The sequence below is a fragment of the Callithrix jacchus genome, chromosome 2 (assembly GCF_049354715.1).
Source record: "Callithrix jacchus isolate 240 chromosome 2, calJac240_pri, whole genome shotgun sequence".
Taxonomy (NCBI): Eukaryota; Metazoa; Chordata; class Mammalia; order Primates; family Cebidae; genus Callithrix; species Callithrix jacchus.
The window spans coordinates 9,485,649-9,592,159 of NC_133503.1; the positions used below are offsets into that span (position 1 = coordinate 9,485,649).

Here is a 106,511-nt window from a genome sequence, read left to right on the forward strand (position 1 = left end):
GATGAGGTCTCACTATGTTGCTCAGGCTGGTCTCACACTCCTGGGCTGAAGGGATCCCCCCGACCTCAGTCTCCCAAAGTTCTGGGATCATTACTGATTACTATGACATTTTGGGCTATGGGAGAAAAGACTAGATAGAATGCTCAACACACTTGCAAGATTCAAGTATTTATTTTTCTTTTCTTTTTTTGAGACAGTGTCTTGCTCTGCAGACCAGGCTGGAGTGCAGTGGTGTGATCATAGCTCACTGCAGCCGCTACCTCTTGGGCTCAAGCAATCCTCCGCCTCCACCTCTGCCTCCTGAGTAACTGGAACTGCAGGTTCGTGCCACCAGGCCCGGTTAATTTTTTTATTTGTATTTTTGTAGAGTCGGGGGGCGGGGTCTCACTATGTTGCCCAGGCTGGTCAGGAACTCCTGGGTTCAATCGCTCCTCCGGTCTCTGTCCCCCTAAGTGCTGGGATTACAGGGGTGAGCCACTGCACCTGGCCTTGAGTCCCTATCCTCCTGGAACGAACATTGCATTTCCTCTGACACAGGGACGGTTTCAGTTTCCTCTTCGGCAAAATGTGGTGGGGATGGGAATTCCCATTTGCAGCCGAGAATTTTCCCTGATAATAAACCTCGAGTGCGGAACGCCGATGGGGTGCAGGAACCGATCCAAAGGGAGCAGCTCACGGTGACATTCGGAGCACTCTGGAAAAGTAGGCACGGGGAGCCCAGACGTCATCCCCAGAGCCCGCTGCCCAGCAGAGCCAGGAGGCTGGCGTTGTCCGTGTCCCTGCATCCAAGCCTGCGTTTGGCCGCAACGCCCCCAGGCCCTGCTCCTCCCACGCCGCCGTGGAGCGTATCTGCCACACAAACCACACACGAACGTCCGTTTCGAGAGCGACCTGCTTTCTCGGAAGGCGTCGCGGCCAGATCGCGCCTTCCGGTCGCTCCCAGGCCGGACGCCAGGTCTCCAGTAGCAACCGCGGCCTCTAGCGATGGCCGCCTGGGCACCGCCAGAACCCTCTGCGCAGGCGCGGAGAGGCGCAGGCACGCGGCTTCCGCTCGCGCCCGGCGGAAGACAGGGGGCGGGGCTTGTGTCATGACGTCACGGGACGGGCGTTCGGGCGGCGGGAAGAAGAGGCGCGAGAATGGAGGTGGAGGCTGTAGGTGATGGCGACGGGGAGCGGGAGGCCCAGGACCCTGCCCCTGCCTCCAGCAAGGCCCCTGGGAGCTGCGGGCACTATGAGCTACCGTGGTGAGGCCCCAGGCCGTAAGGAATGGGCGCGTTTGGATGTGAGGGTGGGCGAGTGGCGGGCCGTGCTCCGAAGAAACGCGGGGGCCGGTGGGCTTGTTCTGGAGGATTCCGAGGGAGGAAGAGGCCCCAGGTGGTCGGTCTAAACTCTGCGAGCCGAGTCCCGCTCACATCAATGCTTATGACAATTAGGGCTACCCCGGGTGGCCACCTACTCTAACCTAGTCGGTTTTTCAAAAATGTTTGTGCCTAGCAGTGTATGATGACCTAGTGTTTTTAAAAACCTCAGGCTGTTAAAAAAATTATTGATTACATGTTGAAAATAATATTTTGACTGTTAGGTTCAATAACATTTACATTTGAAATTTAAAAAATTGAGACCCGGATCTTGCTGTGTTGCCCAGGCTGGTGTCCAACTCATAGCTCGAGTGATCCTCCTGCCTCAGTCTCCCAAGTAGGTGGGACTACAGGCATGCACTACCAAGCCCGGCTAATTTTCTTTTCTTTTTTTTTTTTTTTGAAATGGAGTCACACTGTCGACCAGGCTGGAATGCAATTGAGCCGCTCCCGGGTTCAAGCGATTCTCCTGCCTCAGACTCCATAGTAGTTGGGATTACAGGCGTGTGCCACCACACCCTGCTAATTTTTGTATTTTTAGTAAAGATGGGGTTTCACCATGTTGGCCAGGCTGGTCTCGGAACTCCTGACAACTGATCCACCCGCCTTGGCCTCCCAAAGTGATTACAGGCGTGAGCCACCGTACCCGGCCTAGGCCTGGGGTTTTTGTCTAGCCAGCCATGCTGTGTACTTGGCACATGTCTGCAGAAACTGGCAGGTAAGGGATGAGAAAGAGGCTTGGTTGCACCCATGTTGTCATACCAAATGATGTCAGCGCTGTGTGGTGGGCCTCTTGTGACACGCAGATGGGGTTGTGGCACAGTGTCACATTGATCCAGATGGCCTATGCTGGCCCTGCTCCAGCAGCAGCAGGTGTTTTTCTGTGTGGCAGGTTTGAAGCCTTTGCTGTGCAATTCTCACACCCTTAACATTTTTTTTTTTTTTTTTTTTTGAGATGGAGTCTCACTCTGTTGCCCAGGCTGAAGTGCAGTGGCACAATCTCAGCTAACTGCAACCTCCACCTCCCAGGTTCAAGCGATGTTCCTGCCTTATCTCCCAAGTAGCTGGGATTACAGGCACCTGCTATCATGCCCAGCTAATTTTTGTATTTTTCATAGAGACGGGGTTTTGCCATGTTGGTCAGTCTGATCTGGAACTCCTGACCTCATAATTGCCCACCTCAGCCTCCCACAGTGCTGGGATTACAGGCATGAGCCACTGTGCCAACCCCCCTTAACTTTTCAAGTGGCACTTGGGCATCTTATTACATGGTATTTATTTGTTTATTTTACTGAAACAGAGTCTTGCTCTGTTACCTAGACTGGAGTGCAGTGGTGTGATCTCAGCTCACTGCAACCTCTGCCTCCTGGGTTTGAGCCATTCTTGTGCTTTTTTGGGGGATAGTGGAAGATAACCATGTCATCATTTTTGTGCCTTTTCTTAATAGGGTTGAAAAATACAGGCCAGTAAAGCTGAATGAAATTGTCGGGAATGAAGACACCGTGAGCAGGCTAGAGGTCAGTGGCTTCTTATTTGTATTTATTTATTTCTTTTTGAGACGGAGTCTCGCTCTGTTGCCAGGCTGGAGTGCAGTGGCGCGATCAGGGCTCACTGCAATTTCTGCCACCTGGGTTCAAGTGATTCTCCTGCCTCAGCCTCCTGAGTAGCTGGGACTACAGGCACCCGCCACCACGCCCAGCTAATTTTTGTAGTTTTAGTAGAAAGGGGGTTTCACCAGGTTAGTCAGGCTGGTCTCTATCTCTTAATCTGGTGATCTGCCCGCCTCGGCCTCCCAAAGTACTGGGATTACAGGCATTAGCCATAGCGCCAGGCCTCACTATTTTTATTTTAATTTTATTTTTTTGAGACGGAATCTTGCTCTGTCGCCAAGACTGGAGTGCAGTGGCATGATCTCGGCTCACTGCAGCCTCCGCCTCCCAGCTGAGCAGTTTTCTGCCTCAGCTTCCCGAGTAGCTGGAATTACAGTTGCCCGCCACCACGTCCTACTAATATGTGTGTATTTTCAATAGAGACAGGATTTCACCATCTTGGCCAGGCTGGTCTTTAACTTCTCACCTTTTGATCCACCCGCTTCGGCCTCCCAAAGTGCTGTGATTATAGGCATGAGCCATCAGGCCCAGCCAAGCGGCTTTTTAAATGATTGTCTAAGGCTGGGTGCATTGGCTCACACCTGTAATCCCGACACTTTGGGAGGCTAAGGCAGGCAGATCACTTGAGGCCAGGTGTTTGAGATCAGCCTGGGCAACACGGTGAAACCAGTCTCTGTGAATTTAAAAATCAGCTGGGTGTGGTGGCATGTGCCTGTAGAGTCTGAGCTTCAAACCAGGCATGGTGGCAAGTGCCTATAATCCCAGCTACTCAAGAGACCAAGTCTAGAGGATGTCTTGAGCCCAGGGGTTTGACACCGCAATGAGCTGTGATCACGCCACTGCACTCTAGCCTAGATGACAGAGCAAGACCCTTACTCTGAGAAACAGAGTTTGGGCTTCATAGTGAACACAGGGAAGGGTCAAGGATTTCAGTTAAGTGAAAATGTTTTTTTCTTTTTGAGACAGTTTCACTCTTGTTGCCCAGTCTGGAGCGCAGTGGCGCAATCCTGGCTCACTGCAACCTCAGCCTCCTGGGTTCAAGCGATTCTCCCAGCTCAGCCTCCCGAGTAGCTGGGATTACAGGCATGCAAAACCACGCCCAGCAAATTTTGTATCTTAGGTAGAGATGGGGTTTCTCCACGTTGGTCAGGGTGGTCCTGAAGTCCTGACCTCAGGTGATCCACCTGCCTTGGCCTCCCAAAGTGCTGGGATTACAGGTGTGAGCCACCGTGCCGGGAAAATGTTTTAATGGGTGTGTACTTTAGAAAGGTGGTTGTCGGTACAGGGTGGGAAGTGGATTTGAATTGGGCGGGATTGTAAACACGGGGGTGAGTTAATGGTCTGTTATGGCAGTCAGACAGAGGTGATGGGCTTCACAAAGTGATAGTGGGGATGGAGAGAAGTAAAGGGCCCTGGAGACAAGGAGGAGGATGAGGCCCTGGTAATTGAGGTATTCGGGGTGAGGAGTAGGCCAAACCAAGATGATGGCGAACTCAGCTTCGTGGCTTGGACAGTCCACAATGGGAAACATGGGTGGGGCCTCAGGTTTGTACAGAAGAATGAAGTGTTGAGTTTTGAAGATGCTGGGGTGAGGACCTGCAGTCCTAGCTGCTCGGGAGACCAAGGCAGGAGGATCTATTGAGCCCAGGGATCTGAAGCTGCAGTGAGCCTTGATCATGCCACTGCACTCCAACCTAGGTCACAGAGCGAGACTCCATCTCTAAAAGAAGACAGTCCATGAGCCACCCAGTCCACATGGAGAAATCTGTGGCCACATTTACTATACAGGCTGTGTGTCTGGGGAGAGTCAGCTCCTCAAGCTTTCAAATTAACCAGGTTTTGTGTTTTTTTTTTTTTTCAAGACAGGGTGTCACTCTTGCCCAGGCTGGCGTGCAGTGGCGCAATCACAGCTCACTGCAGCCTCCACTTCTCAGGCTCAAGCGATCCTCCCACCTCAGCCTCCTGAGTAGCTGGGACTACAGGTGCACACCAGTACGCCTAGCTAATTTTGTTTATTTTTTGGGGGAGACAGGGGCTCACTATGTTGCCAAGGCTGGCCTCTAACTCCTGGCCTCAAGTGATCCTCCCACCGTGGCCTCCCAAAGTACTAGGATGATAGGCATGAGCCACTATGCTCAGCCAAGTTTTAACCTGTGTGTTTATTCTTTTTTCTGTCTGTTTTATGTAGTCACCTCGAAGCAAATTTTAACCTGTTTTAATGATCGTTTTCACTTTAGGTCTTTGCAAGGGAAGGGAATGTGCCCAACATCATCATTGCGGTGAGTACACAGCCCTGGGCCTGTTGAGTGTAGCAGTGTCTCTTCCCACTGCCTGCTGAGGTGCCTTCTTGTGCACAGCGCTCCCTCTGCAGACAGCCCCGTACCATTACCCGGGCAAAGGGAAGTGTTTCACTCAAGTTAGTTGGGAGGTCTGGAGTTGGTTACTGTGTTTTTGTTTTGTTTTGTTTTATTTTTTTGATGGAATCTTGCTCTGTCGCCCAGGCTGGAGTGGTGCAATGGCATGATCTTGGCTCACTGCAGCCTCCACCTCCCAGGTTCAAGCGATTCTCCTGCCTCAGCCTGCTGAGTAGCTGAGATTACAGGCATGCGCCACCACGCCAGGCTAATTTTTTGTATTTTTAGTAGAGACGGGTTTCTTCATGTTGGTCAGCTGGTCTTGAACTCCAGACCTCAGGTGATCTGCCTGCCTCCGCCTCCCAAAGTGCTGGGATTACAGGTGTGAGCCACCACGCCTGGACTTTTTTTTTTTTTTTGAGACAGCTTGGCTCTGTCACCCAGGCTGGAGTGCAGTGGTGTGATCTCAGCTCACTGCAACCTCCGCCTCCCGGGTTAAGTGATTCTCCCACCTCAGCCTCCCGAGTAGCTGGGACTACAGGTGCATGCCACCACACCCAGCTAATTGTTGTATTTTTTAGTAGAGACAGGGTTTTGCCACATTTTCTAGGCTGGTCTCAAAGTCATGACCTCAGGTGATCTGCCTGCCTCGGCCTCCCAGAGTGCTGGGATTTCAGGCGTGAGCCACTGTCCCTGGCCAGCTCTATTGATCCGTGTGTACTGTGGGTAGAACGCGAGGGTTAGAGGGGACGGAGATGCAGAGTGGTGAGCAGAACGCAGGAGCCACCTGCAGTCCTTCTGGTGGTGAGAAGCCCTTACTGGAAATCTCGTTCCCAGGGCCCGCCGGGAACTGGCAAGACCACAAGCATTCTGTGCTTGGCACGAGCTCTGCTGGGCCCAGCACTCAAGGATGCTGTGTTGGAACTCAATGCTTCAAATGACAGGTAGGTCTGAGTCAGGCCTGCAGGGTGGCGGGTGTTCTGCATTGAGAATTATTACCCAAACAGCCTTTCTGAGTATCCGACTGTATTCGAAGTTGGCCTTGCCAACTATGTGATTTTCTCTACTCCTTCCTAGTGAAGGAGCATAAGAATTGTTCACTTGTTGACTTGCTGCTGTATTATTATTATTATTATTATTATTATTTTTTTTTTTGAGACGGAGTTTCGCTCTTGTTACCCAGGCTGGAGTGCAATGGCGCGATCTCGGCTCACCGCAACCTCCGCCTCCTGGGTTTAGGCAATTCTCCTGCCTCAGCCTCCTGAGTAGCTGGGATTACAGGCACGCACCACCATGCCCAGCTAAGTTTTTGTATTTTTAGTAGAAACGGGGTTTCACCATGTTGACCAGGATGGTCTCGATCTCTCGACCTTGTGATCCAACCGTCTCGGCCTCCCAAAGTGCTGGGATTACAGGCTTGAGCCACCGTGCCCGGCCTATTATTATTTTTTTAATGGATATTTTTTAGAACTGTTTTTCCTGGCCGGGTATGGTGGCTCACGCCTATAATCCCAGCACTTTGGGAGGCTGAGATGGGTGAATCACCTGACGTTGGGAGTTTGAGACCAGGTGGGCCAACATGGTGAAACCCTGTCTCTACTAAAAAATACCAGAATTAGCTGGGCATGGTGTCGGGCACCTGTAATCCCAGCTACTCGGGAGGCTGAGGCAAGAGAATCATTTGAACCCAGGAGAAGGAGGTTGCAGTGAGCTGAGATTGCACCATTACACTCCAGCCTGGGCAACAAGAGCAAAACTCTGTTTCAAAAACAAAAAAGTTTTTCTCTTTTTTCAAGTTTAAAAAATTTCAAAGAGATGGGGTCTCATTGTGTTCCCCAGGCTGATCTCAAACTTAGCCTCCAGCAGTCCTCCTGCCCTGGCCTCCCCAGTTGCTAGGACTGTACACCCACGCCACTGTGACAGCTAATTTTAATGATGGGTTTTTGTTTTTTTGTTTTTTTTTTGTAGAGATGGGATTTCACTATGTTGCCCAGGCTGGCGTTGAACTCCGGGGCTCAAGCAATCCTCCTGCTTCATCTTCCCAAAGTGCTTAGATTACAGGCGTGAGCCACAGCACTGGGATATTCAGCCAGTAAATACAATACAAAATTCCAAAATGTAAAAAAAGCCCAAATCTGAAACATTTCTGGTCTCAAGCATTAGGGATAAGGGATACTCAGCCTGTGTGTGTAGAATGTATGGAAGGCTGGCCAGGCATGGCGGTTCACATCTGTAACCCCAGCACTTTGGGACGCTGAGGCAGCTGGATCTCTTGAGTCCAGGAGTTTGAGACCATCCTGGGTGACATAATGAAACCCCATCTCTGTATAAAAATAAAGTGTACTGAGGGATGTGTATAAGTTAATATGCAAATACTATGCCATTTCAGATAAGGGACTTGAGCGTCTGTGGATTTTGGTGTCTGAGGAAGGGCCTCGCACCAGGCCCCAAGCACACCAAGGGACAGCTTCACATTGTTCACTCCTTGATTCTTCAGTTTGGGAAAATTTGTGGAGGATATTGTCTTCTGAAGATTCATAGTCTGAGATTTTGCTTATGTGATCAGTTTCACCATCAGCAGTCTAGAATATTGCTGTTGGTGTCTCTGCACTTCTCTTTTTGGAGACAGCGTCTTGCTCTGTCGCCAGGCTGGAGTGCAGTAGTGTGATCTTGGCTCACTACAACCTCTGCCTCCTGGCTCAAATGATTCTCCTGCCTCAGCCTCCCAAGTAGCTGGGATTACAGGCATTAGCCACCACGTCTGGCTAATTTTTGTATTTTTAGTAGAGATGGGGTTTCACTGCATTGGCCAGGCTGGTCTTAAACTACCGGCCTCAAGTGGTCTGCCTGCCGTGGCCTCCCAAAGTGCTGGGACTACAGATGTGAGCCACCATGCTCGGCCTACCCTACAGTTATTTCCTGGTTCACCTAATAATTAGGAAGCGTCCTCCTCTCAGTTTTTTCCTCTGTGCTGTTGTGGGTGGAAAATGAAAAATTCTGAATTCTCAGCTGTGGTCAGTGAAGGTTTACAAGATAACAAAGGTGGTATATCTGAACCTCTGTTACCTTTTGAAAGATAATATGATATCTCAAGCAATGCAGTTAAAAAACTGAAAGATGAGGCACTCTGACAGTCTTTGTTGTTGTTTTTAGGCAGGGTCTCTGTGTTGCCCAGGCTAGAGTGCAGTTTTGCCATCATGGCTCACTGAAGCCTCAGCCTCCCTGAGGCTCCAGCGATCTTCCCGCCTTGGCCCTCTGGATAGGTGGGACCACAGGTGCACATCACCATGCCCAGCTAATCTTTGTACTTTTTGTAGAGATGGGCTTTTGCCATGTTGCTCAGTCTGGTCTTGAACTCCTGAACTCAAGTTAAACCCCCCAACTCGGCCTCCCAAATTCCTGGGATTATAGGTGTGAGCCACTGTGCCTGGCCGACAGTCGTTTCTTTTCTTCCCACTGTTTTATCATTCTAGGGAATTCCACCATTCCTTCATTTTCTTATTTTAACTTTTTTAGCGTGGTTGAGAGTAATTGATAAATTATGATGAACTCATTGCTGGGATGATGAAATTGCCAGCTGTTTCGAAATACAGGAAGAGTGAGGTCACTGAGACTCAGAACATATCTTAGATTACAAAAAGGTCAAGTGGCCACTGCACTCCAGCCTGGATGACACAGCAATACTCTGTCTAAACAAAACAAAGTATATATTTTCTTTTTTTTTTTTTTTTTTGAGACGGAGTTTCGCTCTTGTTACCCAGGCTGGAGTGCAATGGTGCGATCTCGGCTCACCGCAACCTCCGCCTCCCAGGTTCAGGCAATTCTCCTGCCTCAGCCTCCTGAGTAGCTGGGATTACAGGTGCGCACCACCATGCCCAGCTAATTTTTGTTTTTTTAGTAGAGACGGGGTTTCACCTTGTTGACCAGGATGGTCTCGATCTCTTGACCTCGTGACCCACCCGCCTCGGCCTCCCAAAGTGCTGGGATTACAAGTGTGAGCCACCACGCCCGGCCTATGTCTGCTTTCTTTTCTTTTCTTTCCTTCTTTCCTTCTTTCTTTCTTTTCTTTCTTTTCTTTCTTTTCTTTTCTTTCCTTTCCTTTCCTTTCCTTTCCTTTTCTTTCTTTCTTTCTTTCTTTCTTTCTTTCTTTCTTTCTTTCTTTCTTTCTTTCTTTCTTTCTTTCTTTTCTTTTCTTTTCTTTTCTTTTCTTCTTTTTCTTTCTTCCTTCTTTTTTTGCGATGGAGTTTTGCTGTTGTTACCCAGACTGGAGTGCAATAGCATGATCTCGGCTCACCGCAACCTCCACCTTCTGGGTTCAGGCAATTCTCCTGCCTCAGCCTCCTGAGTAGCTGGGATTACAGGCATGCGCCACCATGCCCAGCTAATTTTTGTATTTTTAGTAGAGACGGGGTTTCACCATGTTGACCAGGATGGTCTCGATCTCTTGACCTCGTGATCCACCCGCCTCGGCCTCCCAAAGTGCTGGGATTATAGGCGTGAGCCACCGTGCCTGGCCTATGTTTTCTTTCTTTTTTTTTCCTGAGATGGAGTCTGGCTTTGTTACCCAAGCTGGAGTGCAGTGGTGTGATCTTGGCTTACTGCAGCCTCCACCTCCCAGGTTCAAGCAACTGTCCTGCCTCAGCCTCCCGAGTAGCTGGGATTACAGGTTTGCGCCACCACACCCAGCTGATTTTTGTGTTTTTAGTAGAGACAGGATGTCATCATGTTGGTCAGGCAGGTCTCAAACTCCTGACGTTGTGATCCTCCCGCCTCGGCCTCCCAAAGTGCTGGGAGCCACCTCACTGAGCCTTTTTTGTTCTTTGAAAGGCTTCCAACCAAGAAAGAACAATAGTCATAAAAATTTCAGTGCTCATAAATACTTACAATTGCCCCAAAAAGAAACTCAAAAACGGAAATTGGGTTTTGTAGTCCCTGATACGCTGATTGTTTAAAAGTCCTCCCGAAGGTGACTGAATTTGTCTCAGAAGGTGCCAGTAAAAACCTGTTGTTCTCTGCTCAGATGTGCTTTATAAGTAAAAGAATAAAGAAAAACAGCGTGTTGTTTTTTCAGGGGCATTGACGTTGTGAGGAATAAAGTTAAAATGTTTGCTCAACACAAAGTCACCCTTCCCAAAGGCCGACATAAGATCATCATTCTGGATGAAGCCGACAGGTAGAGTGCTTTACCGAGTATATTTTGACCTCGATCTCTAAATCTCTCTTTGGGCTTTATTCAGTCGGGATAAAAAGCACTTTTGTAGATTTGCTTTTATCTTCAACAAGCAGTTTCATATGGGCCTGTGCCTTAAATCATGTCTTGATTAAGTAGCTTCTAAACATTTGTCTAAGAGAGTCAGTTAATGTGCTGGTTTTTCAGCATCTCTTAAATTAATAGTTTAAAAAAAATTTTTTTTTTGAGATGGAGTCTTACTCTGTCACCCAGGCTGGATTACAGTGGCACTACCTCTGCCCACTGCAACCTCTGCCTTCCAGATTCAAGCAGTTCTCCTGCCTCAGCCTCCCAGCTAATTTTTGTATTTTTAGTAGAGATGGGATTTTGCCATGTTGGCCAGGCTGCTCTCAAACTCCTGACCTCAGGTGATCCGCCTGCCTTAGCCTCCCAAACTGCTGGGATTACAGGTGTGAGCCACTGTGCCTAGCCTATAAAATTTTTTGTTAACATAATTAACCATAACATAAAATTTACCATTTTAACAATTTAAAAAAAATTTTTTTTTAATTCCATTTTAGGTTTTGGGGTACATGTGAAGAACATGCAGTATTGTTACATAGGTACACACATGGCAGTGTGATTTGCTGCCTTCCTCCCTATCACCTGTATCTGGCATTTCTCCCATGCCATCTCTCCCCAATTCCCCACCCCTCACTGTCCCTCCCCTATTTCACCCTGACAGATCCTGGTGTGTAGTGCTCACCTCCCTGTGTCCATGTGTTCTCATTGTTCATCACCCGCCTATGAGTGAGAACATGCGGTGTTTGATTTTCTGTTCTTGTGTCAGTTTGCTGAGAATGATGGTTTCCAGGTTCATCCATGTCCCTACAAAGGACACAAACTCATTTTTTATGGCTGCATAGTATTCCATGGTGTATATGTGTCACATTTTCCCTGTCCAGTCTATCATTGATGGGCATTTGGGTTGGTTCCAGGTCTTTGCTATTGTAAACAGTGCTGCAATGAACATTCGTGTGCATGTGTCCTTATAGTAGAATGATTTATAATCCTTTGGTTATATACCCAGTAATGGGATTGCTGGGTCAAATGGAATTTCTATTTCTAGGTCCTTGAGGAATTGCCACACTGACTTCCACAATGGTTGAACTAATTTACACTCCCACCAACAGTGTAAAAGTGTTCCTATTTTTCCACATCCTCTCCAGCATCTGTTGTCTCCAGATTTTTTAATGATCACCATTCTAACTGGTGTGAGATGGTATCTCAATGTAGTTTTGATTTGCATTTCTCTAATGACCAGTGATGATGAGCATTTTTTCATGTTTGTTGGCCTCATGTATGTCTTCTTTTGTAAAGTGTCTGTTCATATCCTTTGCCCACTTTTGAATGGGCTTTTTTCTTGTAAATCTGTTTTAGTTCTTTGTAAATTCTGGATATCAGCCCTTGGTCAGATGGGTAGATTGCAAAAATTTTTTCCCATTCTGTTGGTTGCCAATTCACTCTAGTGACTGTTTCTTTTGCTGTGCAGAAACTCTGGAGTTTGATTAGGTCCCATTTGTCTATTTTGGCTTTTGTTGCCAATGCTTTTGGTGTTTGGGTCATGAAGTCCTTGCCTACTCCAATGTCCTGAATGGTTTTGCCTAGATTTTCTTTTAGGGTTTTTATGGTGTTAGGTCTTATATTTAAGTCTTTAATCCATCTGGAGTTAATTTTAGTGTAAGGTGTCAGGAAGGGGTCCAGTTTCTGCTTTTCTGCACATGGCTAGCCAGTGTTCCCAACACCATTTATTAAACAGGGAATCCTTTCCCCATTGCTTGTTATTGTCAGATTTGTCAAAGATCAGATGGTTGTAGACGTGTGATGTTGCCTCCAAGGTCTCTGTTCTGTTCCATTGGTCTATATCTCTGTTTTGGTATCAGTACCATGCTGTTTTGATTACTATGGCCTTGTAGTATAATTTGAAGTGCAGTAGTGTGATGCCTCCAGCTTTGTTCTTTTTGCTTAGAATTGACTTGGCTATGCGGGCTCTCTTTTGGTTCCATATGAAGTTTAAGGTGGTTTTTTCCAGTTCTGTGAAGAAAGTCATTGGTAGCTTGATGGGTATAGCATTGAATCCATAGATTACTTTGGGCAGTATGGCCATTTTCACAATGTTGATTCTTCCTAACCATGAGCATGGAATGATTCTCCATCTGTTTGTGTCCTCTCTTACTTCTTTGAGCAGTGGTTTGTAGTTCTCCTTGAAGAGGTCCTTTACATTCTTTGTTAGTTGTATTCCCAGGTATTTTATTCTCTTTGTAGCAGTTGTGAATGGCAGTTCATTCTTGATTTGGCTCTCTTTAAGTCTGTTATTGGTGTATAGGAGTGCCTGTGATTTTTGCACATTGATTTTTGTATCCTGAGACTTTGCTGAAGTTGCTTATGAGTTTCAGGAGATTTTGGGCTGAGACAGTGGGGTCTTCTAAATATACAATCATGTCGTCTGCAAATAGAGACAATTTGGCTTCCTCCTTTCCTAGTTGAATCCCCTGTATTTCTTTTTCTTGCCCAATTGCTCTGGCTAAAACTTCCAGTACTATATTGAATAGGAGTGGTGAGAGAGGGCATCCTCGTCTAGTGCTAGATTTCAAAGGGAATGCTTCCAGTTTTTGCCCATTCAGTATGATATTGGCTGTTGGTTTGTCGTAAATAGCTTTCATTATTTTGAGATACCTAGTTCCGTCAATACCTAGTTTATTGAGGGCTGTTAGCATAAAGGGCTGTTGAATTTTGTCAAAGGCCTTCTCTGCATCAATTGAGATAATCATGTGGTTTTTGTCTTTGGTTCTGTTTATGTGGTGAATTATGTTTACATACTTGTGTATGTTGAACCAGCCTTGCATCCCTGGGATCAAGCCTACTTGATCATGGTGGATAAGCTTTTTGATATGCTGTTGCAGTTGATTTGCCAGTATTTTATTGAAGATTTTTGCATCTATGTTCATCATGGATATTGGCCTGAAGTTTTATTTTCTTGCTGAGTCTCTGCCGGGTTTTGGTATCAGGATGATGTTGGTCTCATAAAATGATTTGGGAAGGATTCCCTCTTTTTGGATTGTTTGGAATAGTTTCAGGAGTGGTAACAGCTCCTCTTTGTATGTCTGGTAGAATTTGGCTGTGAACCCATCTGGACCTGGGCTTTTTTTTTTGGGTGGTAGGCTATTATCTGCTGCCTCAACTGCAGCCATTGTTGTTTTTTTTGTTTGTTTTTTGTTTTTTTGAGACGGAGTTTCGCTCTTATTACCCAGGCTGGAGTGCAATGGCGCGATCTCGGCTCACCGCAACCTCCGCCTCCTGGGTTCAGGCAATTCTCCTGCCTCAGCCTCCTGAGTAGCTGGGATTACAGGCACGTGCCACCATGCCCAGCTAATTTTTGTGTTTTTAGTAGAGACAGGGTTTCACCATGTTGGCCAGGATGGTCTCGATCTCTTAACCTCGTGATCCACCCGCCTCGGCCTCCCAAAGTGCTGGGATTACAGGCTTGAGCCACCGCGCCCAGCCGTAGATGGTGGTTCTTATGAGTTTGACTTGAAGGTGGTTCGGATGCCGCAGGTACTAAATGCTGTTTGTCCCGTCTTTGAGAGAGCAGCCTGCAGGTTTTAGCATTAGAGGGGTGGCCTGTATATTTCTGATGAGACCCTCGAGTAGGACATTGGACATGTCTTATGTCCTGCGTTTTTGTATGGGAGTGAGTTGTGTCATATGGGCCCTGGGTCCCACTTGCAAATTTGTTTTTCTTCTCAGCATGACTGACGGAGCCCAGCAAGCCTTGAGGAGAACCATGGAAATCTACTCCAAAACCACGCGCTTTGCTCTTGCTTGTAACGCTTCGGATAAGATCATTGGTGAGTGGGAGCTCTGGGTGGCTGGGTCCACCTGGTGCTCACCTGGGCTTTTTTCTTTTCTATAGGTGTGGTCTCCCTCTTCCCTTAGGCTGGAATGCAGTGGTGCCATCACGGCTCACTGCGGCCTCAAACTCCTGTGCTCGAGTGATCTTCCTGCCTCAGCTCCCAGTAGCTGACGCCATAGGCATATGTCACCACACCTAGGTTTTTGGGTTTGTTTTTGTTTTTGAGACAAAGTCTCACTCCGTTGCCCAGGCTGGAGTGCAATGACGTGACCTCGGATCATCACAACCTCCATCTCTGAGGTTCAAGCGATTCTCGTGCTCTGGCCTCCCGAGTAGCTGGGATGGCAGGCGCACACTACCACACCCGGCTGATTCTTGGTTTTTTTTTAGTAGAGATGGGGTTTTACTATGTTGGCCAGGCTGGTCTCAGAGAAACTCCTGATCACAAGTGATCCACCTACCTCAGCCTTCCAAAGTGCTGGAATTACAGGCATGAGTCACTGCACCTGACCTCACCTTGGCTCTCTAGCACTGGAGATTGCATAGCATGCGCCAAGCACTATATAATCAAGTTTTTAAATTTAATTTTTGTAATTGACAAATAAAAATTGTGTATATTATGCACATGTTTTCCAATATGATCAACTTCTATTTATTTATCTTATTATTTTCTTTTTGAGACAGCGTCTTGCTCTGTCGCCAGGCTGGAGTGTAGTGGTGCAATCTCAGCTCACTGCAGCCTCTGCCTCCCGGGTTCAAGGGTTCAAGTGATTCTCCTGCCTCAGCCTCCCAAGTAGCTGGGATAACAGGCGTCTGTCACTATACCCAGCTAATTTTTGTATTTTTAGTAGAGACAGGGTTTCCCCACATTGGCCAGGATGGTCCTGAACTCCTCACCTTGTGATCTGCCCGCCCTTGCCTCCCAAAATGCTGGGAGTACAGGCGTGAGCCACCGCACCTGGCCTCAACTTTTTTTTTTTTTTTTGAGGCGGAGTTTCGCTCTTGTTACCCAGGCTGGAGTGCAATGGCGCGATCTCAGCTCACCGCAACCTCCACCTCCTGGGTTCAAGCAATTATCCTGCCTCAGCCTCCCGAGTAGCTGGGATTACAGGCACACGCCACCATGCCCAGCTATTTTTTTGTATTTTTAGTAGAGACGGGGTTTCACCATGTTGACCAGGATGGTCTCGATCTCTTGACCTCGTGATCCACCCGCCTCGGCCTCCCAAAGTGCTGGGATTACAGGCGTGAGCCACCGCCCCCGGCCTATACAGCCTCAACTTTTAAATTTAATTTTATGTAATCCTGTGAGAAGGTGTTACTAGCTTCGCTTTAGAGATGAGAGAACTGGAGCTCATCCTGATGTTTAGGATCTAAGGAAAAAAGAGAAAGAAAACGGGCTTGGAGAGGTGGAGTCGTTTACCCGAAGTCACAGAGCCACGTTCAGGAGCAGCCGGGATTGGAGCCCAGGTCTGCCTCCCTCTTTCCCTCCTGGAGGCACACAGGGTGTTGTTGATGTCCCGTGCAGTGTCACAATCACTGCTGCTCTCCAGATACTCTCTCCTGCTCTTCATGTGCTCTGAGCACCTGGAATAGGCAGTATCTGCACGTTGGAATTTGCTGCCTCCAGGAAGCTCCTCTCTGAAATCCTACAGTCAGTCTTCTCTCTGACCTTACTGTATGCCCTTCCAGTCCCTCCCTCCCTCCAGGCTATCTCCTTTCTCAGCTTCGAAACCTCCCACCCCAAGTCCCAGGAGTGCTCTAGGTTGTTAGCTTCCTGCTGGTTTCTCATCCTTCTCTTTCTCTTTTTTTAGACAGAGTCTCACTCTGTTGCCCAGGCTGGAGTGCAGTGGTGCAATTTTGGCTCATTGCAACCTCCACCTCCCAGGTTCAAGTGATTCTCCTGCCTCAGCCTCGCAACTACCTGGGATTATAGACACACACCACCACGCCTGGCTAATTTTTGTGTTTTTGGTAGAGACAGGATTTCACCATGTTGCCCAGACTGGTCTAGAACTCCTGGCCTCAAGTGATCCACCCGCCTTGGCTTCCCAAAGTGCTGGGATTGCAGGCGTGAGCCACCGTGCCCGACCCATCCTCCTGACACAGGCTGACTACACAGCTTTCATTTCTCATCTTTCTTTGCCTCACTTCTGCCCTGCTGATATCCGGCCCAATGAGCTCATCCATCTGACATCCCCCTTCTCCACCCAGGCCTCTGTTGCAGACAGGCACATTAGCTAATGTGACGCCCACAGGGTCATGGCCAACAGCCCCGGCAGGGCTCCCAGTGATGTCGGGAATCATTGGCATTCTTTTCCCTTCCCCAGATGGCACAGATGTGTGCATTGGTTCATTCAGCCATTCACCACACACTGTTCTTAGTAACTGCCAGGCACCATGCTAGTGGAGAACTTGCGGAGTTAAATGAGAAGTATTCTCCACCTTCCAGATGCCAGCAATGAAGGGGAGAAAGGTGCATTCCAAGTTCTTGATTTGGTCGGGCACAGTGGTTCACGCTTCTAATCCCAGCACTTTAGGAGGCCAAGACAGGTGGATCACCGGAGGTCAGGAGTTTGAGGCCAGCCTGGCCAACATGGTAAAACCCTGTTTCTACTAAAAATAAGATGATAGGGTGCGCTTGTAATCCCAGCTCCTCAGGAGACTGAGGCAGGAGAATCACTTGAACCTAGGAGGTGGAGGTTGCAGTGAGCCAAGATCTCATCACTGCATTCCAGCCTGAGCTACAGAGTGAGACTCCGTCTCAGGAAAAAAAAAAAGCTGGCCAGGTATGGTGGCTCACACCTGTAATCCCTGCACTTTGGGAGGCCAAGGCAGGAGGACTGCTTGAGGCCAGGAGTTCAAGACCAGCCTGGGCAACATAGCAAAACCTGTGTTTTAAAAAAAAAAAAAGAAAGAACCTGGGGGTGGCCCATTCAGAATGAATTGTCATGTGCCCAGAAGGGCTGATACCTAGCACAGAATTCCAGAGTCCACCTGGGCCAGGGCTGACTTACCTGAAGGCTTATGGTACATGGATGTGTCTCTACTGGATGATCATTTCCTCATTTCCCCATCTGGAAGCTGTGGCTGGCCAAGGCCATGCCGGGTAATGCCAGTTGAGACCTCTCATTGCTTACTCATTCATACCTTGACATGTCACCCTGTTTTGTCTCTGGGTTTTGTTTTTTTTTTTTGAGACAAAGTCTCACTCCATTGTCCAGGCTGGAGTGCAGTGGTGTGATCTTGGCTCACTGCAGCCTCCGCCTTTTGTCTCACGCGATTTTCCTGCCTTAGCCTTCTGAGTAGCTGGGATTGCAGGCATGAGCCACCATGCGCCACTGCACATGGCTAATTTTTGTATTTTTAATAGAGATAGGTTTTCACCTTGTTGGCCAGGCTGGTCTTGAACTCCCAACCTCAAGTGATCCTCCCACCTCAGCCTCCCAAAGTGCTAGGATTCAGGCATGAGCCAAGGTGCCCAGCCTGCCAAGTCTCTGTTGAGTGCCTGGGACTGTGTGGATTGTGCAGCTGCAGCCTTGTAACTGAAGAGCTAGCAGGGTAATGCAGGCCTCTGCAGGGAAGCCTCACTGCCGTCCCGTCTCTGTTCAGAGCCCATTCAGTCCCGCTGCGCTGTCCTCCGCTACACGAAGCTGACTGATGCCCAGATCCTCACCAGGCTGATGAGTGTTATCGAGAAGGAGAGGGTGCCCCACACTGATGACGGCCTGGAAGCCATCATCTTCACGGCGCAGGGAGACATGAGGCAGGTATGTGGGCTGCTACCAACCAGGCGTGGGTGTCCTGGGCCTGCCATATTCCTTCTATGGGGAAGGGGAGGGAAGTCACAGCTCACAAGGCACAGCCAGATTAAGGGATGGAGACCTGGCACCCTCCTGGGACAGCGGGCTGTCTTGCTGGGACTCCAAAAAGAGACATAGGGGAGGGATGAGGTGGGTGGATCACCTGAGGTCAGGAGTTTGAGACCAGCCTGGCCAACATGGTGAAACCCCATCTCTACTAAAAAATATATATATATAAAAATTAGCCAGGCATGGTGGCGGGCGCCTGTAATCCCAGCTACTTGGGAGGCCAAGGCAGGAGAATCACTTGAACCTAGGAGGTGAAGGTTGCAGTGAGCTGAGATCATGCCACTGCACTCCACTGTGGGTGACAAGAGTGAGAGTCTGTCTCAAAAAGAAAAAGGCACCCTCGGCCTGATGCAGTGGCTCACCTGTAAGACCAGCCTGGGCAACATAGCAATAACTTGTCTCTACCCGCCTCCGCCCCTAAAAATTAATTAACAAATAAATTAAATTTTTGGAAAATACAAATAAAAATCACCATTGACATGTGTTTGCTCCTGAACAGGCGCTGAACAACCTGCAGTCCACCTTCTCAGGATTTGGCTTCATTAACAGTGAGAATGTTTTCAAGGTACAGGTGCTGGTGTGGGCGGCATAGTCAGCAGAAGCTGTGCTTCCCTGAGGGGGTCAGTGGGGCTGAGGGGCTGGGCTGGCAGTGGGGGAAGACACCTTGCTCCTCTGGTGGCTGCCAGGGAGCCCACCGTGCTCCTGTCTGTCCTCTCCCTGTCGCTGCTTTTCTACACAAGCGGGAGAGCTGGGGGTGGGAGGACCTGGACCGTCACTTGTGTGTGGTGGGTAAGGGAAGATCATTGATGCGTCATACCCAGGGCTGGGCAATTTCTGACGCGTCTTATTGGATCCCAGCAACTTCCCTGCGCAGAGGTTCTTCCCATCACATTGTGGGTGATGACGTGGGCCCAGGGGATCCCGTGGTCCCTAAAGGGCAGGCAGGAGCACCGTGCCGTTCCCCAGCAGCCTTCAGACCCCCGACACTGGGTTTTTTTGCAGTGCTGTGCCCTGCTTCCCACTTCTGCCCCTGGAGGGTAGGTAGCAACCCTCAAAGCCAGGCTGAGGAAAAGGCCTCTCACTCTCCCATGTGTGCAAAGCATTTTTCTCCTGGGAATTCTTTTGAAAACTGCTTCTGCGTCCTGATAACTTGGTGTCTAAACGCCATTTGGGAGACTAATTTCCCTGATTTGGGGGTAGAAACTGGGAACGGTTGTCTAAGCTTTCAGTCTAGAGCTCTTTCTTCCCAGGTTTGTGGACAACAGACAAGCTATTTTTGAAGCATCTGGGTACACCCGGGCAGTGAATGTGTTTCCAAGGCCACTTAGGAACGGGAAGCCTGCTCAGAAACGGGTGACGGTTCAAGGCCTGTTTTTTCTTGTAGGGTCACTGAGGGCTCAGGAAACCATGGCTTCAGCTGGGAAAAGACAAGGGCAGCTGTGGGTGCCCTCTGGAGCCATCAGGAGGCTTTCATTGAGAAGGTTTAGGGGTTGACGTACCACAGGCAGAGCCAAATGCCAGTGGGGAGTGTGGGAGGGAGGACAGAGCCCCAGAACCATCCACCCTCCTGCTGGAGTAGCAGGACCCCTCCTTTAGGATGTCAGGCTGAGGCTGGGGACCCTCTGCAAGGAAGGTCAGTTCCTACTCCAGGGTGTAGGTGAGAATTGGCCCAAAGGACCTCTCAGTTCTAAAGTGAAATCCAAGTGGTTCTGGGGAAATGACCCCTCTGCCAAGTGATCTAAGACGGGTGACTGATGGCTTTAATGCTGCCCCCGTGAGCACCCTTCCCAGGCCCTTGGTTGCTCTCGTTCATCTATCTTGTGTGGGAAATTTCTCATCCTGGTGCCGAAAGCATCTCTCTTTGGTGGTGAGAGGAGCACTCCCCAGACTCATTCTGGTTGCTGGAGAATCTGATGGAAACAGCAGGTAGGTGGGGCGCGGTGGCTCACGCCTGGAATCCCAGCACTTTGGGAGGCCGAGGCGGGTAGATCACGAGGTCAGGAGTTCGAGACCAGCCTGGTCAACATCATGAAACCCCATCTCTACTAAAAATACAGAAATTAGCCGGGCATGGTGGCACGCTACTCAGGAGAATTGCTTGAACCCAGGAGGCTGAGGTTGCAGTGAGCTGAGATTGCACCATTGTACTGTAGCCTGGGTGACAGAGCAAGACTCATCTAAAAAACAAAAGTAAACCGCAGGCCGGGCGCAGTGGCTCAAGCCTGTAATCCCAGCACTTTGGGAGGCCGAGGCGGGTGGATCACGAGGTCAAGAGATCGAGACCATCCTGGTCAATATGGTGAAACCCCGTCTCTACTAAAAATACAAAAATTAGCTGGGCATGGTGGCATGTGCCTGTAATCCCAGCTACTCAAGAGGCTGAGGCAGGAGAATTGCCTGAACCCAGGAGGTGGAGGTTGCAGTGAGCCGAGATTGCGCCATTGCACTCCAGCCTGGGTAACAAGAGCGAAACTCCATCTCAAAAAAAAAAAAAAAAAAAAAAAAAAGAAAACAGCAGGTTGAGAAGCTGGACCCAGGGATTGCCTGGAACCCATCAGGGTCTCCCTGCTCATGCTGTTCCTCCCACCCTCACGGCCCCTGACTGTTTCCTTTCCCTTTGGCCAGGTCTGTGACGAGCCCCACCCACTGCTGGTGAAGGAGATGATCCAGCACTGTGTGAACGCCAACATCGATGAAGCTTACAAGGTTGGCCTCCTTTCCCGCCGCATCCTCGCACATGAACCTCTCACTTCTTGGTCAGAGGAGAGGGGGAGCCCTTCTGGTGCCAGGGACGTTATACACATCACTCCATTAAAAATCACAGTTGGGAGGTTGAGGCAAGTGGATTTCTCGAGCCCTGGAGTTCAATGCTGCTGTGAGTCGTGATTGCATCACTGCACTCCAGCCTGGGTGACAGTGAGACCCTGTCTCAGGGAAAAAATATTAATATCATGCTATGTGTTAATCTGTCAAGTAGCTGGAAAAAATCATGCTAGGAGTTGGGTGCACGTTACTGATATGAAAATTGATTCAAAGAGGTTGAATTCCTTGGCCCAAATCATTGTGTTTGTTTTTTTTTTTAGAGACAGGGTCTTGCTCTGTTGCCCAGGCTGGAATGCAGTGACTCGGTCACAGCTCACTGCAGCCTCAACCTCAGGCGATCCTCCTGCCTCAGCCTTCTCCCAGGTAGCTGGGACTGTAGGCACACGTCACCACACCCAGCCCTAAATCATACTGTTTAAAAGCGGTAGAGCCGGGCGCGGTGGATCACCTGAGGTCAGGAAGTTGAGACCAGTGTAGCTAACATGGTGAAACCCCGTCTCTACTGAAAATACAAAAATTAGCTGGGCTGGGCAAGGTGCCACACACCTGTAGTCCCAGCACTTTGGGAGGCTAAGGCAGGAGAATCGATTAAACCTGGGAGATGTCCAACCTGGGAGACAACGAGATTCCCGTCTCACCTAAAAGAAAAAAAAAGCAGCAGAACTAGAATTCAAAAGGGTATTTTTCTCCTGTACTTATGTCCTCTGCCAGAGAAATTTGTCAGCACAAGTCAGGAGGAAAGACCAGCCTAGCTCCTTCTCCAGTGAAGCCATCTCTCTGGTTAAGCGGGGGTGTCCCCATCCATTCTCATCGGCACAGGCATTCTGGGACCCAGCAGCCCCCAGCCAGCCAGGCAAGGAAGGACCAGGAAGATTGCAGCCTGACAGTGGGACTGGGCTTATAAGCAGATTCCAGCAGGTGTGGCTGGGGTTCAGTGACCTCGAGCCACAGGGATGGCCTTTGGGTATGTCAGGGTCATTGGTCCCATGGTAGGTCCCCTCTGCCTACCCCCTAACTAACTAGGCTGGAAGTTGACTGGGTTAGGGCAGAGTTCACCTAACATGAAACCAGAGTGCAGGGTGAGGAGGCAGGCGGAGACTCAGCCAGATCCCTGCGTGGACCTGAAGAAAACATTCAGATTTATGGACACAGAGCTGCTCTGCCCCCTGAATTCACCCAAAGAGGCCTGTCTCCAGACCCTGCAGCCTGTCGGGGTGAGTGGGAGGCAGGAGGCTGCTCGGCCTGCAGGGTTTGCCTGGTGACTGCAGCCGGGTGAAGCCAGCAGATGAATGTTCTGCTTTTGCGACTGTGCTGTACCTCGTCATCAGATTAATAAAGCATTTTAAGAGCTCCGCATCAAGAGATTACATGAGTATGGCTGACCATTTTACAACACAAAATATTTACATTCAGCTCCCTACACCATAAAAAAAATAAATAAACATTTGCAGGAGGCTGAGCTCAGCGGCTCGTGCCTGTAATCCCAGCACTTTGGGAGGCTGAGACAGGAGGATTACGTGAGGCCAGGAACTTGGGGCCAGCCTGGGCAACATAGCAAGACTCCATCTTTATATTATGGAAAAAAAAAATATTTAAGCAAAACAAATACATTTGCAAAGTTATCTCTATCTGCCAGGAAAATGGGTTAAGGCACCCCCATGTGACCTGAAGGGCACGCCCCACTAGCTGCGGTGCGTCTCAGAATCACATGGCCTCTTGCAGTTTCAAGTTGTTAAGCAGCCTCCTCTGTCTCCTTTGTCTAGATTCTCGCTCACCTGTGGCATCTGGGCTACTCACCAGAAGATATCATTGGCAACATCTTTCGAGTGTGTAAAACTTTCCAAATGGCAGAATACCTGAAACTGGAGTTTATCAAGGTCAGTGAGAGTCTAGGAATGCCGCTATCCTCAAGAATGTGGGTCATGGTGGCCTGGCTTGGTGGCTCACGCCTGTAATCCAAACACTTCGGGAGGTCAAGGTGGGCAGATCACCTGAGGCCAGGAGTTCGAGACCAGCCTGACCAACGCGGTGAAACCCCATCTCTACTAAAAATATAAAAATTACCTGAGTGTGGTGGCACGTGCCTATAATCCCCAGCTACTTGAGAGGCTGAGGCAGGAGAATTGCTTGAACCCGGGAGGCAGAGGTTGCAGTGAACTGAGATCGAGCCACTGCACTCCAGCCTGGGCAGCAGAGCGAGACTGTCTCAAAACAAAAAAAAGCAAGATGGTGGGCTTGGCTTTTTCTGTTTGCTCACGGGCCTGGCACCTAGAAGGTTCTCAGTGGTTCCCAGCTGCAGCGTGAGGGAGGGTGTGTCTTAGTTCCTTTGAGTTCTTATAAAGGAATACCGGAGACGGGGTGATTTAGAAAGGAAGGAGGTTGATTGTCTCTCAATTCGCCAGGCTCTACATGTAGCATGAGGCCAGATCTGCCTCTAGGGAGGGGCTCAGGCTACTTCTGCTCATGTTGGAAGGGCGTAGGGGGAGCCTGTGCATGCAGAGATCACCGGTCGAGGGAACAGAGGGAAGTGCCAGGCTCATTTGAACAGCCAGCTCTCCAGGGAACTAAGGGAACCAGAACTAATTTATTACCTTGGGGTGGGCACCAAGCCATTCACGTGGGATCTCCGTGACCCAAACATCCCCACATTGGGGATCACATTCCAAATGAGATTGGGAGGGGACACACATCCACACTGTATCAGCATGGCTGATTGTCTTGGGCCAACTTTGTTTCACCCAGTTCTGATTTTTTTCATTTGAGGCTCTCTTGTCAGCCGATTGATTTGTTTTGTTTTGTTTTGTTTTGAGACGGAGTTTCTCACTCTTGTTGCCCAGGCTGGAGTGCAGTGGTGTAATCTGTTTGCTGCAACTCCCACCTCCTGGGTTCAAGCGATTCTCCTGCCTCAGCCTCCTGAGTAGCTGGGACTACAGGCACGCGCCACCACACGCAGCTACTTTTTAATATTTTTAGTAGAAGTGGGGTTCACCATGTTGGCCAGGCTGGTCTCGAACTCCTGACTTCAGGTGATCTGCCCGCCTCGGCCTCCCAAAGTGCCGGGATTACAGGTGTGAGCCACTGTGCCTAGCTGACTGATTTTTAAGGTCAGATTAATTGGGGTTTAATTTACATAGAGTAAAATTCAGCCTGTTAGGGACAGGACAAACGCACTCAGTCATGCCAACGCTGTCACAATCAAGATGCAGAATCTGTCATCCCAGAAAACTTAATGTGTCCATTTGAAGTCAGCACCCTCCCTGCCTGCCACCTGGAAACCACTAATGTGCTTTCCCTTTGGGGGATAAAAGTTTCTGGAATGTCATGTAAATGGGATCATGTAGAACTTAACCTTGTGAGTTTGGCTCCTTTCACTTGAGCAGAAACGCCTTTCAGATGTGTACACGTTGGTACCACTATCCATGTTTCAGTCCTTTTTTTTTTTTTGAAACGGAGTCTCACTCTGTCGCCCAGGCTAACGTGCAATGGTGCGATCTCGCCTCACTGCAACCTCGGCCTCCCAGGTTCTGGTAATTCTTCTGCCTCACCCTCCTGAGTAGCTGGGACTACAGGTGCTTGTCACCTCACCCAGCTTATTTTTGTATTTTTAGTAGAGACGGGGTTTCACTATGTTGGTCAGGCTGGTCTGGAACTCCTGACCTCGTGATGTACCCACCTCAGCCTCCAAAAGTGCTGGGACTGCAGGCGGGAATTCAGTCCATTTTATCACTGAGAGGTAGCTCATCCGTGCGCATGTACACCGCTTGCTCATGTGTTCACCAGCTGGAGGAGATTCGGATTTGCAGATTGTGGCGGCTGTGAATAAGCCACTGGAAATATCTGCATATTATATGGATTAGTGTGAATGCAAATGTTAAGTTTTTATTTTTCCCAAGTAAATTCCCAGGGGTGAGATTGCCTGGGCGAATGGTAAGTGTATACTTTACTTGATAAGGACCTGCCAAACTGTTTCCCAAAGTGGCCTAGCGTGTGCATCCCACCAGCATTCCAGAGGATTCTCGACCTAGCCACCATGTGGAGTGCTCAGTTTGGTTTTTAGGCCATTCTAATAGGTGTGTAATGGTCAGATGCAGTGGCTCATGCCTGTAATTCCAGCACTTTGGAGGCCGAGGTGGGTGAATCACTTGACGTCAGGAGTTTGAGACCAGCCTGGCCAATATGGTGAAACCCCATCTCTACTGAAAACACAAGAATTAGCTGGGTGTGGTAGCACACGCCCGTAATCCCAGCTACTCAGGAGGCTGAGTAAGGCGGGGGAATTGTTTGAACCCGGGAGACAGGCGTTGCAGTGAGCCGAGATTGTGCCACTGCTCTCCAGCCTGGGTGACAAGAGCGAGACTCCATCTCAAAAACAAAAAAATGAAAAAAACAATAGCCTGATCGGCGTGTGATGAGATCTCAGAGTGGCTTCGGTTTGCGTTCCCTAATGAATGTCTGAGCATTTTCTACGCTCTTGTTTGCCGTCCAGAATCATCTTGGATGAAACATCTTTTCAGATCTACCCATTTTTAATTTTAATTTTAATCTATTTAGAGAGCAGCCAAGTTTTGTATTTTTGGTAGAGAAGAGTTTTCCCCGTCTTGCCAAGGCTGGTCTTGAACTCCTGGGCTCAAGTTACCCTCCTGCCTTGGCCTCCCAAAGTCCTGGAATTACAGGTGTGAGCCACCGTGCCCGGCCTTTATGACTGAATTTTTGAGAATTCTTTATATAGTCTGGAAGGGAGTTCTTTATCAGATAGATGATTGGTAAATATTTTCCTCTAGCAGGGCCTTTTTCTCCTCCCACCTCATTTTCTTAACAGTATCCTTGAACGAACTACCAGCACCTTTGGAAGACGTAAGTCGAACTTTAGGTAAAAATAATGCATTGCGTCTTAGCATTTATTTTCCAGCTGGAGTTTGAATTCCTTGTGCTGATTTTGAACAAACCATGAGTTGAGTTTGTTTCTGTTTTTAGTTTTTCAGTTCAGACTCTAAACAGAGCTCCCCCACTTACTAACCGGGTTTGAATTGGTTTCTTTTCAGGAAATTGGATACACTCATATGAAAATCGCAGAGGGAGTGAACTCCCTTTTGCAGATGGCCGGCCTCCTGGCCAGGCTGTGTCAGAAGACAATGGCCCCGGTGGCCAGTTAGAGCAGAGACTTGGCTGACTGACTTACAGGTGCCCTATCCTGAGATACAAGAGCTTCGGTCTTCGGATGGGGGAAAAATGCCACCCCAGGCTGGAGCCAGCGTGACTGCCCTTTAAACTCCCATGGCTGGCTGGGTGTGGTGGCTCACGCCTGTAATCCCGCCCTGGAGGCCGAGGCGGGGGGATCACCTGAGGTCAGGAGTTCGAGACCAACCTGACCAACATGGAGAAACCCTGTCTCTGCTAAAAATACAAATATTAGCTGGATGTGGTGTCGAGCGCCTGTAATCCCTTTTTCCCAGGTGGTGGAGGTTGCAGTGAGCCAAGATCCCGCTGTTGCACTCCAGCCTGGCAACAGAGACTACGTGCAAAAAAAAAAAAAAAAAATTACTAAACTCCCGTGGTTTTCATGTTTGCTTGTGGGACGTCTGAGCCCCACCAGTGTTTGCATTCAGCCCCTGCCTCAGCAACGGGGTGACCGGTCGGAAGGACCCAGAGAAGCTGAGGGCGGTACCTGACCGGTGTGGAGTTGACATCTTAGCTGACTGAGCCTGGCCTACTTTGTCAGCAATAAAGTGACCACGTGAAGCCTCGAGGAAAACCAGCTTCCTGTCCCTGCCGGCCTCGGCAGCCTGCAGGTGGGAAAGGCGATTAGATCGTGGACCCGCAGCTCATCTCAGTTCTTTTATTTCTTTCTGTTATTTTTGTCACACACACACACTGCCTGGGTATAAACTCAGTGCATCTCAGTTCTTCCAGAAGTCTGAAGGGACTGCTTCCCTGGGGCCAGGGCAGGGTTTGCTGTCATTTCCTATTGAGACCGACTTCTCAGAATGGCCAGGCGGTGAGCCTTTCCGAGTGGGGAAGTGCAGCACAGCCCTCGGGAAAACACCGCGCCGCCCTTCCTGTGTTCTAGAGGGTGCTTTTTGTGCTTGCTATAAATTCCCTGGAGAATTGCATATTAGCTTGTATAATTGCCTTTGTTTTTGTGTAAGATACTATTTTTTTCTGTTTTTGGTTTGTTTTGATTTTCAAGATAGGGTGTCACTCTGTCGCCCAGGCTAGAGTGTAGTGGGCCAGTCATGGCTCACTGCAGCCTCAGACCTCCTGGGCTCAAGTGATCCTCCCACCTCAGCCTCCCAAGTAGCTGGGGACTATAGGCATGCACCATGATGCCCAGCTAATTTTTAAATTTTTTGTAGAAACAGGGTCTCAACGCTGGGTGCAATGGCTCACACCTGTAATCCCAGCACTTTGGGAGGTTGAGGTGGGCGGGTCACAAGGCCTGAAATTCAAGACCAGCCTGGCCAACATGGTGAAACCTCGTCTCTACTAAAAATACAAAATTAGCCAAGCATGGTGGCGCACATCTGTAATCTGAGCTACTCAGGACGCTGAGGCAGGAGAATCGCTTGAACCCGGGAGGTGGAGGTTGCAGTGAGCCGAGATGGCACCACTGCACTACAGCCTGGGCAACAGTGAGACTCCTCAAAAAAAGAAAGAAACTTGCCCCTGAGCTTGTGCAATCAGGACTTCAGGGTGTGAAGTAACAGGCAGGCGGCAGTGGGCTCTAGATGTTTCTTCTGATTTCTTCACTTACGATAATTTTCTTCTCCAGGGAAGAATCCCTGGGCCACCCCAGAAAGACGCCTGGACTTGGGGACCAAGGTCCCATCCGCAGCCCTAGTGCTCTCAGGGTCTCTCTATTTATTTTTTTTGTAGAGACGGTTTCGCCATTTAGGCCAGGCTGATCTTGAACTCCTGACCTCAGGTGATCCACCCGCCTCGGCCTCCCAAAGTGCTCGGATTACAGGCGTGAGCCACCGTGCCCAGCCAGGGGGTCTGTGTTAAACAAGAGCTGTGGCTGTCATTCCTCTGAGGTTTTGTGTTTTGTTTTGCTTTTTGAGACAAGGTCTCCCTCTCGCCCAGGCTGGAGTGCAGTAGTGCAGTCACAGCTCACTGCAAGCTTCTGGGTTCAAGCAGTTTTCCTGCCTCAGCCTTCCAAGTAGTTCGGACAGATTACAGGTGTCCAAGACTGCAGTACTGCCAAGCCCAGCTAATTTTTGTATTTTTTTACACAGACGGGTCTTGCTTTGTTGCCCAGGCTGGTCTTGAACTCCTAGGCTCAAAGAATCCTCCCGCCTCGGCCTCCCAAAATGCTGGGATTCCAGGTGTGAGTCACCGAACCTGGCCCCTTAAAAGGTGTTTTTACCAGAAGCCGGGGAAAGCAGACACGGGATAATCATGGCTTTTAAACAAACGGTTTTATTGAGACATTTTGGTCCCACACTTCCCATGAGTCACATCACATCCAGTCAGCTCCGCAGAGGCCAGCCCTGGAGCAGAGGACTGGGGCCGTGGAGAGGCCCTGCTCTGCTCCGTTCTGGTCAGCGCCTCTCTGGACTCTTAACTTGTACTATTGTCCTTAGCAAGTGACATTTCCACTGGAAGTTCATAAAGACAACAACAGCCTAATTTCTTCCTACATGAACTGAGGCAAAGAGGAAGGGGAGGTCCCCACTAGGGAAACAGCCAGGGCCCCACCTACCCAGGATGCTGAAATCAGCTACATGTAATGCTTTCTAAGAGACAAGACAGAAATCTCTAAATCCAGAATATTAAATATGGCTCCCCCTCTATAAGTTAACTGTCCAAGCTTATCCTTAAAAACCCCAGCAACCAACAACAGCAATTAGGAATCCAAATTCATAGCAAAAAAAGGACACGGATACCAGTGTTGGAGAATGGTTTTGGTTACGGGGACAGGGTGACAGCTTATCCTAAATCCTGGGCATCCATCTGTCCACACCTGGAGCCAGTTACCCTCGGCACCAGGTGCCCACCCCGCAAAGCCCAGACCAGGAGATGGCTTGGTGGCAGGGCTGCGGCTCCCACGAGTAACTGTCCCTTCCCGGGCTGTGTCCATGGCCAGGTGGTCCTCAGGGTGGCTGGTGCTCCTGCCAGGAGCTGTGATTGCAGTGGGCTTGAAAATTGAGTAGCTCTGGGAAATGGTCCTTGGAAGGCAGCCACAGGTCCGGGAGCACAGTGGTCCCCTGGGCTCTTCGCCTTGGCTCCTTAAGTGAAGAAAGGGTTTGTAGAATGAGGCTTGTCTTCATCAGTATTTTGTTCTGAGAACAGAGCCACTGGTTTCGGGATAGCATTGAGCCTGCCTGCTGGTTGAGAACAGAACCCATCCATCAGTCACTGGGTTTCTTTCCTTTTTTTTATATACTTACTTATTTCATTTTTGTGGATAACAGGGTCTCACTATATTGCCAAGGCAGGTCTTGAACTCCTGGGCTCAAGCTGGCCTCCTGCCTCTGCCTCCCTAAGAGCTGGGATTACGGGTGTGAGCCACTGCGCCCAGCCTCCCTCCTCTCCTCTTCCCCCCTTCCCCCCTCCCTTCCCTCCTTTCCTGACGGAGCTTTGCTCTTGTTGCCCAGGCTGGAGTGTAATGGTGCGATCTCAGCTCACTGCAACCTCCCCTCTCCGGGTTCAAGTGATTCTCCTGCCTCAGCCTCCCGAGCAGCTGGGACTACAGGCATGTGCCAGCACACCCAGCTAATTTTAATATTTTTAGTAGAGACGGTTTCACCATGTCAGCCAGGCTGGTCTCTAACTCCTGACCTCAGGTGATCTGTCCACCTCAGCCTCCCAAAGTGGTGGACTTACAGGCATGAGCCACTGCGCCCGGCCTCTTTTTTGTTTGTTTGCGTTTCAAGACAGGGTCTTACTCTGTTGCCCAGGCTGGAGTGTAGTGGTGCAGTCACAGCTTACTGCAGCTCAGCCCCCTAGGCTCAAGCTGGACTCCCACCTCGCCTCCAGGTAGCTAGGACTACACGTGTGTGCCACCACACCTGGCAGATTTTTGTATATTTTGTAGAGATGGCATTTCGCCATGTTGCTCGCCCCGTCTCCACTCCTGGCCCAGATGGCACCAGTGCCTGTGTCCTTCCTGTCCCCACTCTCCCAGTACCCATTTGCCCAACAGCCAGAGAAATTGAATTAAAAACATCCAGCTGCTCTTGTGTCCAAAACCTTCCCATTGGCTGGGCATGGTGTCTCACACCTGTAATCCCAGCACTTTGGGAGGCTGAGGCCAGAAGATTGCTTGCGCCCAGGAGTTCAAGATCAGCCGGGCAACATAACAATACCCTGTCTCAAAGAAAAAGAAAACCAGCCAGGCATGGTGATTCACACCTGTAATCTGAGCACTCGGAAGCTGAAGTGAGTGGATCACCTGAGGTCAGGAGTTCAAGACCAGCCTGGCTAATGTGAAACCTGATCTCTACTAAAAATACAATGGACTGGCACAGTGACTCACGCCTGTGACCCTAGCACTTTGGAAGGCCAGCGCAGGTGGACCACTTGAGTTCAGGAGTTCGAGACCAGCCTGGCCAACATGGTGAAACCCCATCTCTCGCCACTGCACTCCAGGCTGGGTGACAGAGTGACAATCTGTCTTAAAAAATACAGAATAAAATTGGCATGGTGGCAGGCGCCTGTAATCCCAGCTACTTGAGAGGCTGAGGCAGGAGAATCGCTTGGACCTGGGAGGTGGAGGTTGCAGTGAGCTGAATCACACCACTGTACTCCAGCCTGGAAAACAGGAGCAAAACTCATCACAAAAAACACCTTTCTATCTCCCTCCCTCCCTCCCATCTCATGCAGTAAAACCCCAAGTGCTGGCCCTGCCTGGTCCGCCTCCCCACCTCTGGCCTCCACCTCGACTAGTCTCCCCTCACCTGCTCCTCCCCAGCCCCTGGCTTTGCTCAGACCTGTGGGGCTCGCTCCACTCTGGGGCTCTGTTGTCCCCTCTGCCTGGATGTCCTTCCCCATGACAGGGTGAGGAAGGGAGCTCCGAAAGGCTTCCCTGGCCTCCTTAAATTACAACACCCCGTCTTGCCCACAGCCCCACACTACTTCCTGCCCCCGCTTCCCTGCTTGATTTATCTCTGCTGCACCTACCACCAGTGGACATGGCCTGTCTTATCTGTTTTTTTGCTTTCATTTTTTTTTTTTTTTTTTGACAGGGTCTCACTGTCATTCTGGCTGGAGTACAGTGGTATAACCATAGCTTACTGTAGCCTTGAACTCCTGGGCTCAAACGATCCTCCTGCCTCAGCCTCCCAAGTAGCTAGGACTGCAGGTGCACAGTGCTATGCCCAGCTAATTTTTAAGTGTTTTGTTTTTTTGAGACAGGGTATTGCTCTGTTACCACATGCAGCCACAGCTCACTGCAGTGACGATGGCTCATTGCAACCTTGACCTCCCTGGCTCAAGTGATCTTCCCACCTCAGCCTCCCGAAACAGTGGGACTCTACAGCACGTACCATCACGCCTGGCTAATTTTAAAAGTTTTTGTAGAGGCCGGGCCTGGTGGTGCATAACTGTAATCCCAGCTACTTGGGAGGCTGAGGCAGGAGAGTTGCTTGAACCCAGGAGATGGAGGTTGCAGTGAGCTGAGATTGTGCCACTGCATACCAGCCTGAGGGACAGAATGAGACTCTGTCTCAAAAAAAAAAAAGGTTTTGTAGAGACAGAGGTCTTGCTCTGTTGCCCAGGCTGGCCTTAAACTCCGAGGCTCAAAGGATACCCCCACCTTGGCCTCCCACAGTGCTGGGATTATAGGCATGACCGGTGTGTGCAGCCCTATCTGTTTTCTCTCTCCCACTAGAATGTAAGTTCTAAGGGGCCAGGGGTTTCCTGTTCTTTGTTTATATCTGTGTCCCCGGTGTGCCCAGAGCAGGACTCGCCCCTAGCAGGGGTCCGCTGGATACCGGTTGAATGAATGACATGGGGCCCTGCACACTCGGTTCACACTCCTGCACCTGCCTCTGGGGCAGACTCCTGACCACCCAGGTTCCCTGTGGTTTCAACCCTCCAGCCTGCCCTCGGAGACGATGTCCTGTGTCTCCCAGATGGGGACTTTGGGCAGCCCAAGGCCCTCAGGGGTTTATCCTGCTTCCCAAGCAGAAGACACAGCCTGGGCTTTGATGTCTGACCACAGGGGCTTCCATCTCCTCCTCCCCTTACCCCAAAATGTGACCTTGGGCAGGTGGCTTAACTGCTCTGTGGCTTTGGGTGCTAAGAAATGGTGTATGTGGAGCGGTGGGCGGTTAGCATGACACCATCTCACTGGCCTGTGGCGGCTCCTCGGTGCCTCTCCACCGCTGCTGCCTCTCCCAGTGCCCACCTCCTCCGTTTCCAGCACTGACCCAGTGCCTGCTGCACCGAGCCTTTCTGTGCTGTCTTGTCTTTTTTTTTCTTCAATTTATTAAGACGGCATCTCGCTCTGTCACCCAGGTTAGAGGACAGTGGTGCGATTTGGGCTCACTGCAACCTCTGCTTCCCAGGTTCAAGCGATTCTCCTGCCTCAGCTTCCTTAGTAGCTGGGATTACAGGCACACACCAACACACCCGGCTAACTTTGTACTTTTAGTGGAGACGGGGTTTCTCCATGTTGGCCAGGCTGGTCTCAAACTCCTGACCTCAGGTGATCGCCCGCCTCGGCCTCCAAAAATGCTGGGATTATAGGTGTGAGCCACAGCACCCTACCATGTGTGCGAGGTCTAAGAGGTGGGCACTGGCCTGGCACAGTGGCTCACACTTGTAATCCCAATACTTGAGAACAATATGGTGAAACCATGTCTCTACTAAAAATACAAAAATTAGCCGGGTGTGGTGGTGCGTGCCTGTGGTCCCAGCTACTCAGGAGGCTGAGGCAGCAGACTCGCTTGAACCTGGAAGGCAGAGGCTGCAGTGGGCCGAGATGGCACCCCTGCACTCCAGCCTGGGCAACAGAGGGAGACTCCATCTCAAAAAAGAAAAAAAAGGAGGGGGCACCAAGTGAGGAACTAGGTTCTAGGAGGTTGTCACTTGGTGCAAGGTTGAAGCTAGGAGGAGGTGGGGGAGCTGGGAGACCCACCTGGCGCCCGTTCCTTTGCCCCTCAAGTCATCAGAATTCCCTGCCTGACGCCCGTGGCCACAGTCAGTGTCACCTCACCAGGCCTGCGGCTGCTGTATTCTCCTAGTCCCACAGGACTAAAGCCAGGCAGGAACTGCAGGGAAGTGGGGCTCCCTTCAGAGGGAGACCCAGAACAGAGGAGCAGAGTCACCAGGCTACCCCCTGGGAGCATCCATGGGTACACCCTGCAGCCCCCACCATGGCCCCTCTACCCACACACTCAGCTGTTCCCTTGGATTGGGGGTCCTGCAGCCTGGAAGACCTCTAACCCTTGGCCCATGGCAGCTGGAGAGCAGGGGCCTACCTTCCTTCTTGGTCTATCCTAGGCTTCTGAGACCGCCACCTCCCTGTTCACGTAATCCGGTTCCCCGTCTTCCTCCTCCTCATCTGGGCTTCTGGCCAAGCCAGGGGATGCTTCTCTCTGGACTTGCCCTGCAGACCAGTGGGCAGACAGGTCATCGGGTGGTTCATGTGGACACACCCATGACTGTTCCCCCAACTGGGGTGCCGGGCTCAGACCCCCAGACTCCACAAAACAGCCTGTGGGAAATGCCACACCGGACAGGTCCTGGCGGTGTGTGTCTCCCAGCCCTGGGATTTGCCAGAGATCTTCGTGCTCTGAGAGGTGAACAGGTTACTCCATGCACGCAGCTGGTGGAGGTTGCAGTGAGCCGAGATCGTGCCACTGCACTCCAGCCCCCAGTGATAATGGGGTCTTCCCTGCAGAAAGGGAGGCTAGGGCCCCTTGGCCCACTCCCACTGAGGCTCCAGGAGCCGATGAAGCCACCTCTGAGGATATGCCCTGCCTGGGAGGACCTGACCCCACCCTGGAGGCCAGGGCAGCTGCTGAGGGCCATCATGCGTGGTTCAAGGTCTCTGCAGCTGCTTCTGCACCCCAGGTGTCACTGCAGGGTCAGCTGCACTGGTTGGAGGAAAGCCCACACTCAGCCCCGCCCTTCCAGGCCAGTCCCTCAAGCCTGCCCTAAGTAGGCCGACCACCCTGCGTCCTCCTCCCGGCCACCTACCCATGGCCCTCCTGGACTCTCGCCACTGACGGATGGATGCTGAGTTCTGATAATCCTCAGATTCCTCATCTTCCAGGGGCACAGAGGGACAGGGACCAGAGGTGGGGCCAGTCTTCACAGCTGGCAAGGGACTGTGTTCTCCACAGAGGCCACCTGTGTCCTCCTGCTGGGCACCTGCAGGGAGGGAGGATAGGACCCCCTCAGCTCAGTCCCACTGAGGTGCCAGGAGCCGATTGAGCCTCCTCCAAGGATGCTGGGGGCAAGGCTCTACCCAAAGACTGGGGATCCGAGAGCCTTCAGGCTTCAAGGTGGGGCGGCATTTGATCAGTGGGTAGTGCAGGGGCACCTGGCGGAGGGGTCTGCTGCTCCCAGCCCCAGCCTGCCCCTAACTGGGCAGCCTTACCTGGCTCTGTTGTTTTCTGCTTACAAATGAGCACGTTCTCGTAGGAATTGTCATCATCATCTGCAGGAGAGGGGAGTGGGCGTGGAGCTGTGCGGACTCTGAAAGGCCTGGCTCCTCTGTCCTGCCCTCCCTTTGCAGAGGACCTCTCCTGCCCTAGATCTCTGGGTACCCGAGGAACCTCAATCCTTCTCCTGGAAGAGTTTCCTAATGGGTGCTGGCCTAGCACCCTGTGGGCTCTTCCCTGAGCCCTGAGCTCTTTTTCTTTTTTCCTTGTGGAGACAGGGTCTCTGTCACCCAGGCTGGAGAGCACTGGCAAAGCCCTAGCTCACTGCAGCCTCCAATTCCTGGCTCAGGGGATCCTCCCACCCCTAAGCATCCTGAGTGACTACAGGCATGCACCACTACGCCCAGCTAACTAAACATTTTTTTTGTAGAGAATCTTACTATGTTGCCCAGGCTGGTCTAGAACCCCCAAGCTCAAGCGATCGTCCCAAAGTGCTGCGATTACAGGCATGAGTCACTGTGCCAAGCATCCTTCTCTGTCTTCTGGGAGCCCCTCCAAATGCATTGGAGCGGGGCACTTGGGGAGAGGTTTGCATTTCAGGCCCATGATGGGTGGCTGGAAGGAGGAAGGGAGGCAGGGGGCAGCTCAGAGGCTCATCTCTATGGGGCACTCAGGAGCTCTCCCTAGAGCCACTGCCAGGAGGGGGCTGGACTCTTCCAGATAGGGCAGGGCGGGCTGGGGATGCTTTGCTCAGGGACACAGGCTGAGTGTGGCATCTCTGAGCCTGGCACCCATCCTGGCCCTGTCATGGGGAAGCTGGGCTCTGACCGATGTCCCGCCTGATGTCCATCAGTAATGACGGGGTCCTAAGAAATGAGCACTGCTGGCAGGGCGCGGTGGCTCACACCTGTCATCCCAGCACTTTGGGAGGCCGAGGCCGGAGGATCACCTGAGGTGAGGAGTTCGAGAGCAGCCTGTTCAACATGGTGAAACCCCATCTCTACTAAAAATACAAAAAATTAGCCAGGTGTGGTGGTGTGTGCCTGTAATCCCAGCCACTTGGGAGGCTGAGGCAGGAGAATCGCTTGAACCCAGGAGGCACCCGGGAGGCAGAGGTTTCGGTGAGCCAAGATTGTGCCACTGCGCTGCAGCCTGGGTGACAGGGAGAGTCCATCTCAAATGAAAAAAAAAAGTGGAGGTGGCAGTGGTGGGGGCAGAAGAGGATCCCCGAACACCTACACGGGCATGGCCCAGGTGGGAGCCAGGCCCCTGCCCCTCTCGGCACGCACCGCCCACGCTTACCCCTCTGTTGCCCTTCTTTTAACTGACATGAAGTCTTGCTCTGTCACCCAGGCTGGAGTGCAGTGGCATAACTCAGCTCACTGTAACCTCCACCTCTTGGGTTCAAGCGAGTCTCCTGTCTCAGCCTCCCAAGTAGCTGGGATGTCAGGCATGTGCCCACGCCACGTCCAGCTAAATTTCTTGTGTTTTTGTAGAGAGGGTTTCATCGTGTTGGCCAGGTTGGTCTCAAACTCCGGACCTCAAATGATCCACCCATCCCGGCCTCACAAAGTGCTGGGATTATAGGCGTGAGCCACCGCGTCTGGCCTCTCAGTTGCCCTTTCTATAAAGCAAAAGCATTCAGGGCCCAAGGCTCTGGTGTTCTCAGCCTGCGGGGATCACTGTCCCTGGTACCTCTGGGCTCACCAGGAGATGCTCAGTCCTTTTTGACAGGGGCCTGGTCTCCCCCAACCTCCCTGAGCCAGCCCTCTAGTTCCCTGTCCCTGTGGCCCACTCCTCTCTCGCATGCCCTGTGCCCACAGCTCCCCCACTGACCCACCTGCCCCCTGGCCCTCCTTGGCCCCTGCCTGCAGCGACAGCCTCCTGTCCACCCACCCTTCTCTGCCAATTCACCCGAACCCAAGTCCAGCCTCCTCTCCTGCCTGGAGTGGCTTCTGCCCCGAGCTCCCAGATCACTTCCTCCCCCGCCTCTGCCTCACCTTCGGGGGGCTTTGAGAACCGCCCCCAGTTGTAATACTCCATGGCAATGGGGTCTCTGGCCAAGAGAACAGACAGCATAGATTTCAGGACAGGCTGGAGGGCAGGGTGGGAGGCCTCATGGGGGTGGTGAGGCCAGGGATGCTCCCACTATTGCTCTTGGGGGCCCTGGGGACCCTGCCAGGATCCCCTCTCTGATTCCCCTACCCCCACTTCCTGGAGCCCTTGGGCCACTGGGGAGGCTGGAGGGAGGGATGCCTGGCTGGACCCACCTGTTTTTATTTTTATTTTTTTTGAGACAGAATCTCACTCTGTCACCCAGGCTGGAGTGCAGTGGCACAATCTCAGCTCACTGCAACCTCTGCCTCCTGGGTTCAAGCAATTCTCCTGCCTCAGCCTCCTGAGTAGCTGCGATTATAGGTGTGTGCCACCACACCCGGCTAATTTTTGTATTTTTCTAGAGATGGGTCTTCATCATGTTGGTCAGGCTGGTCTCGAACTCCTGGCCTCAGGTGATCCTCCTGCCTCAGCCTCCCAAAGTGCTGGGATTACAAGCGTGAGCCACCTTGCTATGTGACCTTAGGCCAGCCCACATGGTTTGCCCATCTGTGAGATGAAGCAACACACTGAGGGGTGCTGGGTAATGCTGAATGAGTCTCTATTCCCCACCCCACACACCCTGTGTCCCAGAGCAGGGTCAAGTCTGGTCCCACAAAGCCAGGGTCACCTGAGAGTCAACAGGTCCACCCAAGGCCTGCCTGCCAGGAGAAGGAGGGGAACGTGGACACCAAGTTCTAGTGCCAGAGGTGGTTCCTAGACCAGGAAGCCCAGGGCCGTGTGGGCAGGTGAGGCAGTGGGAGAGGTGAGGCCACTCACACGTAGGCGTCCTCCGACCCGTGTCTGCTTCCTACGGGAGGAGGCGAGAATCAGGCCTGAGCCCCTGGGCTGCAGCCCCACCGTGGCCTCCCCCTCTCCCCAGGAGCCCACCTACCTTTGCTGAAGTTCTGGTACCTGGGAAATGCTGGATCTGGAAGAAGAGAAGGCCCGGCTCATCGCCTGCTCCTGGCCCCGGCTTTCCACCCAGCTCAGGCTCCACAGCCCAAGGCAGAGCAAGGTGTTTCCTTGGTCTGAGCCTTTGCTATGCTCCCTGTCCCCTCCGTCGGGCATGTGCAGGTGCGCACCCTCCCTGGGCCAGGCCGCCCTGCCCAGCCTGTGTGTCTCTGCTGGAGAGGCCTTCCCTGGCCCTGCAGCCACCACTGCATGAGGCCTGTCCCCCCAGCTGTTGGCCTTAGTCCCAGCTTGGCTAGGCCTGTCCCTGTCCCTGTGCCACTTACCCTCCAGGCTGGGGGAGAACTGCAGCAGCTTGTCCTTCCTGCAGGGACAGGGATGGGGGTTGAAGGAGGGACTGTAGGGGAGAGGCCGTCATAGTTGAGCCCTGGGGCTCTGGGGCCGAGGGAGGGAGGGAGGGAGGGAGGTCTTGGCCTGGGTTCACCACGTGGGGACCTCCAGGACCTACCTTCCTTGTCACTTCCTGGGGGCTGTGACCTACCTTGCGGGTGCTGTGTCCACCAGGGGTCCTGGCCATGCCTGCCCGACCACTGCAAAGGACAAGAAGTGTGGTGTTGGCTGGGCCTCCGGGCTAGCCCAGCCCCTCATGCCATCACCCCCCTCCAACATCAGGCCTGGCCATGGTGTCAGGGCAATGGGCACTGAGAGAACTTAACAAGGACACCCCCAACCCAGAGCCCAGCCCGGGACCCTTGGAGACTTACAGGAGTAGGTCTGGGACCCTGTAAAGCTCTGTTGGTCCTCACGCCTGGAAATGCAAGGGCTGTGCTGAGCCTGGGCCTGTCCTCCCACAGCCCGGGGCCACAGGGACGGGAGAGATGGATGCGGACAAGGAGGGAGAGCAGAGGGATGGACCCGGGCGACAGTGGGGAGGAACTGCTGCCCTTTCAAGCCTCAGACTCTCAGGTCCCACTGCAACCCCCATTCTCTGGTCCCTCTGCACACTGAGTGCCCACCGCTCACACAGGGCCCTGGGCTGGAGCCCCGCACTCAGCAGCCCCATTCCCAACATGGCCTCAACAGGGCCTGCTGGGGGGTCCTAGGCCCCTGGAGATGGTCAGAGGGGTCTGTGGACAGGGCTGGGGAGGCAGCCCTGAGATCCTGGGGCATGAGGGTGAATAAAGACCTGCTCAGGGACCCAGCGGTGACTTGGGGTAAATTATTTCAGCCAGGAGTGACAAAGAGGCTGCTTCCCACCTTTAATTCCTTAAAATAGCACATGCGGCTGGGTGTGGTGGCTCACACCTGTAATCCCAGCACTTTAGGAGGCCGAGGCAGGTGGATCACTTGAGGTCAGGAGTTCAAAACCAACCTGGCCAACATGGGGAAACCCCATCTCTACTAAAAATACAAAAAAAAAAAAAAAACGATCCAGGCATGGTGGGCGCCTGTAATCCCAGTTACTCAGGAGGCTGAGGCAGGAGAATCACTTGAACCCAGGAGGCGGAGGCTGCAGTGAGCCGAGATCACGCCACTGCACTCCAGCCTGGGCGACATAATGAGACTCCATCTCAAAAAAAACAGCACATGCTCTGTGGACATTCAAACCTACCATTTACTTCCAAATAACTGGCAAGACAAGTTCAAGGCTTAGCAGACACAGCCAAGTGCCCAGCCGTCACCTGATCCCCCTTCTTCCTTTCAGAAGAAACTTTGATTTTTATTTAGACAGCCTGTGCTCATGCCAAAGGCTATCCTGGCCAGTGCGGTGCCTCACACCTGTAATCCCAGCACTTTGAGAGACAGGCCGAGGTGGGCGGATCACTTGAGGTCAGGAGTTCGAGACCAGCCTGGCCAACATGGTGAAACCCCGTCTCTACTAAAAATGCAAACAATTAGCCAGGTGTGGTGGTGTGTGCCTGTAATCCCAGATACTCAGGAGGCTGAGGCAGGAGAATCGCTTGAGGTAGGCAGAGGTTGCAGTGAGTCGAGATCGTTCTATGGCACTCCAACCTGAGCAACGGAGAGAATGAGACTCTATCTCAAAGTAAATAAATAAATAAATTAAAACACTATCCCTAGCCTTCCTTACACCAAAATGTGGCCACGGATTAAGCTCTGGTCAATGAGATTCAAGCCAAGGTTGTTGATATTTCCAATAAATCTTTTTAAAGGGGGGCACTGGCAACTGGGAGACACCCTTTGTATCCTTGTTCCTTCTTACTTTCTACTGCTGGGAATGCAGAGATGAGGGCCAGTGCCCCAGCTGCCATCTTGGATCATGAGGCACTTAAAAATAGAAGCCACCATTACAGATGATGGCGTGGATTCACTCATTATTACAGCAGGTTTTGGCCAGGTTCAGTGGCTCATGCCTGTAATCCCAGCACTTAGGGAGGCCGAAGTGGGTGGATCACAAGGTCAGGAGTTCAAGACCAGCCTGGCCAAGATGGTGAAACCCTGTCTCTACTAAAAATAAAAATATATATATTATCCAGGCATGGTGGCACACACCTGTAATCCCAGATACTTGGGAGGCTGAGGCAGAAAATTGCTTGAACCTGGGAGACAGAGGTTGCAGTGAGCCAAGATCGTGCCACTGCACTCCAGCCTGGGCATCAGAGCAAGACTCCATCTCAAAGTAATAATAAAGCAGGTTTTGGGGTTCCTCCTCTGAACCAAAATGGGTACCTGGACCAACCTTCCAGGAGCTCCTGGAGGACTGGGGCTAAGGGTGGCCTCTTTTAGGAGAGATACCCTAAATCCACAGAAGAGAGTCAGACATGGCTTCCTGGGAGAAGCAGCACAGGAGCTGGGCCTGTGCTCACAGCAGTCAGTTCATGCAGGCTGATGGAACCGAACCAAACCGAGGTAACAGATGGAGAGACAGGCAAAGGCCTTCCAGGGAGGGGACCCAACAGCCCCCCCCCACCTCCCACCTCCCACATGGGGACCTGTGGTGGTCTGGCCTTGACGATCTATGGCTCTAAGATTAATCATGGGGCCTGAGGGGAGAGGGGAGAGGGGACGCGTCCAAGGAGTCAAGAGTGTGGGGGACGCTGGGGGAGGTTGCAGGCAGGCCAGAAACCATGTGGCCAGCAAGACGCAGAAAGGTCTAGGCCTGGCCCACGGTGAGCAAGGCTGGGAAGATTCTATTTTCAAATCTCACTGTGGTTTTTCAGTTGCAAAAGGAAATGAGGAAGGATGTGTGTGCGTGCATGCAGGCGTGGGTGGGTCATGAGTGACTGCTCGGGGTGAATGTGGACCTCCAGGTTCTCTGAGCCTGCAGTCAATCATTCTGTTTTTTTTTTTCTTTGAAAAAACCGAGTTTCACTCTCGTTGCCCAGGCTGGAGTGCAGTGGTGCGATCTCGGCTCACCAAAACCTCCACCTCCCGGGTTCAAGCGATTCTCCTGCCTCAGCCTCCCAGGTAGCTGAGGTTACAGGCATGCGCCACCACACACAGATCATTTTTGTACTTTTAGTAGAGATGGGGTTTCTCCATGTTGGTCAGGCTGGTCTCGAACTCCCAACCTCAAGTGATCTGATCGCCTCGGCCTCCGGAAGTGCTGGGATTACAGGCATGAGCCACCTTGCCCAGGCAGTCAATCATTTTCTTAATCCAAGGACACCCGTGGCCACTGTCCCCGTGTCCGGGTTGTGTTGGGTTTCAGCCTCAGCCCCTGGTCCACAGCATCTAACCCACTGCCCTTCCCTGCATCTGTCTTTGTCACAGTCCTTCCCTGGAACCTGAGGGACTTGCCCACATCCTCCCCTGAGCTCCGACAGCTTTTCCCAGGGAGGTCTCCAACAACACCCACGTTTCGCTCTGTGCCGAGGTCTCTGTCTCCCGCATTCCACAGGGAGAGCAGACCCTCTGTCTGCCCCCCAGCACTAGCCCTGGGGGACTGGGGTCAAAGGAAGGCAGGCTGAGGACACAGGTGCTGGACTTCTAATGTTTTTTCTATTTTTTTCTCTTTTTTTTTTCTGAGATGGAGTCTCACTTTTTACCCAGGCTGGAGTGCAGTAGCGTGATCTCAGTTCACTGCAACCTCCACCTCCCGGGTTCAAGTAATCTTCCTACTTCAGCCTCCCAAGCAGCTAGGAGTACAAGCACTCGCCACCACACCTAATTTTTGTATTTTAGTAGAGATTGGATCTGACCATGTTGTCCAGGCTGGTCTCGAACTCCTGACCTCAGGTGGTCCACCGCCTCGGCCTCCCAAAGTGCTGGGATTACAGGAGTGAGCCACCGCACCCGGCCAGATGCCTAGACTTCTAGAGGGCTTCACAGGCAAGCTGAAGAGTGGCCAGCCCCACAGCCGAGGCCTCCCCGCCTCCCAAAGCCCCCGCAACCCAAGCTGCAGCAGGGCCTGAGAGCATCTGGGCACTGCCTCTCCCTTCTCTGATGCCTAGGGACTGGCTAAGACTGGCACAGAGGTGTGAGTGAAGGGGTGAAGGACGGGGTGCCAGGAATACCCTTGGGGACACCCATGCCCAGGGCTGAGGACATCGAGGCAACTCACAGACTTCTCTGCTGGTAGATTTTCTCTGACCTCTTCGCACCTGCAAAAACAAGCCAGGATTAGCAAGGGTCCGGGAGCTGCTGTGAACTGAGGTCAGATACTCCCCCCGCCCCCACCCCGTGTCTTGTCTCCCAGCAGCAATCAAGCTGTCAATCATCACCAGCCACCTGATACTAAAGAATATTTGGGGCCAGGTGTGGTGCCCCAGCACTTTGGGAGGCCAAGGTGGGAGGATCACCTGAGGTCAGCAGTTTGAGACCAGCCTGGCCAACATGGTGAAACCCCATTTCTACCAAAAACACAGAAATTAGCTGGGCTTGGTGGCACATGCCTCTAATACCAGCTACTCGGGAGGCTGAGGCAGGAGAACTGCTTGAACCCAGGAGTCAGAGGTTGCAGTGAGCTGAGATTGTGCCACGCACTCCAGCCTGGGCGACGGAGCAAGACTTTGTCTCAAAAAAAAAAAAAGACTGGGCGCAGTGGCTCACGCATGTAATCCCAGCACTTTGGGAGGCCGAGGCAGGCAGATCACCTGAGGTCAGGAGTTCAAGACTAGCCTGGTCAACATGGTGAAACCCCATCTTTTAAAAAAAAGTATTTGCTCAGAGTATTTTAGAAGAGGAAAGGTTGGAAAAGTGGATGCCACAGGCAGCCACGTCTCCCCTCCTTGGAGGGGAGTTTCTCTGGCCCAGGACACTGCAGCTGACGCAGCAAAACCAAAGCCCCAGGTGCACGTGACCACTGTCTTCAGGGGGCAGTTTATGGGTTCAGGGGTCACCTCAGGAGGGTCATCTGCCCTTTCTGACCACAGCCAGGTCTGCGCTGACAGGGTCTCTGGGGTGCACCGCCCATGCTTCTCTCCATCACTCCCCCGGGCCCCCGCCTACCTGGACGTGAGCAGCGCACACACAGGCTAGCTGCCACCCCCAGCAGCACCAGCAGCGCTGCCCCGGGCCACAGCAGTTCAGTCCCTGAGCTCATGCTGGCTCCTGGTGTTGCCTCCTGTGGTTCTGAGATGGGGGGTGCCCGTGAGCAAGGGGACCCTTTTTCAGGAATCCCACCCCATGCCCCCAGCCAGAACAGTCACATAGCTGAGTCCAGGCTGCAGAAATGTCACCTCCCCTCCTGGTTCCTGCACTGGGCAAGGACAGAACCAGTCTTGTTCACCCCACGGGACCCCAAAGCAACACGTCTGCCTCGTGGCCCAGCATCACCCTTGATAAATGCTGGAAGGTTCTGGGGACCCACAAGATACCCCTATGCGCACGCCCACAGCCCTACACACAGCCTCCCTTAATCCAGACAAGGTTGCCCTTGGAAGGTGAAGTTCACTGCCTTTCACAAATCGAGAAACTGAGGCCAGAGAGCTCGCATCTGCTAAGTGGAAAGACGGGATTCAGGCTGCAGCATCCTGCCCCGAGTCCTGGCTCTGCTCATCACATTTGTTGCCTCTAGTAAAGCCACCCTGGCTTCTGGAGGTGACAGTCACAGTCTGTGATCACTACCCATACAGAAGCACCAGGAAGCCCCCGCCCATCCCAGGGCAACTGAGGGCTCCTCTCTGCCCAACTCCTGCCTGGGGGTCCCCCGAGGCCCACCCAGGACCTGGGAATGGGACTTCCATTCCTGAAACAACTGCAAGCCCAGATTCTGCCTGTGGTGAGAGCTGGGAGGAGGGGAGTCAGGGAAGGCTTCTTGGAGGAGGTGGCCCAAGAGCACGAGGTGGAGAAAGGTAGGCTGGGTGCACCGGCTCACACCTCTAATCCCAGCACTTTGGGAGGCTGAGGTGGGCGATCACAGGGTCAGGAGATGGAGACCATCCTGGCCAACATGGTGAAACCCTGTCTCTACTAAAAATGCAAAAAAATTGTCGGAGCGTGGTGGCGGGTGCCAGTAATCCCAGCTACTCAGGAGGCTGAGGCAGGAGAATTACTTGAACCCACGAGGCGGAGATTGCAGTGAGCTGAGATCTCACCACTGCATTACAGCCTGGGCAACAGTGTGAGACTCAGTCTCAAAAAAAAAAAGTTGATCCGAAGCGGGCTGAGGCCCTAGGGCCCTGCTGCAGGTGTCTGGAGGGGATGAGCTGGGATCCAAGGCTGGGCTGGAGGCTCGATGTTGCGGGGAGGGGGCCCTGAATCCCCAGCTGGCACCTGGCTGGCTTCTGGGTCTGTGGCTGGTCCCAGCCTTGAAACCACGGCGTGATGACCAGGCCTCAGCAAAGACACATGCACACCACACACCGTGGCCTGGTGGATGGAAGCGTGGCCCTCTCGAGTGGGCTTCTAAGAACTGTTGCAACCATAAACAGCCCAAGCCAGGCGCAGTGGCTCAAGCCTGTAATCCCAGCACTTTGGGAGGCCGAGGTGGGCAGATCACAAGGTCAGGAGTTCCGGACCATCCTGGTGAAACCCCGCCCCTACTAAAACTACAACAAATAGGCAGGGGTGATGGTGTGCACCCGTAGTCCCAGCTACTCGGGGGGCTGAGGCAGGGCTTGCACCCAGGAGGCGGAGGTTACAGTGAGCTGAGAGTGCGCCACTGCACTCCAGCCAGGGTGAAAGGATCGAGACTCCGTCCCAAAAAAACACAAAGGAGGAGCTCCAGGCTGCCTACCTCCTGCCTTGGGTTCCCCCTCAGGCCCACCAGGACCTGGGCTGTCCGGCTTGAAAGCTGCATGGCCTTGGACGAGCCTCAGGACCCCCCTGGACTTCCCAAATCCCTGCAGAAAGATGAGTCAGAATCTCCATGTGACCCCGAGCCACCGTCAGGGGCCCAGCACAGAGAAGCCACCGGGCCTCCCCACAAAAGCCAAGTGAGTCAGTGGGAACAAGTGAACTTCCCAGTCGTGTGATTGGCACGGCCTGGGTCACCCCAGGATGATGTCCGAGGAAGCTCCGCTCTCTCCTTCCGGGGCCCTGCTTGGGCACTGCCCTTTTCCCTCCCCAAACCTCAACCTGCCTCAGTGCCCCCAATCCAGGGTGCACCCCCAACCCCTCCAGCATGGCCCAAGTTCATCCCAGGCTTGTGAGGTTTCAGCACCTTGTCTCGGGGGAGGACTCATGAGACCAGATCTTGCCTGTGCCTGGGGCCCCCCAGCCTCAGTTTTCTCATTCATAAAATGGGGTCGGGTTGGGTACGGGGGCTCACACCTGTAATCCCAGCACTTTGGGAGGCTGAGGCGGGAGGATCACTTGAGGTCAGAAGTTGGAGACCAGCCTGGCCAACATAGTGAAACGCTGTTTCTACTAAAAATACAAAAATTAGCCAGGCGTGGTGGCACATGCCTGTAGTTCCAGCTATTTGGGAGGCTGAGGCAGGAGAATCACTTGACCCCGGGAGATGGAGGTTGCAGTGAGCTGAGATCGCACCAGTGCACTCCAACCTGGGACACACAGTGGGACTCTGTCTCAAAAATAAATAAATAAAATGGGATCAGGCTGGGAGTGGTGGCTCACGCCTGTAATCCCGACACTGGGAGGCCACGGCAGGAGGATCGCTTGAGGCCAGGAGTTCGAGACCAGCCTGGGTAATGTAGCAAGACCCTGTCTCTACAAAAAAAAAAAAAAAAAAGAAGAAGAAGAAGAAGAAAAAATTAGCCAGGCACAGTGGCACAAGCCAGCTACTCAGGACACTGAGGCGGGAGAATCGCTTGAGCCCAGGAGTTGAGACTGCAGTGAGCGGAGACCGCACCCCTGCACTCCAGCCTGGGCCACACAGCAAGACCCTGTCTCTAAAAACAAAAACCCAAATTTGACAGTCGTGTGTCTGCCCGCCAGACTGAATGAGTTCTGTGCTGTCTCTCTGCCTCTGCCTCCCTGAGTGTCTCTGTCTCGCTCTCACTCTTACTCTGCTGTCCAGGTTCTGAAAGCAGGTGGGGTGAGATGGAGGGAGTGGAGGGTGGGCCCTCGGAGGGCCCCAGGGGCCGGCAGGGCTGGGTGGGGTGGGGAGCGGGGATCGCCGCAGACCACGGTTCTGCAGAGGCCAAAATAGCACTAAAGGGAAGTGGGCACTTTTCATATGAACAAAGATTGCACAGAGTCGGCTTCGGGGAAGCTCTCGGGGCTGGGCTGCAGGAGGTACAGTGCCTGGGCCTCCCTCCCGGAAGGCCGCTCCAAGACCACCCTGCCCGTCCTCCCAGCGGTTGGGGACACAGGTGGGGGAGGGGCAGTCTGGCTTGAACCACTGGGCTCTTCTCTGGGGTCTGTTTTTTTTGTTGGTTTGTTTAGTTTTTAATCGTATTGAGTTTTTTTGGTTTTGTTTTTAAGAGATGGGGGGTCTCACTGTGTTGCCCAGGCGGGTCTCCAGCTCCTGACCTCAAGCGATCCTCCTACCTTGGCCTCCCAAAGTGCTGGGATAACAGGTGTGAGCCACCGCGCCCGGCTGGTCCTGTTGCTTTTTCCAAATAACTTTGGGCTTTAAATGAGGCTGCCTGGGAGGGAGAGAGGGGAGGGTGGGGCAGGGGCCTGAGCAGCCCTGGTCCCAGGGGCAGAGCTGAGGGCCAGGTAGGGGGCTGGGTGGCGGGGGGGAGGGGTCTCCACCTGACCTGGAGTGGCCCCAGGCCCTGGCCTGTAATCTCACCGTTTTCCCCTGACCTATGTAGGGGTAACAGTCCCATTTCGCGGATGAGGAAACCGAGGCTCCCGGGCCAGGCCAGCTGCTGCTTTGGCCCTCACCTGCCCTCAGTCTCCGACAGTGAGGGGACTGCCGTGGGATGTCCCAAGGCTGTGCAGGCTGGATAGGCGAAGGCAAGGGCAGGAGAGTGGCCGGAACCACAGAAACAAGCTGACCCCCGAAATGCCACAGGGTCTGGTGCCAGGGCAGGAGTGGGGGCCTCGGGAGGGGGTGCTAGGCATCCAGGCCTCCTCCCGCCCCACCCAGTGGGGCCAGGTGCTCCTGGGGGATGGGGGACAGCCTGAGGACCCAGGCACCCCTGGGAAAGGCTTACCTGAGAGTCCAGGGCTCCTCACCGCGGTCGCCCCATCCCGAACCCGCACATCTGCTCAAGCCGATGCCAACACCACTGACACTGGTGGGGGCACAGGGCGGGGTTTCTGCCAGCCACTGAATCATCCGCACATCCGCTGCTCTGCTGGACAGGCTCAGCTATGAACGGGGAGGGGGAAGGTGGGGGGAAGCGAGAGAGAGAGAGAGAGAGAGAGAGGGAGGGAGGGAGGGAGGGAGGGAGAGAGAGAGAGAAGAGGGGGAGAAAGAGGTAGGTGAGAGACAGAGAGAGAGGGAGAGAGAGAGAGAGAGAGAGAGAGAACAGAGAGAGAAGAGAAACAAAGTGAGGGAGAGAAAGAGAAGATAAGGTATTACAAGCCTGTAATCCCAGCACTGTGAGAGGCTGAGCGGGGTGCATCACCTGAGGTCAGGAGTTCAAGACCAGCCTGGCCAACATGGAGAAACCTCATCTCTACTAAAAATATAATATTAGCCGGGTGTGGTGGCAGGCACCTGTAATCCCAGCTACTCAGGAGGGAATTGGGAGGCTGAGGTTGCAGTGAGCTGGGATCACGCCACTGCATTCCAGCCTGGGTGACAAGAGTGAAACTCCCTCTCAAGAAAAAACAAAAACAAGAGACAGAGCAGAGACACACAAGAGGACAGGAAAATATGGACACACACCGACACACACATAAACTCAAAAAGTCACACAGAGAGGAGGAAAGATACACTCCAACAGATAGGAAGCAAGAGACTGACACTGAGGTGCTTCTGCAGATGACAGACATGGAGGCGGACACACACACTAGGCCGGGCATGGCGGCTCATGCCTGTGATCCCAGCACTTTGGGAGGCCACGGTAGGCGGATCACCTGAGGTTAGAAGTTCAAGACCAGCTTTACAAATGTGGTGAAACCCCTCTACTAAATATACAATGTGGTGAAACCCCTCTACTAAAAATACAAAAAGAATTAGCTGGGCGTGGTTTGGGTGAGCCTGTAGTCACAGCTACTCGGGAGGCTGAGGCAGGAGGAGGATCACTTGAGCCCAGGAAGTGGAGGTTGCAGTGAGCTGAGATCACGCCACTGCACTCCAGCCTGGACAACAGAGTGAGACTCCATCTCGAAAACAAAACAACAAACAATTTTAAAATAATAAGAATCAATTAATCCCTCGATGGCCTTGGGCAGCTGTTTAATGGTCAGTAGTGCAAGGCAGTCCAGCAACCTGCGGGATGTGGCTTTACTGACCTCAGGTGTCCGGGCGTCCTGGGCTCCGCCGGGGACCATCTCATTCGGTTCTGACGTCTGTGAAGAGCAGCCCAGGGCTGGACGCAGGGACGGCGCTGGGCAGGCGTGGGCTGTGGTCCCTCTGCCTGTGCTGTCAGCCTGTTCTCCACGCCCCTTGACACCAGGAGCCTCATCTGTGCAGTGGGGTGACGAGACCCCCAGGGCTGGGGAGGAGCAGGGCTGTCTTGCCTCCTCCCAGCCTTCAGCTTCCTCTCCGTCCACTCTTCCACCTGTCTTTGATCACTTGTCCCGTCTGCCCTGACCTTGTAGCCTCTGCAGGGGTCTCTCTGTCCCTGCCCCACCCACCTGTGTCCCAAGTCCTTTGCCTCTGTGTCTGTTTTGTCCTCTGGGATTCTTGCTGTCTGACGCTCTGTCTCTATTCTCTGCCTGCTTTTTTTTTTTTTTTTCTTTTTGAGATAGGGTCTCACTTGGTCCAGAGGTGAAGCTGGATTTGAACCCAGACCCCAAAGCCTGGCTCCTCTGCACAGAATGGGAACAAACCTGCCTCAGTTTCCCTCCAGCCCCAGACTGTGCACCTGGACAGGGGTTACCTGCTGTCCCTTTTCTTCTTGAGATGGGGTCTCACCCGGTCACTCAGGCTGGAGTGCAGTGGTGCGATCTCGGCTCACTGAAACCTCCACCTCCCAGGCTCAAAGGATACTCCCACCTCAGCCTCCTGAGTTAGCTGGAACCCCAGGCATGTACCACCACGCCCAGCTAATTTTTGTATTTTTTGTAGAGACAGGGTCTCACTATGTTGCCCAGGCTTGTCTTGAACTCCTGGCTTTAAGCTATCCTCCAGCCTCAGCCTTCTAAAGTGCTGGAGTTACAGGCGTGAGCCACTGCGCCTGGTCCCACTGAACCCACTGTGGATCCCACCTGCTAAAGACACCAGGGAAGAGCCTGACAGTCCCCCACCTCCTATAAGCCTGGCATTTCAGAACCTGGGACCCCAGCCCTGGACCCCTCTATGCCTGGGTCCCTGGCTCTGAGGTCCCACTCTTAGATTGGGGCTGGGTTTGGTCAGGCCAGGCCAGGAGAGATGGCCACGGAGATGGCGGAGGGGGGCTGGGCCCGCTGCTGCCACCTCGTGGACAAGGAGGGTAGCACATGCTCCAGGGGAATTCAGGACCACGTTTTCTTCCCGTGGTAAACCGGTAAGACAGAGGCTGGCAGGGGTGAAGCTCGATTTGAACCCAGACCTCAAAGCCTGGCTTTCTCGCTGGGACCCCCTGCCTGGCTCCTCCTCACACAACGGGAACAAGCCTGCCTCAGTTTCTGTCCAGTCTCAGACTATGCACCCGGACAGCGGTTACCTGCTTTCTTTTTTTTTAGATGGGGTCTTGCTTGGTTGCCCAGGCTGAAGTGCAGTGGGGGCGATCTCAGCTCACTGCAACCTCTGCCTCCCGGGTTCAAGCGATTCTCCTGCCTCAGCCTGAGTAGCTGGGATTACAGGTGCCCGCCACCATGCCCAGCTACTTTTTTGTGCTTTTAGTAGAGACCAGGTTTCACCATGTTGGCTGGGCTGGTCTCAAACTCCTGGACTCAAGTGGCCCACCTGCCTCGCCCTCCCAAAGTGCTGAGATTACACTGCTCCCAGTCGGTTCTGTTTCTTTTTGTTTGTTTGAGACAGGGTCTTGCTCTGGAGTGCAGTGGCAAGGTCATAGCTCACTGCAGCCTTGATCTGCGCTTAAGTGATCCTTCCATCTCTACCTCGCTTGTAGGTGGGACTACAGGTACACACCACCATGCCCGACTCATTTTAAAACTTTGCAGATGGGGTCTCACTATGTTGCCCAGGCTGATCTTGAACTCCTGGGCTCAAGTGATCCTCCTGCCTTAGCCTCCCAAAGTGCTGGGATTACAGGTGTGAGCCATCGTACCCACTCGACCTGCTCTGTTCTTGCTCCCTGCTTCCTCGGTGGGCCTGGGCACTGGTAGATGCTCGAGGGGAATGGTCTGTGATGGGGCCTCATATGTGGCTGGGTGCGGTAGCTCACACCTGTAATTCCAGCACTTTGGGAGACCGAGGTGGGTGGATTACCCGAGTCAGGAGTTTGAGACAAGCCTGAGCAGCATGGTGAAACCTCGTCTCTACTAAAAATACCAAAATTAGCCAGGCGTGGTGGCGCACGCTTGTAATCCCAGCTACTCGGGAGGCTGAGGCAGGAGAATCACTTGAACCCGAGAGGCAGAGGTTGCAGTGAACCAAGATCACGCCACTGCACTCCAGCCTGGGCAATGGGCAAAACTCCGTCTAAAAAAATAAAAGGGCCTCATGCAAAACGACCTTACAGACAGAGTGTGGTGTTTTGTTTTTGGAGATGGAGTCTCACTCTGTCACTCAGGCTGGAGTGCAGTGGTGTGATCGTGGCTCACTGAAGCCTCCACCTCCCGGGTTCCAGAGATTCTGTCTCAGGCTCCCTAGTACCTGGGATCACAGGCACCTGCCACCATGCCCAGCTAATATTTGTATTTTTAGTAGAGACGGGGTTTCATCATGTCAGCCAGGCTGGTCTTGAACTCCTGACGTCAAACAATCCACCTGCCTCAGTTTCCCAAACTGTTGGGATTACAGGCATGAGCCACCATGCCCAGCCAAGAAGTTTGGTCTTGCGCGGCTGGGAGAAGAGCTCCCTGCACTGTTGTCCTTCAGATCCAGGACTTGGTGTCACAGGGAAAGGGGAGGCGTGTTCCAGCAAGACAACGAGAGGCAGCTCTCCAGAACAGGCAAGAACCTGTATGCGTCACAGTCTATAATTTGGGCGATAACGTCAAGGCTCTGCCCCCCACCCCCAGGTGGCTCACACCTGTAATCCCAGCATTTTGGGAGGCTGAGCCAGGAGGATCAAGCCAAGCCTGGCCAACATGGCAAGACCGGTCTCTACAAAAATATTCTAAAAATTAGCCGGGGCCAGGCACAGTGGCTCACACCTGTAATCCCAGCACTTTGGGAAACTGAGGTGGGTGGATCACCTGAGGTCAGGAGTTCAAGTCCAGCCTGGCCAACAGGGTGAAATGCCATCTCTACTAAGAATAGAAAAATTCTCTTGGCATGGGTGGCAGCTGCCTGTACTCCCAGCTACTCAGGAGGCTGAAGCAGCAGAATTGCATGAACTCAGGAGGTGGAGGTTGCATTGAGCCGAGATCACGCCATTGCACTCCAGCCTGGGTGACAAGAGCAAGACTCCACCTTAAAGAAAAAAAAAAAAAATTTACCTGGGCAGGGTAGCGCACCAGGACGTATGACTGTGGCACTGCACTCCAGCCTGGGGTGACAGAGCGAGTCCATACCCAAGATGTTTTCTGGAGGAGATGAGAAGACAGTGTAGCAATCATGGGGACTCCCCCCATACCCAAAAAGAAGTTTCTTTTTTTTTTTTTCAGAGAGACGGGGTTTCACCATGGTCTTGAACTCCTGACCTCGTGATCCGCCCGCCTCAGCCTCCCGAAGTGCTGGGATTACAGGAGCGAGCCACGGCGCCGTTTCTTTCGTTCCCCCTGGGAAGGGATCTAAACTGTTGATCGGGAATCAGGCCTTTCCGAAGGCCACCAAGAACAGTGGGTTGCTGGTCAGTTTTCTCCTTGTCTGTCTCAGCTGAGATCAGATCACTGCACATTTTTTCCAGGTAACATAACCAGGTGCTGAACCCTGCAGGCTTCGCTCCCCCTCTTCCCTTTGGTTAACAGTTGTTTCTGGTCCTTATCGCTTCCCTTCCCTCCCTTCCTCTTTCCTTTCTCCTTTTTCTTTTCCCCCTGCTTTTTTTTTTTTTTTTTTTTTACGAGATGGGGTCTCACTGTGTTGTCCAGGCTGTAGCACACTGCTGTGATCTCAGCTCACTACAGCCTCAGGCTTCTGGGCTTGAGCAATTCTCCCACTTCAGTCTCCAAAGTAGCTGGAGGTACACCTACGTACCACCGTGCCCAGCTAATTATTATTATTTGCAGAGATAGGTGTCTCACTCCATTGCCCAGGCTGGTCTTGAACTTTCAGACTCAAGCTATCCTCACGACTCAGCCTCCCAAAGTGCTGGCATTACAGAGCTAACATACCTAGCCTTCCCTTTTTAAAATTTTCAAATTTATTACCCATATCCCTAAAGTTACCTAGGATATGCTTCCCTTTTTTGTTCTTGAGACGGAGTTTCACTGATTGCCCAGGTTGGAGTGCAATGGCGAGATCTCGACTCACTGCAACCTCCACCTCCTCAGTTCCAGCGATTCTCCTGCCTCAGCCTCCCAAGAACAAGTAGCTGGGATTACAGGCATGTACCACCACACCTGGCTATTTTGTATTTTTAGTAGAGACAGAGTTTCTCCATGTTGGTCAGGCTGGTCTTGAACTCCTGACCTCGTGATCTACCCGCCTGGGCCTCCCAAAGTGCTTGAGCCACCATACCTGGTCCTCCTTCCCTTTTGAGAGCAGAACTGCTCATGCTGCAGAAAACAAAAGCCCAGTGCTTGCAGCCCTTGGCAGAATTATTGGATAAATGAAAAACTTTTAGACAGTTGCTGAGAGAAAGCTTAACCACAAGGGCGGTGAGGCTGGAGGACACTGGTGGGGATGGTATTAGGTTAGGCACGACAGTAACTGTGGTTTTTACCATTACTTTCAATGCACGGCTGCGCCTGTAAATCCCAACTACTCGGGAGGCTGAGGCCTGAACCTGGGAGGTGGCTGCAGTGAGCTGAGATCATGTCACTGAGCTCCAGCCTGGGCAACGGAGTGACACCCTGTCTCCAAACAACAACAAAACCCACCACCACCAAACAGAAAAGCCTAGACGGTTCATTTCAGGTGCATCGATGCCAGTGCACTGAGGCGGGGCTTTTTCCCCAACTCCATCATTTTTGGTGTATTATTTTTTAAACTGTGACATAAGTAACATGCGGAGTGTGGAGAGGGAACCCTGTGCCCTATTGGTGGGGATATAAATTACCAACCCCACTATGGAAAACAGTTTGGAGGGTCCTCACAAAACTAAATGTTGAGCTTACCATGTGACCCAGCACTCCCACTGCTGGGTAGACACCCAGAGAAAGAAATTTGGCCTGGTGAGGTGGCTCGCATCTGTAATCACAGCACTTTGGGAGGCTGAGGCAGGAGAATCGCTGGAACCCATGAGGCGGAGGTTGCCGTAGTGGGAGGAAGCTTAGGCCAAGAGTTCCAGACCAGCCTGGGGCACGCAGTGACACCCCCATCTCTACAAAGAATTTTTAAAAATTAGTGGGGCATGGGCCAGGTGCGGCGGCTCACGCCTACAATTCCAGCACTTTGGGAGGCCTAGGCAGGAAGATCAACTGAGGTCAGGAGTTCGAGACTAGCCTGGCCAACATGGTGAAACCCCGTCTCGACTAAAAATATAAAAATTAGCTTGGCATAGTGGTGGGCACCTGTAATCCCAGCTACTCGGGAGGCTGAGGCACGAGAATCATTTGAACCCAGGAGGCGGAGGTTGTAGTGAGCCAAGATCGCACCACTGGACTCCAGACTGGGTGACAGAGCAAGACTCCATTTACAAAAAAAAAAGCAGCCTTTTGGCCGAAACTGCCGTCTTCCAGTCATTCACCAGAATGCCCGACACAAAGGGAAAGTGGAGGCACCCGATACATGTTCTCTAGGCCCATCAGAAAACACAAGTTGTTCCTTTGCCCATGTGTATGCCAATCTGTAAGAAAGATATTGCAGACATCAAGGGAATGGGCACTGTTCACAAAGGACGCCCCCCAAGTGACCAGGGCAAAACCCGAAGTCCACAGAGTCACCCAGCATGCCGCTGGCATTGTTGGAAACAAACAAGGGCAAGATTCCTGCCAAGAGAATTACTGTGTGGATTGAGCCTCTAAGAGCTGAGATCGCTTTCTTAAATGCAGGAAGGAAAATGATCAGAAAAAGAAGCCAAAGAGAAAGGTACATGGGTTCAAATGAAGCCCCAGCCTGCCCCAACCAGAGAATCGACCAATGGGAAGGGGCCTGAGCTGGTGGAACCTCTTCCCTATGAATTCATGGCATAATAGTTGTTAAAAAAATGAAAGACCCCCAGATGATTAAAAAAAAATTTAGCCGGTCGCGGCGGCGCGTGCCTGTAGTCCCGGCTACTTGGGAGGCTGAGGCGGGCGGATCTCTTGAGCCCGGGAGTTCTGGGCTGTTGTGCGCTATGCCGATCAGGTGTCCGCACTAAGTTCGGCATCAATATGGTGACGTCCCGGGAGCGGGGCCCACCAAGTTGCCTAAGGAGGGGTGAACCGGTCCAGGTCGGACATGGAGCAGGTCAAAACTCCCGTGCTGATCAGTAGTGGGATTGTGCCTGTGAATAGCCACTGCACTCCAGCCTGGGCAACATAGCGAGAGCTGAGATCATGTCACTGAGCTCCAGCCTGGGCAACGAGTGACAACCTGTCTCCAAACAACAACAAAACCCACCACCACCAAACAGAAAAGCCTAGACGGTTCATTTCAGGTGCATCAATGCCAGTGCACTGAGGTGGGGCTTTTTCCCCAACTCCATCATTTTTGGAGTTGGCCCATACCCCACTAATTAAAAAAAAAAAATTTAGTGCAGTATTAGTACCAGCTACTCAGGAGGCTGAGGTGGGAGGAGGCTGGGGAGGTTCAGGCTGCAGGGAGCTGATTGTGCCACTGCACCCATCTGGGTGGCAGAGGGAAATCCTGTCTCCAAAACACCAGACCTCTCTAGCACGTCCTCTTGGGTAGGAAGCAGCTGAAGCAGCAGTTACTCCAGGCACCCACCTCAACAGCACCTGGTCACCTTACTAAAGTGTAGCGGTGGGCCCGTCCCCACACCACTGGACAATGCTCCCATCTGCAGGCGGGCGAGCTCTGCCTTAGCAGGCCCTTACAAAGCCAGCCAGGTTTCTGAAGCATGCATTCATGCCCTACACCTTCCCTGCCAGCTCATCTGCAGAAGTCCGTTTAACACTACCCAGCAGCAAACTAAAGCAGCACCTCCCCAAAATCAGGATCCGCTTCTCAGGAGGCAGCAGCCCTCCCTGCCACGAGGGGCACCCAGAATTTCCTTTGCACACAAGCAGTACAAAAGTAGCCACATGGGCCGGGCGCGGTGGCTCACGCCTGTAATCCCAGCACTTTGGGAGGCCGAGGCGGGTGGATCATGAGGTCAAGAGATCAAGACCATCCTGGTCAACATGGTGAAACCCCATCTCTACTAAAAATATAAAAAATTAGCTGGGCATGGTGGCGCACGCCTGTAGTCCCAGCTACTCGGGAAGCTGAGGCAGGAGAATTGCCTGAACCCAGGAGGCAGAGGTGGCGGTCAGCCAAGATTGCGCCATTGCACTCCAGCCTGGTAACAAGGGCGAAACTCAGCCTCAAAAAAAAAAAAAGTAGCCACATGTTGTGTACATACTTGATTTCTGGCTGGGCGCGGTGGCTCACGCCTATAATCCTAGCATCTTGAGAGGCCAAGGTGGGTGGATCACCTGAGGTCAGGAGTTCAAGACCAGCCTGGCCATCATGGTGAAACCCCATCTTTAAAAAAAAAAAAACAAAAAAAACCAAACTTGATTTCCTCCATCTTGAGGAAAAAAAAACATGTTCCTTTACCTAACAGCTAGACTTTCAAGATTTCCACCTGGCTGGGAAAATAACGCTTTTAGCAAGCGAGGAGAAAAAACTGGCATTCCATTTCCAATCATCACCAGCTTTTAAAACCTCACTCAAAAAAACAAAAACCTCGCTCATCCCGGAATTAAAATTATCGTTGACTCTTCCATTTCAATGGTGCTTCCCAATTTAAAATCGGTCCAATTCATGAGCAGCTGAAAAGAACTCAAAAATAAAGGCAGGCATTAAATATTCCGTAAGGTTTTCTTTTATTTAAAAGATCATTCACAAAATACCATATCCATAGATTCACTTTCTGTCACAGCTGAATGTGTTAAGTGTTGGGAATTCCATTCTTACACTGCAGAGTCAACTGGACTGCCCGGAGGTTTAGATGCATGTGTTTGTTCTTTGTCTTATCCACACTGAAGGTGTAAGTAGGTCATCTGAAAGCATCGGGTTTGATTACACCACATAACGCATGTCTTTCTGAAGGTAAGTATTGGCGTTACACAAATGGTTCTTATCTTGGAAGCAGAGAAGCCGACAGGTGGAGGGAAGGAGGGAGTTCTGCGGATTGCTGAGGCCTCGTCACAAAGACACACTAGGAGAAGCCAAGGATGGCAGCTGGTGACTAACTACTAAGCACATGACGCTGGGCGCCCAGGCCACCCTGGCACTGCCAGCACCCAGTGAGGGTCTCTTCCCTAGGCGCCTGCTGCCAGCCGCCCCCGAACTGCTCCCCACAGGACAGACTGGGACTTGGATACTGAAGGATTTTTCATCTGTTCACACGCAGGTGTTAACCTCAAAAGCCTACGCCCCAGCACTAACCCCCAGGTAAGTGCTAAATCCTGCACAAGGGAACAACCCAGCGTGTCCCAGACCTAGACAGCTGCAGTCCTCTCCGGCGAGCTGAAGGCTCCTGACAGCTCTGCACAGCACATTTCATTTCAACAAAGGAGATGGGTAAAGTGCCAGATTCTAGACCCATTTTGGCTCTGAAATGAAGGGGAGGTGGGAAGCACAGTCTCCTCCTGTCGCCTCTACCAGGAACAGACCCACACAAACACGCAGCCAACAGGGATGGGGGGAGACGCCGTGCCAGCACCACCCTCCATCCCAAAGTGCCTCGCCCCGCAGAAAAAGAAACCAGCTGGCTGTTCGCTGCACCTGGCCAGAGGGGAGCCGCGCCCACACCTGGTGAGGAGTTTACTAGCTGGGACTCGGCCTCAAAAGAGTGGCCACAAACACATGTGAACGCCTGCGAGCATTCACTGTCTCTTCTCCGTGGACTCCCTACCACTATTCCAGGCCCCCACTCTCAGTTCTCACTGTTTCTCTCGTGAGCCTATCTGCTTGGACAGTCCACTGGGGGGCGGTCACAGAGCCAGGACTCCCTTCTCAACAGGAATGGAAAGGACCCTGCGGAGTTTTATCCTGGTGTGAAAACAAGGTGCCTGCGACTCTGTCCACCACAGCTGAATACCAACAAGGAGCAGCTCCATCTGTCAGTGACTTCCGGTTTTTGTTGGAAGCCCAGCAATACAGAACTCCACATGCAGGTCAGAAGAGAAGCACTGAAGAGGAAGGAGACGCCTGCAGTGGGCCAGGGGCCAAAGTAAAAGAGAAAGTAAAGGAGAAAAATGACGCAGCACTGCAGCCCAAACGACTCCCCCGGCGGCCCCTCCGCTCCTCCGAGGAACCCCATGTGCTGCTGGGAAAACAAGGAGCAGGAGGAGAAGGACAGAAGGGAAATGGGGAAGCAGCAGAAGAAAGAAAAAACTGCACGGACAGGCACTAGAGATACAGCGAAGCCCAGAATGTACTAAAAACCACTTGTTAACAGCTGACATGCACTCACAAGCTGTTTCCGCTGTGAGGAGGCCAATGGCAGGCGCGGAGCGGTGGCTGCAGGACGGCCGCCCGGGGACTCACCAGGCCGTGGTCCTGCTCTCACCCCCCACGCCCCATTCCCTCCCGACCACAGGCTCATTCTTGCTCCTTCTGAACGACCTCCTCTCTGGGCCTGGCACCCCCGAAGATGGCAGAGTTGGGATTGGCTACTTGATTGAGGGGCGTTGCGACTGTCCGAGGTTTAAGCTGCAGTCGTGGTCTCTGTGCTCTTTCCTCTGGGGGAGAAAAAGCAGTTTGTCAGAGAGGATCCCATTCCACATCTGGGCCAAACGACCGCGCTGATGCTGTCAGCAACCCCACCCACGTTCTAGACTTCTCCTGGCCTGCCACCCCCTCAGCAGATGCGCTAATGACCGAGATGAACCCGCTGCTACGGAGAACGTGACGATCTATGCTGACAACTGTGTGCCGTGGGAATGCAAGTCCCCGTGGGGTGTGAACTGGCCACGACCATCCCGTCAGGAAAAGACGCCCTCCACCAACACTCGAGCCCGTACCTTCTGTCGGTTCTCTGAAATCCATGTTGGATCCTCGGAGGGGAGGGCCATCTCTGAAGCGGCTGCCCATTGGGGGGCCTGTTCGCCGGTCACCTGGGCGACTACCTCCCCTGCCCCCTAGGAAGTCATCCCTGAAGCCTGAGGAAGGAGGAGGACACTGAATTACTCTTCCAGTGATCATCTCCAAGCTGCTGATCAAATAATGTTCTGGGAGTTGTTAGAGTTTAATCTAAATTCTTTAGCGTGTCCAGTATCTGGAGTCTCTCCAAAATACAGTGCATTAAAAATGGGTCCGAAGGGCAACGTGTGGAGTAATGGCAGCACTAACAGATTTTCCAAAGAAGAAGGAATTAGCATCTTAGGAGAGAAAACAAATCAAGCAAATCAAGAAAAGCCTCAGAGCAGGCTGAGTTCTATTTTCCAATGTAATCTATACAGCTAGTTTAAAAGACAAACCTGAAATTTACAACTATTTACAACTTAGAACACAAAATCACAAGAAAAAGACAAAAAGATGCTACAATTCTCACTGGTGGGTAGAAGGAAAGAGTATTTTCTCCGTGGTCTCAAGGGGCCTTTACTGGATTAAGTGAAAGCTAGACAGTAACCGTGTAACCTACTGAGGTTAAAATCTGGTAAAAAGAGTAGTTTGCGACTTATAACCCAGCACTTTGGGATGCTGAGGTGGGAGGTTCACTTGAGCCCAGGAGTTCAAGACCAGACTGGGCAACACAGGGAGACTCAGTCTCTACGAAAAATGTAAGTTAGCTGGGCATGGTGGTGGTGCATGCCTGGGGGTTCCAGCTACTCAGAAGGCTGAGGCAGGAGAATCGTTTGAACCCAGAAGGTGGAGGGTGCAGTGAGCTGAGATCACGCCATTACACCCCAGCCTGGGTGACGAAGTGAGACTGTCTCAGGGAAAAAAAAAAACATTGGCAAAAAGAAGTTAAACCATATTCAAACAAATGAGCAGCCAGGCGCGGTGGCTCGGGCCTGTAATCCCAGCACTTTGGGAGGCGGCAGGTGGATCATGAGGTCAGGAGATTGAGACCATACTGGCCAACATAATGAAACTTCGTCTTTACTAAAAATACAAAAATTGACTGGGTGTGGTGGGGGCACCTGTAATCCCAGCTACTCAGGAGGCCAAGGCACAAGAATCGTTTGAACCCAGGAGACGGAGGCTGCAGTGATCCAAAATCATGCCACTGCACTCTAGCCTGGCGACAGAGCGAGACTCCATCTCAACACCAACAACAACAGAGCCTGCTGCCGCTGGCTGCGCACTCAGGGGTGGCCACTGCTACTCTCTGCGAGGGTAGTGCCATGGCTCTGAGCTTTCAGGGAGGTCGTCTTTGAGAAGAACCTCTGAGCCTGCAGTATGCACTGTACCGTCATCCTCATTACCCACAGACCCCTATCTGCAAATCCATCCAGTCGCTAAAGTTCATGTATCGGCCCCAAGCTGCACACCAGCAGTTTCTGCAGTCAGGCCTGCACCTGCGCAGATGTGACGATCCCGGCTGAGGCTGAAAAAGACAAGGCTCTGCCTGTTTCCCTTCCTAACTGTCAAGTCTTCTCATGATGAGTGTCGTGTGTTTTGCCCTTCTGGGTTTTGCTGGTGGCATCGCTGTCTAAAGTGGCCCCAGGTGCGGTGGGAAGTGCTTCTGCTGCTGCTAAGTGCAGGCTGGCTGTGAGGTGCCTTACAGGCAAACCCGGCATGGGACGAGCTTTCAAACAGGCTGAAATGATGGCAGCACAGGCTACTACAGCTGGCCCTGAGTTCAATGTGAACGCATTAAGTGAACTGACCGAGGCGTATTTAGAACGAAGGTCACATAAAGCAATGTTAGGTGCGATCAGCTGACGAAATGCTATGGTGAGGCTCACAGGAGCAGCTCCACACTGGCTCATTCAGTGCTCCAGCCCCTCCATAGAGCCACCGCAGATGACCAGCGCCGACCGGGTAACTCGTGGGGAGGGCCAATTCCTATTATTTAAAGGTGGCAAGCGTTTTGGAAACCAGTCAAGTGATCTCGCAGCCGGTTCAGAGACTGAGTTAAATCACATCAATTTCAACAAAACAAGTAATGAAAACAAGTCTCAATCCATTGAGACCAACAGGAGCACTGCTGTAGGGGAATATACTGGGAGGCATATAGTCAAGTAGAAGGTCTTTACAAAGTCTTCTGGCCACCACATTACACAGTTCATTGAACAAGCCTAATCAGTACTCAAACACTGAACCTGACGTTCCCCCAAACTCAACTGTGAAGTGTACCTTTCCTTCCATGTGAGTACAAAGTAAACGGGCGCCTTCTATACAAGATGAAGTCATTTCCACCACCAAGGTCTAGCATGAGACATATGTGCTCACACCCACACTGGTGAAGCAGGGAAACACGACTGCTACTTGGGTGCCCAGGTGCCCGACGGAGCTCAGCAGAGAAAACGATCAGTGTGCACTAACACCAAGTGAGAGCCTTATTTCAAAACCTCCTAGGAAATAAGCAGTGGGGAAATTAGGAGTGAAAAGCGAGGTCTGGCATGAACAAGACTCTCTCATCAAATCTGTTGGTGGGTTCTGGGAAGCAAACTCTTCGTGAGAATCTTCAGAGTGTTCTTTTAACAGTTAGGGTAACACTGGCTATTTCTGACGGGGAGGCTTTTGCTTTCTTTGTGCTTTTCTGTTGCTCTACTTCGTTTTTTACAATGAGCATGTATCGTTAAAAAAAATAGCACCATCCTATTAAAAAGTAAAAAAGATCTATTCTTGCAAATAACATGTAACGCCTCAAATCAGCCATTACTGCATCAAGCGAGCCCACGTCGGGTTTCAGATGTCACCAAAACACTGCAGTTCCCACTGGAACTGGGGCGGCAAGGCCAGTGCTGTGTTCACTGTGTCTCTGCTTGAGCGCCAGTGGCCAGGCCAGGCCACGGGTAGGAAGACGTTAGTATCTGGGTGACTTCTGGCAGGAAAGGCCGTTCCCGAGCTGCCGGCCGGCTGAGACAGCTGCTGCGGGTTCGGTCAGAGACTAGCTTCTGCGTCAAGTGACAGACTGACTGGACCGAACCGCACTTTGATGAATAAGCTCATTTCTGACTGGCACAGGACTTTTCACAGCTACGTCAGTCAACAGATCATCAGTCTTCTGTTCAGCCAAAGCCGAGTTTTCAAAAATCTCAGACTCACAAGACGGCGCGCACCAGCCCCTCCTGCACTTACCTATTACTGTACCCCAGTTCTGTTTTGATCAGGGGAGGGTGCAGAGTATGAGTATATCCCAAGTTTGTTAAGAAAACCAATTTGTTTTTCTTTCCCCATCTTTCCACAGTACAACTGACGTTTTTATCATGTGAACATAAACAATCTTACACTTTTGTAATAAAAACCAGAAAGTAGAGATGAAAAAAATGCTGCCAACCCCCCTGCAGAGCGAGGCCTGGTGCAGGGCGTGAAGCTTTGCACTGTGACACCAGCTGGTCTGCCCAGGGTTGGCTAAGAAAGCTAACGGCGACGTGGGTCACGTCCACTCTCAAGGGATCGACCTCCAATCCTCCAAGAAAAAAAATAGGCCATCAGGACTACCTTTCACCATGTATGAGAGCCCAAACCTCTATCCTGTTTTCTGGAAGGAACAGTATACTTCTCTTGGTGCCATATACAAAACCACCAAGGAGTTCCCCAGGCTAGAGTCTGAGAAAAACTGCTGGGCGAGACCAAGGGCCCAGGCCCGGCGCATCTAAGGAACTGCAGGCGAACACAGGAGACCACGAAGGAGCATGGTCCCCTTGCCCACAGTGTGGAGCCTTCAAGGCCTGCCCCACAGACTCTAACAGAGGCTGGCTTGCTTCCTGGGCACCTTCCAGGAGACTTTGTTTGTTAAAGGAACAAAAGTAGTTCCACCAGGCGGGCTACTCACAAGAAACAGACAACAGCAGCAAGGCCCCTGGGAAAAGCTAGGTGGTGATACTGAGGTCATCCTGGGAATCCCACCCACCTCCAGACTCTCGGGAGCTACCCGTTCCTGAGGATGCACGAGAAAGATAAAGTTGAGGAAGTGTCATTACCTTGCTGCATGACCAAGGAAAAATGCATTTGGAAGACATACAACTCCTGTGATGGGAGAGTCAATGAAATCATTCTAAGTTTTTGCTTCCAAGAGAAAAGAAAAAACCAGGCTTGCAGAAGCGTCAGCGGTTCTTTCTAGGATTTTACGCAACCTTCCAAAAGCTCGCAAGAACCTATCACACCTATGAGATAATCGAGTTCCACTAGGAACACTCAAGAGTTGCGACTGGTAGGCATACTGCAAGTCTGTATGAAGCTCAGCTTTAGAAGAACCAATCACCTCTGTCATCTGGTCCACCTTTTCTGAATCCAAAGCCACCTTTATCTTGTTTTCTGCCTTCTGCAATGTCCACACGAAGTGACCGATCGCCCAACAGCTAATAATAAGGGGAAAAGAGTGTTAAGTATTGGCAAAGAAAAGAATCTCAGCTGCTATGGCAGAGAAACTGAGGGTACTTACGGCACCATCGTATGTCAAGGCTTCCTTAAGGGAATCCACTTCATCGAATTCTACATAGCAGAATCCTGGAAAAGACAAGACCACGATTTCCTTAAGTAATTCTGGGTTAAAGATGTGGGAGGATCCTGTTCCTACTATTCTCTACAGCACAACTACCACTCTGCTGTCTAGGTGACAGCAGGCTACGAGAGCCTGAAGGAGTACACTCTGCTTTCCGCAGACAGAGCTGACTGGCACCCCTCCCTCTCGACTATAATCAGTCAGAAAATGCTAACTGAACATGCACTGAAATAGCAGCTGCGTTTCTAGAAAGCTTTCTTCTTGAATGTTTTAACCATAATATTAAAACCTTCTCAGGCCATTGGCAGCTGTTTTGACTTCTGAATGACTACTTAATCTAAGTGAGGACTAGATTTCAAATTTGATATCCTAAAATGCTTTGAAGAAGAGGCTTGAAGTGCCTGATTAACTTACTACTCAGGTAGCTGATAGCAAATTTGCTTCACGAAGCTAAACATATACCTTCAGCCACCAGGGCGTGCTTCTCTGAATGTTAATGAAAAGACAGATGGCCTGGGTTCAAGTACGTGTCACTGACAACCCATGTCTCTGATGTCAGAGACCCTGCCCCTTCCTGGCTGCCTGGGGTCTAAATCTAGGTGGACGACTCCCCAGATGCTCCCCCTGCACTCGGCACCCCTCTCCCCAGCATCCTTGCCCTGTGCATTACTTCCTCATCGCACTTCATCTTTGAAGGCCTGAGTCCAAACTTGCCCTGTTCACTAACTGTGTGTAAAGCCAACTGCTCTGGCTGGAAGGATGTCCCCCCAGCTTTCTTCCCTAACTGGACTCAACTTTGGGAGTAATGGAGAACTCTACCCGACTTCACAGAGGCAGCAGGAGCCCCATTATGAACCTCATCCTCTAGAGCTGCGCAAGGTCTTCCATGAGCCAAACTCCAAAGCCTGCGGCGACTGACCCAGCCCAAAGACTAGGCTCACCCACGCGTTTCCACCCAAAGTTTAATTCCTAATGCCTGCTAGCAAGCAAACTGGTGAGCTTATTTCCACAAGTGTAACTGGCACGTCTGCTTTCACTGTTTGATTACATACTCCATGTGGCTTCAAATTCTGAAGTCGAAAAGATTAAGAATGCCACCGACACACAAAACCTCCCAGGTCGGCAAGGCCATCTCTACTGCTGGCACAGCTCCCCACCACAAGTCACTTCGTACCTGTCACAAATGTGCTTCTGGGTGGATCATGTGGACCAAACATCCCGGGACCCAGCATCACACACTTAAATACCAAGCACACTTCCTTCAGGAAGCCCTGCAGGCAGAATGCCGCGTGGATCCCTTCCTCTTCCTCTCTGCTCCCATGCCCTACAGACACACCCGCCTCTGAAATCTCAGCCAGCCCTCCCAAGCACACTCTCCAAATTTACCAACACAAACTGGTAACACTGGCTGCCTGCACTACCAAGAAAAATCTATCCGGCATTCCAGGTGAAATGGGCCTAAGAGTTCTCAGCTCTGCTCCTCTCTTCTGGGGAACTCCATCACTGGCAGAGACAGGAGTGTGGTAGAGGTCAGGCCCACGAACCCGGGAAAATGCCACATATTTCACAAACTACATTGTGTACAAAACATTTTCCCCTAAGTGAACTGAAGACCTGAGTGGAAGAGCTACATTTCTTTCGGCTACTTAGACCAGGCAAATGTTTAAAACACTTTCCTAATTAAGGCTCTGGTTCACCGATCTGTTTTTATTTAGAACCTGTTCCCACCCCACCCCCACCCTTTACAGTCATATACAATAAGAAGCCCCCAAACTCACCTTTAAATTTATCTGTGTCTTTGTCCCTGACTAGCCGCACACTCCTTATGCTGAGATCCTTAAAGATTGCATCTATGTCACCCTGAACCGTATTAAAAGGTAGATTTCCTACGTATGCTGTGTAGGGGGGCTCTGTAGGCAACTCCTTCTGGCTACGGGAACCATGGCCACCAGCACTGCCGCGGGACCTAGAAGGGGAGAGAGACAGACTCAAGTGTGCCCAGAGTAAACAAGCAAACCAAGTCAAGTCGTCTTCCGCTGAGCCGCCTGGCCAGAGCCCCGTGAGGCACTCTGCTTGAAGGCACCATGAGACTTACAAACAATAGCCTGAGAAAGAACAAAAAAAGAAAAAGAAAAAATCTGTAAGATGAACTCTCTCTGTCACCCAGGCTCAACCGCAGTGGTGTGATCTCAGCTCACTGCAACCTCTGTCTCCCAGATTCAAGAGATTCTCCTGGCTCAGCCTCCTGAGTAACTGAGATTATAGGCATGCTCCACCACACCTGGCTACTTTTTCTATTTTTACTAGAGAGGAGGTTTCACCATATTGGCCTAACTGGTCTCAAACTCCTGACCTCAGGTGACCTGGCTGCCTTGGCCTCCCAAAGTGCTGGAGCGTGAGCCACCATGCTCAGCCCAAACATAACATACCTTCCTAAGACAACTGCTTCTCTCCCATTCACTCAGAATCTGCTATCTGCAGTATTTACACCCGAAAACCTAAGCAAATACCCTCCTTCACAAACCGTGGTGCTAAGAAATATAGAAATGGACTGTCTAGAAGCAATGCTGGACTCGGAGGAAGGATTACTGAAGCTGCTTCACACATTCACACATAATGAAGTGATTTCTCCGTACTGCCCGACTATGGGCCTAAGAATGTCCTAATACATGGTTCACACCTGTAATCCCAGCACTTTGGGAGGCTGAGGCAGGTGGATCACTTGAGGTCAGGAGTTCAAAACCAGCCTGTCCAACATGGAAAAACCCCGTCTCTATTTAAAATACAAAATTAGCCCGGCATGGTGATGCATGCCTGTAATCCCAGCTACTCGGAGGCTGAGGTAGAATAGCTTGAACCTGGGAGGCAGAGATTGTAGTGAGCCAAGATCATGCCACTGCACTCCAGCCTGGGCAACAAGAGCAAAAACTCCATCTCAAAAAAAAAAAAAAAAAACCAAAAAACAGAATGTCCTAATACAAATTTTCGATGTTACACAGCAAGTACGCATGTACATAACACTCTCGTGCAATACTTCACAGGGTCCTGAAACGTGTGGTGTGCATTACCAATCCATTCAAACCTCGAAGTCACTTCCTCAGTTATAGCAAGCTAAGTTTACTTTACATGGGTATCTGTTTAAATCCAGCCTGTCACTTACTAGCATACGACCTTGAGAAGTTATTCAACTTCTCTAAGCTTTATTTTATTTGTAAAACTGAGTTAATCCTAACATAGTACTTTGGGAGGCCAGGGTGGGTGAATCACTGAGGTCAGGAGTTTGAGATCAGCCTAACATGGAGAAACCCCATCTCTACTAAAAATACAAAATTAGCTGGGCATAGTGGTGTGCACCTGTAATCCCAGCTACTTGGGAGGCTGAAGCAGGAGAATCGCACCACTGCACTCCAGCCTGGGCAACAGGAGGGAAACTCCATCAGGAAGGAAGAAGGAAGAAGGAAGGAAGAAGGAAGGAAGGAGGGAGGGAGGGAGGGAGGGAGGGAGGGAGGGAAGGAAGGTAGGTTTAACTATAGTATAGATGGATTATATCAAAATGATACTGCCATGAGAATGTCCCAGGAGAGACTTAAAGTCGTTAGCAGTGAAGTGCCAAGACAGCCAACATTTGTTGTCAAGCAGGTCACCGTAAAAGGCATCCGGCAAACGGCACAACAGTCACTCTGCATCCACCAGCTCCATCCAACTCTACCATTATTTCAACCTTATTGTAGACTTGAACATTTTCAAAATAAAACGTTTGGAAAACTCAGGAGGAAAAAAAAATTAAGGGAGTGATGTGTTTTTGAAACAGACATTTAACCCATTTCCTGTCTGCTCCAAAAATACTGTGCTGGCAGCCAGCTGTTTTTTCCTAAACGGGAAATGCGTTTAAATAAATGAGATCCTTCACAACAATCAAAGACCTGCTCAACGTCACCCTCCTTGCAGGGGAAATATTAATACCCATCTTAGAGAGCAACCTGGTCTTTCATCCATATACTGCTAGAAATATCATAATGGAAACTCCACTTCCTCCAGAAGATAAATTCCAAGTGTCTCAAAGAGCGAACAAGTCTTACTCACCAAAGCATTTTTATGAAGATGGGTTGACCAAGCTGTAGTGATTCTTTGATGGTAAAAAAATTTTAAGTTTCATAATTCAGAAATCTGATACTTTCCAATAGGAGGTTCCACGTTCTAAGACCACCAGAAAATAGGATTACAAGAGAACTGCATTCTACTTGCCCACTTCTCCCACCTTTCCAGATCTAGTAAATGCAACTTATTTTGCATTTCAATAACCTTTGCCAGTGGCACTCTATTGTTGCTATCTCCAAGACCATAAACCCTAAAATATTTTCAATAATTTTTTTTTTTTTGAGACGGAGTTTCACTGTTGTTACCCAGACTGGAGTGCAATGACACGATCTCGGCTCACCGCAACCTCCGCCTTCTGGGTTCAAGCAATTCTCCTGCCTCAGCCTCCCAAGTAGCTGGGATTACAGGCATGCACCACCATGCCAAGCTAATTTTTTTATTTTTAGTAGAGACGGGGTTTCACCTTGTTGACCAGGACGGTCTAGATCTCTTGACCTCGTGATCCACCCGCCTCGGTCTCCCAAAGTGCTGGGATTATAGGCGTGAGCCACCGCGCCCCGCCTGTAATCCCAGCACTTTGGGAGGCTGTGATGGGTAGATCACCTGAAATATGTGGTGTGCATTACCAATCCAAAGTGACATTCAAAACTCGATGTCACTTCCTCAGTTATAGCAAGCTAAGTTTACTTTGCATGGGTATCTGTTTAAATCCAGCCTGTCACTTACTAGCATATGACCTTGAGAAGTTATTCAACTTCTCTAAGCTTTATTTTATTTGTAAAACTGAGTTAATCCTAACATAGTACTTTGGGAGGCCAGGGTGGGTGACAAACCTGGCCAAAGTGGCAAATCCCTGTCTCTACCAAAAATACAAACAATTATCTGGGTGTGGTGGTGCACGCCAGTAATCCCAGCTACTCAGGATGCTATTGCAGAATTGCTTGAACCCAGGAGGTGGAGGTTGCATTAGCCAGGATTGCGCCTGTACTCCAGCCTGGTGACAGAACAACACTCCGTCTCAAAATACAAACAGCAAAAGAAGAGATACAGTATAAGGCTGGGCACTGGTGGCTCATGCCTGTAATCCCAACAGTTTGGGAGGCGGAGGCAGGAGGATCCCTTAAGGCCAGGAGTTTGAGACCAGCCTGGGCAACACAGTAAGACCCCATCTCCATAAAAAAGTATAAAAAAATTGGCTGGACGTGGTGGCTTATGCCTGTAATTGCAGTACTTTGGCAGGCCAAGGCAGGTGGATCACGAGGTCAAGAGATCAAGACAATCCTGGCCAACATGGTGAAATGCCACCTCTACTAAAAATAGAAAAATTAGCTGGGCATGGTGGCGCACACCTGTAGTCCCAGCTACTGGGGAGGCTGAGGCAGAAGAATAGCTTGAACCCAGGAGGCAGAGGTTGCAGTGAGCCGAGATCACGCCACTGCACTCCAGCCTGGCAACAGAGAAAGACTCCATCTCAAAATAAATAAAAAAAAAATAAACTCTCTCTCTCTCGGCTGTGTGTGGTGGCCCACACTTATATTCCCAGCTACCTGGGAGGCTAAGGTGGGAAGATCACCTGAGCCCAGGAGGTTGATGCTGCTGTGAGCCTGGGTGACAGAGGAAGACTCTCTCCAACTGAAGAAAAAAAAAAAAGAAAAAAGGCCAGGCGCAGTGGCCCACGCCTGTAATCCCAGCACTTTGGGAGGTCGAGGTGGGGAGGGTGGGGAGATCACTTGAGGCCAGAAGTTCAAGACCAGCCTAGCCAACGTGGTGAAACTGTCTCTACCAAAAACACAAAAATTAGCCAGGTGTGGTGGCATACACTTGTATTCCCAGCTACTTTGGAGGCTGAGGTGGGAGGATCGGTTGAACCTGGGAGGTGGAGGTTGCAGCAAGCTGAGATTGTGCCACTCACTGCACTCCAGCCCAGGCTATAGAGCAAGACTCCATCTCAAATGAGGAAAAAAAAAAAAAAAAAAAAAGATACAGTATAAACACGTGGAAAACCATAAAAATGGAGGGTGAATGTTTAAAAAAAACTTTAAATTCATTCCTCAACATTAAACATGTAGTGATGCTTATAAAAGCTTCCCTTGTGGAAGTAGCTCACAACCGTGCAGGGCATATAAAACGTGTATGTATGCAGCATGCGTGTGTGTATACATGTGTAACATATACATAAAAACTAAGTTAACCAGGTATCATTTTTTTAAAAACTTAAGGTAGGGGTGAGGATGAGGAGAGATGATAAACTCACCTGCTGAGCAAGGAGAATGAAGGTGCCGGGCTTGCAAAATGTGCTCAAACGTACAGAGCAGAACAACGCGGAACTGAGACCAGGCCAGACTTACCCCTGACTGGGCACAGGAAGCCCAGCTGAATGCCAGAAGACGATGGGGCACTACTAAAAATGCACTAGGATGGCAAGGTGGCTCCGGCTTTGGAGAAGACAGAAAAATCTGGTTTGGGGCAAACCATGTTTGAAAAGTGATCACATACTAAACGGCAGGCAGCACCTAACGGCTGATGACATCATCCTGGAGCAAAGATCCACCAAAGGCCACCAACTGTTCAACTCACTGGTGCCCCACAGCCCCAGCAGTGGCTTAATACTCTAGACTTTTCAATAATCAACCAAACAGTTGTAATATCCCCATACCCTACCAGCCGTTGTCCCTTTCACAGGACCTAAGCACTTGTTACCTTGTCACCCCATGTAATGAATGCTAGGGGGCAGCACAGCTGGGCCATGTGACTTTACTCAAGCTAGCACTGATGAAGTGTCCACTGTGTGACAGTCACTTGAGACACAAGGGTGACTAAGACAAACCCCAGAGTATATATCACATAGGATAACACAAATCTGTTACCCACCAATTAATCTACAAAATCAAATATCAGAAACTGAGCCAAAATGTCTGACACCTTTCTTTCACTAGATTCGAGTTTGGAAGAGGGGACTGCTATTTAAGCAAATAAACCGTGTTAGGCTGGGCGCGGTGGCTCACGCCTGTAATCTCAGCACTTTGGGAGGCCGAGGCAGGTGGATCACAAGGTCAGGAGTTTGCGACTAGCGTGGGCATATGGTAAAACCCTGCCTCTACTAAAAATACAAAAATTAGCCAGGCATGGTGGTGCGCACCTGTAGTCCCAGCTACTTGGAAGGCTAAGGCAGAAGAACTGCTTGAACCCAGGAGGCAGAGGTCGCAGTGAGCCGAGATTGTGCCACTGCACTCCAACCTGGGCGAAAGAGTGAGACTCCGTCTCAAAATAAATAAATAAAAACAAATAAGCTGTGTTTTATGAAATTCGGTACATTCCTACATAGGTCAGTAACACATGAGAGAAGATTCACCTGACAACCTTAGCCAGCTTGATGTAGGACCTCTGCCCAATTGCCTCTGTACCTACGTTTTCTTGTCTATTATTTTACATTTCAAATCCTAATTCTATAAAGTTTAAAACTGATCGTAAAAATATTTCATAAGTACCAAGTGGTATATAAAAGTTTAACAACCGTTCTAAAATGTTCCTGGGTAGAGCAAACAGGCTTGAGGCTATACTGGGCCAGCAGGAGTGCATGTAAAACAGGAAACAGATCAGCAGAGCGTGCCAATCCAGAACCGACTCCTAAGTCAAGCTCTGTGCTGCAAACTCCCTGCCACTACTGAGCACTGATCCTTTCTCCTGCCGTTCAGGACAGTCTATGGATTATGAAGATTCAAGTAGTAAATTACAGCCTCAGTGACTTAGAAAACCCCACTTTCAGCTCCAAGTGTGACTAATACCCTTCACAGGCAAGTCACTTTTCCTCACTCAAATCAACCATGTATCTGCATGTCTATGAAGGGAGGAGCAGAGTGTATAGAAGACACAAACCTAAGACCCAGTTTCTGCCCTCAAGGGAAGGATTTGGAAAGGATAAATAGCATCACAAGCAAAGGGCTGCAGAAACTCCAGGAGACAGCAACGAGAAGTCTCTCCGGGTGGAGCAGTTGGGAGCAGGGTATACCCCGCAACACAGAGCAATACAAGTGGGACTCCACTTCCAGACAGCAGATGGGGCCAATACTGAACCCTTAGGATGATGAACCAGAAAAGATCTGTAGGTGGCAAAGGAGACTAAGAGAGGGTAACTATAAACAGAAACCAACCTGGGCCTGGGCGTATATGGTTCACGCCTATAATCCCAGCACTTTGGGAGGTAGAGGCAGATAGGTCAAGAGGACAAAAGATGGAGACCATCCTGGCCAACATGGTGAAACCCCATCTCTTCTAAAAATACAAGAATTAGCTGGGCATGCTGGACCACACCTGTAGTCCCAGCTACTTGGGAGGCTGAGGCAGGAGAATCGCTTGAACCCGGGAGGCAGAGGGTGCAGTGAGCAGAGATTAGGTACTTAAATGTTTTTCCAACTGTTTTGGTACTGACAAAAAAACACCCAGTACATTATCACCTAATACACACGCGTACATAATATACAGGTGTGTGCATTAACTAAAACGGAGTCTCGCTCTGCTGCCCTGGCATGATCTTGGCTCACTGCAATCTCTGCCTCTGGGTTCAAGCAATTCTCCCTGCCTCAGCCTCCTGAGTACCTGGGATTACAGGTGCCTACCACCATGCCCAGCTAACTTCTGTATTTTTCAGTAGAGATGGGGTTTTGCCACATTGGCCAGGCTGGTCTTGAACTCCTGACCTCAGGTGATCTGCCTGCCTCGGCCTCCCAAACCGCTGGGATTACAGGCATGAGCCATCGCGCCCAGCCTATTTCATTTTTTAAAATGCTTGTCAAGTACCCATTAAACTGATTTGATTATTCACCTATAGGACATGACAGGCATTGCAAAGCCTTATTCTAGGTGGACAGTGAACACTAGGGAACTTTTGTTTTACGTGGTTAAGATGTTTTTCAAAAATCTTTTCACAGAGACAGTGTCTCACTACGTTGCCCAGGCTGGTCCCAAAACTGGCCTCCAGGGTCACTCCTGCTCTGGCCTCTCACCATGCAGGCCGTGGTTTGCATGATCTTTCTGAAAGTGTGAGGATGTGCCTGTACACTCAGTTACTCCACAGGCTGTTAGACGGAGGATCACGTGGGTCCAGGAGTTTGAGGCCAGCCTGGGCAACACAGTAACAGCCTGTCTCTTAATAAATAAAAAATGCTTGAGATTTGACATTCCACATACTATCGGCTCCCAGTCATTTTATGAAAAACTTCATGATTTTGTGCAATGGAGGATTTGATAATGATCTACACATAACTCACAATTATACAGTTTAAGATGTTTACAATCTATTAAAAATGATTGAGGTAACTATAAAATGCCATAAACAGATCTCCATTTAAAACCTAGAATTCGGCCGGGCGCGGTGGCTCACCTGAGGTCAGGAGTTCAAGACCAGCCTGGCCATCATGGTGAAACCCCATCTTAAATACATAAATAAATAAAATAAATAAAACCTAGAATTCAAAGGCATTCAGAGTCACAGCTAACACAGTTCTTCTCTTCCTCACTTAATATTTGAAAAATAATTTAAGATCTAACTTACTTGCACTAAAGTACACTTCTATATATCGATACCTAACATTAATACTTTGCTAAGATCAAATTTATCTTAATTTATAGCTATTTCACACATGATGCTTATAAGAACTAAATGTATTAAAAAGTACCTGGTAACCTCCTCTTGCTTTAAAAAGAGCAAGAGGTACCAGGCGCGGTGGCTCACGCCTGTAATCCTAGCACTTTGGGAGGCTGAGGCAGAAGGATCACCTAAGGTCGGGAGTTTGAGACCAGCCTGACCAACATGGAGAAACCCTGTCTCTACTAAAAGTACAAAAAAAAGAAAAAAAATTAGTTGGGCATAGTGGCACATGCCTGTAATCCCAGCTATTTGGGAGGCTGAGGAAGGAGAATCACTTGAACCTGGGAGGCGGAGGTCGCAATGAGCCGAGATTGAGTCATTGCACTTCAGCCTGGGCAACAAGAGCGAAACTCCATCTCAAAAAAAAAAAAAAAAAAAAAAAAAGAGCAAGAGGTTCATGGTGGTTCACGCTGGTAATCCCAACACTTTGAGAGACTGAGGCAGGCAGACTGTTTGAGGCCAGGAGTTCAAGACCAGCCTGGGCAAAATGACAAGGCCCATCTCTACAAAAATTAGCCGGGCATGGTGGTGTGCACCTGCAGTTCCAGCTACTCGGGTGGCTGAAGCACAAATGCCTGAAGCCCTGGAGGTCGACTGCAGTGAGCCACGATGGTGCCACTGCTCCCAGCCAAGGCAACAAAGCCAAACCCTGTCTCCAAAAAAGAGGAAATTTAGTAGGACAAAGGAATAAAAAACATGTACTGGACTACGGGTATTATTAACAAATGATCCATTTTTCAGATGTGATGTTGTGATCCTATTTTTTTACAAAGATATTTCCCTTTGAAATGCATGCTGAAGTACTTCTAGATGATAATCCAGAAGTAGGTGGGAAGGGAGTGAGAGGTATAGAGGTCACTTAAAAACAAAGAACAGGTAATGGGCGTGCAGGGAAGGTGACTATATCATGCTTTGGCTCATGTTTTACATTTTCTGCATTTTTCCATGATACATTCTGCATATTCAAACCATCCAACTATACAAAGTAATCTTTGCAAAAACTGGGAAAAACTCAACACTGGATAATGGGAAAACTGTCAGTTAAAGAAAAGAAAACTAAAGCCCTTATCTGTTAGACACATACAGAGTATGGGCCGGGCGTAGTGGCTCATACCTGTAAACTCAGCACTTTAGGAGGCCAAGGTGGGTGAATCACAAGGTCAGGAGGAGTTCAAGACCAGTCTGGCCAAGATGGTGAAACCCCGTCTCTACTAAAAATACAAATGTTAGCCGGGCACAGTGGCAGGCGCCTGTAATCCCAGATACTCAGGAGGCTGAGGCAGGAGAACGCTTGAACCCAGTAGGTGAAGGCTGCAGTGAGCCAAAACTGCACCACTGCACTCAGGCCTGGGTGACAGAGTGAGACTCCATTTCAAAAAAAAAAGGTAATATAAGATACATCTACTATGGTAGTCATAAAAATTAAAAACAAAAAAAATTGTTTTAAAGTACGTAATATTTACCATCACAAAGATGAGGATTAAAATTTAAAAAAATTAAAAAGTATTTAAGATAGAATGATAAGTAGCTAGGTTTAGCCTTAAATTATCCTAGCCCACACCTCCACCCAAAAGTAGGGAAGACAGATGTACCGCAGTAAATGTTTGCGGTTAGAAGCGGGAAAGGAATGGAGGTGTTTAATGGATATAGTTTCTGTTTGGATTATGAAAAGGTTCTGGAAGTAAACAGCGGCAACAGTCATACAACACTATGAAGGTGCTCCATGCCACTAAATCATACACTTAAAAATGGTTGAGGCTAGGCGTGGTGGCTCATGCTCAAAATCCCAGCACTTCGGTAGGTCAAGGCGGGAGTATCCCTTGAGGCTAGTCCAAGACCAACAAAGGGAGACCCCATTTCTACAAAAAAAACAAAAAAACTAGCCAGGGCTATGAATGCATGGTGGTTCAAGTCTGTAATCCCAGCACTTTGGGAGGCTGAGGCAGGCAGATCACTTGAGGTCAGGAGTTTGAAACCAGCCTGGCCAACATGATGAAACCCCGTCTCTACTACTAAAAATACAAAGAAGTCAGCCAGATGTGGTAGTGGGTACCTGTAATCCCAGCTACTCAGGAGGCCAAGGCAGAAGAATCTCGTGAACCTGGGAGGCAGAGGAGGTTACAGTGAACAGTGAGCCAAGATCGCAACACTGCACTCTAGCCTGAGCAAAAGAGAGAGACTCCATCCTAAAAGAAAGAAAAAAAAAGAGGCCGCGTGTGGTGGCTCACGCCTGTAGTCCCAGCACTTTGGGAGGCCAAGGTGGGCAGATCATCTGAGGTCAGGAGTTCAAGACCAGCCTGGCCAAGACGATGAAACCGTGTCTTTATAAAAAGAAAAAAAAAAAGTACTGGGTGTGGTGGCTCACGTCTGTAATCCCAGCACTTTGGGGGGCCAAGGCAGGCAGACCACAAGGTTAGGAGATCAAGACCATCCCGGCTAACACAGCAAAACTCGTCTCTACTAACAATACAAAAATTAGCCGGGAGTGGTGGCACATGCCTGTAGTCCTAGCTACTGGGGAGGCTGAGGCAGAACAATTTCTTGAACCCGGGAGGCAGAGGTTGCAGTGAGCTGAGATCATGCCACTGCACACTGCATTCCAGCCTGGGCAACAGAGCAAGACTCCACCTCAAAAAAAAAAAAAAAAAAAGGCACCAGTCAGGCTATTTTGAGGTTATACTGAGCTATGATCGTGTCCCTACACTTCAGCTTGGATGGAAAAGAAAAAGATTGAAATGGTCAATTGTTATGTATATTTATCCCAGTCAAAAGAAAACCTAATAATGACTACATGAGAGTCCAAATACTAGTCTCTACCTTTGTTTACATATGAAAATGTTAAGATTAACTTTTAAATGTTAGGGAAGTGAAGGACTAGAAAATTCCAGCGCAATCTAGACGCACTGATACTCTTCCATTAATGAAGTATTATTCAGCGACGGGCACAGTGGCTCACACCTGTAAGATGGCTTGGGAGGCTGAGGCAGGAGGGCTGCTTGAGCCCACGAGTTTGAGACTAGCCTGGGCAACACAGCGAGCGCCTGTCTCTATTTAAAAAGCATTGAGCTCCGGTAGCAGTTCCTTACATTTCTGCAGTCTCTGAGCAGTGCCAAGAGTAATCATTTGGATCTTTTCTGCCCTCAAGGGCCACACCTTTCTTCCGTTCAGCAGCCCCGGAGGCCTAAGCGCTGATGTATCACTGCTGCTAAGGCTTCTTTCCCCACTAAAGCTGCTGAGCCCTTCCTCCAAAGCCGCAGTCTCAGAGCCTGATCATCCCAACTATCACCTCCTCCTCCACAGGCTGCAGTGCGCCGACGCCTGAAACTGTGGTCCCACGACGGTTCACGGTACTCCACATTCATAAAGCAAAGACCGACACTGATCGCACAACAGGTCCTTGTATTAATACAAACCAAGGCAGGGGCACCAAACTGCATTACCCATGCTTTTCCACCACACACTTGAAGTATTTAAAATAGAAAGAAAGGAAGAAAAATCACAGCTTCAATTAGGAATATCCTTGGTAAAGCAGTAAAAAGGAACCGTGACCCACTTTTGAATACCCTGTTATGAAACATGGCACTTCTGCTGCACACAAAAGCATGATGGCTGCTCCACAAGCGGCTGAGCTACACAAGCCGAACTAGCTGTTCTTTCCACAGAAAAGAATTTTTCACCTGAAGGAAGCGACAACAAACTACGGTTATTCAGACTTAAAAAAGGAAGTTAGTCTGTTGCTGGAAGTAAAACAACACTATTTGTTTTTTGTTTGTTTGTTTTGAGGTAGGGTCTTGCTCTGTTGCCCAGACTTGAGTGCAGTGGTGCAATCACAGCTCACTGCAGCCTCAACCTCCAGGATTCAAGTGATCCTCCAGCCTCAGCCTCCCAAGTAGCTGGGACTACAGGCATACACCACCATACCCAGCTCATTTTATTTTTTGAGAAGACCAGGTCTTGCTATATTGTCCAGACTGGTGTCTAACTCCCGGGCTAGAGTGATCCTCCTGCCACAGCCTCCCAAAGTGTTGGGATTACAGATGTGAACCACCACACCTGGCCAGAATAACAGTATTTTTGCCAACAGTAAAATTCAAGCTTTCAAGCAAAAAACAAGAGTTTCAGAAAACTTATAGCCACCAACATAAGCCTGACAGCCCTTCAACACTATGTATGTCTTGATAAAGAATCCAGTCAGAGTGCAAGATAAAGTGATTTTTTTTTGGATATGGAGTCTCACCCATATCCAAGTACCATGTACAGTGGTGCAATCTGGGCTCACTGCAACCTCCGCCTTCCAGGTTCTAGTGATTCTACAGCTTCAGCCTCCCAAGTAGCTGGAACTACAGGTGCTCACCACCACGCCGGCCTAATTTTTGTGCTTGTAGTAGGGACGGAGTTTCACCCGGTTGGCCAGGCTGGTCTTGAACTCCTGACCTCAGGTAATCCACCTGCCTCGGTGTCCCAAAGTGCTGGGGTTACAGGCATGAGACACACCTGGCCAAATGATGAATTTTTAATGCATGAGTACGCAGAGTTTATTGATGAGGTTTCAGGTTCCATGTTGCACACCTTCATAGAAACTACCGCTTGCTGAGGCCTGGTATAGAATCCAATACGAATTTCCACAATTACCTCATTACTCCTCCCACTTCCAACTGTTTATCTGTGCAAGGCTTGAACTTCTCCAAAGAAGTCAACCAAAGCAACACATCCCAAGAGTGAAGACAGATGCAGGCATGAGGAACCAGTTGTCTTCTATTCAGCCAGACGTTTAGAAGGCCCCAAAAATGTGAGTACACAGGAAAGACAGGGGAAGAGTGCGCAGAACAAAGATGATGCCCCCCCCCCCCGTACTGGAGTGCCATGCTGAACCAGAGGCTCCTCTTCCATGCAGCAGCCACATACTAGAGCACCTTCAGAAGGCCCTGATCCAGACGGAAAACCATGTCAATCAAGACATGGGGAAACTTTGAAGACAAGAACATTCAACTTACAAGAAGTCTTAGACACACACACAGCTGTCACTAGGTTCCTTCAAAATCATCCAATCACACTCATCCCGACTCAGTATGCAGGTCTAATCAGCTGCACACATGGTGCAAAGGCAACCAGGAGGCAAATACTCTCCTGCAGCTTCTAGGGGAAGCTAGCAGCTGGCAAGCTACAGTGTGGTCCTGGACAGACACTCAGGGAGTCTGCTTTGTATGTTCTAAGCCTCTGGAGAGACTTCTTGAAACTGTGAAGCCTTCCCAGAACACTAAGCTTAATTTCTTTTTTCTTCTTTGTAGACAGTCTGGCTCTGTCGCCGAGGCTGGAGTGCAGTGGCCTGATCTCGGCTCACTGCAACCTCTGCCTCCCTGGTTCAAGCAATTCTCCTGCCTCAGCACCCCAAGTAGCTGGGATTACAGGTATGCACCACCACGCCCATTAATTTTTGCATTTTTAGTAGAGGTGCGGTTTTGCCACGCTGGCCGTAGTGGTGTCCAACTCCTGGCCACAAGTGATCCACCTGCTTCAGCCTCCCAAAGTGCTGGGATAACAGGCATGAGTCACTGTACCCAAGTCACTAAGCTTAATTTCTATAGCAATATAAATTGTAGGCTGGGAACTGTGACTGTAATCCCAGCACTCTGGGAGGCTGAGGCAGGAGGATCCCTTGAGCCCAGGAGTTTGAGACCATGCTGGGCAACATAGGGGACACTCTATCTCTATAAAAAATACAAAACTAGGAGGCTGAGGCAGGAGAATTGCCTGAACCCAGGAGGCGGAGGTTGCGGTGAGCCGAGATTGCGCCATTGCACTCCAGCCTGGGTAACAAGAGCAAAACTCCGTCTCAAAAAAAAAAAAACCAAAAAAACAAAAATTAGCCAGGTGTGGTGATGCACCCTGCAGTCCCAGCTACCTGGGAGGCTAAAGTGGGAGGATGGCTTGAGCCAGGGAGGCTGAGGCTGCACTGAGCTCCGATCCTGCCACTGCACTACAGCCTGAGGGTGACAGAGAAAGAGCCTTTTCCATAAATGAATATTTCTAACTCCTGTGTGGGGAAAATGAGGCTCCAAGAGGTGAAGGAACTTACTCCAGGTCACACAGCTAACACACGGCTGAACTGGTAAACTCTGGCCTGCCTTCTTCCAAAGCCAGGGCTTTTGGATGAACCCTCATGCGGAGACCTCTTAGCAAATCCAAGTATTTCTGGTAACACTTTTCACAGCAGATAATGGTTTGGAATTAAGCAATGGAACACTTGCAGTGAAGAAAGAATAACAAACCCAAACAACCTGACATCTGACAGTTAAACAGCAGTTTAAAATAAGCTTTTCAATACTTCTACAGGCCCTGGTATCAGTGGAAATCGCTGTATTTTTATACACTGCTTTCCTTCTTATTATACAGAAGTCTGAAAATCTGCTTAGCGACAGAGTGGTGGTTGCCAGGGACTTGGAGGAAGGAAGCAACAGGGAACTACTGCTCAATGGGGAGTTTTAGTTTCTCAAGATGAAGAGCTGAGTAGACGGACAGCTGTGACGACTGAACATTATAAACACACTCAATACCACTGAAATGTATACTGAAAAATGGGTCAAGTGGCACATTTTATGTTATGTGTATTTTACCACCATAAAAAATTTGGATAAAATATGCTGAGAAATTTAGACAGAGATGCCAGGCTTAAATCTTCAAAGGTAAGAATTCTAAACTCTCAGGCTAGGTATGGTAGTTCTTTTTTCTTTTTTTTTTTGAGACGGAGTTTCGCTGTTGCTACCCAGAATGGAGTGCAATGGCACGATCTCGGCTCACCGCAACCTCCGCCTTCTGGGTTCAAGCAATTCTCCTGCCTCAGCCTCCCAAGTAGCTGGGACTACCAGCGCGCACCACCATGCCCAGCTAATTTTTGTATTTTGAGACAGGGTTTCACCTTGTTGACCAGGATGCTCTCGATCTCTTGACCTCGTGATCCACCCGCCTCGGCCTCCCAAAGTGCTGGGATTATAGGCGTGAGCCACCGCGCCCGGCTTTTTTTTTTTTTTTTTTTTTTTTTTAAATATGGTAGTTCATGCCTATAATCCCAACACTTTGGGAGGCTGAGGCAGAAGGATCACTTGAATCCAGGAGGTTCAAGACCAGCATGGGCAACATAATGAAACCCATCTCCATTTAAAAAAGAATTCCAAACTCCTTAACTGAATCCTGATAAAGAAAATTTGGCCTGGGCAGGGTGGCTCACACCTGTAATTCTAACTTTGGGAAGGTGAGGAGGGAGGGATCATGAGGTCAGGAGATGGAGATCATCCTGGCAAACACAGTGAAACCCTGTCTTTACAAAAATTAGCTGGGCGTGGTGGCGCATGCCTGTAATCCCAGCTACTCAGGAGGCTGAGGCAGAATTGCCTGAACCCAGGAGGCGGAGGTTGTGGTGAGCCGCGATCGCGCCATTGCACTCCAGCCTGGGTAACAAGAGTGAAATTCCGTCTCAAAAAAAAAGAAATGTAACAGTATTACTCTGCAATTCACTGCCAATGTCAAATGAGAAACTGGAACCTCAGAAAGACAATTTAGCAAACTGCAAAACAAAGTCCATTCAGGACCCGATACAATCGAGTCTTGGTCATTTGGAATTTTGTTTTGCTGCGCCTGCTGCGCCTGCTGAACGACGACGCCCCTGGTTCTCTGCCCGGCTGCTGCCGGAGGAAAAAGCAGTGGTTCTACGTTGTTTCCTGACAACCGCACTAGGTATTAAACACAGCTACAAAGACGTATAATTACCAAACCATGTTTTAAGAGTATAACTGTTCTTTTAAGCCCACCATTTCTTTCACCCGTGACCCAAGTGATTTGGAGTTCAGATGTATTAGCCTGTCTGAGGCATTTTAGACAAGGGAGAAGGTGCCTGTACAAGTACCACCCAAAGCAGTGTCAAAACCGCTTTCCATAGGTGGCAATCCTCTGTGATGCTTAAGCACTGACATCTGCTCCTGCAGACGGAATCAGAACAGTTAAGGCCCACGCCTGGAATCCCAGCACTTTGGGAGGCTAAGGTGGGTGGATCAACTGAGGTCAGGAGTTCCAGACCAGCTTGGTCAACACCTCAAAACCTCGTCTCTACTAAAAATACAAAAATTAGCCAGGCATGGTGGTGCACACCTGTAGTCCCAGCTACTGAGGAGGCTGAGGCAGGAAATCACTTGAACCCAGAAAGCGAGGTTGCAGTGAGCTGAGATCACACCACTGCACTCCAGACAGGGCAACAAAGTAAGACTCTACCTCAAAAAAGGAAAATAATAATAATAGTTGAAATTATAGTTTCGGAGTTTTTCTCCGTAACTATCCTACCTCACTGCTACATTTCAGAGATCCTAGTAACAGAGAACTACTAATGTGATGAAATGAAAGTAACACTGACTCTGGAATAATAAATGCTTCTACAAGCCGGGCGCGGTGGCTCACGCCTGTAATCCCAGCACTTTGGGAGGCCAAGGCGGGTGGATCCCGAGGTCAAGAGATCGAGACCATCCTGGTCAACGTGGTGAAACCCTGTCTCTACTAAAAATACAAAAATTAGCTGGGCGTGGTAGCGTGCACCTGTAGTCCCAGTTACTCAGGAGGCTAGGGCAGGAGAATTGCCTGAACCCAGGAGGGGGAGGCTGTGGTGAGCCGAGATCACGCCATTGCATTCCAGCCTGGGTAACAAGAGCGAAACCCGGTCTCAAAAAAAAAACATATATATGTATGTGCTTCTACATAAACTACATCTCTCCATGTCTGGTCCTGTGAAATTTCTCCATTCACTCCAAACACATATATAAAGAAAACACATGTGGCCAGAAGCAGGGGCTCACGCCTATAATCTCAGCACTTTGGGAGGCCCAGGTGGGCGGACCACCTGAGGTCAGGAGTTCGAGACCAGCCTGGCTAATATGGTGAAACCCCCTATCTACTACACATACAAAAAAATAACCAGGCATGGTATCACATGCCTATAGTCCCAGTTACTTGGGAAATTGAGGCAGGAGAACTGCTTAAATCCAGGAGGCAGAGGTTGCAGTGAGTCAAGATCCTGCCACTGCACTCCAGCTTGGGCAATAAGAGTGAAACTCCATCTCAAAACAAACAAAAAAACACATGTATAAATAAATACATAGGCTGGACGCAGTGGCTCACACCTATAATCCCAGCACTTTGGGAGGCCGAGGTGGGTGGATCACAAGGTCATGAGATCAAGACCAACCTGGTCAACAAGGTGAAACCCCGTCTCTACTAAAAATACAAAAATTAGCTGGGCACGGCGGCGCATGCCTGTAGTCCCAGCTACTCGGGAGGCTGAGGCAGGAGAATCGCCTGAACACAGAAGGCAGAGGTTGCAATGAACCAAGGTCGTGCCATTGCACTCCAGCCTAGGTAACAACAGCGAAACTCCGTCTCAAAATAAATAAATAAATAAATAAAAAGTTAAATACATACATACATACATAAATTCACCATTTTTTTTTATGAGACGGAGTTTCGCTCTTGTCACCCAGGCTGGAGTGCAATGAGATGGGGTATCACCTTGTTGACCAGGATGGTCTCGATCTCATGACCTCGTGATCCACCCGCCTCGGCCTCCAAAAGTGCTGGGATTACAGGTGTGAGCCACTGCGCCCGGCCCAAATTCACCAGTTTTTAAAAACTACTTTTAGGAAGCTGAGCAATACTTTATGTACTTTTAGAGGAATATGAAGCCAAACAGAAAATTCCAAGTATGGGCCAGGTGGAGGTGGCTCATGCCTGTAATCCTAGCACTCTGGGAGGCCGAGGTGGGTGATAACAAGGTCAGGAGTTCAAGACCAGCCTGGCCAAGATGGTGAAACCCCATCTCTACTAAAAATACAAAAATCAGCCAGGCGTGGTGGCAGGTGCCTGTAATCCCAGCTACTCAGGAGGCTGAGGCAGAGAATTGCTTGAAACCAGGAGGCAGAGGTTGCAGTGAGCCGAGATCAGGCCAGGCCACTGCACTCCAGCCTGAGAGACAGAATAAGACTCTCAAAAAAAAAAAGAAAATTGCAAGCAAGTCGGTTGGAAGATGCTTAACAGTAAAGAGACTTTCTATTAGGAAGTTTAAGTGAGGCACAGGGTACCTAACTTCTCAGTTTCTGGAGTACGCCTGGGCATGTGGCTGATACTCTCCTTTGCCTGTGGGTATTTGAAATGAATCTTAAGGGAATTTACTTCGGACAGTTCCAGGCACTCCCAGATGTGAAAATTTGACACCAGAAGGTCTGGCAAATGCGTCTAAAGGAAGAATTTTCTTTCAATCCCCACACTCGGTCTAATGAGGCCACCTTATTGCAGGATCAATGCAACTAAAACTTAAATTGACCACTCTCTTTAAGAAGAATTTTCCTGGGTGCTTCTGTGAACGTTTTATGGAAGTGAAAAAAAAAAAACAACAACAACAACAAACAAAGCCTAGTTATTAAATTTCGAAATGACTTAAGAACAAATGTGATGTCTAGAAACCTACCCCAAAGGCGATAATTTTATGTCATCCTAACATTTCCTCTTTTATTAGCAAATAAAATGTTATTTGGAATGCCAAGGAGCTCCTCCCTCCCCGACACTTCCACATTACAGTGTCATGAATGGTATTAGCTACACTCCTGCACCAGAATAAGCTTTTGTTTGAGCCGTTCCCAAACCAAGGTATTAGAAGCGACCATTCTTCACCAAACAAAGATACTTTTGGACTGCAGCCCAGGAGCCTGAACACCTCAGTGTGTACTAACTATTGTGGTGTTATCCTGGGAAAGCAACCCCGTCTGCGAGAAAACACAAACAGCCTTGTCCTTGACAAACAGCAGTGTGTTCGCAGCCTAAAATCTAAAGAGGCAACTATTAAAAAAAATTAAAAGTGCAGAATCCTGGAACTAAACACCACGAGCTCTCTATTCAAAGACGTTTCTTTTAAACAAGGTGTTTCAGTTACACATAGCCGTCTGCATTTGACAACAATCAGGACGAGGCTAAATGCGGTTCCTTCTCCAGGTAAGAGCGAGAAACCAGAGGGAAATAAAATTGTGCCAAAGAGCACGTAGCACCTGTCAAGGCACTGTGACCCAAGAAAGATGAACACAAAGAAGCCGCGATGGATTTGGTTATCCTTGGTCTCTCCCCGCCCGCAGGGAGTCCTACCAGCCCCAGGCCAGAGCCGCCAAATCCCGGCCTCACAAGTAAGGGGAAGGGAATCGCCCCTCTCGCCTTCCGACTTTCCCCAGGCGGCCGGCCTCATGGCAAAGCGGCCAAGGGCCTGCAGAGCCGGCAGACAACGGAGGTCCGCAGAAGAGGCCAGGACAGGAGCCGGGAAGGCCGTGTGGCCCGCACCTCGGCGCCGCAGCTCAGCCCCGCGCTGGTCCTGCCGTAGCGGGGATGGGGCTGGAACCCGGCGCTCATCTCCGGGCACTCTGCGCCGCCGCGGCCGAGGCAGGGCAAAACCCTACACGTTGTCGTTGGCGGGAAGCGGTGGAAGGGATCCACCCCGCGAGCAAGACCCCCGGAGCCCAACCGCCGCCGCCCCCTCTTCGAGCGCGCCATTTCCAGGCCCTGGCCCTCCAGGCGCCGCTCCTAGGCCTCCGCGGGTCCTCGCCTCGGGAAGCCCCGGGTGAGCGCAGGACGGCTGCCTCCTCTGACAACCCCGACCCCGCCGGATCCCCCAGCCCACGCCGGAGCCCGCGCACGCCCGCCTCACCCTCTGCCGCCGCCGAAGCTGCTGTAGGCCCGATCGTCGTAGGTATCGAAGTCCGCCATTTGCCGTCTCGCTCCGAGAGGAACCAGGGTGAGCGAGGAAGGACCCCGCAATATAACTCCCCCCGCCCCGCCGCCGGGGCTGTCCGCCGCGCCGCCTGATCGCAAATCGCTCGGACGCGCGCACGCACGGACGCTCGCCGCGCCGCGCCGCGCCGCGCCGGGCCTTGGGCCCACGGGCAGCTGCTGGCTCCGCGCGCTCTGAGGCCCACGTGGTGCGGCGGCGCCCGAGCTGGACGCCTGCTCTGCCAGCGCGGCCCATTATGTGCTGTCCCTGGGGCTGCGCCCGCGGCCGCCTCCTGTCCCCGTCGCGCCCCGCCCTAGCGCGTCAGCCTTCCCCTCCGTCTGCGGGAGGTGGTCGGCAGAGCCGGGCAGGAATTCCCTCTCGGGTTCGCCTGGGACCTTGCCTTTTGGCCTCCAGACCTGGCAGGGACCTGTTCCGCTTGGCCTCGCGAGTGATCCCCTATGACACCCAAGTAAAGGCCACCTCCTCCAGACAGGAACCGGCCACACGAAGAGGATGCCCTGGAAGGGGGTGCAAGGCGATGGGACGCAGATGCGAATCCCGTCTTCCAGGGCTTACTCGCTGCCTGGGTATTGGGGTGTTTTGAGAGGAGATAGGTGGCCTGTGACTTAGCGAGAGAGAGGAAGCACATCTCTGTGTTTTGCAGAAGTCGTTGCCTTGGAAAAAGAGTTGGTTACTGATACGGATTCCATCATCTGGCAATGACAAAACGTAGATACGCAGTGGAAATTAATTACACGGGTAAATTTCCAGGCTGGTGATTGAGATGGTGGTGATTGTGGGTGCCACAATGTTGACAAACCCTAATTATGTAGGCACACTTTAAAAATCTCATAGGCCGGGCGCGGTGGCTCATGCCTGTAATCCCAGCACTTTGGGAGGCCTACGTGGGTGGATCACGAGGTCAGGAGTTGGAGACCAGCGTAGCCAGTATAGTGAAACCCCATCTCTACGAAAAATACAAAAAATAGCTGGGCGTGGTGGCGCGTGCCTGTAATCCCAGCTACTCAGGAGGCTGAGGCAGGAGAATTGCCTGAACCCAGGAGACGGAGGTTGCGGTGGGCGGAGATCGCGCCATTGCACTCAAGCCTGGGTAACAAGAGCGAAATTACATCTCGGAAAAAAAAAAAAAAAGAGCCGGGTGGGGTGGTGGGCACCTGTAGTCCCAGCTACTCAGGAGACAGGATACTCCTGTTTTCTACTAAGGCAGGAAAATTGCTTGAACCTGGGAAGCAGAGGTTGCAGTGAGCTTAGACTGTGCCACTGCACCCCAGCCTGGGCGACAGAGCGAGACTCTGACTCAAAACAACAAAAAAAAGAACCTCATGGAATTTTTTTACTTGTTATTATTTATTTATCTGTAGTTGAGACAGGGTCTCACTCTGTCGCCCAGGCTGGAGTGTGGTGGACTGTAGGTAGGCAATACCACACCTAATTTGCTTTTTTTTTTTTTTTTTTTTTGAGACAGAGCCTCACACTTGCCCAGGCTGGAGTGCAATGGCATGTTCTCGGCTCACTGCAGCCTCCACCTCCGGAGTTCAAGTGATTCTCCAGCCTCAGCCTCCTGAGTAGCTGAGACTACAGGCGTGTGCCATCACGCCCAGCTAATTTTTCTATTTTTAGTAGAGATGGGGTTTCATCGTGTTAGCCAGGATGGTCGCAATCTTCTGACCTCGTGATCCACCCGCCTTGTGCCCCCAAAGTGCTGGGATTATAGGCCCACTATCCTGACCTGGCTAATTTTTGTATTTTTTGTAAAGATTGGGTTTTACCATGTTGGCCAGCCTGGTCCTCAACTCCTGGCCTCAGGTGATCCACCTGCCTTGGCCTCCCAAAGTGCTGGGATTACAGGTGTGAACCACCTCACCTGGCCACAAACAGGTTCCTTTGAGTTAGGGTCTTGCTCTGTTGCCCAGGCTGGAGTGCAGTGGTGCCATCATAGCTCATGGCAGCCTCCAACTCGTGGGCTCAAGTGATCCTGCTGCCTCAGTCTCCTAGGTAGCTCAGACCATAAGCATATGCTACCACACCCAGTTAATTTTTGTACTTGTTGTAAAGATAGGGTCTTGCTATATTGCTCAGGCTGGTCTCAAACTCCTGGCCTCAAGCAATCCTCCTCCTGCCTCAGCTTCCCAAAGTGCTGGGATTACAGGCCTGAACCATGGAATCCAACACAAGCAGGGTTTTTTTGAGCAGAGTTTCACTCTGTTGCTGAGGCTGGAGAGTACTGGCACGATCTCGGCTCACTGCAACCTCCGCCTCCCGGTTTCAAGCGATTCTCCTGCCTCAGCCCCCCAAGTAGCTGGGATTACAGGTGTGGGCCACCATGCCCAATTAACGTTTTGTAATTTTAGTAGAGACAGAGTTTCACCATGTTGGTTGGGGTGGTCTCGATCTCTTGATCCGCAGGCCTCAGCCTCCCAAAGTACTGGGATTACAGGCCTGAGCCACACCACACCTGGCCTGCAAGTAGGTTTTTTTTTTTTTTTGAGTTGGAGTTTTCGCTGTTGTTACCCAGGCTGGAGTGCAATGGCGCAATCTCGGCTCACCGCAACCTCCGCCTCCTGGGTTCAGGCAATTCTCCTGCCTCAGCCCCCTGAGTAGCTGGGATTACAGGCACCCGCCACCATACCCAGCTAACTTTTGTATTTTTAGTAGAGATGGGGTTTCACCATGTTGACCAGGATGGTCTCGATCTCTTGACCTCGTGATCCACCTGCCTCGGCCTCCCAAAGTGCTGGGATTACAGGCCTGAGCCTGCAAGTAGGTTTTTGATGGAAAAGAAGAGGCAGTTTCTAAACTGTTTCCAAGAAATTGACATGACAATAAAGTCAGCTGTTGATTGGCTCTGCATTTTTGTTTTGTTTTGTTTTGTTTGCTGTGCATTGTTGTCTGTATCACTGATTCCAAGAATTTCAAGGTAATGACTGAGGCAGCAATTTGGGAACAAAATGCTTTAAACACTTGCCCCAGGCCCAGCACAATGGTGGTTCATGCCTGTAATCCCAGCACTTTGGGAGGCCAAGGCAGGTGGATCACCTGAGGTCAGGAGTTCAAGACCAGCCTGATCAACATGGAGAAACCCCATCTCTACTGAAAATACAAAATTAGCCCCCTGATCAACATGGAGAAACCCCATCTCTACTGAAAATACAAAATTTTAGCCGAGCGTAGTGGCGGCGGGCACCTGTAATCCCAGCTACTCGGAAGGCTGAGGCAGGGGAATCGCTTGAACCCAGGAGGTGGAGGTTTTGATGAGCCAAGATCACGCCATTGCACTCCAGCCTGAGCAACAAGAGTGAAACTCCCGGACCAGGCGCGGTGGCTCAAGCATGTAATCTCAGCACTTTGGGAGGTCGAGGCGGGTGGATCACGAGGTCAAGAGATCGAGACCATCCTGGTCAACATGGTGAAACCCCGTCTCTACTAAAAATACAAAAACTAGCTGGGCATGGTGGTGCGAGACTGTAGTCCCAGCTACTCAGGAGGCTGAGGCAGGAGAATTGCCTGAACCCAGAAGGCGGAGGTTGCGGTGAGCCGAGATCGCGCCATTGCACTCCAGCCTGGGTAACAAGAGCGAAACTCCGTCTCAAAAAAAAAAAAAAAAAAAAAAAAAAAAGAGTGAAACACTCTCTCCAAAAAACAAAAAGTAAACAAAAAATAAAAATAATCTTCCTGTATGTTTGAATTTGAGTTGTAAAAACAAAAAAAATTTAAAATCACCCCCTGGGCATGGGTTGGGGAGGAAGGGTTGGGGAGAGGGTTGGTATGGGTATGGGGGTCATGCCTGAATTCCCATTCATGTATCTCTCAGGAGGGGCACCCAGGGTACAGAAGTTACAATAAGCTAAGATGGCACCACTGCACTCCAGCCTGGATGACAGAGCAAGATTCCGTCTCAAAAGAAAAAGACCCGGCGCGGTGGCTCACACCTGCAATCCCAGCACTTTGGGAGGCTGAGGCGGGTGGATCACGAGGTCAGGAGTTGGAGACCATTCTGGCCAACATGGTGAAAGCCTGTCTCTACTAAAAATACAAAAATTAGCTGGGTGTGGTGGCAGGTGCCTGTAATCCCAGCTACTCGAGAGGCTGAGGCAGAAGAATTGCTTGGACCAGGGAGTCGGAGGTTGTAGTGAGCAGGAGATTTCGCCACTGCACTCCAGCCTGGGGACAGAGCGAGACTCCATCTCAAAACAAAACAAAACAACTTGTGCTTACATCACAGGCCCTAGATTGCTCTGAGCCATTCTCCTTTTCTCAGGAGTTTTGAATTCTTGGACTGAAAGAGACAAGCTTTCTTGTCACTTCCCCATATAGACGGGTACATGTTCTCAAGCTGGTCCTATAGCTGTAGAGTTGTCTGATGCTCACAGCAAGTCAGTAAGCCCGGATGCCAGGTTGCAAGAGGTGTTTGAGGCCGGCTGCCGTGGCTCACACCTATAATCCCAGCACTTTGGGAGGCCAAGGCAGGCGGATCACGTGAGGTCAGTAGTTCAAGACCAGCCTGGCCAACACGATGAAACCCTGTCTCTACTAAAAGTACAAAATGAGATGAGTGTGGTGGTGCGAGCCTATAGTCCTGCCTACTCAAGAGGCTGAGGCACGAGAATCACTTGAACCCAGAAGATGGAGGCTGCAATGAGCTGAGATCATACCACTGCCCTCCAGCCTGGGCGACAGAGAAAGACCCAGTCTCCAAAAAAAAAAAAAAAAAAGAGAGAGAAAGAGTATTTCATTGTAGGATCACTAGGAGATGGGAAGAAAACTCACATCCACCTCCCCAGGAGTTTGGGACTGGGGCTATTAAGGGTCTTGGAGCGGGCTAAAGTGTGGAGGTCGTTGACTGGTTGAAGAGTACAGGGTGAAGTCATGGGACAGGGAGACGAGGAGCTGTGTTTTGTTTTTGTTTTTGAGATGGAGTCTTGCCCTGTTGCCCAGACTAGAGTGCAGTGGCTCGATCTTGGCTCACTGCAACCTCCGTCTCCCGGGTTCAAGCGATTTTTCTGCCTCAGCCTCCCAAGTGGCTGGGATTACAGGTACCCACCACCGTGCTGGCTAATTTTTGTATTTTCAGTAGATATGGGGTTTCACCATCTTGGCCAGGCTGGTCTCGAACTGCTGACCTCATGATCCACCCACTTCAGCCTCCCACAGTGTTGGGATTACAGGCGTGAGCCACCACTCCCAGCCTGTTGTTTTCGAGACAGGGTCTCAGTCAGTTTTCCAGGCTGGGGTGCAGTGGCACAATCTTAGCAATCTTAGCTCACCGCAGCGTCAACCTCCTTGGCCCAAGTGATGATCTTCCCACCTCAGCCTTCCAAGGAGCTGGCACTACAGGCGTGCGCCACCACACCTGGCTAATTTTTTTTGAGACAGAATCTCACTGTGTCACCCAGGCTATAGTACAGTGGTGTGGTCACGGTTCACTGCAACCTCTGCCTCCTGGGCCCAAGTGATCCTCCCACCTCAGCTTCCCGAGTAGCTGTGGCTACAGGTTTGCACCACCATACCCAGCTAATTTTTTTTTTTTGTAGAGATAGAATCTGGCTGTGTTGCCAAGGCTGGTCTCAAATTTCTGGGCTGATATGATTCTCCCTCTTCTGCCTCCCAAGTGCTGGGATTACAGGCGGCGTGAGCCACAGCCCCCAGCCCAGGAAGAAACTGTGTTCTATGCTGATACTGTTCCTCTGTGGGGATCTTCACACTGGTTGGTGTCAGCTGTTTCTCAGGAACTTGGGGCCTGAAAAACATCTTAAGGGCCCTTTAAAGCAAGCCTTATGGTGCTCGCGTCAGAGATCCCTTCTATAGGAACAATGGGATGCAGTGGCCAGGATCGAGCGCTACGTGACTTTTAGCAGCAAGGAAGTGGGCCAAAGGGCAGCCCGATGACGCCGAATGCTCATTATAGCAACATTTCTGTCCAGGCACGCAGTTCTCGTCAACGCTGTGGGGACGGTTTCAGTCCCCTCAGTGAGGGTGTGGCTCCTGAAGGATGAACTGATCTCTGTTCTTTTCCTTTTTATTTTATTTTCTTGTTTCTTTTTTGTCTTTTTATTTGTTCTTCTTTTTTTTTTTTTTTTTTGAGACAGAGTCTCACTCCGTCACACCGGCTGGAGTGCAGTGGTGTGGTCTCGGCTCACTGTAACCTCCACCTCCCGGGTTCAGGCTATTCTCTCGCCTCAGCATGCCAAGTAGCTGGGACTGCAGACGTGTGCCACTACACCTGGCTCATTTTTGTATTTTCAGTAGAGACGGGTTTTCACTATGTTGGCCAGGCTGGTCTTGATCTTCTGACCTTGGAATCTGCCTCAGCCTCCCAAAGTGCTGGGATTGCAGGTCTGAGCCACCATACCCGGCTTATAGAAGTAATCTCAGGTCTAACTCTGCACTTTAGGTGGTCCTGGGCTTGTCTCCCATAACCCATAGGGGATTTAAAACAAACCCTGGCCAAATGCAGTGGCTCACGCCTGTCATCCGAACACTTTCCGAGGCTGAGGTGGGTGGATCACCTGATGTCAGGAGTTCAAGACTAGTCTGGGCAACATGGTGAAACCCTGTCTCTACTAAAAATACAAAAATTAACTGGGCGTGGTGGCATGTACCTGTAATCCCAGCTACTTGGGAAGCTGAGGCAGGAGAATCACTTTAACCCAGGAGGCAGAGGTTGCAGTGAGCTGAGATCACTCCATTGCACTCCAAGCTGGGTGACAGAATGAGCCATCTCAATAAATAAATTAATTAATAGATAAAAATAGCCAGGTGCAGTTGCTCATGCCTGTAACCCTAGCACTTTGAGAGGCCGAGGTGAGTGGATCACCTGAGGTCAGGAGTTCAAGACTAGCCTGGCCATCCTGGTGAAATCCCATCTCAAAAATAAATAAATAAATAAAAATAAAAATAAAGGCGAGGTACAGAGGCTCACACCTGTAATCCAAACAATTTGGGAGGCAGAGGCAGGAGGATTGCTTGAGACTATGCATTCAAAACCAGCCCCGGGCAACATAGCAAGACCCCCATCTCTCCAGAAAACTTAAAAAAATGAACCAGTTGCGCTAGTGTATGCCTGTTGTCCCAGCTACTCAGGAGGCTGAGGCAGGAGGATCGCTTGAGCCCAGGTGGAGGCTACAGTGAGCCACGGTTGTGCCACTGCATGCCAGCCTGGGTGACAGACCAAGACCCTGTCTTGCAAGGATAATAGTAATGATAATAATGAGTCAATAACACTCGAGGCCCGACTGCTCACCCCGTCCTCGCTCCAGAGCAGAAGCAATGAGAGCTCGTCAGTTGTTCTTTGCACGGGTCAGTCTTTCCTCGTTTCTGGGTTTTGGAGATTTCCTTTTCTTTCTTGGAAATGCAGCTGTGGATCTGAAATAAATTTTTTCTGTCGGGCGCGGTGGCTCACGCCTATAATCCCAGCACTTTGGGAGGCCGAAGCGGGTGGATCACGAGGTCAAGAGATCAAGACCATCCTGGTCAACATGGTGAAACCCCGTCTCTACTAAAAATACAAAAAATTAGCTGGGCACGGTGGCGCGTGCCTGTAATCCCAGCTACTCGGGAGGCTGAGGCGGGAGAATTGCCTGAACCCAGGAGGCGGAGGTTGCGGTGAGCCAAGAGTTTTTTGAAACTCCGTCTCAAAAAAAAAAAAAGAAATTTTTCTTACATTTCATTGACCATTTTAAGGATTTTGTGATGGGAAAATGTTCCAATTATTAACTCGTTTGTTTATTGATTTATTTTTTGAGACAGAGTCTTGCTCTGTTGCCCCGGCTGGAATGCAATGGCACGATCTCGGCTCACTGCAACCTCCGCCTCCCAGGTTCAAGCTGTTCTCCTGCCTCAGCCTCCCAAGCAGCTGGGATTTCAGGCATGTGCCACCACACCCAGATAATTTTTGTATTTTTAGTAGAAACGAGGTTTCACCATGTTGACCAGGCTGGTCTTGAACTCCTGACCTTAGGTGATCCGCCTGCCTTGGCCTCCCAAAGTGCTGGGATTACAGGAGTGAACCACCATGCCTGGCCCAGATTATTTTGCATGCAAAAATCAGAAATTCCCAAGGAGTTATTAACTGAGCTATCAAGCACTGGGAAATGTAGCCAATGTGACTGTGAAACTGGCTTTTCAATTAGATTTCATTTGAATTACTTTTCATTTAAGGTTAAGTAGCCACATGTGGCTAGAGGCGTTCATATTGGACAGGGCAGCCTTAGGAAGGAAGGAGGAACTCGTCACGGACCTACAAGCTGGGAGGGCCCAGGTCATAGCCTAATCCCAGGGCGTGGTACCTGCATTCTAGCCCTGCCCTTGTCCACATCTTCCAGGTCCTTGATGGAAGGTCAAGATAGAAGGAAGTGGTTGGCCTGGATTCCATACCTTGAATTTGGACCTAGGAAGTGCCTGATGAATGGGTTAGCCAGCATGGAGTTCAGCCAGGCTGGAGAGGAAGGCTTAGGGCTCTGTTTTTTTGTTTGTTTTGAGACTGAGTCTCGATCTGTCATTAGGCAGGAGTGCAGTGGCACAAACTCAACTCGCTGCAACCTCTACCCACCAGGATCAAGCGATTCTCCTGCCTCAGCCTCCTGAGTAGCTGGGGCTACAGGCGCATGCCACCACAGCCAGCTAATTTTTTTTTTTTAGATGAAATCTTGCTCTGTTGCCCATGCTGGAGTGTAATGGTGTGATCTTGGCTCACTGCAATCTCCGCCTGGTGGGTTCAAGTGATTCTCCTGCCTCTTCCTCCTGAGTAGCTGGGATTACAGGTGCACACCACCACGACCAGCTATAATTTTTGTATTTTTAGTGGAGATGGGGTTTCACCATGTTGGCCAGGATGATCTCGATCTTTTGACCTCATGATCCACCTGCCTTGGCCTCCAAAAGTGCTGGGATTATAGGCATGAGCCACTCACCCGGCCCTCCTCAGGGCTTTGGAATAGGCACTGCCCATTTCCAATTTGGGAGTGGGGCACAAAGTTGAGTAGGATCAGGACAACTTTGTTTTTTTTTTTTTTGAGACAGAGTCTGGCTTTGTTGCCCAGGCTGGAGTGCAGTGGCGTGATCTCGCCTCACTGCAACCTCCACCTCCCCGGTTCGAGCGATTCTCCTGCCTCAGTCTCTCGAGTAGCTGGGATTACAGGCGTGCCCCACCACACTTGGCTGATTTTTGTATTTTTAGTAGAGACTGGGTTTCACCATGTTGGCCACGCTTGTCTTGAACTCCTGGCCGCAGGTGATCTGCCTGCCTCGACCTCCCAAAGTGCTGGGATTATAGGCGTGAGTCACTGCGCAGGGATGGATCGGGACAACTTTGAGTGACAGAACACCAGAGGGCCTTTTTTGTTGTCTTTTTTGTCTTGTTTGTTTGTTTGGTTTATTTTTTTGAGACCAGGTCTCACTCTGTTGCCCAGGCTGGAGTGCAGTGATGCAATCATAGCTCACTGCGCCTTCAACTCCTGGGCTTAAGCCATCCTCCCACCTCAGCCTCTCAAAGTGCTGGGATTCCAGGTATGAGCCACCATGCCCAGCCTTATAATTTAATTTTACTTGTTTCCTTTTTTTTTGTACCTCTCCTATAATGTAAAAATATAATTTATCTTCAAAAGCAAGTTTACTTCAGCAGTTAAAAGTAAGAAAAAAAAAAATAGAAAAAAGAAAAGGAAAAGTAAGTTTACTTGCACAATGTGCAAGATTCAAAAACTATCCATGAGGCCAGGCATGGTGGCTCACGCCTGTAATCCTAGCTACTTGGGAGGCTGAGGCCGGAGAATCGCTTGCACCCAGGAATTGGAGATTTCGATGAACCGAGGTCGTGCCATTGCACTCCAGCCTGGGCAACAGAGTGAGACTCTGTCTCAAAATCAAAAACAAAAACAAAAAACCATCCAGGGGTATATGGTAAAAAGTTGTCTCCCGCATACTCTGGGCGACGGCCATGCAATTCCCCTTCCCAGTGGCAACTGCCGTCCCTCATCAAGTTCTCAAGGGCCATATGGATTTCCTTTTGAGCTGCCAACAGATCGCCAGTGTCTGTGGGGCAGGGTTGATTTTTGTCTGTGCCCTGCAGGCTCTCTGTGGACACTAAAGAAGGGTGTGATGCTTGTGCAGATTCCAGCCATCTGAGGACAGGGCCTGGAACAGAAAGAGGGAATTTGAGAGCTGTAAGGAGGGCTCAGCCTCACGCTCAACTTCGTGAACCCCTCCCTGCCTGAAGAAAGGACAGCAGCGCTACCGACAATCAACCACCAGCTTCCTCCGGGCTTCAGCGGTGTGATGGGAATGGGAGCAGGCAGGGGCTTGATTTCAAGGCTGACGTTTCCTGGCCAGTGCCTTGTCCATAAACATCAGTCGTTGCTCTTTTTTATTTAAATAATTAATAAAATAATTTTTTTTGAGAGGGAGTTTTGTTCTTGTTGCCCAGGGTGGAGTGCAATGGCACGATCTCGGCTCACTGCAACCTCCACCTCCCAGGTTCAAGCGATTCTCCTGCCACAGCCTCCCAGGAAGCTGGGATTCCAGGCGCCTACCACCATGCCTGGCTAATTTTGTATTTTTTAGTAGAGATGGGATTTCTCCATATTGGTCAGGCTGGTCTTGAACTCCTAACCTCGGGTGATCTGCCCGCTTCGGCTTCCCAAAGTGCTGGGATTACAGGCGTGAGCCAGAGTGCCTGGCCGATATATATATTTTTTAATGGATGAGAGGTTTATTTGTTGCTCAGGCTGGCCTCAAACACCTGACCTCACCTCCTCAGGCGCCAGGACAACTGGCATGAGCCACTGAGGCTCCCTCTGGCTGGAGTGCAGTAGCTCAATCTTGGCTCACTGCAACCTCTACCTCCCAGGTTCAAGCCATTCTCTTGCCTCAGCCTCCCCAGTAACTGGGATTACAGGTGCCTGCCACCACGCCCGGCTGATTTTTGTATTGTTGGTAGAGATGGGGTTCCACCATGTTGGCCAGGCTAGTCTCGAACTCCTTTCTGATCTCAGGTGAGCCGTCTGCCTCGGCCTCCCACAGTGCTGGGATTACAGGCATGAGCCACTGCACCCAGCCATTTATCTTTCTTTTTTTTTTTTGAAAAAGAGTCTTGTTCTGTCGCCAGGCGCCAGGCTGGAACTCCAACCTCCACCTCCCAGATGCAAGCAATTCTCCTACCTCAGCCTCCCGAGTAGCTGGGACTACAGGCATGTGCCACCACGCCCAGCTAATTTTCGTATTTTTAGTAGAGACGGAGTTTCATCATGTTGGCCAGGATGGTCTTGATCTCTTGACCTCGTGATCCGCCCGCCTTGGCCTCCCAAAGTGCTGGGATTACAGGCGTGAGCCACTGTGCCTGGCCTTCTTTTTTTTTTTTTTTTTAAGACGGAATCTTGCTCTTCTTGCCCAGCCTGCAGTGCAGTGGCACCATCTCGGCTCACTGTAACCTCCACCTCCCGGGTTCAAGGGATTCTCCTGCCCCAGCCTCCCAGTAGCTGGGAGCTGGGACTACAGGCGCGTGCCACCACACCCGGCTAATTTTTTGTATTTTTAGTAGAGACAGCGTTTCTCCATGTTGGTCAGGCTGGTCTCAAACCCCTGACCTCTGGTGGTATGCCCGCCTGGGCCTCCCAAAGTGCTGGGATTATAGGCGCCTGCCATCACACCTGGCTAATTTTTGTATTTTTAGTAGAGATGGGTTTTTACCATGTTGGGCAGGCTGGTCTTGAACTCCTGACTGCAGGTGATTCACCAGCCACAGCCTCCCAAAGGGCTGGGATTACAGGTGTGAGCCACCGTTCCCAGCCAGCTTTCTCCCTCCCTATGCTGACCACGAGTGCCAAGAGGCATCCATGCATTCCTCGTTCATTCACTCAGTATCATCTATGGGTCAGGAAACTGTGTTAGACATTGAGGAAACAAAAGTGTAAGACTGAGCTGGGCATGGTGGTGTGCACCTGTAGTCCCAGTTACTTAGGAGGCTGAGGCGGGAGGATGGCTTGAGCCTGGGGGTCCCGAGATTACAGTGAGCTAAGATTGTGCCATTGTACTCCAGCCTGGGCAACAGAGCGAGACCGTATCTCAAACAAAACGAACTGAGAAAAAACATCTAAGACACAAAGACTTGAATCGACACTGGGAAAGTTGTCTGTGTGATATTCTCCAAGGACACAGGAGCCAATCTGTACCCCCACCCCAATTCTGGCCCAAACTCCATCCAGATTTTGTTGTTCTCCTTAGGGGACTATATCAGAATTTTGGCAGAGAAAGAAGGGCTATAAAACGTGCTGGAAAACCTCTCCATATGTTTCTGATTTGGCAAGCACAGAGAACCAGAAAACTTTCCTATTAAAACTCTTTGAAACGTTTGATACAATTTTAAAAAATGATGTTCAATGCCCAGCTGAGCTCCTGTGAAAGAACGGGAAATCCTAGGAATCCAGAGACAGAGAAGAAACTAAACACCACAGATCATAGGCAAGGAATTGATCATGTTTCTGCTCTGAATGGTCACTGAGGGTCAGTGACCAGGAGCTTGCTTATAATGCCCATGTCAGGACAGGAGGTGAGACCCTAGACTAGAATTACCAGATGAAATAGGACATTATAGGATATATGCACTTTTTTTTCCCTGCAAAATATGGCTAATTAAAAAAAATTAAAACAAAGCAATATGGAGTGAATTAAGCTAAGAGCCCCCATGCGCATTAGGAGGATGGGGTGGAGCTAGTAGAAATTCACACCTTATGCAAATGAAATGCCCAGCCCTCATCAGTTTCTTGGAGAAGCTTTGGATTCGACTGTAAAAATGGCACCTGTTGGGTCCCCTCTCCATGGCAGAGAGCTTTCTTCTTTCACGTATTAAACGTTCACTCCAACCTCACCCTTGGTGCCCATACTCCTTACTTTTCACGGCTGTGAGACAAAGAACCCCAGGTGATACCTCAAACAATGAGAGCTTGCTACATTGAGTTCCAGTTCAAATGAAATTGTATCTGGACCCAGTTCAAATGGAAATTGTGCCTGAGATCCCTTTGAAATGTGATCCTTGAAAAGCCACACTGTCTGTGAAAGGCTAGACTGGAGACCATGAGTTCATCTGCCTCGAGGAGTGACAAACTTGCCAGCCTGAGCCTGATAATTTTAAAGGATTCAAAGACCCTGACCTGGCTTCACATGTATGTGGGTTTCCAGAGAACTCCTTAGAAATAGTTCAGTCACCTGTAAGTCCCCAAGTCCGGAATAAATAAAGGTATTCTTTTTTTCTTTTTGAGATGCAGTTTTGGTCTTGTTGCCCAGGCGGGAGTGCAGTGGCACAATCTCGGCTCACTACAACCTCTGCCTCCCAGGTTCAAGCGATTCTCCTGCCTCAGCCTCCCATGTAGCTGGGATTGCAGGCATGTACCACCATGCCTGGCTAATTTTGTATTTTTAGTAGAGATGGGGTTTTGCCATGTTGGACAGGCTGGTTTCGAACTCCTGACCTCAAGTGATCCACCCGCCTCGGCCTCCCAAAGTGCTGGGATTACAGGCGTGAGCCACTGTGCCTGGCCCTTTTATTTATTATTTATTTATTTATTTTTAAATTGTTGTTTAGAGACAGAGTCTCACTGTCACCCAGGCTGGAGTGTGGAAGAACAGTCTCATCTCACTGCAGCCTCAACCTCGTGGGCTCAAGCGATCCTCCCACCTCAGCCTTCCAAAGTGCTGGGATTAGAGGAGTGAGCCACCAAGACTGGTCATTATTCTTTTTTTTTGAGACGGCACAATCTTGGCTCACTACAATCTCTGCCTCCTGAGTTCAAGCAATTCTCCTGCCTCAGCCTCCTGAGTAGCTGGGATTACAGGTGCGTGCTACCATGCCCAGCTAATTTTTTGTAATTTTAATAAAGATGGGGTTTCGTCATGTTGGCCAGGCTGGTCTCGAACTTCTGACCTTGTGATTCACCCACCTCAGCCTCCCAAAGTGCTGGGATTACAGGCGTGAGTCATTGAGCCCACTGGCCATTCTTCTTCTTATTTTTTCTGAGATGCAGTCTTGTTTTGTCACCCAGGCTGGAGTGCAGTGACATGGTCTCAACTCACTGCCACCTCTGTCTCCCAGGTTCAAGTGATTCTCCTGCCTCAGCCTCTCGAGTGGCTGGGATTACAGGTGCCTGCCACCACGCCTGGCTAATTTTTTGTATTTTTAGTAGAGATAGGGTTTCGCCATGTTGACCAGGCTGGTCTCAAACTCCTGACCTCTTGATCTGCCCTCCTTGGCCTCCCAAAGCACTGGGATTACAGGCGTGAGCCACTGTGCCCAGACTATTCTTGTTTTTTAAATAGAGACTGGATCTCACTTTGTTCCCCAGGTGGTTCTCCAACTCCTGGTCTCAAACAATCCTCCCACCTCAGCTTCCCAAAGTGCTGGGACTTCAGGTGTGAGCCACTGCACCTGGCCAAGATATTCCTAAGGAGGAAAAGAAAGTGAGTGGGAGAATTCCCTGAATCTATGCCCCCAGGCCACCAAGGATTCTCAGACAATAAAATGAAAAAAACAAATGAAGAGTTTACAGTTAACCAGTGTCATACAAAAATACAATGAATAAGAGCTGGTATTTAACAGCCCAAAAGGGTGACCAGCGTCAACAATCATTTATTATACAATTAAAAATAACAAGAAGGCCGGGCGCGGTGGCTCATGCCTGTAATCGCAGCACTTCAGGAGGCTGAGGCCAGCGGATCACCTGAGGTTGGGAGTTTGAGACCAGCCTGACCAACATGGAGAAACCCCATCTCTACTCAAATACAAAATTAGCCAGGCATGGTGGCGCATGCCTGTAATCCCAGCTACTCTGGGAGGCTGAGGCAGGAGAATCACTTGAACCCAGGAGGTGGAGGTTGTGGTGAGCCGAGATGGCGCCATTGCACTCCATCCTGGGCAACAAGAGGAAGACTCTGTCTCAAAACAAACAAACAAAAAACTAGAAGAGCAAAATTGGAATGTTTGTAACATAAAGAAATGATAAATGTGTAATCCCAGCACTTTGGGAGGCTGAGGCGGGTGGATCACGAGGTCAAGAGATCGAGACCATCCTGGTCAACATGGTGAAACCCTGTCTCTACTAAAAATACAAAAAATTAGCTGGGCATGGTGGTGCGTGCCTGTAATCCCAGCTACTCAGGAGGCTGAGGCAGAAGAATTGCCTGAACTCAGGAGGCGGAGGTTGCGGTGAGCCGAGATGGCGCCATTGCACTCCAGCCTGGGTAACAAGAGCGAAACTCCATCTCAAAAAAAAAAAAGAAATGATAAATGTTTGAGGTGATAGATACCTCGTTTACCCTGATGTGACTATTATGCACTGCATGCCTGTATCAAAATTATATCATGTCCTTCATAGATATATATATACCTACTATGTATCCATGAAAATTAAAAAAAAAAAAAAAAAAGAGGCTCATACCTATAATCCCAGCACTTTGGGAGGCTGAGGCGGGTGGATCTCTTGAGATTAGGAGTTTGAGACCAGGCTGGGCAACATGGCAAAACCCTGACTCTACTAAAAATAAAAATAAAAAATTAGCTGGGCATTGTGGCGTGCATCTGTAATCGCAGCTACTCGGGAGGCTGAAACATGAGAATCACTTGAACTTGCGAGGCGGAGGTTGCAGTGAGCTGAGATCGTGCCGCTGAACTCCAGCCTGAGTGACAGAGTGAGACTCTGTTTCAAAAAGTGAAATAAAATAATAAAATAAATTAAATAAAGCTGGGCATGGTGGCTCATACGTGTGGGAGATTGAGGCAGGCAGATCACCTGAGGTCAGGAGTTCGAGACCAGCCTGGCCAACATCGTGAAACCCCATCTCTGCCAAAAATACAAAAATTAGCTGGGTGTGATGGTGGGTGCCTGTGGTCCCAACTGCTCAGCAGGCTGAGGTGGAAGAAGGTCTTGAACCTGGGAGGCGGAGGTTGCAGTGAGCCAAGACTACACCACTGCACTATTACAGGCGTGAGCTGCCGCACCCAGCCCGATGGTCACTTTTTTGTGAGGCTTTGATTCATGACCACTAAATCCACGTTACATTTGATAATCAAGTTAAGCCTACAGCTGCCTCTCAACATATTTAAGTTTGGCCTAAAGGTTTTTCTGTACGTTGTGAACTATGGGAAGTGGAGGTGGAACCCGGCCATAGCCCACACCTGTGCCACTCACTGAGCTTTGGCCAATCAGATGTAGCCAACTGTTTGAGCCATAGTCAAATAAAGCAGGTGCTGCCCTGTAGCCACTCCGGCTGTTTCTGTGCCTCGCTTCTGATTTCTGTTCGGGAAATGCCCTTTGTCCATGAATCTCCTTCCACCACGTGGCTGCACTGGAGTCTCTGAATCAGCTGTGATTCCGGGGACGGCCAGATTTGCGAATTTTTTATCGCTCAATTAAACTCCTTTAAATTTAATTTGGCTGAAGTTTTTAAAAAATACATGTGAAAGGAGGGAAAAAGAACAATTATGAATCTGTCTTGTGCTGAGTGTATCTGGGAAAAAAGAACAGTCAATTATTAATTCATCTTGTGCTGAGTAGATCTGCATTTTGCACAGGACGAAGTAAACATAGAGTAGAGGAATTATGCTTTTGTCTTAGGGTGGGTGGAAGTATACATTTTTTTTTTTTTCCTGAGTCGGAGTCTCACTGTGTCCCTCAGGCAGGAGTGTAGTGGTGCGATCTCGGCTCCTGCAACCTCCACCTCCTCAGTTCAAGCAATTCTCCTGCCTCAGCCTCCTGAGTAGCTGGGATCACAGGCGTCCACCAACACGCCTGGCTAATTTTTATTTTTATTATTATTTTTTAAGACAGGGTTTCACCATATTGGTCAGGCTGGTCTCGAACTTCTGGCCTTAGGTGATCCGCCCGCCTCAGCCTCCCAAAGTGCTGGGATTACAGGCGTGAGCCACTGCGCCCGGCAATTTTTATATTTTTTTAGTAGAGACAGGGTTTCACCCTGTTGTCCAGGCAGGCTGGTCTCTAACTCCTGACTTCATGATCCACCCACCTCAGCCTCCCAAAGTGCTGGGATTGCAGGTGTGAGACCTCATGCCTGGCCAGATTTCTGTTCTTATTTTATTTTATTTTTTTTGAGATGGAGTCTTGCTCTGTCGCCAGAGCTGGAGTGCAATGGCACAATCTCAGCTCACTGCAGTTGCTCTGCCTCCCGGGTTCAAGTGATTCTTCCACTTCAGCCTCCGGAGAAGCTGGGACCACAGCTGCATGTCACCACATCTGGCTGATTTTTGTATTTTTATTTATTAATTTATTTATTTATGTTTTGAGACAGAGTCCGACTCTGTCACCAGGCGCCAGGCTGGAGTGCAGTGGCGCAATCTTGGCTCACTGCAATCTCTGCCTTCTGGGTTCAAGCAATTCTCCTGCCTCAGCCTCCCGAGTAGCTGGGACTACAAGCATGCACCACCAGGCCCAGCTAATTTTTTTGTATTTTTTAGTTGACACAGGGTTTCACCATGTTGGTCAGGATGGTCTCGATCTATTGACCTTGTGATCAGCCCAAAGTGCTGGGATTACAGGTGTGAGCCATCATGCCTGGCCAGATTTCTGTTCTTTCTTTGTCCTGTACCTGTGAAGGGAAGCGTGAATTTACATGGTCAGGGTGAGGGGGGCCACCTGGGGAGATATGTGGCCTTCAATCTTGCAGCCATCTGCTGAAGGACAAAAGAAAATGCAGTTTCCTGCATGCCTCGGTTCCTAAGCTTAGCTTTTCCCTTTGACTTAGTGAGTTTGGGGTGTGGTAATTTTATGTTTAATTTAATTTAATTTTTAAAATAAATTTTTATTTTTAAAAAGTTAACAGTGTTACTGGAAAGAGGATCCAGTCCAGACCCCAAGAGAGGGTTCTTGAATCGCACACAAGAAAAAATTCCAGGCAAGCCCATGGAGTAAAGTGGAAACAGGTATATTAAGAAAGTCAAGGACCAGGGCTGAGCGCAGTGACTCACACCTGTAATCCCAGCACTTTGAGAGGCCAAGGTGGGTAGATCAGTTGAGGTCGGGAGTTTGGTCCAGCCTAGCCAACATGGTGAAACCCTGTCTTTACTAATAAACACAGAAAGTAACTGGGCATGGTGACACGTGCCTGTAATCCCAGCTACTTGGGAGGCTGAGGCAGGAGAATTGCTTGAGCCGGGGAGGTGGAGGTTGCAGTGAGCCAAGATCACAGCACTGCACTCCAGCCTGGGCAATAGAGTGACGCTCCATCGCAAAAAGGAAAAAAAGAAAGTAAAGGAATACAGAGGGGCTGCTCCAGAGGCAGAGCAGCTCCTAGGGTTGCTGGCTGGCTGTTTTTATAGTTAACTCTTGATTATATGCCAAGCAAAGGTGGCATATAATTCATGAGTTTTCTGGGGAAGGCATGGGCAATTCCTGGGACTGAGGGTTCCTTCCCTTTTAGAACGTATTTGGTAACTTCCTGATGTTGGCCTGGTATTTCTAAACTGTCATGGCGCTAGTGGGAGTGTCTTTAGCATGCTAATATATTACAATTAGCATATAATGAGCAGTGAGGACGACCAGAGGTCACTTTCATTGCCACCTTGGTTTTGGTGGGTTTTGCAGCTTCTTTGCTGCAAACTGGTTTATCAGCAAGATCTTTTGTGACCTGTGTCTTGTGCCAACCTCCTACCTCATCCTGTGACTGAATGCTCACCTCCTGGGAATGTAGCTCAGTAGTGACGCAGGGTTTTTCTAGGCCCCTTCTCTGGACTCACGGAAGGGATGCCCCATCGACTGGGCCTGCTGAGCTCAGTGCCTCGCAGGAGGGAGCACATGAGTGAGTGGGTGTGGGCTGGCCAGCTGGCTTCTCCAGGCACCAACACAGGAGTAGGCTCTATGTGGGGCCCACGGCCACACCAGGCATGTTACCTCGAGGAAAATGCGGCAGCGCCCAGGTGAGGGTGCCCATGTCCCTAAAGCCCCAGAGGGGGTGTTATGACAGTGCTCCTTTAGTTCGGCCATCCACAGATGGTGGCATGTCAGCAGCTCGGCTGGCCCCTTGCCTCGTCACATGGGAACAGCGGCCCTCCACTGACAAGGGCAAAGGCCTGGTGTGATAGCCTCTCTGGGTATCTTCACTCGGTGGGTCCTGAGCTCTTGCCTGGCATTCATGAAGAATGAAGTCACATGGACCACTGAAGGGTGGTGAAGGTGGAGAATGTTACTGAGCAATGAAAACAACTCTCAGTGGAGAGGGGAGCTAGAGAGGGGATGGAAAGGGCAGGTCCCTTTCCCGGAAGTCAGGCAGTCTTCTCCACCGACTGAGTCTGGGGCCTTTATAGGCACAGGATGGGGAGTATGTGCTGACTGGTTTCTGAGTATGCAAAATGTAGCAGTCCGAGCTATTCAGGAGGCTGAGGCTTGCTTGAGGGTCCGGTGGGTGGAGGAGTTGGAGGAATGTCTGTTATTTATAATGAATTCTTTTGATCACACTGAAGTTTATGCTAATGAGGTGAGTTAAAGCAGACACCACTCAAAGGTGGGCATGACAGGGTAGAAAACCAATTAGGAGGGTGCAGCCAGAAAGGCGGCCACCCCCTCGCCCGTCATGCAACGCATGTTCCTGGGGAACCTGGCGCTAAACCATTCATAGACAACCTGCTTCTTTTTTTTTCTAAAAGAAAAAACAATTTTTTTTTTTGAGGCGGAGTTTTGCTCTTGTTACCCAGGCTGGAGTGCAATGGCGCAATCTCGGCTTACTGCAACCTTCACCTTCCGGGTTCAAACGATTCTTCTGCCTCAGCCTCCCAAGTAGCTGAGACTACAGGTATGTGCCCCCAAACCCAGCTAATTCTTGTATTTTTAGTAGAAATGGGGTTTCCCCACGTTGGCCAGGATGGTCTCGGTATCTTGACCTTGTGATCTACTCGCCTCAGCCTCCCAAAGTGCTGGGATTACGGGTGTGAGCCACCGTGCCCGGCCTATTTTTATTTTTATCTTTTTAAGACAGAGTCTCAGGCTGTCACCCAGGCTGGAGTATAGTGGCTTGATCTCAGCTCACTGCAACCTCTGCCTCCCGGCTTCAAGTGATTCTCCTGCCTCAGTCTCCTGAATAGCTGGAATTTCAGCTATGGGCCACCATGGCAGGCTAATTTTTGTATTTTTAGTAGAGATGGGGTTTTGCCATGTTGGCCAGGCTGGTCTCAAACTCCTGACCTCAAGTGATCTGCCCACCTCAGCCTCCCAAAGTGCTGGGATTACAGCCAGGAGCTAATGTGCCCGGCCTGCAGTAATCCTTTATATCCCCTCAATAGAATTCCTCTTTCTTCCCCCTCCCATCACCTGTTTTCTGTAACTGCAAGATGGTATATATATATATGGTGCCAGGTACTGTGGCTCATGGCTATTATCCCAGCGCTTTGGGATGCCAAGGCAGGAGGGTCACCTGAGCCCAGGAGTTTGAGACCAGCCTGCCAAGATGGCAAGAACCCAGTCTCTACTTAAAAAAAAAAAAAAAAAAAAGGCCGGGTGCGGTGGTTCAAGCCTGTAATCCCAGCACTTTGGGAGGCCGAGGCAGGTGGATCACGAGAGATCCAGACCATCCTGGTCAACATGGTGAAACCCCGTCTCCACTAAAAATACAAAAAATTAGCTGGGCACGGTGGCTCATGCCTGTAATCCCAGCTACTCAGGAGGCTGAGGCAGGAGAATTGCCTGAACCCAGGAGGTGGAGGTTGCGGTGAGCCGAGATTGCGCCATTGCACTCCAGCCTGGGTAACAAGAGCGAAACTCTGTCTCAAAAAAAAAAAAGTGATATATAAGGTTCTAAATGCCTTTGGGGTGGTGGGTAATCCTGCTGTGGTTCTCCCCATATACGTGTTAATGCAATCTGTATGCCATTTTGTTCCAATTAATCTGCCTTTCCTGAGCCGATTTATCAGCAGGTCTTCAGACACTGTAGCAGTTTTTCCCGTGGTTCCTACAATCTCACGTCTATGCATGTAACAAATTTTCACACATACCCTATAAATATGGACAGCTACGATGTATGGATAATGTCAGGCTGGGCATGTTTGCTCACGCCTGTAATCCCAGCACTTTGGGAGGCGAAGGCAGGACAATGGATCACTTGAGCCCAGGAGTTCAAGACCAGCCGGGGCAACATGGTGAAACCCCATCTCTACTAAAAATACAAAAATTAGCTAGGTGTGGTGGTACATACCTGTAATTCCAGCTACTCAGGAGGCCGAGGCAGGAGAAGCGCTTGAACCTGGAAGGCAGAGATTGCAGTGAGCCGAGATTGAACCACCGTACTCCAGCCTGGGCAACACAGTGAGATCCTGCCTCAAAAAAAAAAAAAAAAAAAGAAAAAGAAAAAAAACGAAAGGAATAAAGACTGGCTATCCCCCAGGCAGGAGTACCACGGACCGCCTGAATGAGTATACCTACAGTTATTTCTCCACTCTATGCTAAACGAAGTAGGGGTTACTCATGAGTCTTCCAGGAAAGGGTCCCGGATTTCCCAGAGCTGAGAGTCCTCCCCCTTTAGCCCATATAGGGTAAATTCCGTGTGGCACTTGTAGACTCTCATGGCACTGGTGGGCGCGTCTTCCAGCACGTAATATATTACAATTAGTAGCTAATGAGCAGTGAGGATGACCAGAGGTTACTTTCATCACCATTGGTGGGTTTTGGCTGGCTTCTTTTTTTTTTTTTTTTCTTGAGATGGAGTTTCGCTCTTGTTACCCAGGCTGGAGTGCAATGGCGCGATCTCGGCTCACCGCAACCTCCGCCTCCTGGGTTCAGGCAATTCTCCTGCCTCAGCCTCCTGAGTAGCTGGGATTACAGGCACGCGCCACCGTGCCCAGTTAATTTTTTGTATTTTTAGTAGAGACAGGGTTTCACCATGTTGACCAGGATGGTCTAGATCTCTTGACCTCAAGTGATCTGCCCTCCTTGGCCTCCCAAAGTGCTGGGATTACAGGTGTGAGCCA

At 50.4% G+C, this 106,511-nt stretch overlaps 3 protein-coding genes across 11 annotated transcripts; 1 reads left to right on the plus strand and 2 right to left on the minus strand.

The window, feature by feature from the left end:
• The first annotated feature begins 1,096 nt into the window (after positions 1–1,096).
• On the plus strand, positions 1,097–28,893 carry RFC2 (replication factor C subunit 2). Of its 5 annotated transcripts, none has more exons than XM_035279738.3 (11): positions 1,097–1,244; positions 2,806–2,875; positions 5,206–5,247; positions 6,160–6,266; positions 10,394–10,495; positions 14,300–14,400; positions 18,018–18,175; positions 18,777–18,842; positions 20,903–20,983; positions 22,864–22,977; positions 26,554–28,893. In XM_035279738.3, exons 1-11 carry the CDS (start codon positions 1,138–1,140, stop codon positions 26,767–26,769), a joined length of 1,164 nt encoding a protein of 387 aa, XP_035135629.2. In that variant the 5' UTR covers positions 1,097–1,137; the 3' UTR covers positions 26,770–28,893. The 5 variants fall into 5 exon arrangements, with proteins under 5 accessions (XP_035135629.2, XP_078210752.1, XP_002743970.2 ...); XM_078354626.1 differs by having other exon boundaries at positions 1,097–1,259; positions 26,143–26,646; XM_002743924.6 differs by having other exon boundaries at positions 26,143–26,646.
• LAT2 (linker for activation of T cells family member 2) lies at positions 28,497–47,209 on the minus strand. Of its 5 annotated transcripts, none has more exons than XM_078354645.1 (13): positions 47,130–47,209; positions 43,069–43,191; positions 42,182–42,221; positions 38,421–38,464; positions 38,198–38,246; positions 37,983–38,020; positions 37,640–37,675; positions 37,525–37,555; positions 36,651–36,706; positions 34,647–34,706; positions 34,244–34,417; positions 33,523–33,650; positions 28,497–29,325 (listed from the first exon to the last, which is right to left on the minus strand). In XM_078354645.1, exons 2-12 carry the CDS (start codon positions 43,160–43,162, stop codon positions 33,541–33,543), a joined length of 732 nt encoding a protein of 243 aa, XP_078210771.1. In that variant the 5' UTR covers positions 43,163–43,191; positions 47,130–47,209; the 3' UTR covers positions 28,497–29,325; positions 33,523–33,540. The 5 variants fall into 5 exon arrangements, with proteins under 5 accessions (XP_078210771.1, XP_078210766.1, XP_035135675.2 ...); XM_078354640.1 differs by having other exon boundaries at positions 28,497–29,421; XM_035279784.3 differs by having other exon boundaries at positions 28,497–29,424.
• Positions 47,210–56,254: 9,045 nt separating this feature from the next.
• On the minus strand, positions 56,255–84,562 carry EIF4H (eukaryotic translation initiation factor 4H). The gene is made up of 6 exons (XM_002763517.7): positions 84,479–84,562; positions 64,790–64,977; positions 62,952–63,016; positions 62,772–62,868; positions 58,417–58,554; positions 56,255–58,134 (listed from the first exon to the last, which is right to left on the minus strand). Exons 1-6 carry the CDS (start codon positions 84,535–84,537, stop codon positions 57,995–57,997), a joined length of 687 nt encoding a protein of 228 aa, XP_002763563.1. The 5' UTR covers positions 84,538–84,562; the 3' UTR covers positions 56,255–57,994.
• Positions 84,563–106,511: the final 21,949 nt, after the last annotated feature.

Excerpts from the sequence above, each read along its gene's own strand:
- LAT2 (XM_078354645.1), bottom strand. The coding sequence starts at position 43,162 with ATGAGCTCAGGGACTGAACTGCTGTGGCCCGGGGCAGCGCTGCTGGTG. Across the intron at positions 38,247-38,420 it reads AGGGTCCCAGACCTACTCCT|TGGTCGGGCAGGCATGGCCA; the intron begins GTAAGTCTCCAA and ends TGTCCTTTGCAG. Across the intron at positions 34,418-34,646 it reads GCAGAAAACAACAGAGCCAG|GTGCCCAGCAGGAGGACACA; the intron begins GTAAGGCTGCCC and ends CCCTCCCTGCAG.
- EIF4H (XM_002763517.7), bottom strand. The coding sequence starts at position 84,537 with ATGGCGGACTTCGATACCTACGACGATCGGGCCTACAGCAGCTTCGGC. Across the intron at positions 63,017-64,789 it reads AGACACAGATAAATTTAAAG|GATTCTGCTATGTAGAATTC; the intron begins GTGAGTTTGGGG and ends TGTCTTTTCCAG. Across the intron at positions 58,135-58,416 it reads TTTCAGAGAACCGACAGAAG|AGGAAAGAGCACAGAGACCA; the intron begins GTACGGGCTCGA and ends TTTCTCCCCCAG.
- RFC2 (XM_035279738.3), top strand. The coding sequence starts at position 1,138 with ATGGAGGTGGAGGCTGTAGGTGATGGCGACGGGGAGCGGGAGGCCCAG. Across the intron at positions 1,245-2,805 it reads GGGCACTATGAGCTACCGTG|GGTTGAAAAATACAGGCCAG; the intron begins GTGAGGCCCCAG and ends TTTTCTTAATAG. Across the intron at positions 5,248-6,159 it reads TGCCCAACATCATCATTGCG|GGCCCGCCGGGAACTGGCAA; the intron begins GTGAGTACACAG and ends TCTCGTTCCCAG.